Here is a 144,179-nt window from a genome sequence, read left to right on the forward strand (position 1 = left end):
ACCAAACTTGGATCCTCTGCAAGAGCAGTATATATTCCTAACCACTGAGCAGTCTTTACAGTCTGAAAAATCTTCATCTTGACACTGATCTCCTAAGGAATATAGATGAACTATTCCCTTGTGTGATAAACATTGTTAATATTAGTCAAAATAAATTATTCTATAACTAAGTGTACATGGGAATAAATCAGCATCAATAGTAAGTAGTTGTGTAGTCAAACTTAGCAACCAAACTTCAATTTTATTGCTAACTCAACACTGTTGTGCAAGAAGGGAAAGATTAAAAGATTTTTAAAAAGTTTGCCAGGCAAGAACCCACTAAAAATGTACCTCTTGCATGATCTACGCAGTGACATATGTTTAATGGCTGGAATAGCCTGACAATCCAAGGGCAGTATTGTGGTCTGTTCCTTAATTAGGAACAAATATGATCAGCTATGTCATTTCCAACAGTGAAATAAAATGCCTACTAAGAGGCCAGGAAAAAATACCAGAGAAATGTGGCTGTGACTTAATCCACCATTTTTACTCTCTCCTAAAATGATCAACAGATTCTAGAGCAGTCAATGAAGGAACTAAGAAAAATAGAATTACTTCCAAATATTCTTAGGCTAATAAGTCATAGTAATTAGCTTTTCAACTATTGACCCCCAAAATATGTTTTATTGAGCTATACATTTTTCTCTGCTCCCCTTCCTTCCCCTCCTCTCCCCTTCAACCCTCTCCCATGGTCCCCATGCTCCCAATTTACTCAGGAGATCTTGCTTTTTCTACTTCCCATGTAGATTAGATCCATGTGTGTCTCTCTTAGGGTCCTCAATGTTGTCTAGGTTCTCTGGGATTGTGATTTGTAGGCTGGTTTTCTTTGCTTTATTATTAAAAACCACTTATGAGCAAATACATATTGTTTGTTTTAATCCTAATAGAAGCTGCTCCATCGATGCATTATTAACATCAATTAAACCAGATTAGATCAAATTAAAATGCCCGTGTTTAATAAATGCTGCACTCACAGGTGGCTTTAAATATATACTGAGTAGAAATATAGTTAACCCATTTTCTCACAGGAAGAATGTGTGCTACTCTTAGTTAATATGTTGATATGTTATGGTAGTACTCACATGTTGGAAAGCTAGATGCAAATTTGGTGGGGTCACTTTCAGATTACGCGCCCAGTAGTGGTCCTTGAGCAACTGGGATCCAACCACCAAAAGGATTAAGGTATTTCTTTGTGGGAGCTTGAGGGAAAGTATGGTCCATTTCTCTCTGATTAAAGACATATGAATGGAATTTCCATTATCAAAAGATTTTATATTTGAATTTGAAGTAAATTTATATTTATATTTGAAGTAAAGACTCTTTTCCTTTGTAGATTAATGCTCCAAAAAGACTCTGTACACAGTTTAAGCATAGAAAACTAGTTAATGGAGAAGTTGCCAGGGTGGACAGTGTTTTCTAAGTTATGTATTCTGTCACATACGAAGTACATGCCACTTAGTACTTGGGAGACTGGTCATAGAGTCTTGCTTGAGGCCAGGAATTTGTTACCAATCTGGGTCATACACTGAGACGTAGGCCTAGTCTCAAAAACCTAGATAGAAAGATAGATAGATAGATAGATAGATAGATAGATAGATAGATAGATAGAAAGATGACAGATAAATGATAGAATAGAAAGAAAAAAGATGATGCTACTTTGAAAGCCATGATTTATACAGTATGTGAGATGTATATAATTTTTTCCTAGGACTTACAATTCAGTAGATGAGAATGGTCACTGTCACAATTTCTTTCCCCAGTGATATGAAAAGTGCAACACAGGGCAGAAAAGGTCTATTGGGCTCACAGTTCCAGACAATAGCCCATCATTACAAGAAGGGGGTGTGAACTTGAAGGATGTCCATAGTCACCTCATGTCCACAGTGAGTAGCAGAGAGTAATAAATGAATGCATGCTAGTGCTTCATTCACAAGTCCCTTTTCAGAGTCCAGTATCTCCTTCATATGGAATGATGCCATCTATAGTGGGTGGGACGTCCACCCTCAATTCACATTATCAAGATGTTTTTGACTGTGGCCAGGGAATCAGATAGGCTGACAGCAGATCTTCACCTCTTGCTCTGCTTCCAAATCCAGTCCTGCCTGGATCAAACTAAATGGCACCTGTTGTGCAAATCCTAATTGGTTTCAATAATAAAAACCCCGAGTCAGATATGGGGGGAAATGTGGAAAGATTGAGAGCAGAGCAGCCAGGCACTACTTCTTACCTCTACCTCAGACCAAAACAGTGATTCAGTCTCTACAAATCCTCAGACTGAATTCCATGAACTCCTGTATTCTTCTTCATGATATTTCTTTCTCTGCCCAGGCATATAACTTTCTAACTCCACCTACCTAGTATTGGGATTGAAGGTGGTAGCCAACATCGCATGGCTCTTTCCATTTTAGACTTGGTCAGTTTAGAGGTATGTTTCCCTCTATCCCCCAAGTGCTGGGATTAAAGGTGTGTGCTGGTCATACTACCCCTCTATGGCTAACTACTGTGGCCATATCACATTTCAACATTTTTTTTTGTCTAAAATAAAGACTATAACTAAAATAAGGAAAACATATACAATAAGATAATAAATATATACAATTAATGCAGGTAATGCCTACATCAACAATGGCTAGTCCATTAGCATTTGACAAATTCAAAGAAAATATTTCATTACCTAACATACTTTAGCAAGTCCAAAGTTTTTATTTAGCAAGTCCTAATGAAGTTTTTATTCTAACTTGCATTACCATCCCAAACTGTCTTTTGATGTCTCTCAACCCTGTACACTTTATACCTCTTAAGTGAGTTTCTTTTGTGAGTCTAGTAAACAAGGAAAACTGGAATTATAACTATCTAGTCTTCATCTCCTTCAGCAACCTAAGAAGGAAACAATATTAACTGTGTAAGCAGGAATTGCAAGCAAGTGTCTTTCAAAAAATGTGAGAAATAACAAGACAGGACTTACTGGTCCTACTGGAGTTACCTATGCCCTATGCCATGGCTACCCTGACCAGGCATTCTCACCCACTCATATTATTAACCCAATGAAAAGAACCAGGTTGTACTATGTGGTGGTGGTATATGCATTTAATTATATCACTTGGCAGACAGATGCAGCTATATCTCTGTAAATTCAAGGCCAGCCTGGTCTATAGAGCTAGAGCCATGAACCAAGACCACACAAAGAAATCCCGTCTTGAAATCCCACCAAAAGAGAACCAAGTGAGTTGTCTCTGTTGTCCCTACCTAATATTTAGGCATACTGGAGACAAACTGGGCAAATGTCTCTGATGTTCTACAGAAACCCAGGCTGTATAGTGAGTTCTAGGCCAGTGAGAGTTTCATAGTGAAAATATTTTATTAAAAAAGAAAACAATAAAAGAAAACAATAAAAATTGTTACTATTACTAATCACTTTTATTTAGCTTTTTTCCTGACCATTAGCAATAACTACTTGTAACCAATAACCCTAAAAAATGACAAATAACCATAACCCACGGAAATTCTAGAATCCATCCACCCCACCTCTTGGGTATTACGGCGTTTTATTATATAATTATTTCTTGATATGTGGTGGTGATGGCATCTTCAGGGGATCCTGAAAAGAAAATGTTGGTTAATTGTCAAGTCCTGGGAGAGGCAGCTTGTTGCCCAGTCTCTGCATAATGAGAAAGTACAGGGCTTCTCTCAAGTCATGACCACAGTAGTCAGTGAGGCTGGGTCATTTCAGCTAGCCATCTTGAAATTGTTCTGACCAGTCTGTAGTCCAAAGGCGATGTTTAGCTGGTGTCTCTCAGCTTAGTGGTGTTATCATTCCCCTGGTGGGGTCTTCCTTGTGGGGTCACATCATCATTTTGAAGACTTCAAAGTTAGTTATTAGGCATAGTCATGGTTCACTGAAGAAAACGAATGGAGGCTCAAACTCGAAATCATGTACAGGAAGTGAGAGGAAGCCTTTTCCTAGAATTAGTTAGTACTTCATGTGACCATTAATAGTGGTGTTTGGTTGAATAAAGAACAAGTAGGACATTTCCTTTTAATTTACTTGGCTTGTTGCACATGTTAGGAAAACCTTAAAAAACCATTCCATTGAAATATTTTTATGACATTCTGAGGGCTCCAGCATATTTCCTATCAATAGCTGATAACTTTCATCATTACTTTGTGTTACAGGGCCTGGAAAGCCCAAATAAGAAGACTCTTATTCATGATTATTTCTTGTAACTGAAGATATAATAATGCCAAATCTGTATCATCTGGCATAAATTCATCATTTTCAATGTGCAAAACAACTTTCAATATGTTGCAAATCAGTAACTATGTTGAGAGTTTCTCTCTGGAAAATCCATTAGTATCATCATAATAACATAATTCTGGATTTTGGACAGAATCATAAGGTGTTTAAACCACCTTGCTTAAACTTTCTGACTTAAACCTTGTTTTTCCTGATTTATTTACATCAGTATAGTCTTTTCCCACAATGAAATTCCCAGGAAAATTGTAATTTCCTGATGTCTACTACTTCTCTAGTTCTTTTTTTTTTTTTTTTTTTTTTTTTTTTTTTTTTTTTTTTTTTTTTTTTTGGTTTTTCGAGACAGGGTTTCCCTGTAGTTTTTAGAGCCTGTCCTGGATCTAGCTCTTGTAGATCAGGCTGGTCTCGAACTCGGAGATCCGCCTGCCTCTGCCTCCCGAGTGCTGGGATTAAAGGCGTGCGCCACCACCGCCCGGCTTACTTCTCTAGTTCTTAACCAAAGAAAGAGAAATGTCTCTTAAGATATCCTTATTCCTACCAGAAAGGCAAATACCAGGTGGTGTGGGAAGTCCTTCTGTGTATGTGTTACTTTTATTGGTTAATAAAGAAGCTGCTTTCGACCAGTGGCTTAACAGAATATAACCAGGCTGGAAGAGATATATACAGAGAGAGTAGTTGGAGAAAGAGGAGAGTTGCCAGCCAGAACCTTTCTGGTAGGCAACAAGCCTCATGGTAAAATATAAAATCATAGATATAGGTTAATGTAAGATATGAGAGCTAGCTATCAGTATGTTTAAGTTATTGGTCAAGCAGTGATTTAAATAATACAGTTTCTGTAATTACTTCGGGAGTCTGCAAGGCCGGGAAATGAACAAACAGCCTCTGACTACAACCAGAGATTGATGGGATGGAGACATAGGAGCTTTTAGTTTGGAAGTCAGGCTATACCTACACCTGTGAAAGGAAGTATCCCGAATACATATAGCTGTGAGGGGAAAGGTATTCTCATTGTTGGTATAAAGATCTTACCAAATACTTCAAAGTAATAAGGCCTCAGTACTGGCCAGGTGGTACTGGCTCATGCCTTTAATCCCAGCATTCAGGAAGAAGCAGGTGAATCTCTATGAGTTTGAGGCCAGCCTGTTCTACAAGAGCTAGTTCCAGGACAGCTAGAACTATTAAACAGGGAAACCCTATCATGAAAAACCAAAACCAAAACCAAACAAAAACAAAAACAAACAAAAAAACCCTCAGTAGTTTTTACACCTACTCAAAGACCACTGTCATATGCAGTCTTTCATTACTCCTCTATAAAGTGCATAACTATACCAAAAATGGCTATGTTTTAGGTTTTCTTTGCAGTATTACTTTTTACCATGATTTGAAAGACTACTAATAAATGTAAAGGGTTTGCCACATTGATTATATATTTAGGGTTTCTCTCCAGTATGTGTTGTGTTCTTCTCTATAGTTGAAGATGACTCTTATGTACAAAGGCTTCACCACATTGATCACGTTCATAGGGTTTCTCTCCAGTATGTGTTCTATGTATTTGAAGAAATCTGTGATATGCAAAGTCTTTACCACATTGACTGCATTAAAATTGTTTCTCTACAGTATATTCTCTTGTATGAACTGTAAAAGAACTGTGATAGACAAAGGCTTTACCACATAGATTATATTTAAGGTTTCTCTCCAGGATGTGTTTTTTTTAAATGTACTTTAAGATTGCTGTGACATGCAAAGGCTTTACCACATTGATGACATTCATAAGGTTTTTCTCCAGTATGTGTTCTTTGATGTATTTGAAGACTACTGTGTCGTGTAAAGGCTTTACCACATTGAATGCATTCAAAGGGCTTTTCTCCAGTATGTGTTATTATATGCCTTTGAAGATGACTACGTCGTATAAAGGCTTTACCACACTGATTACATTCATAAGGTTTCTCTCCAGTATGTGTTGTTTTATGTCTTTGAAGAAAACTTTGATGTGCAAAGGCTTTACCACATTGATTACATTCATAGGGTTTCTCTCCAGTATGTGTTATTTTATGCCTTTGAAGATGGCCACGTCGTATAAAGGTTTTACCACACTGATTACATTCATAAGGTTTCTCTCCAGTATGTGTTCTTTTATGTCCTTGAAGAAAACTTTGATGTGCAAAGGCTTTACCACATTGATTACATTCATAGGGTTTCTCTCCAGTATGTGCTACATTAAAATGTATTTTAAGATTTTTGTGCCATGCAAAGGCTTTACTGCATTGACTACATTCATAAGGTTTCTCTCCAGTATGTGTTCTTTTATGTCTTTGAAGATGACTGTGTTGTGTAAAGGCTTTACCACACCGATTACATTCATAAGGTTTCTCTCCAGTATGTGTTCTTTTATGTCTTTGAAGAGTACTGTGATATGCAAAGGCTTTACCACACTGATTACATTCATAAGGTTTCTCTCCAGTATGTGTTCTTTTATGTCTTTGAAGAAAACTGTGACGTGCAAAGGCTTTACCACATTGATTACATTCATAGCGTTTGTCTCCCATATGAGTTCTTTTCTGTATTTGAAGACTACCATGTCGTACAAAGGCTTTACCACACAGGTTACATTCATAAGGTTTCTCTCCAATATGTGTTCTTTTAAGTATTGGAAGATAACTGCATCCTGTGAAGGCTTTACTACACTGATTACATTCATAAGGTTTTCTTCCAGTATGTGCTTTTTTATGCCTTTGAAGATTAACACGTTGTGCAAATGCTTTACCACAGTGATTACATTCATAAGGTTTCTCTCCAGTATGTGTTCTTTTATGTCTTTGAAGAGTACTGTGATATGCAAAGGCTTTACTACACTGATGACATTCATAAGGTTTCTCTCCAGTATGTGTTCTTTTATGCATTAGAAGATAACTATGATGTGCAAATGCTTTACCACACTGATTACATTCATAAGGTTTCTCTCCAGTATGTGTTCTTTTATGTCTTTGAAGAGTACTGTGATATGCAAAGGCTTTACCACACTGAAGACATTCATAGGGTTTCTCTCCAGTATGTGTACTTTTATGTCTTTGAAGATAAGCATGTTGTGTAAAGGTTTTACCACACTGATTGCATTCATAGGTTTTTTGTCCAGTATGACTTCTTTCGCGCCTACAAGAATTGGTACATGTAAAAGCTTTACCATATTCAAGACACTGTTGAATTTTTTTATGAATTAATGAATTAATGAGTATGAATTAATATGAATTAATTTCATGATTTGGTTTAATTGTAAAAATAAATCAGATCTTATGGTGTTATCACTGTGTTTGTATTCGTACTACTCCCCTTTATTAGGGGTTGTTTTGCATTTTTGAAAACACCTGTTATGGTAAGAACCTCTATTACTTGGATCACATTTACAGAATCTTTTTCTATATGAGATTTTTTTACATATTTGAAGAGACCTGGAAAAATTTAGGCATACATATGTGGTATGTTATGTCTTCTAATATGGTCATATGACTTATATACAGAATAATATGATATACAGAGTAAAGTATGAATACCATCTAGAAGATTTACACATGGAACAGCATAGTTTGAATTTATATCCCTCTTAGACATGTAGTCATTAATTTCTCAGTAATGACTGCCCCTTGACTCTTGACTCTAACTGCCCTAACTAAATTTAGTAGTCACAGCAAGCATAAGGGTAACACTTGCTTTACTATGCACTGGTTTTTACATTCTTATTAGAAAGTTTGAGAGATGTGCTTATTACATCTTCAACATATATGCCTTTCTTAATATGGGTGGTAAGAAACTTAATAGATTGGAATTCTATAGCATAGCTCTCATGGAGCTAGCAATCAAAGGGTGAAATCTGTTAAGGCATTTTCTTTCTTGTCTTGTGAGTGCCTTGCAAACAAAGTTCACCTATCTATAACTGAGAAGTACGGTTTTGTGATAATTTAATAATCATAAATGCACGTGAACTTGTGCTTCCTTATACTTGCTTTTGCTTAAAACATTTAGAACGCATTACAATTTCTTCAGAGTCACATTTGTACCAGGTTGCACATGATAATTACCTTCCAGGAATTCTGGAACTTGTACAATATTCTTCAATATTATGGTCTTCCCAACTGTATCCTAAAAAATAGTACCAGAAAATATATGGTATATTATTGAAATTTGTACAAAATTTAAGTTGCTATCTTCTGTAAACCTTAGAAACATGCCTGATTTACTTGACTCACTCTTCTTTCTCAGTTAGATTGTAAAATAGCATCAAAATTTGAGGAAACGATTTCCTGTTATTTAAAACCCTGAAGGAAAATTCAGTCTTACCTATGGTAGCGAGGTTCCTGTAGGTCTCCAGCATCACATCTTTGTAGAGATTCCTTTGTGAAGAATCCAGCAACTTCCACTCTTCCCAAGTGAAGTCAACATGCACATCATCATAGGTCACTGCATTCTGAAATGTCCCATACATGTGTACAACAGAGAGCATGATACTGACAACATGGTAAGGTAGACTTCTCTGACTGTATAGTCTTAAGACTCTGGTGCTCCCCACACTTCAGTGACACAGACATAATAATATAGTCACGAAATATTTATGGAAGGAAGCTGAATAGGAGATTCAAGTCTGTCATATCTGTACACTGTGAATGGGATATCACATTGCAAGAGAAATCCCTATTAAAAACATAGAAAGAAAAGTCAAAAAGTAAAATGTCAACAGTACACATGAGGAAAATTGTATAAAAATTACAAATGCCAAAGGAAAAAAAAATAAGATGGACAAGCTGTAATAGAGGCGCACAGGTTTAACTCTTGCATTCAGAAGTCAGAGGCATGAATATCTGCCTCCAGTTATATTCCAGCCTAGTCTATGCAGTCAGTTCATGGACAGCCCAAAGTACATATTAAACCCTGTCTCCCATGCAAAAATAAGTCAAATAACAAAAGAGAAATGAAGAACTCAGATGGTTTTACTGATGTTTCTACAAAGAGTTCTGTATTTATCTTCCAGAAACCTGAAACACCCTAATTTAAAGTATAATATCAATAAGAATTTACTAAATGGCTCTGTGAGTTTAAATAGTTTCAAAGGGACAGGTAAAAACATGAGTAATTTAAATGTTGATCATACATGGTCAACATAGGGAAGAAGAAAGGGCTCATTAGTAAAGAGCTCTTGCTGATCTTGAGGTGGTATCAATGGACAGTACTTATTTAGAGGATCACAGCTATCTATTATTTCAAGTTTAGAGTTTCTGAGAACATCTTTGACCACTGTGAGGTCCAGGTACCCACATGGTGCATATCCATACATAGAGGTAAAATACTTATTTTCATTAATGAATTCAAAACATACATCAGGGAGAAAGGTGATATGCCTATGGTCCAATTTCTCAGAAGGATCAGGCAATATTAATGTTATGAATAAATACCATCTTGGGAAACAAAATGATACCATCTGCCAGATTTGAATATTCAAAATATAAGCGATGTTCAGAACAACAAGATATGATTTATGTGCACAGAAACCTACATTCCAGGTCCAACATACAATAAAATGAAAAAAATAAAGCCAGGAATATGGGCCCACTTTTTATCTCAGCAATTTGGAGCCAAGTCAAGGGGATCTCTGAGTTTGAGGCAAATCTCTTGTACAGAGTTGCTTTCAGAAAAGCCATGGCTACATAGGCAAAAGAATGGCAAACCAGCCCAGCACTGAATAACAATTGCTTCTACTATGTTATGTGATTTACAGATAGAATCTGTAATGGTGGTGAAGGCATGAGACCACTAGAAGGAAGCTGGAAGATTAGCTTCAACCACAACACAGCAGACACAAAGAAAAGAACATTGAGCCACTTGTTGGGGAACACCCTTAATCCAGGCATTCGGGAGGCAGAAATGGGGAGATGTGTGTAAAATGGGGGCCAGCATGGTCTACAAGACCTAGTTCTAAGACAGCCAGTGATGTTACACAGAGAAACCCTGTCTTTACAAAAGGTGGGAAAGGAAATGGGTTGAAACTATAGAGACTCACATCATGTCCCCAATGAAGAATTTCATCCAGATAGGCTCATCCTACTAAAGGTTTCACAAGAAATAAAAAAGAAAGTCAAGAAAGAGTGACACATGTTTAAATATATCACCATTTGGGAGGTTTTTCATTCTATTCTTACCAATCTTAGTATAGGCTAATGTTCATCCATAAAGAAAATCTACTTAGTCACTTCAAGTATCCTCACAGTCTGCATCAACCCTACCAAATCTGGTAACATTTTCAAAGACTCTTCTGACAGTCAAGTCAGTCTCTTGACAGTAACATCTAGTAAAATCAGACAACAAGTTGCATTATTCCAATATACAATGTCATAGAAAATCACTCTTATTCCCAATCAGAGAAACGGAAACATAGAGAAGGAAGACTGGACAAAATCAAGATTGAAGCCCAGCAGGAGAAACATCAAATCCTATACCTCTGTCTCAGATGCATGGTCCTTCAGTTTGAAAGGGCTTACATGAGCCTGTCCCTGCAAGTTCTTTGGCTACTTCTAATCCCTTTATGCCACTAGCTCTCCAAGGAAGATGTCTCATAGCTTATGTATCTCAACATCTTGTGCTCTCAAAATGCAAGTTAATGTGGTGAAATATTATTTTAAGATGTTTCCATTTGTTTATACAATGGAACATTTGTTCTAATGATGCAAAGATGTGTTAAGTCTTTTGTGTTGCAGTTTTGGACTGTGTGAAGCGCTGATACTTCACATAATATAGAGGGGAACAGTCAATAGCTTGGAAGGAAAGGATAGATGGGGCTGGCAGGCAGAGAAAACAAATGGGAAGAGAAATCTGGAAGGAAAAAGGGAAGGAGAAGCAGGGAAAGGAGAGAATATGAGGGTCAGCCACCAAGATACACAACAAGTAAAGGAGTAAGGAAGAAATGTATACAGAATAGGGAAAGTAAAAGGAGAGAGGCAGAATGTAGATGGGATAATTTAAGAAAAGCTGGCAACACACAAGTGAATCTATGACCACCATTTATAACTAATCATAAGACTCTCTGACTTATTTAAAAGTCGGGTGGTGGACCACCCAGATGAATAAAGGGCAAAAGAACTAAGGCCAAGAGAAATAACAACCAACAAAATTTTGGCATACCAACATAAGGCTCAAAAATTAGTGTTCCCCAAGAGTTTCTGACTTATAGCAAGCCTTTCTGCAGCAGGTACATTAAATAAAAGCACCTGATTTATGCAGGATAGCCAGCTGTCAGTCCAGAGTCAATGAGTTCGACTTTATTAAACAAGTACAAGAAATAAATATTTACAGGGTAAAATCATCGTCCCAAAGTAGAAACTTAACAGAGAAATAAGAGAAATAGCAGATGTCAGGACTCAAATTGACTTAACAGACATCTTTAAAACAGTCCACCCAAACACAGAATATTTCTCCTTCTCAACATGTCATAGAACTTTCTCTAAAATTTGCCACATACTTGGTAACAAAGCAAGCCTTACCAAATACAAAAAAAAAATTGGAGTAATCTCTGTATCTTATCGGATTACCAGGGTTTAACGTTAGAATATAACAAAAACACTAATTGCAGAAAGCCTACAAACTCATGGAAATTGATCAGTACTCTATTGAACCAACCATTGTTCAAGGAAGAAATAAAGAAAGAAGTTAAAGATTTCCTGGAATTCAATGAAAAATACTGTACAACATATCCAAACCTATAGGACACTATGAAAGCAGTGCTAAGAGGAAAATTCATAGCACAAAGTGCCTACATAAAGAAAGTGGAAAAATCTCACACTACTGACTTAACAGAACATCTGAGAGTTCTAGAACAAAAAGAAGCAGACTTACCCAGGAAGAGTAGATGAAAGGAAAAGAATCAATAAAACAGAAACAAAGTAAAGAGTACAAAGAATCAATGAAACAAAGAGCTAGATGTTTATGTCAACAAAATAGATAAACCCTTATCCAAACAAATAAAAAGGCAGAGAGAGAACATCCAAATTAACAAAATCAAAAATGAAAAGAGGGACATAACAACACATATTGAGGAAATCAAAAGAATCATTAGATCATACTATGAAAACATGTACTTTAAAAAACAGGAAAATGCTTTAATCCCAGCACTCGAGAGGAAGAGGCAGGCGGATCTCTGTGAGTTCGAGAACAGCCTGGTCTACAAGAGCTAGCTCCAGGACAGGCTCTAAAGCTGCAGAGAAACCCTGTCTCGAAAAACCAAAAAAAAAAGAAAAAAGAAAAAACAGGAAAATGTAAAAGAACTGGACAATTTTCTGAATAGGTACCCTAAACCAAAATTAAATCAAGACCAGGTACGCAATTAAAATAGATGTATAAACTGCAGGAGAAAAAAAAAACCCAGGGTGAGATAGTTTCAGTGCAGAATTCTACCAGCACAAAGAGCTAATACTTATACTCCTTAAATTGTTCCTTTTAGGGGCTGGAGAGATGGCTCAGAGGTTAAGAGCAATGAGTGCTCTTTCAGAGGTCCTGAGTTCAATTTCCAGCAACCACATGGTGGTTCACAACCATCTGTAATGAGATCTGGTGACTTCTTCTGCTCTGCAGCCATACATGGAGGCCAAATGTTGTATATATAATAAATAAATCTTTAAAAAGAATGTTCCTTTTAATAGAAACAGAACGAACATTGCCAAACTGAGGCTGCAGTTACTGTTATACAAAAACCAAAACCAAGCCAAGACTTAACCAAGAAAGGGAATTAAGGACCAATCTCACTCATGATCTCAATCAATGGCAACTCAGGTCATTTACAGAGCATCTAAAATTGATGCACTGACTCCACATTTCTAGTATCAGCTACTGCCAATGCAGGAATCTCTCACATTCCTTCCTGCCATTCCCTTCCTGTGCTGTGACTACATCAGATTCAAAGTTGGTCAGTGAACGCAATTCTTACACAGGATGTTCTTCACTTTGTAACTCCCTAATAAAAGTTAGAGAGATCAGAGGACACTCATTCCCTGGTCTCTTAACCTAACTGAACAGTCAAGGCCCAGCATGGAAGGAGTTGCAGGGTTGTCTTCCCAGCAATGAGCAGCAGAGACAGTATTAGGCATTGAAATCAATACTCAACTTCATAGTTCCAGGCAAGCCTGGGCTACGGGAGATATTGCTCCACACAGATATAAAAAAAATCAATAGCACTTGAGAAAACGGGGATGAAACTCTTAATGATCAAGAAAGATTGAAGAACAGAAATAGAGATGAGAGCACTAATGAACATTAAGAAAATGGTTTGCATTTATGTATCTTTGGGGTGTTTTTAGAGGCTGCCCTCCCTCACTTAAATTCTACGTTTTGTGCCTTACAAGATTCAAAGTATTGGTAAATCGTTTATATCACCAATTCTAATCTTCTAATTCACAGCTGAGTAGTGGAGTGTGCTAACCAATACAAGAGACGCCTTTTACTACCACCTTAAAAGTGCAAATGGACCTTACAGGTAAAGTTTAAATGCAAATGCTGAATCCCAAAAAGAAACTGGAGAAACTAGGCCTCTTCAAGTCTGACAATATTCCTTCCATGGCTGCACGAAAAAGACGTTATTGACTACAAATACGTTTCTACACATATTTGCTAGCTCTCAATGATCTGCACAGAGGCAGCCAAAAGAGCAAAAATCACATGCTTCTACGTTGGTCCAGGGAGTTGCAAGGACCACGTGGAAATTCACAGGCCAAAGAATCTGGCTGTAGATTCCTACCCAGGCCCCAGGAGAAGAAGACACACTGACTTCTGCACCTCCTCATCCGCTCTCCACCATCTAGGGACAACAGCCGCTTGCTCACCATTTCGTGGCATTGCTGCTCGCCCATGGCTGCCTCACAGCTCTCTGAAGCAGAACTTGGAAGTACAACACACAAAACAATAGCGGCAGCTCCTCTGTAAATCCAAGCCTGCAACTAGGCTCCAGGAAAGACCCTGCACCAGTTCAGTCTGGAGACCCTGATTGGCTAGCGAAGCCTGAGTGACAAGAGCACTGGCTTTAGAATTACAGTGTACTTAAAGACACAGCACCAAGTCTCTTGACTGTTTTCCACCTCAGACCCGCACCTTTTCCAGATCTACACGATTTGCATTTCAATATCACTTGCCCCAGGCTTCAATTGCTGACTCTGTTGTCTTCCTGCATTCCTGCACTTCACCTTCTTCCTATGTTCAGGGTGTGTGAGTAGCTAATACAACCCTTTCCTCCAAAAGAACTGGATGATTCTCTACCACCTAAATGGAAGTACATTTATATATTGAATCTTATAAAACAAATTCTGGTAAACTTTTTATTCTATACCATTGACTCATTATTCAAACCTTAACAATTTTCTATACAAGAGGTAGTTTCTTAATGATTTGCTCCTTGTTTATTTATATCTGAATCGAAGTGGATGTGGGGGAAGTTTACACTCTTCATAAACCTATAGGTTGTTTTCTTTCATCCATTCATTCTATGAAATCAATGAGAATCTTTTCTTGAACTCTTTATTTTAAACACATTTTGACTAGTTTTTTTGTAAATTGAGCTGCTTGAACATTTTGTGTTGATGCTAAGACTCCAACTGTGGAAGCTGAAATAATGCCTATCGAAGTAAATATTCCATCTACCAGAAAGCCAATAATTTTTTATGAATATTTTTCTAGCAGGCCCAGAAATCCATAGCCAAACTCTGGGCCAAGCTTCTGGGAGTCCTGTTAAAGAGAGTAAGGGGGACTTGTACAAGCAAGGGTGTTAGGTTGGGAGCTTAGGTCTCAGTCCCTGTCATCTATCTCAGCCCCCGAACCTAGTCTGGACTTCAAATCCCAGCAGGCCAGGTCCTGACCCCTCCCTGGGGGTGGGGACAGGAACACTTTTCTCCAGGGTGCTTAAATGATCCCCCCCCCCCCCCCCACTCAAGAAAAACAGGTGGTCTCCCTTTCTTCCTCCACGGGGCCGCGTTCCTGAGGCTTCCCAGTTTCCCCCCTCGGGGCCACCCGAGAACGCAGATCTCCCATTAAACCTGGATATTTCTTAATTTGGCTTGTTTTGATTTGGCTTGTTTGGGAATTTTTGCATCGTCAGAGAGCTTGCTTAGGAAATATTCCTAACAAAGGGGATGTCAAGCCATGACAGGGAAACCCACAGAGACAGCTGAATTTGGCTCCTGGGAGTTCATGGACTCTGGACCAACAGTTAAGGAGCCTGCATGGGACAGAGAGACCAAGGCCCTCTGCATGTGGTTGACAGATGTGTAGCTTGATATGTTTGTGGGTTACTAGCAGTAGGATGAGGGTCTTTCCCTTGCCTGTGAGCTGGCTTTTTAAAGCCTACTCCCGACTCTGAGTTGCATCTCCCAGCATGGATGCAGGGGGAGGATCTTGGTCCTGCCTCAAGATAACTAACTTCATTTTGTTGATACCCCTGGGAGGCCTAATTCTTTAAGCTTGGAGAGGAAGGAAGGAGTAGGTGGGGCTAGAGTGGGGTGGGGGGAGGGAACCAGGGAAGAGGAGGGACAGGAAACTTCAGTCCTTCGGGATGTAAAATAAATTTAAAAACTTTAAGTAATAAAAATTAAGTAGTACATGAAAACAAAAATAATATTTTTCTAAAATAGTTAGAAATTTTCCATGCACTGCATTAAAGTTTCTGGAGGATTGCTCTTTTTCTTATTTTACTATGATCCAAAAGAAAAAAGAAAGTCATTGAAACATAATTATTGTATTCTTTTTCTTTTCTTTATTCTTTTTCTTTTTTCTTCTTTTTGTTTTTTTGAGACAGGGTTTCTCTGAGTATCTCTAGCTGTCCTGGAACTCACTCAGTAGACCACATAGGTGGCCTTGAACTCAGAGATCCACTTGACCCTGCCTCTCTGAGTGCTGGGATTAAATTCATGCACCACCACCACCACCACCCTGTGTCGTATTATTTCTCATGCTAACAAAGATTTGAATTAAGTAGTGGTAATTTTATGTTACATAACATGTAGAATGAATATACTGGATTTCTCGGTTATCTGTTAACCCCACAGGAGTACCAACTACATAAGCCTGCACATAGTAGGATTCATTGTTCATTAAATCAAAAGTAAAGTTAGAGCCGGGTGGTGGTGGTACAGGTCTTTAATCCTAGCACTTGCAAGGCAGAGGTAGGCAGATCTCTGTGAGTTCGAGGCCAGCTTGGTCTACAAGAGCTATTTCCAGGACAGGCTCTAAAGCTGCAGAGAAACCCTGTCCATCCTATTCTCTTCTGTGCCCTTTCCTCTAGGACACGGTGGAGCCAGAATCTGCCTTGGGTGCCCCCTGTGCAAAGAGCATTGGGGACCCTGGCATGAGATGACTCTGAAGACTGGCTACTTACCAAAAGTGGTCTCCACAAACTTCACCATGGGTGTGCCTCTGATAAAAGATATCATCCACACCTCCAAGGCCATCAGGTAGCCGCTCTCTGACCTGCATCTAGAGTGGTTCCTGTGCTCACGAATGCCTATGATTTGTTAACTGGGCAGTTTCAGAGGCAGACATGCAGTGTTGATCAGTGTTTGGCTTTTAGGTATTTGAAGAAGTCAAAATGGGATGTAGTAAATATTAGTATCCAGGCATACCTTGGCTCTGCCCCTTGGGAACCTAGCACAGTTATCCCTCTGTGCATGGCAACAGTTCCCTGACTGTATGAAAGTGCAAATTTCCATTTAAGAGACAAACTCCACTCAGTCCTTTCCTCTTCCTTTCTGCCATTTTCTCTGAGGAAGCAGCTATAAACAACAATATTTGTAGCCAGACTCAGCCAGGCTCTCTCTGCGATTCTTCCCACACATGGGGTTCCTGAACTCAGACCAATGGCCCCTTTTCCAATTATCCATCTGCTGGCATACTCCACACAATACTGGCTACAACTGGTGAGTTACCCTCCATCCTACCACTGTCTTCATGGCTACAGCTAGTCCCTTTTGTGGGCAACCTTCTCATGAATAAGGTTTTTGGGCCCAGTGACCTAGCACTCTTTCATAGGCGGCTTTGATTCTTCACTTTCTCTCTCTCTCTTTTAACTTTAGGTGGCAATGTAAGCTAGCTTTAATTCTAATTCTGTATGTGTGTCTCTGTGCGCAACTTAAATCAAACTGTGCATATATAAAATTCTGTTCATTATATCTTCTTCTGGACTGAGGAAGCAAGAAATCTCAAATCCTTTAAATTGGTATGTACTTTTACATTTACGGTTATAAAAGTTTATCTCATAGCAACAAAAGCTAATGTAGAGATTTCCTGTAAGCTGTTCTAGATATTGTCAATTTTTACTTTTAAGACTCTATTGCAAATTTTCTTTTCTTGTTTGTCCTTCGCAATTATAAATCTCACCTGTTAAATTAAAGCCAGTTGTAGTCAAACTGAAGGACTCTAGGTAAAACATTTTTTCACAACCTTTCAGCTTGGATCCAGCTCTCCAGGCAGATCATATAGTGTAGTCACAAGTCATATATACCCAAATGACAGGCCTCAAATTCTCAAGATATGGTGAACTTAAATGTTTAATTACGATTTAAATGTTTAATTAAAAAGGATTTTTTTGTAAGAGAGAGACAGGTTAGCTCCTGGCATGACAGCACCACTATTTACCCACAAAAAGATAGATTGGCACAGAAAACTTCCATCCCTAAGTTGCTTCATCAAGTGAAAGGGTAAGCCACTGAGAAAAACTGCCTTTCATCTAAACTGCTACAAAGATCTCCCCAGACCATGGATGACAGACCAGTGGAATCGACCTCCTCAATTTGTTGAGGTAGGCTGGTTTTCCTACAAACTCCTAATCCACAGAATCTTTTCAAGCCTCTCAGGCCCTGCAGTGCAAGATGAAAGATAGATGTTGCCCTAAGACTTGCCCTGAATGACCATGGAGTACCCTGGAGTGACTGTCTAGATAGCCAATCAAGTAAACCTCTCTCATTTTTTTGTTTTGTTTTGTTTTTGTTTTTCAAGACAGGATTTTTCTCTGTAGCTTTGATGCCCTTCCTGGAACCAGGCTGGCCTCATACTCACAGGGATCCACCTATTTCTGCCTCCCAAATGCGGGAATTAAAGGCGTGCGCCACCACTGCCTGGCAATCTCTCTCATTTTTAAATCAGATAAAATTTATCCTTCTCAAGACATCTGATTCAGTTTGATGACTGATAGTTTTGCTAACTGCCTTTTCAGTTCTCTGTGTAAAATTCAGGTCACAGGGTTCAAACTCCTAGTGGCAAGTCAAGATAGAGTTTACCTTCTAACCAGACTCAAAAAAGAGATAAACTCAAAGAACAGATTTCTCCTAAATATGAAGGTGATGTCAAAATGATGGGGGAAATCAGGTGCTTGAAGGTTTATTTATGTAAAGACATGAGAGCTTAAGATGTATCTACAAAGGTTTTAGGGTGTAAGGAGATGTTGTAGGGTATGCAAATGCAAGTTATTAATGTGTGTGTGTAAGTTATAGAGGTTTGAGGATAAGAATGTTTCAGAGTACAGGAAAGTGACTTAAGTTGTATAAATGCAAGTTGTAAATGTCTGAGGATAAAAAGTTTAAGTTATGACAAAGGCAAGTGATTTGAGACATTTGAGAGAATAAAACATATTCCAGATTTCTATTCCATTGTGCTACTGTTATATTAAGATCCCAAGGGTCCACAGTCTTAACATTAATCAATGCAATTCTGGGAAGCAATTAATCTAGCTCTGGCAGAAGAGTACTACCACTATCATAACTGCAAGATCAAGATTTTAAGTTCTCTTTGGTCATTTTCTAACTATAGACCTAAAATGTACTTTTCCTGGTGCAGAAAACCATCCATCACAGACATTTCTGCCATTAAAACTTCTGTTTTCACAAATTCAAAGATACCTTGTAAGTTCCAGGGAACTGAATTGAAGGACTCACATTGAACAGGTCCGGTGCACCCCTTCCTCAATACCCGGCCCCAATAGCCTAGCCCTCCCACCTTTCCCCGGTCCTGACACCATACCCTTCAATCATTATGACCTAAAGAAAAAAATTTTCTAAACGTAACCTTGTCCTCTACTGTGCCAGGACCTCATCAGGTCCAAGAGACATGAAAGAGTTCCACAGATCCTGGACAGCTACCCCAGGGTATGGCCAGCTATCTCAGGTCCCCCAAGATTTCAGTGCCCACAGATGAACAGGAAACAGTCTAAAGATCTCAACATCCTCATTTCTTAACCTGCCATGTGTGACTCTTCATTTTTTTAAGATTTATTTATTTATTTATTTATTTATTTATTTATTTATTATGTATACAACATTCCGTCTCCATGTATGCCCGCACACCAGAGGAGGGTGCCAAACCTCATTACAGATGGTTGTGAGCCACCATGTGGTTGCTGAGAATTGAACTCAGGACCTCTGGGAGAGCAGCCAGTGCTCTTAACCACTCAGCCATCTCTCCAGCCCCGACTCTTCACTTTTTAATAAACAAAAGGTAGGAATGCTGTATAAAGGCACACCTTGGCCCTCCCCCTTAGTAACATGGCGCAGTCACTCCTCTGTATATGACAAACAGTTTTCTGACTATACACAGGTGCAAAGATCCCTTAAAGAGACAAACTCTGCTCTCTCCCTCTCTGCTATGAACATAATTGATTAACAATGGCACCAGTTGTGCAAATCATAATTGGTTTGAATAATAAAAACCGTGAGTCAGATATGGGGAAAATACTGAAAGGTCAGAGAAGCATACTGCCTGGCACTAGTTCTTACCTCTACCTCAGACCAGAACAGTGACCCTGTTTCTACAAATCCTCTGGCTGAATTCCAAGAACTCTTGTCTCCCCCATTATATTTCTTCCTCTTCCTAGGCATATACCATCCCGACTCCACCCACCTGGTGCGGGGATTGGATGTGGTAGCCAACACTGCATGGCTCTTTCTTTTTTAGACTTGATCAATTTGTGTGCAGCCCCAAGTGGCCTGGAACTAACAGAGGTATACTTCCCTCGATTCCCCAAGTGCTGGGATTAAAGGTGTGTGCTGGCCACACTACCCCTCTATGGCTAACTACTTTGGCCATATCACATTTCAACATTTGTCTAAAATAAAAAGACTATAACTAAAATAAGGAAAATATATACAATAAGATAATAGATATATACAATTAATGCAGGTAATACCTACATCAACAATGGCTAATCCATTAGGATTTGACAAATTCAGAGAAAATACTCCATTACCCATCCTATCTTAGCAAGTCCAAAGTATAATGCCTAATGCAGTTTTTATTCTAACTTGCATTACCATCCCAAACTGTCTTTTGATGTCTCTCAACCCTGTACACTTTATACCTCTTTAGTAAGTTTCTTTTCTGAGTCTGGTAAACAAGGAAAACTGGAACTATAACTATCTAGTCTTCAACTCACTCAGCAACCTAAGGAGGAAACAATATTAACTGTGTAAGCAGGAATTGCAAGCGTCTTTCAAAAAATGTGAGAAATAACAAGACAGGACTTACTGGTCCTACTGGAGTTACCTATGCCCTATGCCATGGCTACCCTGACCAGGCATTCTCACCCACTCATATTATTAACCCAATGAAAAGAACCAGGTTGTACTATGTGGTGGTGGTATATGCATTTAATTATATCACTTGGCAGACAGATGCAGCTATATCTCTGTAAATTCAAGGCCAGCCTGGTCTATAGAGCTAGAGCCATGAACCAAGACCACACAAAGAAATCCCGTCTTGAAATCCCACCAAAAGAGAACCAAGTGAATTGTCTCTATTGTCCCTACCTAATATTTGGGCATACTGGAGACAAACTGGGCAAATGTCTCTGATGTTCTACAGAAACCCAGTCTGTATAGTGAGTTCCAGGCCAGTGAGAATTTCATAGTGAAAATATTTTATTAAAAAAGAAAACAATAAAAATGAAAAAGAAAAATTATTAATAAAAATTGTTACTCTCACAGTTTTTCAGTGTGACTCGTTGGAAGAGTGATGAAGCTACAAGGTCATGTGACCAACTCAGTTGGTCAGAGATAGAGAGCATTTCTTTAACTCTGATTCCATGGCCAAAGTGTGCGCTTTTCACTGATTTTGGTTTTAGCATTGCCATGTGTTTCTTTCACTGACCCTTTCACGTAAAATAGGGCTTCATAAATTCATTTTTTCTCATGAGTTTCTGGGGGTAAACAATGGATACTATAAAGTTTAAACAGATTTTTGCCACTGTCAATTTCTTTATTTTTTTTCAAATTATTTTCAATTTTTTTTCAAAATAATCTTGTGTAACTGAATGCAAGTGTGTGGTATAAAGATCTTACCAAATACTTTAAAATAATAAGATGTCAGTAATGGCCGGGCAGAGGTGGTGCATGCCTTTATCCCAGCACTCAGGAAGAAGAGCTAGGTGAATCCCTGTGAGTTCAAGGCTAGCCTGGTCTACAAGAGTTAGTTCCAGGACAGCTAGGATTGCTAAACAGGGAAACCCTGTCTCGAAAAACCAAAACCAAACAAAACCAAACCAAGAAAGAGATCTCAGTATTTTTTATACATATTCAAAGACAACTGTCATATACAGTCTTTCAAATATTTATTGCACACAAAAAGCTTTACTCTTGTGTAAAGTGCGTAACTTTACCACAATGGCTATATTTTTAGGTTTTCTCTGCAGTATTACTTTTTGCCATGATTTCAAAAACTACTGATAAATGTAAAGGGTTTGCCACACTAATTACATTCATAGGGTTTCTCTCCAGTATGTGTTGTGTTCTTCCTATATTTGAAGATGACTCTTATGTACATAAGAATCACTGGAAGTTTCTCTCCATTTAGTTTGATGTTGGCTGTTGGCTTGCTGTATATTGCCTTAATTATGTTTAGGTACGTTCCTTGTATCCTGCTTTCTCCAAGATCTTATCATGAAGTGATGTTGTATTTTGTCAAAAGCTTTTTCAGCATTTAATGTGATGATCATGAGGTTTTTATTTTTCAGCTTGTTCATATGGTGGATTATGTTGACAGATTTTTGTATGTTGAACCATCCCTGCATCTGTGGAATGAAGCCGACTTGATCATGGTGGATAATGGTTCTGATGTGTTCTTGGATTCGATTTGCCAGTATTTTATTTAGTATTTTTGCATCAATGCTCATGAGTGAGATTGGTCTGTAATTCTCTTTCTTAATAATGTCTTTCTGTGGTTTGGTTATCAGGGAAATTGTAGCCTCATATAAAGAGTTGGCAATGTTCCCTCTCTTTCTATTGTGTGGAATAATTTGAGGAGTATTGGTATTAAATCTTCTTTGAAAGTCTTGTAGAATTCTGAGCTGAAACCATCTGATCCTGGGATATTTTTGGTTGGGAGACATTTGATGACTATTTCTATTTCTTCAGCAGTTATAGGTCTGTTTAATTTTCTTATATGGTCTTGATTTAATTTTGGTAAGTGATATTTATCCAGAAAGTTGTCCATTTCCTTTAAGTTTTCCAATTTTATGTAGCACAGGTTTTCAAAATATGACCCGATGATCCTCTGTATTTCCTCCGTGTCTGTTGTTATGTCCCACTTTTCATTTCTGATTTTTTAAATTTTGATATTTTTTTTCTCTGCTTTTTGGTTAGTTTGGATAAAGGTTTGTCTATGTTGTTGATTTTCTCAAAGAACCAACTCTGTCTCATTCTTTGTATTGTTTTGTTTCTATTTCGTTGATTTCAATTTGATTATTTCCTGCTATCTAGTTCTCTTAGATGAGATTGCTTCTTTTTGTTTTAAACTTTTTAAATGTTCTGTTAATTCACTAGTGTGGGATTTTTCCAGCTTCTTTATGTAGGCATTTAGTGCTATGAACTTGCCTCTTAACAATGCTTTCATTGTGTCCCATACATTTGGGTATGTTGTGTGATCGTTTTCACACAACACTGAATTTTAGGAAGTGTTGTTATTTCCCCCTTTATTTCTTCCTTGACCCATTGATGATTCAGGTGAGCATTGTTTAATTTCCACGTTTGTGGGTTTTCTGGAATCAGTATTGTTGTGGACTTCTAGTTTTAAACCACGGTGATCTGATAAGGTACATTGGGTTATTCCATTCTTTTTGTATTTGTTGAGGTTTGTTTTGTTACTGTGTATATGGACAATTTTTGAAAAGGTTCCATGAGGTGCTAAGAAGAAAGTATATCCTTTTCTGTTTGTATGGAATATTCTATAGATGTCTATTAAGTCCATTTGAGTCATAACATGTTAGTTCTCTTATTTCTCTGTTCATTTTTTGTCTGATTGACCTGTCCAATGGTAAGAGGGGAGTGTTGAAGTCTCCCACTATTAGTGTGTGGGGTTTCATATATGTTTTAAGCCTTAGAAGTGTTTCTTTGACATATGAGGTATCCTTGTATTTGGGGGCATAGATATTCAGTATTGAAATTTCCCCTTGTCTCTTTTGACTGATTTTAGCTTGAAGTCTACCTTGTTAGATATTAGCATAGCTACACCTGCTTGTTTCTTAGGTCCATTTGATTGGTATATTTTTCCCAACCCTTTACTCTGAGATGATGTCTGTCTTTGAAGTTGAGATACATTTCTTGTATGCAGAAGAAGGATGGATTCTGTTTTTGTAACGAATCTGTTAGTCTGTTCCTTTTTATAGGTGAGTTGAGTCCATTTACATGAAGGGATATTAATGACCAGTGGTTGCTATCTCCTGCTAATTTAGTTTTTATCGTTGGTGATATTAATTTGTCCATTTTTTTTCTTCTTTGGGATTTGCTGTTATTGCTTTTTTGTTTCTATTTCAATTTTAAAGTTCTGGAAAGTTTCTTTTATATGTTTGATTTCTTTTTCTTGGTTTTCTTTAAGTGATTTGCTGATATCTTCCAATTTTTTGTTTGTTTTTTCTCCATTTCTTTAAGAAACTTTCTCATTTCATCTTTAAGAGTTTCAAACATTCTCTTGAAGTTATTTTTTAGGTCATTTTCTTCTGGTTCATCCATATTTGCTTGCTCAGGTCTTGCTGTTGTAAGGTCTTTAGGTTTTACTGGTATTGTTTTGCTTTTTGTGCTGTAGCATGAGATCTTACCTTTTCTACTTATCTTTTCCTTTAATAGGTGTGGTTGGGGCTGTCTGAAATTCTGCTGAACAATCTTCTAGGTGCCAGTGAATCCAAAGCTCAGATGGTTGTTCCTCATGGTACAGTGTCATAGTTTTAGTTACCCTGTTGGTTACTCCTGTTCTTGGAGATAGATCAGCGCTCCTGTGCTTTGCTCTGCTCCCTTAGACTTTGCTATCTCAGGCCTATTTTGGCCTAGGTTGCAGGCTTTGATGTGTTTCTGTAAATCCTGGTCTGGATACCTTCCTGCTTAAGTCCCTGGCTTGGAGTTGGACCTGTTCTGGTGGAGATCGTTGATTCTGGATCTGGTTGCTGGCTCAGTTCTGATCTGCCAGTGTTCTGGGACTGGGTTGGCTCCCGGGAGTGGATTTGCTCCTGCCTTCTGCTACTGGTAGAGCTTGTTTCCTCAGGCCCTTTCTGTTCTAGGTGTCTCATTCAGTCCCACTAATGTGGAATTTTTTGCCCAAGATGGAGTTCCTTGCCTCAGGGCAACTTTGGTCTAGGTTATCTGCTTTGACCTGTATCTGTAAATGCTGGTCTGGATTCTCTCCTGCAGAAGTCCCTGGGTTAAAGTTGGATCTGGAAAGGTTTCTGGTTCCGGCCTACTGCTTCGGAGGCCCCAGGTTCAGGTGTGTCCAGACCTGCAGAGGACCTGCTTACTTCCTCAGAGGTCCCAGATTCACACTTGGTCCCACAGAGATTCCAGGTTCCTGACTATTCCCTTTGATGTCCCGAGCAATGCCCTAACACATAAGGTCCCAGCTCAGGCATACTCTCTCTGAGTATACTTGTTCCCACTGAGATTTCTGATTCCTGCCTATTCCCTTGGAGGATCCAGGTTCACTCACATGCAGACTGGCAGAGGTCCTGGCTCAGGCCTAGTTCCTAGGAGGTCCTAGACTCACACCCCCAGTATGTGTTCTTTCATGGCGCTGGAGATGACTCTGTTGTGCAAAGGCTTTACCACATTGATTGCATACAAAGGGTTTCTCTCCAGTATGTGTTCTTTTATGAATTTTAAAATAACTGTGATAGGCAAAGGCTTTTCCACATAGATTACATTCATAAGGTTTCTCTCCAGTATGTATTCCTTTAAAATGCACTTGAAGACTGGAATGACATGTAAAGGCTTTACCACATTGATTACATTCATAAGGTTTTTCTCCAGTATGTGTTCTTTTATGTATTTGAAGACCACTGCATCGTGTAAAGGTTTTACCACACTGATTGCATTGATAGGGTTTCTCTCCAGTATGTGTTCTTTTGTGTATTTGAAAATTTCTGTAATGTGCAAAGGCTTTACCACATTGATTGCACTCATACGGTTTCTCTCCAGTATGTGATATTTTATGCCCTTGAAGATGACCATGTTGTGTAAAGGCTTTACCACACTGATTACATTCATAAGGTTTCTCTCCAGTATGTGTTCTTTTATGTATTTGAAGAGAACTGTAATGTGCAAAGGTTTTACCACATTGATCACATTCATAGGTTTTGTCTCCCCTATGAGTTCTTTTCTGTATTTGAAGACTACCATATTGTGCAAAGGCTTTACCACATGGATGACATTCATATTGTTTCTCTACAGTATGTGTCACTTTAAGATGCATCTGAAGACTGGCATGATGTGCAAAGGCTTTACTACACAGATCACATTCATAAGGTTTCTCTCCAGTATGTATTCTTTTATGTATTTGAAGATAACTGCATTGTGCAAAGGCTTTACCACACTGATTACATTCATAAGGTTTCTCTCCAGTATGTGTTCTTTTATGCATTTGAAGAGAACTGCATTGTGTAAAGGCTTTACCACATTGATTACATTCATAGGGCTTTTCTCCAGTATGTGTTCTTTTATGTGTTTGAAGATTACCATGTACTGCAAAGGCTTTACCACACTGATTACATTCATAAGGTTTCTCTCCAGTATGTGTTCTTTTATGTCTTTGAAGATGACTGTGTTGTGTAAAGGCTTTACCACATTGATTACATTCATAGGGTTTCTCTCCGGTATGTGTTCTTTCATGGCATTGTAGATGACTATGGTGTGCAAAGGCTTTGCTACATTGATTACACTCATAGGGTTTCTCTCCTGTATGTGTTCTTCTATGCATTTGAAGATTACGGTGATGTGCAAAGCCTTTACCACATTGATTACATTCATAGGGTTTCTCTCCAGTATGACTTCTTTTGTGGCTGCAAAGATAATTGGTACATGTAAAAGCTTTACCACATTTAGTACACTGTTGAATCTTTATATGTGTATGAATTAATTTCATGATTTAGTTCAATTGTGAAAAGAATTAAGTTCTTATGGTTTATCACTGTGTTTGTATTCATGTTGCTCCCCCCTTTAGGGGTTGTTTTGCATTGTTGAAGAAACCTCTGGTGGTAAGAACCTCTATTTCTTGGATTACATTTACAGAATCTTTTTTCTATATGAGATTTTTTACATATTTGAAGAGACCTGGAAAAATTCAGGCATTCATATGTGGTATGTTATGTCTCCTAATATCCCTATGGTCACATGACTTGTATATAGAATATATGATATACCAAGTAAAGAATGAATAACAAATAGAAGATTTACACATTGAATAGCATAGTTTGAATTTCTATTCCTCATAGACATGTAGTATAGGCATTAAGTTCTCAGCAATGACTGCCCCTTGACTCTTTTTCTTTCTTTTTTTCTTTGGTTTTTCGAGACAGGGCTTCCCTGTAGTTTCTAGAGCCTGTCCTGGAACTAGCTCTTGTAGACCAGGCTGGCCTCGAACTCAGAGATCCGCCAGCCTCTGCCTCCTGAGTGCTGGGATTAAAGGCGTGCGCCACCACCGCCCAGCTGCCTCTTGACTCTTGACTCTAACTGCCCTAACTAAATTTAGTAGTCACAGCAAGCATATGGGCAACACTAGCTTAACTATGCACCATTTGCTTATTAGAAAGTTTTGGAGATGTGCTTATCACATCTTCAACATATATACCTTTCTTAATATGGGTGGTAAGAAACTAAATAGATTGGAGTTCTATAGCATAGCTCTCATGGAGCTGGGATTCAAAGGGTGAAATCTATTAAGGCATTTTCTTTCTTGTCTTGTGAGTGCCTTGCAAATGAAATTCACCTATCTATAACTGAGGAGTATGGTTTTGTGATAATTTAATAATCATAAATGCACATGAACTTGTGCTTCCTTATACTTGCTTTTGTTTAAAACATCTAGAAGGCATTACAATTTCTTCAGAGGCACATTTGTACCAGGTTGCACATGATAATTACCTTCCAGGAATTCTGGAACTTTGACAACGTTCTTCAATATTATGGTCTTCCCAACTGTATCCTAAAAAATAGTACCAGAAAATATATGGTATATTATTGAAAGCTGTACACAATTCAAGTTACTACCTTCAGTAAACCTTAGAAACATGCCTGATTTACTTGCCTCATTTTTCTTTCTCAATCAGATTATAGAAGAGCTCAAAAAATGAGGAAAAGCTTTCCCCTTATTTAAAACCTTGAAGGAAAATTCAGTCTTACCTATAGTAATGAGGTTCCTGTAGGTCTCCAGCATCACATCTTTGTAGAGATTCCTTTGTGAAGAATCCAGCAACTTCCACTCTTCCCAAGTGAAGTCAACATGCACATCATCATAGGTCACTGCATTCTGAAATGTCCCATACATGTGTACAACAGAGAGCATGATACTGACAACATGGTAAAGGTAGACTTCTCTGACTGTATAATCTTAAGACTCTGGTGCTCCCCACACTTCAGTGACACAGACATAATAATATAGTCACTAAATATTTATGGAAGGAAGCTGAATAGGAGATTCAAGTCTGTCATATCTGTACACTGTGAATGGGATATCACATTGCAAGAGAAATCCCTATTAAAAACATTGAGAGAAAAGTAAATAGATTGACAGTACACTTTTGAGAAATTGTATAAAACTTGCAAACTACCAAAACATAAATGAGATGGTCAAGCTGTATGTATAGGCTCACACGGTTAACCCCTGCACTCAGAAATCAGAGGCATGGATATCTGCCTCACAGTTAAATTTCAGCCTAGGTTATGCAGTCTGTCCATGTACAGCCAGAAATACATACTAAGATCCTGTCTCTCATGAAAAAGTCAGTCAGAGAAACAAAAGATAGAAAAAACGCAGATGGTTTTACTGATGTTTCTACAAAGAGTTCTGTATTTATTTTCCAGAAACCTGAAATGCCGTAATTTAAAGTCTAATATCAATAAGAATTTACTAAATGGTACTGTGAGTTTAAATAGTTATGAAGGGACAGGTGAAAGATGAGTAATTTAAATGTTGATCATAAATGGTCAACATAGGGAAGAAGAAATGGCTCAGTAGTAGAGAGCTCTTGGTGACCTTGAGGTGGCCTCAATGGACAGTACTTATTTAGAGGATCACAATTATTTTTTATTTCAAGTTCAGAGTTTCTGAGACCATCTTTTGACTACTGAGGAGGTACCCACATGGTGCATATCCATACACAGAGGTAAAATACTTATAATCATTAATGATTTCAAAACATATACATCAGGGATGAAGAAGGTGATATGCTTGCAGTCCAGTGACTCAGAAGGCTCAGGCAATATTAATGTTATGAATAAATGCCATCTTGGGAAACAAAATGATATCTTTTGGCAAATTTGAAAATTCAAGACATGAGCGATGTTCAGAACAACAACAACATATGATTGACGTTGACAGACCTACATTCAAGGTCCAACATACAATAAAATAAAAAGAATAAAGCTAGGAATATTGGCCCACTTATAATCTCATCAATTTGAAGCCAGAGTCAAGGGGATCTCTGAGTTAGAGGCAAATCTCTTGTACAGAGTTGCTTTCAGGACAGCCAGGGCTACACAGACAAAAGGGTGTCAAGCCAGCCCAGCACTGAATAGCAATTCCTTCTACTCTATCTTTTATGATTTACAGATAGAATCTGTAATGGTGGTGAAGGCATGAGAGCACTAGAAGGAAACTGGAAGATTTGTTTCAACCACAACACAGTAGACACAAAGAAAAGGAAATGAAGCCAGTTGTTGGTGAATGCCTTTATTGCCAGCATTTTCCTTTAATCCCAGCATTCCGGAGGCAGAGATACACAGATCTGTGTAAATTCAAGGCCAGCATGTTCTATAAGAGCTAGTTCTAGGACAGTCAATGATGTTACACCCAGAAACCCTGTCTCAAAAAATAAAAGGACGAAAAGAAAGTGGGTTGAAACTATAGAGACTCATATCACATCCCCAATGAGGTATTTCATCCAGATAAGCTCATCCTACTATAGGTTTCTCAAGAAATGAAAAGAAGGTCACCAAAGAGAGACACATGTTCAAAAATACATCATCATCTGGGAGGTTTTTCATTCTATCAACTACATTCTGACCCAGGTCAGTATAGGCTAATGTTCATCCATGAAGAAAATCCATTTAGTCAATTCAATGAACCTCACAGTCTGCATCAACCCTACCAACACTGTTAACATTTCCAAAGACTCTTCTGACAGTCAAGTTAGTCTTGACAGCTGAGCCTGATAATATAATAAGCAGTTGCATGAAGGAAAAATGAATTTTATTTCATTCTATTTCAGAGATCAAGTGACTCAGACAGCATAGGCCTTGCCAGCTCTGCCCTTCCAACCCAGCAGACAGGATCATAGTCTGGAAAGTTGGAATTTTAGTACACATTCTTCTATGCTCCCAGAGCACTTCCTGTTCCTTGTCCAGGGCACAGGGTCCTTTGTGTGCACATTCCATTACACACTCAATGCCTAGTGCAGCCAACCCTTTGCTTCTTAGTTTTGAAGTCCAGCAGCAAACAGGTCACATTCAATCAGTGAGTGTTGTTAAAGCAAAAAAGAGGCCATGGGTTAGAAAACAGTGAGAAGCCATGGTAGGACTTGGAGGCAAGAAAGAGACTCTACATATGATGTAGATTTCATGTCAAATAATTAGGTTTGAAAAGTGGAAACAGGCTTTAGGGCCACAAGCTTCAGAGACTAGGGATTTGAATGAGAGCACACCAAGGACTACTGTCACCTTTCTCTCAGCCTGTACATCTTAAACCTCAAAAATAACACCCCCATAAGGTAGGGCCACAACCTTTTACAAAGATCTTCTCTTTTGGTTGAATTAATGTAACTCCAGTAATTTGGTTACATGGTAAGGTCAGTCCTTTATCCAGATTCTTGATTGCCCAGGTCTGTGGAGCTGAAGAAATGGCTACTCAGGACATTTATGGAGCATCTAAAATTGATTACCTGACTCCACATTGCTAACAATTTGGCAGCTACTGCCAAAGGATCAAAGCTCTCACCCTCCTTCCTGCCATTCCCTCTCTGTGCAGTGCCTACAACAGATTCAAAGTTGGTGAGTGAACACAATTCTTGCAGAAGTCATTCTTCATTTGTTACTCCCCAAGAAAAGTCAGAGAGACTGGAGGACACTCATTCACTGTCAAGGCTCAGCCTGTGAAGAGTTGTAGGACTGTCTTCCTAGCACTGGGCAGCAGAGGCAGGATTAGGTGAGCAATGCAATTCTCAACTTCATAGTTCCAGGCAAGCCGGGCTACAGAAGATATTGCTCTAAACACATAAAAATAAATCAATTGCTCTTGAGAAAAAAGGAATGAAATTATTAATAATCAAGAAATAGAGCACTAATGAACATAAAGAAAATATTAAAACATGATAACAATAAGTGACTTTTTAAAAAAGATAAAAATAATGTACTTTTAAGATTTAAAAACTGAACTATATTGACTTTGAAAAAGAGTAGGTTCTTCTCTAGTAGAGTGAAGGCCATTGATAAGAGATTGATTGATTTTGAATATATGCACATGCTGGCAGCTAAGATCTCTAACCTGACTCACAGAGTAACAACAATTGCCTGATTCGCAAACATCTAATTTGATGGAAATGTGTGAAGGAGGACTGGTCAGTAAAGTTTCCTAATTGCAAATTCAGTTATTCATGGCTTCAAGATAACTTTCTCACATTGTACACCCACCAATCCAGTCTGACTTGAACCACCTGACATGAATTAATACATGCTGGGAAATTACAACTGAACTTCTCGTTCCACAATGAGGTTCTTTTTTCATAATGGTGACTCCAGCAGCAGGATTGCCTACCCTGCTTCACTTCTGTGATGTACACCATAAACTATTCCTGCTGTTCTGGCCTGGAGGCAGAAGCCATGTTCCACATGCAAATCCTTTTCCTGTAACTGCAATGGACAGTCGACCACACGACTCAATGAATAATTTTAAATCTCTGAGGTGGTGCAGTCATTCAATTTACAAATGTTGGAGGTGTAATAGAGAACAACAAGGTCATGCCCTGAAGTACAATAGTCTCAAATCAAGGCCACCTGAGTCAAAAGAAAAGAGCTTGTCTCAGAAACACCTTCCTAAGAGGCTGGAAATGCAGATGCTCTAGAATTACTATGTCTTCCCAGGGAGAAATCACTCCCCACATTTAGGAGATTAATAATAATAATAATAATAATAGTAATAATAATACCTCTTTATGAGAGCATTCATCTCTCTCTGTCTAATCCTCAAAGAGTAGGCAGCCTAGACAGATTTTGCATTTTGCATATACTATCACCTTTAAGTTTCTTTTATGGTCATGCTCCAGGTTGCACTTTGAACAATTTAAATACAGACAGGAGACTGCAAGTCTACACACTTAGGCAGATGGGAGACTTACACTGATGGGGAAAGCCTTGTTAACCAATAATCTTTAAGAGGTGGAACCTAGTTTAGGCTTGGCTTTCTGGGACTGGGAGATAAAAGCCTGTGCACCACCCAGGTGCGCTCTCTTTGTAGCTTCCCCCACAATTGTGCAGAGACTGGATCTTCCATTCCTGTGGTATGAGTTTTCCCCTAATAATAAATAAAATATATCTGTCTAACTTTAAGCTATTTCCATATCTACATAACTTCTACAGGTGGTGCCCAACGTGCTGGATATAAAAAATCCCAGTCCTGATGTGTGGGCGTGGGCGGCCCAGTCCCACTGGAAGCGCATTCTTGCAGGCGGCGGTGTGTGAATGACGGTGCAAGAGCAGTGGCCACTAGTCCCCCAGCCGCACACCATGGAAATTCAGACAGGACACAGGCTTTCCCCAGGGCCCCTGTGTGCCCGCAGCAACTACAGCTTTTTCTGCACTCGCAGAGGCTAAAGAGGAAAAGGCCGAGGAGCTAGCGCCCAGAGCTGCCCTCTGGGCATGAATGCGACCGCTCTGCGATCCCTTCCTGGTTCTAGAGCAGCATGGTCCGGGGCTGCCAGTGAGCAGATCAGGTTCGGTTTTAGGTGGGCTCAGCAGTAGAGGTGCTCCAGAGACCCGACCTTCGCTGGTCTGAGCCTGCTGTTCCCTGTTTCAAACAACTTGTCTGCTTTGCTATTCTAGTGCTTGTGCGATCGCTGACCAGTCAGGGACCTCCGCGGAGCACACAGTCTGTGATTCGCACTAAGTAATTGTTTTTAATTTGAGCATATTTCAGAATTTAGTGCCAGAATCAGATTCAAGCCAGCCACACGACTGCCAGTGTGCAGCGACACCTACTGGCGGGTAATGGTTATTGCACCTAATCCAGCTAACTAAACCACTGGTAAGATTTAATACTCAAAATATAAATCATAAATTTATAATTTAAAAGGACAAAATTACGGACAACTCAACCATACAGGGATTCAATAGATTTTTAAACTCATACCATGTATGAGGTTTTGGGATTAGTTTTGTCCTCCATATTCTTTCTTTAAAAATATGGTTTGATAATTGCGCCAAGAATGAGGCACTTTTAGACTGATACCACTCTTCTAAAAGAGAAAATCACTACTACGGAGAAGGATAATGTTGAGACATTGTCTGAGAGAATTCGTACTCTTGAATGTATTAATTGGACTCTCTCAAAGGGTTATGATAGACTGACTGATAGAATGTCTCTCCAGGAAGGTAATATGTATTCTATAAAACTTATGTCCAAGGATGAGACATTGTCTCTACTGGACAGACTTCGCACCTTGGGATCCTCAATGAGGGCATTAGAACAGAACACTGGACAGGAGATCCAAACTTTAAAAAAGGCAGTGGTGAATAGATTTGAAAAGATTGAGGAATTTATAAAATTTGATGACCAGGGACAAAAGGTACAAAGGCAAAATTTAGCCTCATCAGTGTGTAAAAACCTCCAGGATAGCTTACCCAGAGTTCTGCCTGCCTTTCCAATAATAGCATCAGAAAGAGCATCTGGCACAAAATACCCTAAGGTAGTCAAAAATATACATGGGAGTCCATACATATGACTGATCTAAAGGAATTAAACAAGCAATTGTAGCTTACGGACTACATTCGTCCTTTGTTAGAGAAATGGTTATAATGTGGGCTTCCAGTAGCAAAGCAAGGCCACAAGTTCTGGACTCAGTTAATCTCAGCAGTCCTAGACAGTGGACCGCAGTTGCTTTGGAGGTGATATTTTAGGGAAAAAGCAAAAATTTTTAGAGCAACAACAATAAAAAAAGAAAAGAAAAAGGGCTTGAGATTTCCCTGAATCAAATTCTGGGCGAGGGACTCTGATCCTCAGGATCAAGCTCTTTATGATGAACACACCTTGTCACTATGTAGCACAGCAGCTTTTAATGCTTGGGATAGGATTCAGGAACTAGGAAAGAGTTGAATCATATCTTAGGGTTAAACAGGGCCAGAGAGAACCTTTTAGTGACTTTTTACAAAGATCAACTAAGGCTGTGCAAATAGGGGTAAGTGCCCCAGAAACTAGACATATAATAATTGAATCTTTGGCAGTATGAGAATGCCAACTTAGAATGAAAAAGGATCCCTGGGCCTTTAAAGATCAGATAAGCACCCATGGATGAATGGGTCTTGCATACAATAAATGTCAAGATACTTGACTATCATTTGGTAAGCATGGGTAGCTTCAATGACCTGAAATCCCAACATTCTCCTGAACTCCAAAGTTCTTCTAATGATTCATATGCAGACTATGCTGTTTCCTGGGTGCTTTCCTATTTCTCTCATGACCTTCACACATAAGATCAATATAACTATGAACTTTATGATTAAATTGTGTCTCAGTGGATATGCCATGCACACGCTCTCACACAGTGCCCCACATTACAAAGGTGTTAGAACATAAGACGTAATTTTCAGCCTCCTTACACATTAGCCCAGGAAGTCTCAGTGTGTACCCTTGCTGACTTGCACATATGTCCCAACATTCCTGTTGTTAGAAGCAGGTCCGGGAGTCACAAGAAAATGGGGCAATACAAAAGTTTTAACTTCTGCAAAATGGTTTATAGTGGTAAGTGAAGCGGATGTGCTAATAGGTTTTTATTCCTAACACAAAGGGGTCTCGGGCCCTACTTTGAGAAGTCAGAGCCTGGTTTCCCATGCGTACAAGACTGGCTAACTTAAAGCAGTGCAGCTGATAAGCAACCTGAAGCTTTGGGGAACAGGATACAACCTGGAGCGCATACTTTCAAAAGAATGCTAACAGGGGAGGAATTTTTGCCAGATGGTATCTTCACAAATTTATTTAAAGATGGAACTCCTTTTGTCTCATTTAACCCTTTGAAAGAAAAGATGGTACATCCCATTTACATTTCACACGGCGAAGAAGGTCAGTACAACCTTAATAAAGAACAATATTTTGTCTTGGTGCTATCTACCCACCCTCCCTAGGGCTGCAATTCTCTAGAACTCTCCTTTAATATTTCCTCTCTCATCTGGTCAATACCACCACTGTGCAGCCATTCATTTCCCAAGGCATTTTGCCACTCATTCCAACAAATGACGTTATTATTACAGCTAAGAGCACGGAGCCTCCCCACTCCTTATAGAGTAACAATGTATGAACACTCCTAAGCGGTGATGAACTGCGCAGGCTTATAAAAGAGTGGATGTGAACGATATAAAGCCTTTAAGAAGACGGGTATGGATTGCTAACGCTAGGTGAGCATCAGTCTCCTCGTTTCTCATGCTAGTACCTGGATGACCATGCATGTTCTTCCCTCCGTTGACTCCTTCACTAAGATCTCGAACTCCTGATTATCCAGTCTTCTCTGCCCTGCTGCGATTACAGGCATGAGTCACACGCCTGGTTTATGTGGGGGCAGGGGACGTTAAAAGAGCCCCAGCTCCCCTTCACTATTTGGAAAGGATTGAAAATGTTCTCCTCACCTTTAATTCTTTCCAACATTTATCTTGGTTCACGGCACCAACCCAAGCACAAAATCCATGCATCTGAAACATAAAACAAGAGTAATCCAAAACGCGGAACACCGCGGCTAATTCGTCACGATTCTTCAGCCTCTGTCCCCAGGCTTATTCTCAAGTGCTCCTCGAGCCTGACAGAAGAGGGTGCGCTCCCAACTCAACCGGGAGCTAGTTCCAGTATCAGCGACACTCGGCAATCACCAGCCTTCCACAGACAAGAGGCTGTGTTAAGGCTCCGTGCGGCGGGCGCCCCCTCCTGGCTCGCGCGCCACTAACTATCTCCTCCCGGGACAACCTGGAAGGGGCGGAGCGGAAAGCAGCGCTGCGGTCTGGGCGGTGCCCGCCAATGCTCGTCTTCCGGCGACGAAAATCTGCTTCCAGAGCAGAGGGGGAGAGGCGGGGCCGCGGCTAGGGGGCGGGGCCCGTCAGAGAGGTGTAGCGGAAGCGAACCGGCGTGGGGCGTGGCCGCGCGGATGGGCGGAGCTGGACGGACGCGGGCGGGCGTGGGGCGGGGCCGCTCAAAGTCGGCTCGCGCGCCGCCTTTCGCCTCTGGCCGCTGGGGGCGCTCCCGCTCCTGCCGCCCTCCTCGGCTCTTCCGCGCGTGCTCGCGTGTCCCCGGCGTGAACCGGAACCGCTTGCGGGAGTCGCGGCTTGCGAGCCGGGCGCCGAACGAGAGCGCTGTGGGAGGCGGCCTGCGCGGCGCCGCCCGCCATGGCAGCGGCGGGCTGAGCTCTGCCCTGGGCCGCAGTCGCGGGCTCAGGCTTCTCCGCCGCGAACCGGGGGCCGAGGCCGTCGCAGCGGTAGCCGCCCGCTTGTCGCCGCCGCCCATGGCGAGGCCCCGCCGCCGCCGTCGCTGCTGACCCGGGGCCGGCGCGGCTTCCGTCCTCCGCGGGGCGCGGGCGGCCTGCCTTTGCGCCCGCGACCGCGCCCGCGCCCCGGGGCTACCAGCCGGGCGCTCGACGATGGGGAACACAACCTCGTGCTGCGTGTCGTCCAGCCCCAAGCTCAGGAGGAATGCGCACTCGCGGCTGGAGTCCTACCGGCCCGACACGGACCTCAGCCGTGAGGACACGGGCTGCAACCTGCAGCACATCAGCGATCGGGAAAACATCGACGGTGAGCGGCGCCGCCTCTCCCTCCCCTCCCGAGCGCGGCTTGGAGTCTTGCGGATCCGCTGCCCGGGACTAATAGGCCTGCAGGGAGCGTGGAAACTTTGCTAGCCAAAAACCTCCGGGCGTGTGGCATGCGTGTACAGGGGCGCGTCTGTATGCATGTGCGTGTGCTGCCTGCCAGGAGGTGACAGGGGAGGCCTCAGGCCGGGTGCTTTTGGAATGTTGCCAGAGTCGTTACGTTTTGGGTGGCGGTGGTATTTGTCCTTTCCGAGAGGAAGGGAATTGTCACAACGGTGACAGTTTTACCTGGAGTTAGCCTGCGTTCTATTCTACCCCATTCCCTCGAAAACTAATCCAGGCCCAAGGGAGTATACTTGTGACTGTAGATACACAAATGTATACATATGTATATACACCCCCCCCCCCCACATAAATACCCTATGGAAATGGTTGCAGGGCTGAGGTAAAAGGTTCACCTCAGAATGTTTTTTTTTTTTTTTTTTAAATTACTACCAGGCAGCTGTGGGTTAAGTGATCTAGTTTTTGCACGGGCTAGAATTACAGTCCTGTGAATTTCAGATTCATCTGGGTGACTTGGATTGTATATTTTGAAAAAGTACGTATATTTGAAAAAAGTTAAAGGAGTCTTTACTACACCTAGTAATGGTTTATCTTAACTGATTTTGCAGTAGCTTTCTGAGTACTGTGTTTCATCATCAAGCTCTAAATAGTTTGTGCTTGGTGCATAAAATACAGTTTATGTGATTCCCAACTGAAAAGATTAGAAGTTGGAAATATAACATTATACCTGTTTTTAAAACCAAAATCCTCACTGCGTTTATCTAGTTAAACTCACCTGAAATCTTTCTTACGAGAATGAATTAACAACTGGTATTGATTTATCCTTGTCGTCGTTGAAGAGTGGAGTTTGCCCTGTAATGTGAAAAGCTACATTTAAATGCGAAAGAAAAGAATTTTGCTATTGTTTTGTGTTAGGATGGCAGCTTTATTAAATGAGTATCATAAGGATACTCACACAGTTTACAATAAATTTTGTTACTACATGATTTTTCTAGTTTAATTTAAGATTTATTTTTTATGTGTGTGTGTGTGTCTGTGAGTGTGTTACTCGTGTGTGTCAGTTGAAATCAGGAAGATATTGTATCTCCTTGATGTGGAGTTACAGGTGGTTGTGAACTTAGGTGCTGGGAACCTACCTCAGATTTTCTGGGTGACCAAGAAGCAATCTTAACCAGAGTCATCTCTCAAGCGCTCTGTGTGTCCATTAGCTTGATCTTCTCTTTAGATGACTAACATTTACACATATTAAGACATGTGGAAGAATCTTAAAGTTAGACCTAAACACCACAGTAAAACTGTATTTTAAAGGAAGGAGTGAAGAAATGGATGAGTTCATTGTAGAAGGCTGGTACCAGTCCTGTACATGATTGACAAGTAAAAACACATGGAAGACTTTAATAACTAAGTCTATAGTTTTATGTTAGGCCCTTTTCGTGCAAGTGTGTAATGTACTTTGATTTTATCCCCTCCATCCTTCACTGCCCTCACATTTCTCATACCTCCCCTTTTCCATCAATCTCCTTTATTCCCAAACAGCTTTGTTCTACTTTCATACCATTTCACATACAGCATTTTATATATCGATTAAATGTGGGACCCCTAAGGGAGAGAAATCATGCAGTATTTGCCCTTCTGATACTGACTTAATTTGCTTTATATAATTGTCTCCAGTTATACCCATTTTACTTAGAAGGACATAATTTCATCTTCATGGCAGAATGAATTCATTGTATATAAGCCACATTTTCTTTTTCCATTTCTCAGTTGATGGATAGTGGTGCCGTAAACATTGATATGCAAGGATTTCTCTGTTTTTGTCGTTCTTGTTATTGTTTTTAACTTTTAGACAACTACCAAGGAGTGGTATAGCTGAGTCATGAGGTATATTTTAGCTTTTTAACACATTCTGGACTCGTTTTCATTCTCACCAGGACTGTATAAGGGTGTCCCTTTTGTCTTCATTCTCATCAGCATTTGCTATTTTTTGTTTTGAAAATACCATTCTGAATGAAGTGAGATAAAAATCTCACTGTACTGTTTTGTTTAATTTGTGTTTAATGGCTAGTGATGTTAAATATTTTATATAATTTCAATATTCACTTATTCACTTAATTATCTATGAGGCAAGATCTCTCAATGTGGAACTTGGTGTGTATATCAGGCTGGACTTGGTTGGTCTTACAGAGATCCACCTGTTTCTGCTCCAAATGTTGGGATTAAAGATGTGCTCTGTCATTCTGTGGTCCATACATTTGTTGCCGGTTTGTGATTAGGTAGTTTAGTTTTTTTTTGATCTAGCTGCTTCTACCCTTGAGTGCTTGAATTAAAAGTGTGTGCCAGTGATGTTTTTATTACCATGTCTCTGTTGTAGTACAACTTGAAATCAGGTATGATAACTTCCAGCATTGTTCTTTTGCTCAGGATTGCTTTACTAATTGGTCTTTGGTGTTTCTCTGTGAATTTTCAGCCCCCGCTTCCCCCACCATTTGTAAAGAAGAATGGTGTCAAAATTTTGATGAGAATTTCATCTATTGTGTAGATTGCATAGCATAGCTATTTTCATAATATATATTGTTCATATTATGAGCATGGAATGGTTTTCCATCTTATAGTATCGTTGATTTTTTTCACTGTAGAAGTTTTTTACTTTCTTGGCTAGCTTTATTACAAGGCTTTGGTTTGTTTTTGATGTAATTGTGAATGGGATTATTTTTCTGATTTCTTTCTCAACATGTTCATTATTGGTATCTAGGAAAGCTACTAATTGTTGTATATTGATTTTGTAGCCTGTCTCTTTGCTGAAAGCATTCTTTATTAGCTCTAATAGTTTTCTGGTGGTCTTTAGGGTCTCTTATGTATAGATTATATTATCCGTAAATAAGGTTACTCTGTCTTCTTTTTTTCCCTGCTTCTATATCTTTTATTTTCCTTTCATCATTATTGTCCTACATAAAACTAAAGATATAATATTGAATAAGGGTGGAGATGGGACATCTTTGTCTTATTCCTTATTTTATTGGAAATGCTTTCAATTTCCCATTAGTATAATGTTAGGTATAGGTTTGTTATATGTGGCTTTTATTCTGTTGATACATTCTTTGTATTCCTAGTTTCTCCAGAACTTGAATTATAGAGGGTATTTTGTTGACAGCCTTTTCTGCACCTGTTAAGATAATCATGTGTTTTCTGTCTATGAACCAATTTGTGTGATGCATTGCACAAACTTTTTTAAAATCATAAATGATATTTTTGATATGTTCTTGAATTCTGTTTGCAGAAATATTTTTTCTATATGGTGTAAACCAATATTTGGTAGAGGTTTTCTGTTTTAAATGAGGGCAGAAAGAACCCATAAAAAGAAAAAAGAAAAGGAAGACTGACATTTCAGAGAGCCATGTTGAATATTATGGACTGTAGTAAGGAAATGGAAGTAAAGTGGTTGTAATCAGCTGTTTAGCACTAGGGCAGTGTCTTAGCTGGGGTGGCTAGTGCTCTGATGAAACACCAAAACCCAAAGCAGCTGAGGAAGGAAAGGGTTCATTGGCTTCCACATCCAGTCCATGGAGGGAGTCAGAGGCCATGGAGGGGTGCTGCTTCCTGGCTTACTCCTCATGACTTGCCTAGCCTCCTTTCTGATAGAAAGCAGGCCCACCAGTCCAGAGGTGGACCCACCCACAATGGACTGCACCCTCCCATATCAGTCACTAATTAAGAAATGCCAACAGGCTTGACTTATGGAGGCATTTTCTCAATTGAAGTTCTGTCCTCTTAGATGACACGAGCTCGTATCAACAGCTGGTGCAGCATGGGCTTACAGAAGAATTTTGCCATTGAAGAATGAGGTGGAACAGTGTGTTCTTTCATTTGAAAGATATCTAAGTTTCATTTGTTAGGCATTTTTTAGAAAAATCTTTGGAAGACTACAAACTTGCTCTGCACACTTAGGGTAATTTAGAGCATAAAGCTGTTAGTAAGCTTTCTAATGGAGGCTGTAGTGGCCTCTAGTCCATTTTCTATGGCCATGCTAGTTTACATGTATACCAATTTGTTGTTTAAATAGTATTCTGTCTCCCAGATTCGACAGATAAATCTAGGATTTATCTAACCAGAAGTCTTCAGTATTGGTATCATTTAGAGCAGAAATGTAGGCCTATTCATTAGTATGAATAGGTTTATTTAAAGGTTTCTAAGTAACTCTAAGATGCAGCTGGGCTGACTGACAGTGCAACCTGCTGTTCTAGGATTATTTTGGTAGCAAGTCACGTAATAGCAACAGATTTAAGGAAAAGTGTGTATAGATACACTTTTGAGTCTTTACGTACCTATGTCTGACTATCTCAATTTCTCTGCTACAGTTGGTTTTTGGTGTCTTTGAGTTCCATATGTATATTTAACTGCTGACCACAAATACTTTTAAACACCTGTGTGTGTACTGAATACATGTAAACTTGTTTTGTATTTGTTCTCTGCACAGGCTAATAACTATTTAAGGAGCAGTTACGTTCAGTATTGTAAGTAATCTAGAGAGGATCTGGGTGTACAGAAGGATGTGCGGCAGCTGTGTGCAAACACTTGGCTGTTTTCTAGGGGAGACTTGACTCAGACTCCAGTATCTAAGAGGATCCTGGAACAGGCACCTGCAGTTACTGAGGGACAGCTGTATATTGTTAAATTATTATCTCAAGAGTTCTATAGTGTGCCATCACTGTCTTATATTTTGAAAACTGACTTTGGCAACTACGAGTATTGAAGGTTATAGTTTGTTCATGACTCTTCCCGAATATCTGAGTTTCTCTAAATGGCAGGTATATGCATTTTTCTACCACACCACAAACAGAGAAATGACCAGCATTTGTTCCTGCTGCCATTTAAAGAAACTTGCTAGCCCTTTTTTACTAGTGTTAGATTATTTGTGGTTTTGAAAGTTGTGGTTGGTTTAACCCACGCCCACTCCCTAAGAGTTATTTTTCATGAACTCATTCTGATGTCTAGAAACAAGACTTATCACTCATAATCCTGTACCTAACACTGCTCAGAGTTAAATGTAAGGGTGGATATAGTCTTAACGGTTATAAAAGGTGAATAAGACAAGATATAGGAGACGAGGAAGGATGGAGAATGCCGGTAAAGAACACATGGGTCATGGCAGGATATAAAGCTGTTTTTCTAGTTTTAACTGTCTTGAATCCTCTTCACATACAAACACACACACACGCACACACTTGTAGTGGATAAGTATATAAAAATGTAATTCATAGTATACATATAAGATGTAAAGCAAAGCTCCACAGCTTCAGAATAGCTATTGTAACTATTTAGAATTTCTTTGAAATATATGGACTTTGGATCTGGGTAAGCACTTGCTTGAATGGCTGCATTAATCTAGCTAGCTCCCTGATATCTTTCTGTCTTCCTTTCTTCTTTCATTCTTCTTCTTTCCTTCCTTCCTTTCTTCCTTCCTTCCTTCCTTCCTTCCTTCCTTCCTTCCTTCTTCAGTAAGTTCTTTACAATAAAGTGGTTTTTATAAAAATAAAATGAATGGGCAGTGGTGGCGCACACCTTTAATCCCAGCACTTGGGAGGCAGAGGCAGGTGGATCTCTGTGAATTCAAGGCCAGTCTGGTCTACAAGAGCTAGTTCCAGGACAGACCACAAAGCTACAGAGAAACCTTATCTCGAAAAAACAAACAAAACAAAAACAAAACAAAAAAGAAAACCTAGATATTTGTATTTCACAATATTGTGAAGCATCGAGTTTGTTTTGAAATTGTTAAACTATAGGAAAGCAAAAACTTACTCGTTTTCATAGTGAAGATCAATTAAATGACTTCTACATGAAAGTGAAAGATCTTTGTAAGCTGAAAAATGTACTAAATTAACAATAGTTACTTTTTAGTCACATTATACTCTGATAATTTTGAAATTTTTTTAGGTAAATACAGTTGTACATAGCAGTCTTAAAAATATCTTCTTTAAGAAGTACTATTTAAAAGAAAGTCAATTTAAAATATTTAAGTTTTGCTTAAAGCCAGAAAGGCAGTAAAGTCAGTAAGGATTAAAATGATGCTAATAGTGGTTAATAAATTGAAAGTGCTTGTGAGTGTGCCATTATGAACATGACACCATTATCTTATTTTTCTTGTGTTAAATGTAAAATGTGTTCCAAGAGCTACAACCAGCTGTTCTAACTTTCCCTAAGCAGAGGACCTTGAAACCCAGAACCAAAACCTACTTTGGATACGTCAAGGGTGACAGGGAAAGAGTCACAGCACCGTTCTTTTGCCTGTAGCAGGCTGAGGAGCTCACCAAATCTTCTAGTGCCTTCAACTTAGCTAAACTGGAATTTGTGAAAGAATTTTAGGACTAGCCAAGAAGCAGGTTAGAGGTCTTATTAAAGGTATTTTAATAACATTTTAGCATGAGGATTAAGAAAAAGATGCACATAGAAAGTGAAGGGCATGGGGTGGGCTTTTAAAAGAATAGTCAAATTTCACTGTCTTTACAATAGTTATGTAGGACTTTGGTGGTTTTGAGATTATGATCTTCAAAGAATGGCTAAGGAATCTAAGTGATTCCTTAGGTTTTGTCGAGGGAACTTGACAGGACTAGGTAAATATGTAGATACAGCTGGCTCCTAGTACCCAGGCAAATACAGCTGGGTTACACAGAAGATAATTGTTAGCTACAGGTATATCCATGCCAGTTTGCTTTGTGAGTCTTGCAGCAGTCTTTGCTGGGTGGTAAAATGCAAGTTACTTCCGTTTTACACTCTTCTGATACAGACATTACTGAAGGGTGATCAGGACATGGCTCTACATGGGACACTTGCAGACATTTGTACATGTCTTGATGCTGAATGCAGAAGAAATGTCTTAAGCAAGTGTTGTACTGTTGATGGGTGCTTCTACTCTTGACAGATGAAAAGGGACAAATTGTTAAAGACGTATTGTGAACTCCTCCAGACTTATTTGTGGTTTTGTTTGTTTGAGAAAGGGATCTGTCTGTTGTATAAGCCAGGCTGTCCTGAATTCCTATCTGCCTCCCCATTTTAAAAAAATAAAATGTTTTTTATTAATTCTTTGAGAATTTCTTAAAATGCATTTTGACAGGGCAATGGTGGCACATGCTTTTTAATCCCAGCACTTGGGAGGCAGAGGTAAGTGGATCTGAGTTTGAGACAAGTCTGATCTACAGAGAGGCTACATAGAGAAACCCTGTCTTGGGGGGAAAAATACATTTTGCTCATATTCACCTTCCACCTCCTCCTACATCCACTATTCTATCCACTTAACCTCATCTTCTCCTTCCACCTCTCTTTACTCTGGAGCACCAGTCTCCAAGGGGTTACATACTTAAAGAAAACTGACTCCCCTCCCAGCAGCTGTCAAATGCTAATAGCTTCTCAGCTATGATGGAAGGTCGTGCCCACCTTCCACTCTCCATGCTGGAAGTTTGTCTGACATGAGCTTAAACCTGTCTTATGCTGCAGGCTGTCACAGACAGTGGGAATTCATATTACTCAAATGTGCTGTTTCCCTGTTGTATCTAGAAAACATTGTCCAGTCATCTGCCACCTCTGGCTTGTACTTCAGTCTTTCTGCCCCCTCTTTGGCAAAGATGCATGAGTCTTGGAAGGAGAGAGTGTGATCTGATGTCCCATTTAGGCAGAGCCTGACAGGCTTATACATTGTACATTGACCTGTTGTGGGTCTCTGTTAATCACCACTTACTGTAAAATGAAGCTTATCTGATGGGAGTTGAGATACACTAATCTATTGGCATAACAATAATTACTAAGGAGATGATTTAACACTTGTCCATTTAGCAGAATAACAGTAGAAGATTCTTTCCCATGGCCTATGACCTCTCTCCAGGTTATTTCTGAAAATGATGCCAGGTATGGGTTTCAATTTGCAGGATGAACCTTAAATTTAATCAGGAACTCCCATAACATTTGTACAACTATTGCACCAGTAGACATTTTACTAATCCAGTCATTATTGTAGTTCAGAATAAACAGCTGGGTAAGATCAGAGATCGCTTTTTCCTCCAGTAATGGGCTTGCTACATTGCAGCAATCTAAAAGCTAGCCGGTTGGGGCAAAACTACAAGGTCAGCTCCATCTTGGTGTCTTTTAGTCAAATTTTGGAGGGTAACTAAGAGCAAGGGCAATAGCCTGTAGTGCTTGGGAGTCTGTGGGATGGCACTGGCCAACAGTCCAAGTACTTTTCCTGGTACTTGAGTTTTTATTTGTCAACATGAAGTATCTAGTTGGTATTGCTGTCCCTGTTATAGGGTGACTCCATTTAAACTCTATATACATATATTTTTAGGATATTTCTACAGTAGTAGGTTTCCATGTTCCCTGCCATTTCATCCTCTACCCCACTGTTCCCTATTTCATTATTCCCCCTTTCCCTTGATATCATTACGTTCTATATTCCCTTCTTTGAAAGAGTTCCTCATTCCCCGTAGCCTCTTACTAGTTCCCTAACTATTCCAAATGAAGCATACATATTTAAGATTCAGAGCTAACATCCATGTGAGAGAAAACATTCAGTGATTGTCTTTCTGGATCTGGGTTACCTGTACTCACAATGATTGTTTCTAGTTCTCTACATATACCTGCAAATTTCATAATTTCATTTCCTTAAAATATAAACAATATCCGTTGTGCAGATGTACTACATTTTTATTTTTCATTCATCAGTTAGTGGACATCTTAGGCTGTCTGTGTACCCTGGCTACTCTGATTAGAGCAGCAATGAACATGGATAAGCAAGTATTTATATAGTAGGATAAAGAGTCCTTTGGGAATATTCCAATGAAAGATGTAGCTGAACCATAATAAGGTTATGTGTATTTCTAGCTTTTTGAGGAACTTACACACCAATTTCCATAGTGACTGCAGCAGTTTGCATCCTCGCTAAATAACTTCCCCTTTCCCTGAATTCTCACCAGTGTCTGCTGCCAATTGTCTTCTATCTTGACCATTCTGACTGGAGTAAGATGAAATCTCAATATAGTTTTGATTTGCATTTCCCTGTTGGCTAAGGATGGTGAACATTAAAGCAAAAATATTTGTTAGCCATTTGTATTTCACCTTTTATGAAATACCGTTTCACTCCAAGTTTGGTTCCAGGGTCTCATTATGTATCCCTGACTGACTTGGAGTACACAGACATCTTTATAACTCTACACCCAAATGCTGGGACGAGAGGCTTTTGTCACCATGCCCAACTGTGCTCCAGTTTTAAATTGGATTGTTTGCTTTCTTGATGTTTAGGTTTTTTTGAGTTCTTGTGTATTCTGGATACTAATCCTTTGTTGAAAGTGTAGTGAGTTGTTTTGACATTGCAGCTAAATAACCAGTTGGATCCTACTGCTTCCATTTCTGCAAAGGTCAACAACTCTAGTTTAATTGGAGTGGGTTATACTCAGACTCTGAGGCCTAGTGTGAAGCTTACATTGTCTGCTCTGGTAGATGGGAGGAGCTTTAATGCTGGAGGCCACAAACTTGGAACTGGAGGCTTAATCCAGTTGAAAGAAACCTCTGGGAATGGAGATCAGAAGATTTGGCCTTAATGTATTTCCGTGTGACCAGCAGGCTCCTCCCCTTCCCTCCAGAAGGTGATCAAATCAAAGGATGATTAAACAAGAGCTGTATTTTAAATATTTAGACAGTTTCCTGTTGGCTGGTTTCTAGTTGGATGGCTATCTGGTTATCAGTGCTGCCGTCACCATACATTATTTAAACGTATTTAACTGTTAAATGTGCTACCCCACCAATGATGAAATAGACGTTTGTGAAAACCATGCCATGATGTGCATGTTTGTTTTATGTTCTTTTAACATTGACTATTGTACTGAATGAGATGGATCAGTGGATGTTTTAAGAAAAGGTAAAAGATTTTTCTTTTGTTATATTCAACCATCATTAGAATTACTTTGGTAATCCCCAAACATGACAAATTATGAATAAAACAAGTGTACATAACTTAAAAAAAAAGAAGGAAAGAAAGTATAGTGAGTGAAGATTTTCTCGCTCTGTAGGCTCTCTGTACTTGGTTGATTGTGACTACTGCACAGAAACTTTCAGTTTTATACGGTCTCATTTGTTAATTATTGGTCTTAATACCTGTTCTGTTCAGAAAGCCCTTTTTTGTTGTTATAAGTTGAAGTGTATTTTGTCCTTTCTCTTCTCTTGGCTTTAGGGAATCAGGTCTTATGTTGAGGTTCCTTATCCATTTGCAGCTGAATTTTGTGTAGGTTGAAAGAAAAGAATCTAGTTTAATTTTTCTACACGTAGCCATCTAGTTTGACCAGTACCATTTGTTGAAGAAACTATTTTCTCCAGTGTATTTTTGGCCTTTTTGTAAAAAATCTGGTCACCATAGGTATGTAGACTTAAATCTGGGTCTTCCATACCACTTCATTGATCAGTGTATCTTTGTTTTTATTACTATAACTCTTAAAATGAAGCATTTAATTCAACAATGTTTTTATTGTTCAGAATTATTTTGACTGTTTTGGTATTTTTTTATTTCTTTATAAAATTTAAAACTTTTGTTTCATTTCCATAAAGAATTGCATTGAAACTTTTATGGGGATTGCATCGAATCTGTAAACAACTTTTGTTCAGGTGGCCTTTTTCACAGTATTAATACTACCAATTCATAAGCACGGGACTGACTTTCCCTTTTTGACAGTATGGCCTTCTCTTCCTGAGTGCTAAAATAATAGTCAATGGCCGCTTTCCCTGGCCTTAATTAAAAAAAAAAAAATGTCATTGTTATCCTGGGGATGGAAACCAGGGCATTGTGTATACCAGCCAAGTGCTTTACCATTGAACCAAACCCTTAACCCTTGAGAAATTTAACATTAATTGCAGAATTAGTTTATGGTTACTGGGTAGAGTAAGAAATCTACTTTTTTTTTTTTGCCTCCCAAGGAAAGATTTCCCTCCAGATTTAGTATCTTTTCCTTAAGTTACAGGATTTCAAGATTGTAAACTTATGAATTTTAATTCATTACTGCTGTTTTATCTGATTTTCTGATTTATGAAAATCATTATCTTATTTTGTAATAGATTTTAATTTATCTGTTTTTTTAGGCAAGAGTTTTACTCTTGTTATTTTGGCTAGGTTAGAACTCAGTATGTAGTCTGAGCTCATCTGGGACTCTTGAGTTCTTCTCCCTCAGTAGCCCAAGTGCTAAGGTTATAGGCATGTGCCATTTTTCAGCTTCAGAGGTCTAAGTTGAGAACCCCAATATCTGTCTCTGGGTTTTAAATTAATTATGCTACATTTGGATCCTGAGATTAAGAGTCTTGTGCTCTATTGGCTGAGTCTGAAAATGAGAAGATTCTGTAGATGAATGAGCTTGGGAGACAGCAGCTGTCTTTGGTTTGTTCAGGTTTGTAGGTGGCGTGATGCAGCCTTATTCTTGGTTACTCCCATCCCTGACTTCCCCACTAAGATGTGCTCTACCTGTAACCGCTCTTCACTTTGGACTGGAATGTTGACCATCAAAGCATTGATTGCTTCCCTTTACTGGCATGGTTTGGAACATGGTGTTTAAAGCTTTTATGTCCACTAGAGAAGGACATGATATTGACTATATACTTTTTAGTATTCTACTTCTGAAATTAATTTTAGTAAATGCATTTCTGCCTTGATAGGTTTAGCTGGCAGAAGTAGATCACTAGGGGCAGGCTTTGAGGTGTCTATTTTATTTGGTGGTACTGCATCTTTCCCTACTTTTTGGTTTCCTGTCAGTGCCTGTAACCAGTAGCTTTAGATTCTCACTGCTATAGCTCTGACATAATCGACTACATCCATTAACCAGGAGCTAGAATCAAGTTTTCCTCCTGTAAATTGTTATTGTCAGGTACTCTGACAATAAAAGTATCCCAAGCACATACAGGGGTGACTGAGGGTGAGCCCTTCAGAGCACATCTGGTTTATTTTTTATCTTCTTTTTATTTTCCAACATGATCTGGAGTATTGGTTTTGAGTGAACTTGAAGTGCAAATGATCCTAGCTCCTTGAATAAAAGGTCTGTCTAGTCTATCTCAAGTGAAGTGTGTTCTTTAGCTCTTTCATGTGGTTTTCAAATGCAGATAATCAAGGTTGTACAAGATGAAAATACGACATTTTATGCTGCAGATATAATGTATGCCTAGCATATTTTAGGAACTGGGAAACATGGGATATTATGGGATATTTTAAATTCTTATTTTAAACGTAAGACGCCATTGGGACAAGATTAATAAGTGCTTCTCAACTACCTATGTTCATCAGAGTTCTAGAGGACTGGACCCTGTAGGACATATTTATTAAAAGAGGATATATTGAATTGGCTTCTGTGATCCAGTCTGATAGTTTAACAGTTTAACAGTGACTATCTTTAAAATACCATTCCATTGTTCTAACTAGCTGTTTCCAGGTGTTGGGGAGCATGGTGAGCCCATTGCTACACTTCTCTAGTTATGAAGTGAGTTCCTTGGTCAGAAGCAATGTGTGGAGTATCCTGACAGTGGATAAGACATTGTGTAAGTCCATGGATAGTAGTTTTTGCAGAAGTGTTATGTGCATAACCAGAAAAAGCATTCATTCCAGTAGGGACAAAGCCTTGCCTTTTTCACAGTGGAAGTGGTTCAGTGGAATCAGTTTGCCTTCAGGTTTTGGCTGGTCACTCTGGAGAATGGTGTCATGTGGGCTCAGCATCAGCTTCTGTGGCTGGGAGATCGGCACCCATAGCAGCTATAGTTATCAAGGTTATCTCAGGAAAAGCAAGAGAGGTCCGCAAGATGGAAATCATAATATTAGTTGGATGAACTAATATTTGTTCACACGTGACCAAAGTCCACCACACTCGGGAAATGATACCATATAAGAGTCTGAACACCAGAAGATATATTGTTGTCAACCTTGGAGACTGCCTGTGACAAACATTAATTAAAATTCTGTCAGTTATATTTATCAGAAGTCTGTTGAAATTGACTTGGGTAATTCATTTGGCAGAGTGCCTTGCCCAGCATTTACTGGGTTTTAGTTTCCAACCCATATAGTGTAGTGATGTCATGGTACAAGCCTGTAATTCCAACTCCCATGGGGTAGAGGCAGGAGGTTTAGAGGAATTCAAGATCATCATCTACTGGGTAGATTTGAGGCTAGCTTGGGCTACTTTGTCTTAAAGACCGATTACTAAAAACTGGCTGGAGTACTTGGGCTGAGGAATTGGGAAGAGACATCTTACTGTATATGAGGGCTTTCTATGAAGTTCAAGGGCAAAATATACTGAGTTTCACAAGGAACTGGAATTAGGAGTTGGGTGAGGTGATTATTTCCTTCATTAGTCTTTCCCTAATGTCACAGATTTGTTTCTCAAATTCTTTATAAAATAGTTCCCTTTCTTTGTGTGTCTCTGTGTGTGTGTATGTAATTATCTTCTCCATTAGCCTTTCCCTATGTCACAGATTTGTTTCTCAGAAATTCTTTATAAAACAGTTCCTTTTCTTTGTGTATGTATATATATGTATGTGTATGTATGTATGTATATATATGAAATTTGCCACCCATAAATCCTTGCCTTTAGAACTACTAAAAGACTAAGGAGTCTTGTTTCCAATAGAGAGTAAGGAGTTGACTCAGACCATTCAATGGGTGGCTTCTCTGGAATAAAGGATCAAATGAGTGGAGGTACTGAGCTCACTCACTTGTGTTTCTTGACAAAATGCATGGCCTAAAGTCAATCCAGAAGAAACATCAGACAAATCCAAACTGAAAGGAATACTTAAAGAAACACAGACTTGCTTTAGCTTTCAGTTTGGATTTGTCTGATGTTTCTTCTGGATTGACTTTAGGCCATGCATTTTGTCAGTAGTATGGCAGGAGTCACATATCATATCAATAGACTATGTTCCTTGTTAGTGCTCCCTTGTTCTGTGGACTTGGACCCCTGGCCAGACTGAGGATCTGTCTGTCTTCCAAGCAGATAGGAGGTAAACCTGGCTTGACCTCCTAGAAGATCCAGGTTCTTGTGTTCCAGAAGGATCAACTAGTGTTTTCCTACACAGACAGTTGGGACTTGTGACTTCTCACAGTATGTGAATTAATTCAGGGGGTGCAAATCAGTGGTAGAGCAGTTCTCCAGCCGCCTTCTACTCTGTCAGCTCTGTCAGTCATCTTCATGATTCGAATCAATCCTACAACTGACTGATAGGATCTGGTTATTATTGGGGACTTTTCTTGATCTCCCACTGCCCCACCCTCCCCTTTGTGTATGGATGCCATTTGTGGTCTAAAGGGAAATTTCCGATGTTTCTCAGATGTCTCTCACTGGCCTAGAGCTCACCAACAAAGTTGACAAGGCAGTGAGCACCAGATATGTCTGTCTCCTCTTGCCCAGTGCTAGGATTACAAACCACCATGCCTGTTTTGCTCCTCCTCCCAAGGTCTTCATGGTTGTACTTTAGTGACTGAACAGTCTCCCTAGGCTTCTCTACTATACTTCTTTGTATATGTGAACATTTTTTATTTGTTACTTGTTTACATTTTGTGGTAAAACATACTATAAAAATGACCACTTACGTATTACAGTTCAGTGTGTTTTTTGCCAATTACACCAGCCATGGCTAGAGTGTTTCATTCACCCAAACTTTCATTCTTGTTCAGTTATGAAGCAATGGCTCTTCATTCCTCCATTCCCCAGCCCCTCTTTGAGTTTTATTACTATGTCTTCTTCAAGTAAGTGGGACATGAAGTATTTGTCCTCTTGTAACAGGCTCAGGTTTAAAGTGGTCTGGATTCATCCATTTGTAGTGTGGTCAGGATAACTTCCCCTTTCAAGGCTGATATATCTCATTGTCTGTGCCACATTTGGTTAATCATTAGCTTGTCATGGACATCCAGATTGCTTCTATCATTCAGCTATTCAGATAGTGTTGCCATAAACAAGATACGTAGATACATCTGTTTGAGCCCTTGCTTTAGATTCTTTGGGGTATATACTCAGAAGTGGAATTTTGCTAGAACTGCTATACTTTGAAACTTTGAATCTTTGGCAAATTTGTAAGAATAAGATTGATCAAGAAGCTGGATCACTGTACCATGTACCATAAATACCAAAATAAATGACAGCAATTTCCAAAGTCATTCATTTTTTAAAATATTGCTTACCACCTTATGGAGCTGCATATTGAATGGAAAATTGAGAAAAGAATGTAGAAAGGGATTATTTATATTTCTGTCTTACAGAGTAGTGCTTGTTTTTGATATTTTAAAGTAGTATCTTAGTTGACTATGAATATCCTAATGGGATATCTCCATATGATTATATACAATGTATAGCTTGAAGTATGTTTGTATCAGAGCAAATTTATTTATTCACTGATTGTTTTTTTCCCCTCAAATGTATAACAGTTTTCACATTTATACATGTGGATATAAATGGGACAATACTATGACTGTATACTTCCCTTTTTTTCGTATTACTAAAGAAAGATAAACCACTTGTACACTGTAAAGATTTGTCACTTGAATTGGTTTAACAAAATGCCGATTGGCCAATAGCCAGGCAGCGAGTATAGATGGGGCAACCAAACTAAGGATGAGGGGAAGAAGGGCAGAGTCAGAGGTTACCAGACAGACTTGGAGAGGGCAAGATGGGCACACTGTTGTACTGCCATGTAAGTCAGGAATATGGGTTAACTTAGCTGGTTAATAAGCCTGAGCTCTTGGTTGAGCATTTATAAGTAATATTAAGCAACTGCATGGTAATTTGGAAAGTGGCTGCCTGGTATTTGTCACCGAGTAACTCCAAAACAGGAAGCTTCCACCTACATCTGAGTGATTATATAAAACATTATTATTAAATATTGTGAATAGCAAGATGTATCAGTTATATAATTAGTTTATTTTGTGATTTTATTTTATTTAGACAGGGTCTCTTGAAGTCCAGGCAAGTCATTAATTGTGTTGTATAGTTGACGGTTACATTGAACTTCTTTTATTCTTGCTTCTGCCTCCCAAGTGCTAGAATCACAGATTTGTACCACCACAGCTGGATTTTGCAGTTCTGCTGATGAAGCTCAGGCCTTTGTACATACTAGGCAGACACACTATGGACTGAGCTGTATCCACAGTACCCATACTTGAAATCGTGACAGTATTGATCATACTAGACTTGAGTCATTTGATTTAAATTTTTGGTAAGTGCTTTAAACAAAAAAGACCTTTGGTAAATAGTAATATAATATCTTGTTTCCATTGTTTTGATGGCCTTTCCTTAGGATATGTTCCTAAAAGTAAGTTTGCTTTCAGTGCTGAGCATTTGGTCAACCGACTGGTGTGTTCTTCCTGGAGAAGACTATATCTTCTGCTCTTAGCAGTTGTTAGTATCCTGTATTTCTTTATGTAGGGTTCAGGCCATGAGGTCTTTCTCCTTTGCACATGTCTCTTGTTTTCCTTGTTCAGCTCTTGTTTAGGTAGTCAGGTTGGTGAGATGATGGGTGTAGCTTCTGACATTACTAGAAAACACTGCCTCACAGCAAACTCTGATACTGTGGCTCTTACACTCTTTCCACTCCCATCTTCAGCAATATTCCCTGAGTATTAGGTGTTGCAATGTTCTGTAGATGTATCCTTCAGTATTGTTCTCCCCTACTCTGCAGTTTGATTGGTTGTGGTTTTATGTAATGGTCTCTGCTTAATGAGAGATAAGGACTGCTCTTATCTGTGGATATAAGAACAAATATTTGGAATATAGTTAGAGGTTGAACTGCTTTAGTAAAGTGATGGTTGTAAGTTCTCTTTAAGATCTATGACTTCACTAATTCAGAGTAGTTGGCTAGATTTCCCGTACCAGTCATGGTCTCCCTCTTGTTGATTCAATCGTAAATCCAATTAGAGAGCTGTTGATTACTGCCAAGGTCTGGGTGCCACTGTTGACCCTTAGGATTATCATGCCTAAATTATATATTTAGGGGTATGTTTGTGTGTGCGCGCACACATGCGCTAAGAAAAACAATTGAGAAAGGGTGCTGTGAATGTGCAAGAGAAGAAGGAGAGGTATATGGGCATTTTTGGAGGGGGAAAGGAAGGCATATATGATGTAATTATTATCTCAAAGATTTCAACTTTTTTTGTTTTATTAACTAAATTTTTCATTTATTTTACATCCTAACTCTAGTTTCCCCTCCCTTCTCTCATGTTCCTTCCCCACACTCTTCCATCCCCACCTGCCTCCTCTCTGCCCCCTTCTTCCATCTACTCCTCTTGTTTCCCTTCAGGAAGGGGCAGGCCTCCATGGGTGTCAGCAAAGCATGGCATATCAAGTTGAGGTAGGATTAAGCTCTTCCCTTTGTTTCGAGGCTGGGTGATGCAACCCAGTATGAGGGATGGGTTCCCAAAAACCAGCACAAGTGTTAGGGACAGGCCCTGACTCCTCTGCTAGAAGTTCCACAAATAGTCCAAGCTACACAACTGTCAGACATATGTATAGGGCCTAGGTTGGTCCCGTGCTGGCTCTCTAGTGTAGATCCAGAGTTTATGACTTCCTATGAATCCAGATTAGTTGTTTCTGTGGGTTGCTTTGTGATGACCTTGACCCTCCCTGTCTTAAAATCTTTCCTCCCTCTCTTCAACAGGATTCCCAGAAGTCAGCCCAGTGCTTGACTGTGGGTCTCTGCATCTGCTTCCATCAACGCTCTGATGACAATTAGGGTCGTCATCAATCTGATTACAGGGCATGGCCAGTTCAGGCACCCTCTCCTCTATTGCCAGGAGGCTTAGTTGGAATCATCCTTGTGGCTTCCTAGGAGTTTCCCTGGCACCAAGTTTTTCCTGACCCTAAAATGCATCCCGCATCAAGACATCTTTCATACTTTCCCCCTCCATCCCAACCCCCAACCCCCCACTTAATCCCTCATGCTCCCATCCTCCCACCATCACCACCACCAGATTACCCAGGAGATCTCTTCTAGTTTCCTTTCCCAGGAGGATTCAGTGCGACCCTCTTTGAGTACTTCTTTTTACCTGGTCTCTCTGGGGCTGTTGATTGTAGCTTGTGAGTGGGTAAATATTATGTTTGTCTTTCTGGGTCTAGATTACCTCACTGAGGATAATTTTTTTTCTAGTTTCATTCATTTGGCTGCAAATTTCATGATGTCAATTTTTTTTTTAACTGAGTAGTATTCCATTGTGTAAATGTACATTTTCTTTATTCTTTGATTGAGGGGCATCTAGGTTGTTTCCAGGTTCTGGCTATTACTACTAGTGCTGCTATGAACATAGCTGAGCAAGTGTTCTTGTATGATTAAGTATCTTGAGGTAGATTGATTTCCAGTTTTCCGAGGTACTGCCATATAGATTTCCAAAGTGACTGTACAAGTTTACACTCCCATCAGCAGTGGAGGGATATTCTCCTTACTCCACTCCCTCTTCAACGTAAGTTGTCATTAGTGGTTTTGATCTTAGCCATTCTGATAGTTGTAAGATAGTATCTCAGAGCCATTTTGATTTGCAGCTAACTGTTGCCTAAGGCTGTTGAACATTGCTTTAAGTATACCTACCTTGGTCATTTGAGATTCTTCTGTTGAGAATTTTCTGATCAGTACCCCAGTTTTAAATTATTTGGTATTTTGATGTCTAGTTTCTGGAGTTCTTTATATATTTTGGAAATCAGTCTTCTGTCAGATGTGGGCTTGGTGAAGATCTTTTACTATTCTTTAGGCTGCCATTTTGTCGTCTTCTTCTTCTTCTTCTTTTTTTTTTTTTTTTTTTTTTTTTTGGTTTTTTGAGACAGGGTTTCCCTGGAGATAGCTCTTGTAGACCAGGCTGGTCTCGAACTCACAGAGATCTGCCTGCCTCTGCCTCCCGAGTGCTGGGATTAAAGGCGTGCGCCACCACCGCCCGGCCCATTTTGTCTTCTTTTTTTTTTTTTTTTTTTTTTTCTTTTTTCTTTTTTTGGTTTTTCGAGACAGGGTTTCTCTGCAGCTTTTTTAGAGCCTGGCCTGGAGCTAGCTCTTGTAGACCAGGCTGGCCTCGAACTCACAGAGATCCACCTGCCTCTGCCTCCCAAGTGCTGGGATTAAAGGCGTGCGCCACCACCGCCCGGTTCATTTTGTCTTCTTGATAGTGTCCTTTGCCTTCCAGCTTTACAGTTCCAGGAGGTCCCATTAATAATTGTCGATCTCAATGTCTGTGCCTCTGGTATTCTATTCAGGAAGCTGTCTCCTGTGCCACTGAGTTTAAGGCTACTTCCCACTTAAAGAGTTTTTTAAGAAAGCAAGTTTTTTTTTTACCTTGACCTTTGTGCATCCCAAAATGACCAGATTTAGTCCTTCCTCAGACTCTGATGTGCAAGGATTACAAGTGTGCATCACCAAGGCTAACTTGGAAAGGTTTTGGAGATTGAATTCTGTTTAATAGGCAAGAATATAAACAACACTACTAGAAATGTTGAAATAATCTCAGACTTGGGTATTTGAGGTGAATTCCTGAGTTCAAGGACAAGTTAGATTTTATATCTCTAATTAAAAATATTTTTTTTGAAAGCTGAACTCTGGGCATGGTGTTTTACATGGACTTACATTGTTAATGTCAGCATGGTTTATGCTGAGATAGGAGGATTTCCTGGAATCTGAGGCTAGCCTGGGCTACTAAATGTTATTTCCAGGTGTTTAGTGTTTGATAGGTCATTACACTCAATAGATGCTTCCTTTCCTCTCCGCAGCATGCATTGAACATCAGTGAGGACGAGGACCGTGACGTTATACTAAGTATATCAGAATTAAATGTTGCCAGTTTCCGAAACCAGAGTGGTCCGTTTACCTGTTAGAATTGTGCAACCAATAACAAGACCAAGCAGTGAGACCTGAGCAGGGAAGGAGGCTTTTGGCTAAGAATAGAAGTGGGAGATAAGATAAAAATACAAAATCAAATTCTTAACTTCTTGGGACTTAGGAGGTAATAGTTACAGGGTCAAAGAAATGGGAGGATTTTTACTTTTTGGGGGGGTCAAGACAGAGTTTTTCTGTAACTTTGGAACCGGTGTGTCTTGGAACTCACTCTGTAGATCAGGCTGGCCTCAAACTCACAGAGCTCTGCCTGTCTCTGAGTGTTGGAATTAAAGGTGTGTGCCACCACTGCCTGGCCCTTCTTACTTCTTTTATGGTTCTTCCATATTGTCATGGCAGTTGTTAACTGCCGTGTTGTTGGAAACATGTCATTTAACTTACAGGCAAAATTATGAAATTAGAAGTCATCTGGCCGACACTATGACAGCCTTGTTAAATCCAACCAGTTTTAACCAACCCACCTAAAGAACAATTTCTAGCCTTAAATCCTGTCCTTAAGATAAACAGAAATAGGGATGGAGTAGGTGGAGATTGCCAAAATATGCAAACGTGACTTCTGCTTCTAGTCTCTGCATGTTAGGCTGCGTGTGTTACATATTTTGTTAGTTGAGCAAAAGTTGGTGCTGAAAGCAATATACACAAGAGAATGGGTGGTAAAGTGTCAAAGGAACAAAGTGGGACTTACAGCCCAAGTGATCTGGGAATGACAAAACAACATAGAGAGCGTTTCTGACTGGGAGAGGCAGTGGGAACGATCTAGATGTGGAAAGGTGTGAGGTTTATGCAGGTCATGGTTAGTAGGGTCAGGTTACTCAAGACCCTTAGGTTTCTTTCAGGCAATGAGTCTGTATGGTACAGAGTCCTGAATGACAGGCAGGGACTGTCAGGTGTGGGTAGTAGACTTCTCTGATCAAAATGGTCCTAGGAAGATTATTATACTAGAAAAATAGTAAGAGCCAATGAGACTAGTCTTCCTGGTTCCATGCAGTCTGAGTGTTTGAAGTACAGGTTGGTGGTGGTAAAAGAAATTACAAGAAGCAAACTTGTTGTGGTCCACACAAACACAGACTGTACCAAGCCTGTCCGTAAAGCCAGGCTTTATCTGACTGGTGCTGGGCAGGTGGGAAATCACCATTGAAACTGAGTGGAAATTTGTACTCGACGTTGTTAGAAAGGGGGACTCTAGAGTTTATATGTCTTAGGAAGCCTGCTAAGAAAGCTGTGTTAGTGGATTGAAACTGGAGTTTCGATGGAAGAGTGAGGTCTGGCTTTGATGGGGATAGTGTTTCCAAAATTGATTTTAATACGTTACTGTTCTAGAGGTAATTTTCTTTTTTAATTTAGTGATACAAAAAGAACTATATCTTCTGATTGATCCTCCCAAATTGGTGTCAAGGTGATAGTAAAATTTATACTGTATGTACTCGATGAGAATGTGTATTGATTGACAGGAGCTTGAACTGCTTTGATACTGGTATGATTCATAATTCACCATCCATATGAAATAAAGAGGCAAGCAAGAGTAAAACCCAGGTGTTCTGATTATCTGAAATTTCTTTTTTTTTTTTTGTCATTAAGTGAACTGAGTGCTCATATAGTCTATTACACAGGTCACTATATATCAGTTGGGCTCTTTTCTAACCTTGAGCCATGTTTTTGAAGTAGTTAAAAACAATGTTATGACCAGGCATGTTAGCACACAACCTTAATGTAGGCACTCGGGAGACAGACAAAGTCAGCTAGGTATGTGTGAGTTTGTTGCCAGCCTCATCTACATAGTGAGTTCCAGAACAGTCAGGGCTTCATAGAGAGATCTTATCCCCAAAACAAACAAACAGTGTTATGTTTAATTTAAAACTATTGTTATGTAGAGTGCAGGTACAATAACATTAGGATACTCAGAGTCAGGCAAAAGTGCAAAAAGAAATGACACATTTATAAAGTATTTTGAATCCTTGCATGAGAGCATCCCCATCTCTTTAGAACAAAGTGCTGACCTCAAAATTATAATCTCTCTCCCTGCAACTTACAAATGCTGGAATCACAGGTGTATGCCCCCAGACTGGTAAGTTAACTTTAATAACACAATGTAAACTGTTAACGGCTTTCTTGCATCTCTCTTCTGTGAAATGTGTGGGAACACATTTTGTTGTTGTTTTGTGAGATGAGGAGAGAGAGAGATAGAGAAACAAATTTATTCTTGACTACAAATACTGCCCTAAAATGTGAATTAATATTTTATTTTTTCCAGCTATTGTCTTAATGTTTTCTGAAAATTTTGAGTTTCTTACTAACTTAGCCTTGTAGTTACAGTTATTGCAATTAAAGATACCATTGTTTTAAAAACTAAGGTTTGAGGCTAGAGAGGTAGCTCAGTGTCTAAGAGCACTAGTTACTCATGCAGAGGATCTGGGATCAGTTTCCAGCATCCATACCACATGGTGACTCACAGCCATCTTTAACTCATTTTCAGGGGATCCAGTACCTTCTTCTTTGGTTACTAGGCACACACATGGTGTGCATACATACGTACAGGTAAAACATCTGTACACATTAAAAATAAATTTGAACTAACAAAGATTTGGGGGCCAGTAAAATGGCTCAGCAGGTACTTGTAGTCAGACTGTGATCTAAATTGGAGATTCACATGGTGATAAGAGAACCAGCACACACACACACACACACACACACACACACACCTGCACACAGCTGAGGTTTTTGTCACAGTAAAAGTTGTGTAAGTCTATTCTGGGCAATGTTCCTGAGTGAGAATTTGAAATGCGACTCTCTAGATTCAATGCTTTTTTAAGTTGAAGACCTCCTTGTGGGTGCTTTGTAAGCTCCTCAGCTAGGGGATGTTTAATTAGCAGTAGGCTTAAGTGAATGTATTTGCATCGTTGCAACTTAGACATTGGAACTTTGGAAGATGGAAAATCTCAAGTGAAAGATTTCTGTCATTGGGTTTTTTTCCTGTCAGTCAGCACTGTCTCAAGTGCACCTGTATGTAGGAGGTAATTCCACTGAGCAGGTAGGTGAAGTGTATGAAGTATAAATAGATAACCACCACTGGAGGACATTTGAAGTTGAGAACCTAAGAGAATAATGAACTTCACTGTCAGCTAGTGGAGAATGTTTGCACAGGTTCACGTTCAGATGTTTACGATGGGAAGACTTTCTTTTTTCCCTTTTCCCTTTCTTATTTTGAAAGAGTTTGCCTGTGGCCCAGGCCGACATGGAAATTACTATGTATTTCATGCTTGCCTTTGTCTTCTGGATGCTGGAATTCCAGGTATGAGCCCTCATATCTGGAGAATCTTTTGTTTTTCCTATTTAAAAAAAACTTGCCTTATTTTATATGAAGCTTTAACATCTTATAGTCAAATAAAACTTAGGTTCATAGATTCTATATTTGTCAAATTTGAAAAGGTATTTTGTGTTTTTGCTACCAAATGAAAGCAATGCTGATCATAAAAATAAAAAATACAGAGCTAAAAAGACTCATTTATGCTATGTTGCTACTAGAGGAGTACTTGCTACAGGATTAGTTACTGCAAGTGGAGATGGTTTTGCTTAATTTTCTTGGGTTATAAGATTGCTTTTGTTTTCTGTTGTCTCTTATGAATTAAAATTGTTATTTGAAATGTACTACTAGGTAAATAGGAAGTGATGAGAGGTCTAAATCAGTTGATTCTGTACATACACTTGGGTGCTACATCTTTGCTTTGTTGTTTAGGAAAACATTTAATATTAGAATTGCCAAGTTAGAGGCTTAGTGTGCATTTATTTAGATGTAGGATTTTTGTAGTTCGTCTAGCACATTCTAGAAAGGAGGCCCTTCAGCCTCACCTGGAACATGCTGTTAGCCCAGCTCAAGATCCCCTGACTTGGCATCCATAGTTGCTGGAATTATACATATAGTCCACCATGCTATAGTGACAGGCTTGGAGGTTTCTCAACACCCTTCTCTTTGCCCTTGCCATACTGTTCAGTCATGGAGATTTTGCTTTGGGTAAGTGGTGTGGTTAAGTTGCAATTTGTTGTTTGCTTATTTGCTTTTGAAACAATATGTGCTGTGTAATCCAGGCTTTTCTAGACCTTGCGTTCATCCTGTCCCAGCCTCCTGAGTGTTAACATTATAGGCACATACCACTGTAACTGATTCAGCTGTGATTTTCTGGGTGCTTCTGAGTAGGATGTTTAGCAGGAATTGGCAGGGAGATGTAGGGGTCCACTGAAAGCCTAGGGTCTAACCTTGAGTCCACTTGCAGATTAGAATCCTTGCTTCACCATGCAAAGACCTGTTGTAGTTAGGGTTTCTGTTGCTGTGATAAAACACCATGATTGTACTATTAAATATCACCTTCCTACCAACTACCATACAACTTTTGTTTAAGACAAGGAGTTCAGTCTTTTTATCTTCCCCATCCTGTAAGATTTTATACAAATAATTTAATTCCCCACCCACCTGACATACACTTAGTAAAACCTTTGTTTAGATAAAGGCTCCCTGCTGCATTTTAAAAATTTGATGGCCTGGAGCAGTGGCCCTCTGCCCTTTCTCCTTTTAGCTGGAGCTTTTCTGTCCTGCCCACCAGTCCCTCAGCAGCTTATAAAATAATCACCCAGAGGCTTAATATTAATTGGCTGGTGGCTCAGACTTATTACTAGCTATCTCTCACATTTAAATTAACCCATTTCTATTAATCTATGTATTGCCATATGACTGACATTACCTCATTTTCTACATGTCTTGCTTCCTGGCGGCTGCTAGCATATTCTCTTGACTCTGCCTTCTTTCTCCCTGTATCTCTGCTTGGATTTCCCGCCTATTTATATTCTACCCTACCTTAGGCCAAACCAGCTTTATTCAACCAATAAAAGCAACACATATTCACAGCGTACAGAAGGACATCCCACATCACTCATTGATTCCTGTGTGCCAATTTTATTTTAAGGCTTGTCCTCATCTCAGGCATACAGCTGAAGGGCTTTGAGTTTAGGAGTGGGGGCACTTTCCTTAATATGTGTTCCTTTGTGGGCTTGAGGCTGTGCCTTGTGTCCTAGGTTCACACCCACATTCTCAGGAAGCTTTTGGCATTAACCAGATGACTGCCTTTCAGGCACAGCTTCAGTTAAGAATAGTCACCTCTAAGAACTCAAATGTACACAGTTTGATTGTATGATAGAGAACAGCTGTGTGACACAGTTGTTCTACTCAGATTGGAATGGTACTAATCTAGTTATTTATGTCTTCCATTACTAGAAATAGGTAATGTTTGTGTATATGGACACCTGTGTTTGAGATGAGATTGTGTGGAAGAGATCGACATATGGTATTATTCTGCAGATACTATGTTTATCCTATTGAGTAAGAATAAGACCACTACCACAATTTTTGAGTCACTTTTGAAGCAAACTTTATTGAATACTGGCCAGGACTATGGACACTGGTTAGGTCCATACCAGGATTCTCAGAGTATGGCCACGAATTACATTAGTCAGAGACTTATAAAGGCAAAACCCACAAGACTACAAACTTCCTGCCTGTGTAACTCCTGTCTGTGTTTGATCAAGCACATCCTGTGCAGTTGGGGCACCCAAGCTTGCTTATAGAAATGAGACTATACGGCTTGTTTTCTATATGAACAAAGCCCCCAGCATCCCAGGAAGTCCTTGGGCAAGTGGGGCTTATAGGTTAGAGGCTTTTTGTTTTATAGATCTCTTAAACAAAGTTAATTAAACTTAAAACACTGACTTTAGCCATTACAGTTGTCCCACCTTTTTGTTTGTTTGTTTGCTTGTTTTTGATACAGGGCCTGTTGGGCCTGGAGCTTACCAAGTAGATTAAGTATCTCTTCACAGCAAGAGAAAAGTAACTAAGACAAAGTTGAGGGAAATTTGTTCTCTTGAAAAGAGACTTAAAACCCTTGTAGCTTTATTGAAGATGATGGTGGAACAAGCAGAAGCTTAATTCTTGTCCCTTTTCTCCCTCTGTATATTTTGGACACAGTCTCACTGTGTAGCCCTGACTATCCTGAAACTCAGGCTAGGTTTTTAACTCTGCCTGTCTCTGCTTTCCAAGTGCTAGGAGTAAATCGACATGCACAACTTTTTTGGCTTCTTGCTTCCCACTTTTGAAGTGAATCACAAACAAATAGTCTTTTAACTATTTTAACTTAACCCAGACTCAGAGGTGAGTACACAAACCAATTTTGCCAAGTGTAAAGCTTCTTATTAAGAAAAAGAACACACTTCTTGAAGAAGGCTGTGTACTGTCAGCAGCTCCCATACCTCCAGCACTCATCCCGGTGGCAACACTGATTGGGCATTGGCCAGCGGCTTTAGAGACCTGGTCAGTGTCTGCTGAGGCTCCCATTTGAATTCTGGGACACTTTGCTCCTTGTACGCTTTATGCCTGCTCCCAAGTCTGAAACTGGTAGCCCTATGTTTCCAGAAATAGGTGTGAAGGCATTCACTGTATTTTCCAACTCCCGTATTGCATTTGGATGTGTAGGCACCTGTCATTGTTGCCAGCCTGGTGACACCACAGGTTTTATCTGGTTACATGAGGAAGCAGCCTTACACAGGGTACAGGCCACAAGATAGGTAGTCTGACTCAGTGTAAGGAGCTGCAGAAAGCTGGAAAACAACTGTAAAAAGAATTTAAGAAAAAAAAAAAGACTTTAGCAGAAAACAAGAAGTTGAGGAACAGAGCTTGGGAACAAAAAATGTAATTCTAAATTTTTTTGCACTGCTGAAGTCGAAAATGATTTTTATACGATTATTAAGTTAAAAAAGACAACTATAGGAAAAAGGTTGAAGAAACCACTTTAAAATAGAAGTTAAAAGAATGTAATTGTACTATCTTGCCCAGGTGCGTAAAGGAAATCTGTGACTTTTACGCATTGAAATAGTACAGGAACAGCAAAGGAAGGAATCTCCTCCCTGTTCTGTCCTTTAGGAGGATTGAGCTGGATTGAGTATGAGAACCACTGGCCAGAGAGCAGGTCCAGACGGAGCCATGTACGGGTGGCCACTCAGACATCCGTCAGCCATTTTGCACTTTCTTCATTTTGTATCTTAGCTGGAACCCAGACAGGGAAAAACTGCTCTTAAAATTCCTTCTGTTCTAGATGCTAAGAGAAAGAACACATGATCACAGAAACACTACAGACAAAATGAGAAACTGTCAATGGTGGTGTATTTGTTTTTTCTATCCTGTTGTTGATAAAGAATAATGGTGTTGCACAAGGAAACACAGACAAAACCAAAGTAACGCAGCAAGGCAATCTCTTTTTGTAATAAGGTTAAATAAGGGCTAAAGAGCATGCATGATCCCTGACACAGCTGATGACTGTCTCATCCCACCAGTAGGTACCTGATTTCACAGTCCTGTGCTACTGGCTAATAGGTGTGAAGCAGGGGGTGTGGGGTGTGGTAGAGTTTAGGGATGTCTAGGGCTTGGGTAGACAGACATGTTACAAGATGGAGGAGGTTCAGGGAATAGGGGCCCTTTTTGGCTAACTACTTTGATTTGGGGTGGGTGGCATTTCTCGCACTGAGCAAGTCCCTGAAAGAAGCAATTTCAGGGAATAATGGTTTATTTTAGCTAAGTTTGAGAGGTTACAGACCAACGTGATGGAAGAGACATGGTTATCAGAGAATGAGGTGGCTAGTTACTTCACTTTGGCAGACAGGACACAGAGAGCCCAGCCCACAACCACATGCTAATAACGTGTAGCTCTGCTCTCTAAATCTCAATATCAGCCAACTATGCTTTTTGTCTAAATAGTTCCTAAATCAGTGCTGCCAGCAGGAGACAACGACTTCAAATGCATGAGCACGAGGGAGTCAGTTTATATTCAGACCATTACACATGGGGAACAAATGTCACAAGATAAGACAAGAGAGCTTCTGAGTCAGCAGTCTGCCTGTGAAGTTCAGGAAACGTGGACTTCCTGAAAGCTGGTGTCATTTCTGTAGAAGAGATTCTAGGGTAAAATAATACAAAGTTTTGAGAGGATTATCAGAAAGGAGAGCTGTAAAATGTTCGGGAGCTCTGCCTCTCCATCTGGGGCTCTGTCAGAATCCCTGAATTCTCTTTCTGAGAAATGTGGTGCACACATTTACATTTCTACTGAGCTCCAGGTGACAGAAGTCTGGCTGATCTGAAGAGTCTGCTGGTGTCTAATAGTACTGGACTTGGGGATAATAGCACTTTAGAAAAAATTATGAAGCTGGTTGGAAATATTAATGGTGTTGGGTGGTTCCTGAGTGATGAAAGTGTAGCCATTGTGCTGCCACCCTTTTAACTTGGACAGATTGTCCTTGATGTTTGCTAGAGTATTCTGCCCTTGACGTACTTGTGAAGTGATTCCTTGAAGGACTAGGATAGAAAATGTACCTCTCAAATCTGCAGCTATACAAAATTAAGAGCCAGAGTTTATATTGTTCAATATAAAAAATACATGCCACACATGTATGGGCAATTCATAGAGAAGGCAGGACAAAAGTCCTAAGGGCTCAGGGGTTGTTTGAGGAATTATGATAGTGTTGAGGAAACAAGCAGCTCTCACCACAAAGGAATAAAAGATGTTTATTCTGCAGAAAAACAAAAAACACAAAATGGGTGTAACTCTGCTATACGACTTAGATTCTAGCTGACAACATTAGCCCTTTGATTGAGAGAAAAGTAGGTTTGGGGATGCTGGTTCCAGGCTTTGTCTATTAGTCCCAGGGTATTAGATTTGGCAGGGATTTGATCGTAATAACTATTTAGGGGGGTTAAAGATAGCCCAAGATTGTAACTGGACTATGGACCTGCAGTGTCATGAAGGCTTTATAGATGGCAGAATAAAAGAAAGCTATAAAGCAATGCTCTTAATTTTTTTCTTTAAAAAGGTTTTGTGTGTTCACTCAGCTTGGTCAGAATGTGTTTGGATGGATGTGTAACAGAGGTCAACTTTGCTTTTTGAGACAGGTCTCTCATTAGACTCACTAATTATACTAGGATAACTGGACAGAGAGCTCCAGGGATCTGCCTGTCTTACCTTCCCAGCACTAGTGTGCTGGGCTTTTTACAGGGGTTCAAAGAATCAAATTCAGGTTGTCATAGTTGCCCAGCAGCCACTTTACTAACTGAGCCATCGCCCCACCTCAAGGAACTTTTCAAATACATTGGAAACTAAAGCAAAGTGGAAAAATCTCTGTTGTGTGGTGACATGCTTAGCTTCTGGGTTCGTAGAAGCCAGTGTTTTCTTAATATCTCACAGAACTTGGGGTCAGAAGGATCTAGTGCTTACGTGTGCTGGAGGGCTGTAGTTGCTGCTGCTTTTGACTGCCTTTGGTGCTGTGCTTGTTTCATCTAAGCAAGCCCATGAGAGAGTGTGTTGGCTAGATGGAACTCACTGTCAGTACAGTGGCACACATGCCCTGCTTTAACTAGAAACAAGTCACAAGTTGACACATGGTGGTTGCCTCTAGCTGTAAATGCCAGGAGGGAGGAAAGTTGCTTGGGCCTGCATCAGTGTATTCCACTCTGGTATAATCTCACCCTGGGTTTGTAATCCTGAGAATTGACAGCCTGCCTTCTGCTCTGTCGGTAGAAAGGAGTAGTAGTTCAGTTCTCTGTCAGAAGAGTTCTTTGCAGGGTGATGTGAACTGACTCTGTGTGCAGCTCCACAATATCCATACGCTAAAGGGACTAGAGGAGGAGCACAGCTCAAGACTAATGCTGCTGCCTAGGCTACACAAAGTGAGGAACCAGGACAAAGCTGAGCATTCTTGCCAGAGAGGAACAGATTAGAGACCCTGGAATTTGGCAAAACACATTGTTTTGCAGGGAGGGGGAGGGTACCCGTTTTGCCTCAAAGTCAGGAGGGAGAGGTTCAATTGGAATCGTAGATCACATGCCTGCAAAGGAAAGGGGGTGCTTTCATCCATAAGGACATGGTTAGATTGCTTCCATGGGGCTTCCTGGACTGATAAGGTAAAATGCGGAGAAGCTAAGAGGATCCATCAGTTTTCGTTTGGACCTGCCTCATTATCTGTTGACCCAGACAAGGAAGGAAGTAGTGCCCAGGTGGCAAATCTGCTGATTTGTTTTTATACCTGTCACCTCCTCAGGTGTGAATGTAGTGGGAAAGGGAGATAGAACACTCAGTGTTTTACAGAACCCCATACAGGAACAGGTACTCTCAATTCCAGTTAGCATTGTAGACCAACTTCATCTTTCATAACTGAAATAGTGGGCCTCAACCTTCCTGTGAGCCAGTCAGGCATAATGCTCTCTCAAGTAGCTTACGTTTGCTTCAAACATGGCAAATTTGAGCAGGTGAATTAGAGTGGGTGGGAACAGGTGAAGGCCCTGAGCTATCTGCCTCCATGACCCTGTTGCCCTAGAGCTCACTGGGACCTAAATAAATATCACATAGGTAGCAGTAGGACAAATTCTAGGAAACTGAGAGAAAAAGCCTATGTCCAGCAAGAAGTCCCTCCTGTCTGCGCCGGGAGTTAGCCAATCATTAGTGCTGACAGGCTTGGCTTTTGAGTTAACGAGCTTATTTCTTGCTTAAAAGTTCAGTGAAGGTTCTATGGCCCTCTTCATTTAGTGCCTGCCTTTTTCAGGGCCACCTCTGCAAGACTCTGCTTAACTGCCTTACTGAGAAGTGAGTGAGTTGCTTCTGCTTCCCAGTGATCTGACCAGCCTTAAGTCCCCTAGAAAAGGGGCAAGCAACTGCAGGGAAGCCCATGAAGGGCAACATGATAGCTCTATCTTTATGATCTCTCCTGTCATGATGTATCCTAGAGTCATCTCTGGGTTGGAATAGAGAGGTGTTTTAGCCTACTAGCGCCTCTGGGAGTGAGAGGATGTTGACTCCACAAGCCTTGTGGCTCAGGACATGGGCTGCAGCACTTGCTAAATTATCTGGGAAAACAAAAGTTACCATCGATGTTCCTTTCACTGAACGGTTCAGGCTTTTTGACTATGCTCTAACACTTTGGTGTTGATCTCCTGGGGCTCCTCTAACAGATTTGAGGGATCGTTTAATTGTGTCGGTTTATTTTTAAAACTCGCATGTTTAGTAATAATGAAACAGCCAGTTATTGTGGCTGACCACTGTGCACTGAGCCAGAATTGTCTTTCTCACTCCATGCTCTATGAGTCTCTTATCGTGTCTCTGGGCCAGTGAAGAGCAAGCTACCAGGAATAGTTCACCTCTCCAGTAATCTGCTGTATGACATTCAGTTAATACCATTTCCAGTTTTGGTAGTCACCAAAATACTATATACACCAAGTCAGAGGTACAAAAAGTTCATGGCAGCTTTTGTTCTTAAGGATGGTAGCTGGGCAGCTGCCAGCCCAGCGGGCTGGCGTAGCTGCGCGGAGACTCACGGAACACGTGTGACCAAGGCGGCGGGTGAGCACACGTGAACAGGCAGCTGCGAACGGCGGCAGGTTAACTGCGGCAGGTTAACGGCACAGACACAGAAAATAGGCATAAAGCTTTATTAAAGGGGAGAGGGAGGGAGGGAGAGAGAGAGAGAGAGAGAGAGAGGAGAGAGGAAGAGACAAAAGACACATGTGCACACACAGAGGGACAGTGAGAAGAGAGAGAGGGCTTAAGGAAATTACAATGTGGTTACGTTTTGTTTTTCAAGTGAATGATTGCAGTGAGTACAAGTAAGAAACAGCATATTTTCCATATCCCTTACTTTATTAAACATTTTATATGTTACAGGTGTAAAACATATTATCCCTAAGAACCCATGTACGTTCATATAAAACTTGTTATTAGATTAACAGTGTAAGCGAGCAAGTAAGCAAGTTTTTTTTTTTTTCTGGCAGGCTGCGTTTTGCAGTTACAAAGGACCAATCACTTTATTACTTTTCTTGAAACATAATTTTAAAGGACTCACAAACCTAAATTGTTATACATGAAAAACAGTCATCTCTACTTTAAATCTTTAGGATACATAACCACTCATCAATAGTTTTTTTTTTTTATATCAGGAGATATGAGGGCAGAAATGGTTACAAGGAATTAATCATCACCTTTGGTCATCAGTCAGTCCTAGCAAGAAAGGCACATCAGCTAATGATGATAATTGGGCTGCTTTGTTCTTGTCCCCTGACCTTACCAAGTTCCTCACTCAACTATGTGCCTTTCTAAAACTTTAAATTATCTTCTTGGGGTTTTCACCTCAAAACTATTAGACAAAAACATCTTAGTCTAACTTTGAATTATTTTCAAGGTTTTGTTTCAGCTATGATAGTTTTGCACCAAAACATGTGAACACATCTTTCAACATTAAGATTAAAAGAATTTAATCTAGCCGGGCGGTGGTGGCGCACGCCTTTAATCCCAGCACTCGGGAGACAGAGGCAGGCGGATTTCTGAGTTCGAGGCCAGCCTGGTCTACAAGAGCTAGATCCAGGACAGGCTCTAGAAACTACAGGGAAACCACAGGGGGAAAAAAGAATTTAAACTAGCTGGGCTACTGGGACTCAGTGTTTTTCTTAATCATTAACCTGAACATTCTTAATCTGTACAGCTCCTTAGGGGAAACTCATTGGCCCTAGTGGTCTAACGTTTCCTTCTTTTTATTTTTAATCATCAAAATTCAATTTGAACTAATTATTATTATTACCAATTAGACAGTACAGCTTAGGAGGAAGTCATCTTCATAATAACCCATAGGTAAAAATGCTCAGTAGGATGATTTCTATGAGGTAAACACACTACATTATAGGAAGTGGGGATCTCCCCACACCCATTCACACCATGCCAGATACCAGAGAAAGATGGCAGTGACAGGCACAGCAGAAGAAAAGACATTCTGGAGTCTGGAGTCTTGTGGCTTTGTCTATCTGAGATTTAAACATTAGGAATTCAGTTCCTGGTGGGCTAGAACTTCAATTGTTACATGGCCACTGGCATGGAAGGAAGGGTTGTGCATATGCGCATGTGTGTGCGTGAATGCATGTGTGTGTTCGTGTATGTTTGTGTTTCCTCACGTGTGTGTGTGTGTGTGCGCGCGCGCGCGTGTGTGTGTGTGTGTGTGTTGGGGGGGGAAATCAGAGGACAACTTTTAAGAATCAGTTCTCTCCTCCATGTAGATTCCATAGATATTAAACTCAGGTGTCAGGCTTGGTGGTTAGTTCCCTTACTCACTTATCCAACAGGTCCTCAGCTCCAGTTTTATCTAGACATTGTGGTTCTTGAGGCAAATATTGGGCTAGCAATTAAATGTTGCGTACTGACTTGATCATACTTGACTGCAAGCTCTGTAACCTCTGACCTTGGGGCCCTTGTCTTGTAGCATTTCTTCAGTTATAGGCTTTTATCAGAGTTAAGTGGAAGTAGCATGATACATGACACATAAAACATCAAAAATGGTAGAAATAATAACTAAAATCTCTTATTAACTTAAAAAAGTGTACCTGTGTATATTATTAGTCAATTGTGGTATATAATTGATAGGGTCAAGAAGAGAAGATTCTTTCAAGCATCATTCTTTGGGGGGGTAGTCAGAATTTATCAATTTACCTTTTACTCTTAAGCTTTGCCATTCAAGAAAAATGGTTTGGAGCTGGTGGGCTAGCTGTTAGTTAAGTGCTTCGTGCCCTAGGGGCTATTGGCTGGAACACAGCACCCCTGCAGCCAAACCAAAGCAACAGAAAATCTTTTAGATATCTACATAAGTGATAATATCTCTCTCAACTGTACACTTTTTTGCTTATTCTTTCTCTAAAATATAAATGATGGTATATCTTGCCTTTAATACCAGCACTCAGGAAACAGAGGCTAGGGGATCTCTGTGAGTTCATGGCCAGCCTAGTCTACATTGGGAGTTTCAGGTCATCCACATAGAGCTACACAGTGAGATGCTCTCTTAAAAATAAAAAAAAGAAACAAATATTGTTTAGGTAGAGTAAGGGCCCTTCTTAGACACTTTAATTTTGAAATTACTGAATCGGTTGAATTATACCTTGAGAGTGTTTTTTATGCTTTTCTCCACTTATGCAATAACCAGCTCTCCTTGGATGGCTTAGCTTTTGTTGGTAGTCATTTTTTTATAGTGATTCTCTTCTGGAAGTAGCTTTGTGTGGGTACATGTGCATGGAAATACTGTTATAAGCAGCAGGTTATTTTAGTGTACTATAGTTGACAATTTATTTGAACACACACACCTGTTTTGTTGAATGGTGGCAAATGGCAGTTTGGTTTGTATAACTGAGTATCTTTCAGGGGACTTGAGAGCAACAAGAACTTTGGTCTACCTTATTACTGCTTAGGTAAATGATTAAAAACAGCAGAATTCTTCCATGGCCACAGTTTGAAACTTGCTTTTTCTGAACTCCTGTAAGGCTACAGTGAACCAGAGTTCACGTATTCTTCACTTAGTGGAAATCACATAATAGACATTAAGGGGGGTCCTTCAGATAGCGTCTGGCTTGCTCCCTTCTTTATGGAAATGGGACAGGATGGATATGTTCAGCTAATTCCCATGCCTGTAATAAGGGCAGAAGATCAAAGACTGCCTGTGATGTCATATTGCTCGGCTGCTTCTCCTGTGTACCAGAAGGGATGCTTTCCAGCTTCATACAGAAACTGTTCCCAGGTCACCATTGGTACTCTGATGTTCTGGAGCTTTGCACAGTAGCTTATGGTGTTGTAGTTAGACCACTTGTTGCTACCTGCTGCCTCTGAGAGCCGTGCTCACATCCACATTTTTAGGCACACAGCGGGTCTGTGTCGCCATTAACAAGTTATAGCCCTCTGCTCACAAACCCCATCTAAACGCAAAGAGCCAGAGGTCATGCTGGCAGCACAGTTGGAGTCCAAGCCAGGGCAACTGCCCAGCCAGGGGCTTCCAGTCATCCCAGACTTCTTGGATATAGGGCTGTTAGAATGCTGGGGTGATGCCCCCAGCTTAATATTATAGTGTTTAGCAAGTTTAAGTGTTAACACTGCCACTTTGAGCAGGTTGCAGATTTGTGGTAGCCCTCCATAGCCCAGTTGAAACATATGTGGGGTCTGGGGAGGAGATGACTCAGTGTGTGAGAGAGTATATGAGAGACTCTACAAGACTTCAGTTCAAATCCCCAGCATTCACATCAAAAAGCACTGGGGAATGTAGGCAGGAATCTTCTAATGAAGCCAGCCAGTTTCTGATTTAGTGAGAGACTCCTATCTCAAGTCAGTATGGTGTGGTGAGGTGCCTCTAAGAAATCTTGTTAGAACATCCCTTTTTGAGATTTTACTGCTGCCAACTGGGAGAAACCCAGCCCTGTAAACACTTCCACTTGTTCTGGATTGCAGTTCAGAGCTCTGAGGAACTCCAAATAGATCTACACATATCTTGCCGTTAAAATTTTGTGCAAAGGAAAGTTTAAATAGAAGTTAAAATAGAGTTCTCAGAAGAGCAGTGCCTTTCTGTTGTAAGAGGCCACTTGTTTTTTCCCGGCTGCTCAGCCCTGAAATAATCACAGAAACCATATTATTTGCAATACTGTTTGGGCAATAGCTTAAGCATATTTCTGGCTAACTCATATCTTAAATTAACCCATTTTTATTCATCTGTGTATCACCATCAGACTGTGGTAAAGTTTGGACGTCTGTCTCCAGTGGGGCTACATGGCTTCTCCTCTCCCTGCCTCCTTTCTCCCAGCATTCAGTTTAGTTTTTCCATTTGGATTTATAAAATACCTGTTTTTACTTTTGAGTGTTTAGAATTTTAGGATTATTTAATAAGAGACTCTTAAATAAATAACATGCTCTTCATAGAGAAGGAATGGAATTCCATTGTTTTCTTAAACCAGTTTTGAAAAATATAAATACAGTTGCTTCCTATTTCTCATGGTATTTCTTACCAACATTAGAAGAGCTGATAGTTAGCTGCTGGGAAAGGGTGGGTCCATTCTGAAATCAGCTTGCCCTGGTCTCAGCATCCCCTTTTCTGTAGACTGCTTAAAAATTGATTTACTGTAGACATTGTGTTTTTCCTGGGGAATGGCATCTGTACTCCATGTATCCCAGAAGATCTTATACATACATATCAATTTTAGCTTTGTCCTTACCTCCAGTCCTGAGGTCAGACTTTCTGGAAAGGTTCACCTGGTCTGTTTCAGCTACTCAACTCTGATAGAAGCAACCATAGACATAGAAAGAGGGACAGAAGAAAAGGACCTGCCTGCTTGTTAAGTGTCATTCACAAAACCAGTGGGATTCATCTCCTGCTCCAGACCTTCCTCCTCACTTTACCTATTGATGACTTGCTCCTAGGACCTCAGAACAAGCTTTGAAATTTCTTCAACACAGGTTTCAGTTGGAACAACAGAGTCTTTTAAACACAGAGGTGTTAGAACAATTGAAGAACAGCCATTGTCTCTGAATAGATAGATGTAGACTTGACAAAACCACAGCACAAATAATAAAGTCTGGATTAGACTCCAAGGATACAGACGCATAAGTAGTACTGTTGTCCCTAGATGCCTTCACCCCTATTCATCTTGCCACCCTTTGTGACTGATCCTCTTTACTAATGTCATTAGTGCTTCTTCATCTCACAGATCACATCAGAGACAGAGATATAGAGTCCGTGTGGCACTGCTCTTTTTAGGCTTCTCTTTCCCCCCACATCTCAGTCTTAACAGTGCTCCTGTGCAGCGGTTCAGGGTGGGTCCTCTTATTCCTATTGAGTTTCAAAGGTACTGAGGCTTTGGCAGTTTGTGTGATTTTTGTCTTCAGCAGAGTACTGCAATTGCAGATGAAGAGACCATTCTGTATACTAGCTCTTCTGGTCATGCAGGCTCCATTAAGGAGCTAGAATGGTTTCAGGATGTCTCTGCGGTATTGACAGGTGTTTGGGTTGCTTGTTGAGAATACAGCCTTGTTTTTATCATGTTGTAGAATGAAGCCATTGTGAGCCAGGAACAAGTTGCCTTTTACACTGTTGTTAGCAGCCTTCTTTGGAGATATTTTCAATTTGGAAGAGACAGTGACAAGACTGACAAGAGCTTTCCCAGATGTTTGACATCACAGAGTGACACAGAGTTTCTTCTGTGTGTCTGTCTACACTGAGTACACTTCTTGTTTTCTTAATTTCAATGCTGTTTGAATTTGGCCTTAGTGTAGCATTAGACTTCCCAGTGAAAAGACCAGAGTGTCTTAGTTTGGCAAACTGTTTACCTTTTTCCCCCCTCTAGAATAAAATATGTCAAGAAAGAAAGAAAGCCTTGTAATCTGTAAGAGAATACCAGTACAGTAAAAACATCATTTCCATTTTTAGGTTAGGTAAGGTGAGAAAGTGTTAAAGAGTTGGACATACTGTTAATAGTTTAGAAGTTCGGGGAAAGCATATGGAGTACTGTATCATTGGTGAACTGCAAGTTAATTGATCTGCACACTACCTATCTGCAGGCCTATCTCCTCATCCTCCAGGGCTGTTGCTGTTATTAATTCCAGAGTAGTGGTGAGAGGATGCATCCCTGCAACACTCCTATGATTGTCTTCCATGATCACTTGGTTCTCCACAGACTTTGACTGATGCAAAGGTATCTTTATAGGTATTATCTAGTATCCTTATAATTTTCTCTGGGTACCTGTAGACCCTCATTGTTTTCCAAAGTCCTTTCCACCAAATGCTATCAAATGCGTTCTTGAAGTCATTGTAACAGACATTAAGTCTTTTCCAAATTCTTCATATTTTTCTGCCAGTTGCCTCAAAGTGAAGATCTGATCAATTGTGCTCCTGTTAGCTCTGAATCTGCACTGGGCCTCTGCTAGGACTTTCTCTGTTCTGCCCTTGATTCTTTGCATAATAATGGAGAAGAAGATCTTGCTGCTATGGCACAACAAACTAATGCCCTTGTAACTTGAGAAATAAAGATTGTCCTTCTTGTTTATGGGAATTATGACTGAGTGCTTCCATTCCGTGGGAATCACTTCGTGTTCCCATATCTTTCTGAAGAGTCTGAGAAGTACCTCAGCCCCTGAGCCTATTGTAGCTGCCTCCAGCTCCTCCACTGTGATGTCATCCACTCTTGGGACCTTTCTGTGTTTTGTTCTCTTGATAGCTTCCTCTATCTTGATCCTGTAAATATTTAATATTTCCTTATCGTTTCTGGTGTTTGAGTGGCTGCTGAAGGTCATTGTATAGGGTGTCAAAGTATTGTCTCCATCTTGCTTTATTTTCTGCACTTTCTCTGAAAGTCCCAATGAGCTGCAGGCCATGGTAAATAGAGTGGTGGAAGTCAGTGAAAACCTTGGTATGAAAGTGAACATCAAGAAGACTGAGATATGGGAAGGGCGCACAAAGATTTTAACATTGTAATAAAGAGTCAGAACCTCAAGCAAACAGTCAGCTTTGTCTTTCTGGGAGGAAACATCATTTCAAAGGAGGAACTATTTCAGATGTCAAGAAGCATATAGGAGTAGTTCGGGCTGCATTCCAGGCACCAGGAAAGGTTTGGTCAGCAAGAGAGATAATGACAACAACAAAATTACAAGTACATAAGGCGCTTGTCTTGAGCTGCTTTCTTTACAATTCCGAAACCTGGACGATGAAACGCTTCTCAGAAGAGCGGCTGAATATGTTTGAGATGGCCTGTCTCAGGGGGATTCTAGATAACACATGAAAAAGATAGGCTGAGCAGCAATGACATTAAGAAACATCTCCATCTATAGAAGGAAGTAAACTAAAGGGTATGGCAACTGAGCTTGAGATGCTTCGGCCATGTTATGAGAATGAATGAATGCTGAAGATAGCACTGATTGGAGGAGTGCACAAGATAAGGCGAAGAGGAAGGCCCCAAAACACGGGATGGACAGCATAAAGGAAGATTGTGGAGCCTTAGGTGTCTACATTGGCACTGGCAATGCATAAGCATGCACTGGCAGCCCATTTATGGCGGTTCTCCAGTTGTTCTTATCCTGGGCAGTCCTAGATGGTTGTGTTGTCATACCCAAGGCCACATCTCTTGAGGAGAGTCCCTGCATCTCCTGAGGAGAACCAGCAATGCTGAAGACAAGGCCCTGGGGAACAAGGCCAGTTCCCCCAGGCCATTGTAAAATAAAATTTTAACATTATGTTTATAAAGTGTGCTCATTCAGGATAGCAAAAATTGCTCATTCTTACTTTATTTAGAGGAAACCAGATAATCCTATGTATTGGGTGTTTTCTATGCCTATGCATATTCTCTAGTATGTCATAATGCTTCCTGACTGGTGACATAGGTATGTCTGTTTCTATGTCAGTACGGCACTCTTGATGGATTTTGGTAGTGCGTAGACATATACATTGTCTAGGTCGACTGAAACTTAGCATGCATGTGCACTTCTTGGAAGTCCTTTCAGTCAGTGCTGACCCCATTCTTAGTTCTCAGGCAAAGAATCCTGACTTTCGGATTTTCAGCCTTACCCTCAAGGACACTCTCTAGGATATAAAACCAAGTTCTCCATTTGACAAGACCTGGCAGTCTGTGGTTCTGGCTACCAGTGGGGAAGTATTAGCTGTTTGCTTGTTTTTTTCTAGCAACCCCTCTCTTCTGTATTTTAATGGTAAAGGAGAGGCTTTGACAGTGTCCAGGGCAGTCGTTTGTGTGGCACCTTTCTGTAAACAGTCTTGTTGCCCCTTCGGTTTTAGTTGACAGCTTTCTGTGGTGACTTTGTATGAAGCTTTCTGGAAGTTATTTGTTGTGGCTAGGAGTACATATTTGCTATCTGTCTGTTATGTAGAAGTCCTCATAACATAAGCATTAAGTGACACACGTTTGTTACCACCCTCTGCTTTTTAAAAAAGTAGCAAGATCCTAACTTGAACAGGAAACCTCCCAGACTACCTTACATCAGGGCTGTATTTAGTTCAAGTTGAAGCAAGTTTGAGAGATTGTGTCTTCCTTTCCTGTCTTCTTCCCATCGAGCCTCCCTTATGACATTTACCTATGAAACTCCAGTGAACTGCAACAGAAGTTAGAGTACCTGAAAGACCATATTGCTTAAGAGTCTAGGGTTGCTTTGTTTCTTTTACCTGCTTTCATGTGTGTGTGAGCACACTTGTATATGCAACTGTGCATGGGGCTATTGTCTGGGCAGGTGTAAATGTGTGCGCATGCCCATGGTGCCCTGTTCCGTGATCTGTTATACTTTGTTCTTGGAGACAGAATCCTTCAGTCAAACCTGTAGCTTACTGATAAACCCTGTCTCCTCCTCCAGAGGCTAAAATTACAGCTGAGGCACCATGCCTATTCAGCATTTAGGTGGATTCTGAGTGTTCAAACTATAGCCCTCTTGATTGCCAAGCAAGCACTTTAACTACAGAGACATCTATCTTCTCAGATTTTGTTTCTTTAATCAAATTTGGTGAGCAGTTAGAAACTGTTCGTGTGTAGGAACTTGCCTCCCATTCTTGTTTGCCCAGAACATGTCAGCGCCTGTGTAAGCGTTTAGTGTTGTCTCCATCATCTCTCTGGCCATCCTGTTTTCCTTTTCTTTCGTCTTTAGCTCATTGGCTGTAAAAGCTAAAAACAGGCACTATTTTTTATTGGCATTGATTGGGTTCATGGAAATTTTGTTGGAGTAATTTAATCACAAATAGTTTCTTTCTGGTACTGTAAGTGGAGCTGAATACTGTTCAGGCTTTCCAGAAATTTTTTCTTCTCTTTCCTGACTGAATTTTATTCTTTTACTTGGATTACCCATTTCTACCCTCTAGAGTCAAGCTCTTCTTTTATTATTAACTTTAGACTGGGGAAGTTCGCTAGTGGAATACTAAGTTGTTGAGCTAAATGGAGGAGCCTCTGATCCTCAGAGATTGTTCTAAGGCTGGGGCTGCAAAACCAAATGCCCATAGGAATGGGAAGGCAGAAGAGTGACTGGAACAAGGGTCTTGTAGTTCCTGTCACATCTGAAAAGTCTAATGCCACCAGATGGTTTGATTCTCCTCTCTCTCTCCCTCTCTCTCCTCCCCTGCGTCTCTCTCTCTCCCTCTCTCCTCTCTCTCTCTCTCTCTCCCTCTCCCTCTCTCTCTCTCTCTCTCTCTCTCTCTCTCTGTGTGTGTGTGTGTGTCTTTCTGTGTGTCTATGTGCATATGTGTATGTGTGCTCAAGCAATCTTATGATTGCTATATGTTGACCTAATTTTTCTTTCAAGTGTGGATCAGATAGTACACCTGCCATACTCACATCAGAGACCCACATGACCCATATACAGTTTGTCTTTCAAACATTACCTTTCAGCATGATGGTATCAGTGACCTGAGATGACCTCAGATCTCATTTGCTCACTTCTGAGAGCACATTCCCTGACAAAGGTATAGAGCTTAGCCAGAATTGTGTGTTACAGTCTTCCCTACCCTTTGGTGACCTCTCAGTGCAGAGCGGACTTTTCAAAGGATAGTGGAGTTTCAGGATGCTAGATCTCCTGTGGAACATCTCAGATTGTGCTCCTCTACCCCCAGCCCTGCATACACCAGAGTTTTCAATGGCAGTGTTCTTAATGGAACCAGAAGAATCTAGTAAAACAGAAACTGGCTTCCACAGTCATTGAATGTGCTAGCAGTTTAAGATTGAGAAGTTGAAAGCTAATCATTATTCTACCCAGTTATCGACTTGTTATTTATTTAATTTCTCTTTCTTTCTTTAAAGATTTGAATATGGAATTCAATCCTTCAGACCATCCTCGGGCCAGCACAATATTCCTCAGCAAATCTCAGACAGACGGTAAGTTACTAATTCATTTGCTTTTAAAAATACGGTTAGCCTAAACGTGGACACTGCTGGGATTTGATTTTTCAATGTATGATAGAGTTCCCTTTAGTGGTCATGATGTACTGTCTGGTGATTATCCTTTGTTTATTCTTTAGTAATGAGTTACAGTTTTAGAATTTCTCATTTGAAATAATTGTCTTCCTTTTGCCAATTAGCTGGGTTGTCTCTGCATATATTCCACACCAAGAATTGAGTCAGAAATTTCCTTTTAGGTCCTAAAGTTTAGGACATGACATTTGTATAAGAAGTTCTCAAAGACCAGATGTGTTCACTGGTGAGATAATAAGTAAAGTAAAACAGAAATCCACACAGCTGAAAGCCAGCTAACTGTCTGTCTTGTCACCCGAGAGTTCATGTGACCCTACACGTGACATATAGATAATATATTTATTTACTTATTTGTCTGTTGATCTTTCTATTTATTTAGGCCAAACTTTGAATAATCAACTTATTCTAAAATTGTTAGAACTCTTTGCAGTCTATCCCAGGTATGTATAGGATTTCTCCTACAGCGTGACATTATCTCTTCTAGTTTACCTAACTGTTCTGACCATTGACTTCAAAGGAGAGAGAAGATAAATGCAGATTCAATCTTCATAAATCTTTTTGGACACCTATAGCGTAAGGCAAAATGACAAAGTGACCATGGTGTGTCTGGCAAAGAGGAAAACTTGCAGACCTACCCTTGACTCTGGACAGATTGATAGCTCTAATTTAGATCCTAAAGAGACTACAGATCACAGAGAAGAGAAGTGTGTCTATGACTGTAGTTCATGGTAAGAATTGAAAGTGGTGAGCAGTGGTTGGGGCCAGCTTTGGCAGGATACAGTGTTGATGCAATATGGATGGTTTTCTAGCAGGCCACTTGAAGTCTCTGGCACGGGTGTTTGTTGTTGTTGTTGTTGTTTGTTTTAAAGTCTCCAAGAGTAAGAAAAGAAAAATCAGTAAGCACCAAATACTTGTGATTAAAAAAAAGCTCACCCAAAACTTTTCCTGTGATAAAGGGAAGCTGCGGAGAGGCATGTGAGATATACAAGCAAAAACAAAGTGGGTGTATGGGTGGGCCCTTGGTGAAAATGGAGATAAAAACTGATCTTCCTCAAATGCTTAAGCAGTGGGGTGAAAAAAAAGTTATGGAGCTGCCTGGCTCAGTTCGGGTTCTTCCTGTTGAGCTCAGCCGTCTTCCGAACCGTCTCCTAGAATTGGCAGAGCGGGGGAGGAGGGGGAACATTGATTGTCTTGGCACAAGGAAATGACCTAACAGAGGAAGGGTTATTCCAGAAATAGGTTAAGGTCAATCTCCTTTCTTCCAGAGTACCTCTTCCTTCCTTCCTTCCTTCCTTTTTTTTTTTTTTTTTTTTAATTGAACTTCAGATCTTTGTATATTGCTTCAGTTTCTCCTCACTACTAGGGCTTTCCACTCTGCATGCAGACATAATTAAGTTTCATATTACAAAAAAAAGGAAACATTACCTTTTCCAGTAAGTATTCCTCTCTGTTTTTTCCATTCAGACTGCTGCCTGTGCCTGGATTCAGGGGGACATTAAACTCCTTTGCCCCCTAGTGCCACAACTTCTTCTTTCTACAGACAGAGTCATTTGCTGAAGACATTTCTGTGTAATGAACAGTCTGTTTAGCACTGATTTTACAAAGGAGCTTTTTAATGCACATAATAATCTTGGCAACTTTAATGACTTATTTTTGAGTGAAGCGATCATTAAGAGATTTGGTTATTTTATGAACTGACTTTGAACAACTTAGTACAGAAAATTTAAGGCTACCATTACTCTTGTATTCATAAATGCCAGCTAGGACAGTTGCCCCACATGCTGCCAGACTGTGTTAACCTGTTCCCTCCTTAGTTCTCCCTGGGAGCCGTCTTCTCTTGGAATTTCTGAGTGACTGAGAAAGTACGGTTCTGATGGGAGCCTTTGCTGGGTCAAGGTTCCTCCCATACCTCTAGAACAGTGGTTCTCAGCCTGAGGGTCACAATCCCTTTGCTGGTCACAGATATTTACATTATGATTTATAATAGTAGCAAAGTTACAGTTATGAAGTAGCCTTGAAATAATTTTATGGTTGGGAGTCACTACAACATGAGGAACTGTATTAAAGGGTCAAAATGTAAGGAAGATTGAGAACCACTGCCTCTCCTCAGCCCTCAATCATACCACTAATTTTTTTTTTTTTTTTTTTTTTTTTTTTTTTTTTTTTTTTGGTTTTTCGAGACAGGGTTTCTCTGCAGCTTTTTCAGAGCCTGTCCTAGAACTAGCTCTTGTAGACCAGGCTGGCCTCGAACTCACAGAGATCCGCCTGCCTCTGCCTCCCGAGTGCTGGGATTAAAGGCGTGCGCCACCACCGCCCGGCTCATACCACTAATTTATAGCCACTTTTGCTCTCTGAATACCTGTGCTGAAGACTTTTACATACTTCCAGCCCTGAGTTACTGCATCAATATAATTTTTCTAATTTATTTATTCCTTAGCAACTTTACATATACACACACTCAGTGCACTTAAATTGTCTTCCTTGCTCCATACTTTTTTTTTTTCTCAGATCTTTGTCATGTTCAGGAGGACCTCTAAATCTTGGTCTCAGGTGTTTCTCCCTCTTTGCCTACTAAGTAACTGAAATTGTAGGCAAATGCCACTGGCCCTGGCTTTTTTTAAAAATTGATTTCATCTTCAGTTAAAACTTGTAAAAGTTTTGTTGGTATCCATTATTGTACATCCTTTTGGGGAACAGCATATTTGCCTCTGTGCTGTGTACTGGTCAACCTAGGAGCTATAAGCTACTAGACATCATCTCACTTTTTTTTCCTTTGTCTTAAGAACACTGGCAATCCTCTCCTGGCTGTTTTTAATTATGCAATACAGAATGACTAACTCTATAACAGTTTTTACTAACCATAATCTCTAACGTGTAGTTTTTTTTTTACTAACCATAATTGCTTATCTGTATAACAGAACAACAGACTTGACCAGTTCTGTCTTTGTATCAATAATTGATAACACTCTGTCCCATCTCCCATGTCCCAGGCCTGTAACTACTGTTGTATGCCCCACTTCTATGAGCAGCTTTTTGAGATTCTGTGTATCAAGAGGTCTCCTATGTTTTTGTCTTCCTGTGATGACTTTTTTACTTCACATTAGATCTCAGATCATTCAGAGTAAACTTTTAGGTTTGTGTTTTTGAGACAAGGTCTCTTTTAGAAATAAACGAAGATCTGCTTATAGTCCAGGCTCCCTTCCTGCAGCCTCAGGAATGACCTCACCAGGATGCCTTGCCCAGTGCTGGGAAGTGTGGCCGACATCCTCCTTCAATGCACTTTGTGTCCTGGCCATTGTGTTCTTGACCCTTGGTCGGGTGCCTAGCTCAACACGGAGGAAGCTTGGTGTGCATGCCAAACTAGGACTCACTAGTTATATTTTGATGTGGGGTTTTTGGTTGTTTGTGTCATCCTGTGTCTGCCTTCCTCCCTCCCTCCTGAAGTGCTAAGATTAAAAGCATGTAGTACCACTCCTGGCAATACTAGTTGTATTTTATCTTAAGTGAAATATCCACTCCTCTACTCTGTGTGCTAAACTCAAATTTGTTCTCTGAAAAAGTACCCAGAACTTTTAATTTGGTTATTTAAAGCCTGCTGTATGTCATTCTCAGGGAAACAAAACTTTGATTTTGAGCCAGGTTTGTTTTTGTTTCTGTTTTGTTTCTTTTGAGACAGTGTCTTTTTTTGTAGCCCCAGCTATTCTGAAACTTGTTCTGTTGTCCAGGCTGGCCTTGAACTCACAGGGATAGAGTGCTAGGATTAAAATTATTACTCTTAGCTTCTTTCTGGGTTTTGTTTTGGGTTTGTTTGTTTGTAACAGTCTCAGTGTGTAGCACTGACTAGCCTATAATTCATTATGTAGACCAGGCTAGCTTCCAAGTTGTATTCTGTGCAATGTGTGAGATAAGGATCTAATTTCATTCTACAGATGTCTAAACAGTTCAGCCAGCATCATTTGTTGAAACTGCTGTTTTCTCCAGTTTTGACCTGTTTATCACAAATCAGGTGTCTATATGAGTATGGGTTTATATATGGGTGTCCAGTTCTAGTCTATGCCTGTTTTTATGAAAGTATCATACTGGTTTTTATTACTATAGCTCTGTAATATACTCAAAATATGGGATGGCGATACCTCTAGCAGTGTTTTCATAGTTCAGGAGCCTTTGGGCTATTTTGAGTCTTTTGTGTTTTCATATTAATTTTAAGGTTTCCTTTTCAGTTTCTGTGAAGAATTGCATTAGGTTTGTTTATTTTGAGACAGGCTTTCACAGTATAGCTCTGGCTGGCTTCCAGCTCAAGAGATTCACCTGCCTCTGACTCTGATTAAAGGCATGTACCACCATGCCTGACCATTCATTGGAATTTTGGTGGGGATTGTATTGGATATATAATTTGCTTTTAGTAGGAATGCTATTTTCAAAATACTGATCCAATACATAAGCATGGATCTGTTATCTTCAGTTTTTTTCTTTAACGTTTTCATTCACAAGTGTTAAAGAACGAGGTCTCTTTGCTTGCTAAGCCAGGACTCTAGCCCAGCTACATGACATGTAAGGCACCAAAGATAGATTTCTAGGGAAAAGCGAATATTTCCTTATGAATCCGAGCTGTAGATGAAGGGTGGGAAGCTCCAAGGCTCTGCAACTTTTTAGCTAGAGGCCTTTGATGGTACAGGTATAGGAGAAATACTTGCTCAGATCACAAGCTGAATTTGCACTGCCTTGAGTTAGTGCCTTCTCTTTGCAGAAACTTGTCCTTCATATCCTCTACAAGGAACTGCTTGGCACGTTGATGAACTTATGTGAGCCCAGAAGAGCTAGTCTTTAGGAAGGACAACACAAGATTTGGTGACAGTTTATTACAAGGTCTCTGTGTTCTCTGACACCCTTCTGGCTTCTGAGGCTAAAGGGTACCTGTAGTGACAAAAACTGAGGTTAAAGCCACATACAGTGCAGGTTGGAATGTGCAGACAAGGGTGGACGCAATATCACTTAATATGGGGAAGGATCACCTGCCTTCCTGAGGGGAAAGCTGCAAGTGCCCTTGGAGCCTCCTAACAAGCTCAGGCCTGTTTCCAGTACCTGTGGCAGGAAGCAAGTGTCTTCCAGTACAGAGCACTTTGGTTCCACATCACTTGGTCTCCTGTTAGGGATGTAATTGTGGTTACTAATAATTAATTCATATAATGTGGATCCATAACAATATTTGGGTTAGAAGTAAATAATTCTCTTAATTATCTTAAACTATTGGATGCATGTAATTTTCATGAGATTTAGATAATTTCTTACTCTTCTGTTGACTTCTGTTTATGGTATTGTTTAGGTAGCTGCATACTGACCTCTGTCAGTCAAGTTTAGATCTGCATTGGTGTAGCTTTATTTACACTTAATTGGTAAATGAATAACTGGGTTACCTTGGTTGATAGGGAACGATAGGACCATGGCAAAGAGGCCCGTTCCTCAGCAACCTGCAGGGATTGACATGCAAGCACGTAACATTTTGTCCTGTCTTTTGTCTTCACAGTGAGAGAAAAACGCAAGAGTCTCTTCATTAACCATGTAAGTGAAACTGTCTCCCCGTTTTCCTCACGATTGTACAGTATGGACTTTGGTAGGTGAAGAGGCCCTATGTGTCGTGTGGTACTTAGCAGACTGTGAGGGGTGATGAAAGGCTGATTTGCCAGGCATCGCTTGGGATTCCTTCCCACAGCCATGTCTCCAGATTCCCTGGGACTGCGGGGAAGGGAGTGTGCCTGTGGATAAGACCACAGTGCCACCACAACATTACACAGGTCCAAACAAAGCAAAGGCTTATCATTTTGAATCTTTCCTTTTTGCTCACACTGAATTCCTGGTTTTTTTTTGGGGGGGGGGGTTATTTTTGTAGTGCAGGTCCCTTTGGATAAATACATAATTACTTTGTAAGAGCAGCTGTCTACTTCCTTTCTCTTTTCTACATAATTGCTGTTTGTAGAACAGGGCCACACATTTTTGTGTGTGTGTGTGTGTGTGTGTGTGTGTGTGTGTGTACTCAGAAACAGTTTATATATGTGGAGTAACTAAACTTGACCCTTTAACTTTAAAAGCATTTTCAAAATTTCCATCTAATGCCTTGGCCATTCTGGGCAGTATATCTCCCCATGGTGGCTACACAGGATAGTAACAGGTACATCTACCTTCTCCAGACTTTCCCCACTGCTCCCTGGTAAACTCTGTAGCAGACAAGTTATAACCACACCTCTCATCTAAACATGTGTCTTGTTCTTTAAGGAAGAAAACTGCTTCTACAAGGTAAAGAGTAAGATAGTTATTTGAACTGCCAGAGTAAGTGTGCTGTACACTCTCACTGAAAACTGTAGTATGAATCTGATATTACAAAGGTTTGGCTCAGGGTTGATAGACTGCATTTCAGAACTTGTAGATTTTGACTTATGTAATGATAAAGCTGTGTATTTAAGACTCAAGGCCATTAAAAGGACACATGCTGGACCCATAAGGAACTGGTGATTCCTCCGCAGCAATGACATCTAATGCATACATATCATTTCCTAGAGGTCAAAGGGTTCATAGGCTTATGTAATTGGAGGCTGTGCATTGATTTCCTGGCCGCCCAGATCCGAATAAACACACAGAAACTATATTAATTACAACACTGTTTGGCCAGTGACTCAGGCGTATTTCTAGCTAGCTTTTATATCTTAAACTAATCCATTTTTATTATTTTATATTTTACCATCAGACTCATGATTTGTTACCTCTTGCTTCCTGGGCTGTTATATGGCATCTGCCTCCTTTGGCAGCTACATGGTGTCTCCCTGAATCCCGCCTTCTTTCTCCCTGTATTGTTTAGTTTCCCTCTCCTCCAATACCCCTCCACCCCACCCCCACCCCCTGCCTAACTCTAGTCTGCCCTGCCATAGACCATACATTTAAACCTCTCTATTCATAGCATACAGAGGGGAATCCCACATCAAGATCTTGCCTGGTTTGTTTGTTTTATTTTCTTGTGTTATGTGAGGACACATGAGTCATGTCTTAACCCTCTGTTGATTTCTAAAGCACTTCCCTGGCCCTCTAGATTGGTTTTGTTGTTGTTATTTTAATTTTTCTTTTAATAGCCACAATAGTTTATTTATGGCTGAAGTATATAAAATAGTTATAAGACAGTTTTAAACTTTGAGGAATGGTATCAACAATATGAATTACACCACAGACAGCAACATGAAACTGCCATAAAGCAAAGCTGAGGCTCCAGAGTTTTTATTTTAATTTGTTAAGGAACCATGTTTTAGGAGAACTGCGGGCCTTTCCTTCAAAGATTGAATTTCATAATTTTGTATCCCTTGTAGGGAAAACTAAGACTAATTCATTCCCCCACACTCTTAAGACACTGGAGCTTTATAGCAACCTCCTTCTCAGCAAGCCTCAACATACCCAAAACAAAGGAAATCTAGAAGAGGAGACAATAAAATTAGAGGCCCTCAGGGAAAGAGAGAACCCAAGCAGTAGACTTCACTTAAGTCTTACCGGGTAGCACTTCCTTGGCTGTCTAGCTTTGCAGCATAGAGTTGTAAAACATCTATGGGATCAGAGTGTCTAGCATGAGAAGCGGTTATGCAAATGGCTGTGCTCTTTGTGTGTTAGGAAGTGGTGTATTCCTGAATATAGAAGATTGAGTGATTGAAGCTCTTTTCCAGTATTTACCTCTCAGTGAACTTGACTGCTTTCCCCACTTTAACACTTAGGTGCTAGAGTTAACTAACACTTAGTAACACTTAGTAAGTAACACTTAGGTGCATAAGGGAAGAGTTTGCACCCAAACCTGAGGGCGTGTGAGGAAAGAAAAGGATGATTGTCCAGGCTACTCTTGATGATGGCTAATGGGACAGGTGTGATCTCACATCTCCAATCTCCATAATTGTTTTCATATGCTCTCCACTGTGACCTAACTTGCATGTGTCCTGTGCACTCCAGGCATGTGTCTCCTACTGAATCGGTAGCCATGGGCCAGGCTATGTGGATCTGGGTGCTAGGTTGTACACCCCAACTCATGCTTTTCTATGTGATTTGTCCAGCAGTAGTACAGTGAAGTCAGACAGATGTTGATCTCTCACATGTCTTGTCCCAAATATAGATATGTGCTGAGTTTCTTTGTAACAAATGACCTGGAACATGTGATCTTCCACATTGTTCACAGACTTGCCTGCAAATGAGCACATGAGTTCTGTTTCTGCTGGGAAAAGCTGAGTATATTCAGCCACATAAAGTTAAGTCTGTCTGCATAAAGTGAGACTATCTGCAATCTGGATTGGGTCAATACACCAATTGTGGTCGTCTTAAGGTTTCTGTTGCTGTGAAGAGACCACAGGAAGTCTTATAAAGGAAAACATTTAATTGGGGCTGGCTTACAGCTCAGAGGTTTAGTCCAGTATTATTATAATGGGAAACATGGTGGCATGCAGGTAGACATGCTGTTGGAGAGGTAGCTGAGAGTCCTACATCTGGATTGACAAAGTACAGGAAGAGACAGTGAGTCACTAGCCTGGCTTGAGCATCTCAAACCTCAAGGCCTGCCCCCAGTGACATACTTCCTCCAGCAAGACCACGCCTTCCAATAGTACCACTCCCTGTGAGCTTATAGGGGCCATTTTTTCTCAAACCACCACAGTGAGTTTCACAGTTTGTAACTTGAAAGGTAAGAAAAGTAGAAGGGGAGCTGGAGAAATGACTCGTAGATTGGGAGCACATGCTGTTCTCTCAGAGGACCTGAGTTCAGTTCCTCGCACCCATTTCTAGCCTCTTCAGGGGCCCATGCCTATACATACACAAATGTACATGGAAATATAATAAGATCTTAAAAAGGAACAGAATAACAGTAAGAACAATTGGAATCTTCTGCCAAGGGTGGGCCATGCATTTACTTACCACCTGACTTGGATAGTCTTCACCTCAGCTCAGCACCCAGTCACCACCACCCCTTCTACTCATGAAAAATAGAGGCATAAGGAAACAAGTAAGCAGCAGGACCAAGACTGGAACTTGTCTGTGTGTGTGCTTCTCAGCGATTCACTTCAGTTAGAGGTAACGGTTGCAGTTGTGCTTCCACAAAACAGTCTTTGGGATTCAGCTTCAAGTACGGGTCCTAAGTAAAATTTTCAGTTTGATCTTGAATTTACAACAACTGGTATCCTTTGTCTTTTGTTATATAACTTTATTGTTTGATTTCTCCCTTGGGTTTCTGAAGAACCTGTGTGGTGTGCATTGCTCAGGCATTTACAAAGAGGATGCTGTTATTCAAGAAACAGTGCTGTAGATGAGCCAGTGGAGAGGAATGGGCAAGGTTCCCTCTGCTTCTAGCTAACTAACAGCAGCTGTAGGTGCCTTGGTTACTGTTCTCAATGCTGTGATCAAATACTTGACAAACACAACCGAAGGGGAAAAGGATGATCTTGTTTGTCAGTGTGAGGTTTCATCCCGTGGTGATGGGAAAGTCATGGCAGCAGGAACTTAAGGGAGCTCATTACATTTGCAGTCAGGAAACAGAGAGAATTGGGAGTTGGTGCTCAGCTTACTTTTTCTTCCTTCTATAGCCTGTATCTACCCCTTGAAATAGTGCAACCCTTGTTGAAAGTGTTATCTTCCCACTTCAGTTACGTCAGTCTTGAAAAACTCACAGACATGCCCAGAGGTTTGTCTCCTAGGAGATCTTAGATCCTGTCAAGTTGACAATCTCTGTTAACCGGCATAGCAGGGAATGTGACCTCCTCCAGATGGGAAGGTTCCTCTGGCTCCTACCTGGAATGCCTCCAGTGAGAATGGAACCACAGGTTGGACAAGGACCAAGAGAGGTTTAAGGGATTAAAATGTCACTACTTCTAAAGATTTACTACATGGGACTAGAGTAGTCTGACAGTCCCAAAATCAATGAAATCATGTGATGTAGAAAGATTAATATTCTTCTAATTAACATTTTATTTCAGATGTGATTAGAATGATCAGTTAAAGAAAAACATAATAAATTATGAAAAATTTAAAACCTTCTCTAAAGGTCTTTATTTAAAATGTCTTTTTTTATAAATTTGCTGTAGTTTTTGTTTTCTTTCCTTGAAAGTCAACTACTTCAGTATATTTTAAATAAAATGTGAAAAACCTTCAATGATAAATTACAGTGTTGTAGATAATTGTAGTCGGGAATCTTCCAACATCCAAGGAAAATTCATACCATTTGTGTTCGCCTCATTTTTCTATGACATCCTCCTGCCTCCTAGCAACAGCATATGTAATGTGAATTAATTATTCTAAGATATTTAATGAAGTTTGGGGAGGTGAGAAGAAGACATATTTACAGTGTACAAAGACTATTCCACAGCAGTTCTATCTTAAGTTACTGAAGTAAAGGGAGAAGTGGGACAGCCTATAATATGATGTTTTTAAAAGTCTGAACTTTGCTTCTAAGAGATTTGTTCTTATTGGGAGAGAAATATATCAGACAGCTAGTGTGATGACATCAATACAGTATTCTTGGAGGATGCTAAAGAAGATTCAGTGAAATTTATATAAAGATTTTAGAATCCACTAAGATGAAGGAATGCAAATTATTTAGAAGTAGTTTCAAATTGAGAGAAAGGTTAGAAAATAAAAAAGGAAGGAATGCTGCCAAGCTTTCTTTAAAAAACCAATATTACAACAAAAAGATAATGTTACAACAAAAGAAAGAATTCTTATACAGTTTCCTTGATGGATATTTATGTACAAGAATTCTCAATTAAAATACTTGTAAACTGAATTCAAGAACTCTTGAGTTATACACTATGATCATGTTGGCGTCATTCCAGATATTCAGAGATGTTTCAAACATACACAAATCAGTAAATCAGTACATCACATAGATAAACTCAAGAGACAATACACAGTCATCTCAATATATTCGCAAAGCTTGTTTGGTTGTTTTACAAAATCTAACATCCTTCATGATAAAAGGCCCAAGGGACAAGGAATAAAGAAACATTTAGACATAATTTTAACAAACAATCTTACACACAAATCCATGCCTAACATTATGTTAAATGGGGAAATACAACATATATCCACTAAAGTCAGGAACAAGATAAAGGGTTTCTATTTGTCCACTGTTTCTAGTTTTTTTTTTTCAGCATAGTCCTTTAGTTCTTAGTTACAACACTGAGACAAGAGAAAGGAAAAGAAAGAAATAGAAATAAACAAAGTGGGGACCCCCTTATTTGCAAATAACAGACTTTTATATTCAAGATACCTTAAAGACTACCAGAAAATTCTTAAGGATGATAAACATTTTCAGCAGAGTGGTAAAATCACCATTAAAAAAAGAACCTTCCTACAGTCTAAAGACATTATTTTTTTAAGATAATAATAAATCCTTTCACAGTTCAAAAAAAATCTTAGAGTACACATCTATAATGAAAACTTTAAAACACTGAAGAAGGAAAATTAAAGACACTAGAAAGTGTAAAGAGCCATGGCTGTTCTCAATGAGAGAGTCCTATAACTGAAGTTCTAGCCTTTTATATGGAATTGGAATATAATTCCTGAGCATTGGACACAAGTCTATGCCTTTTCTCATTGCTCAGGACTAGGGTGGAGAAGGGGAGTGGTCGATGACTCGCTGCATGGTCAGTGTATGCTGAGGACACAGGATGTCAGTTGTTCTTCACATGGACCAATAGGGCTCTGTGTAGTATTTCACCAGCTACATGGTGACAGCTCATTTTTATGTTTTTTATGTTCCTGCCTTACTTTCGCTCTTAGTTGCTCAGTTTGCTTGAGGAGGGATTTTCAAGTAGAAACTGATAGGGAAGAAAGTATATATAAGACCACAACCATAGTGCCCTTCATCCTCAGCTTATTAAAAAGGCTTTGGTCCTGCATTTTTGTCTGTATTTTGGCTACAAAGTTAATTTTCCAGTCTTATCACTCCGGCTGTGTGGGCTAGCTTTACGTCAACTTGACATAGGCTAGAGTCATTTAAAAGGAAGATTCTGTGATATATAAAGAATTCAGTATGGTTGCTGAAAATAACAGCTGCTTGTCAAAACAGTGTCAGGTGAAAGGAACCTTGTTTGCATGGTTTGATTCTTCCTATTCTTTCTTATTCTTTTCCTTCTCCTCTCTGTCCTCTCTCTCCTCCTCCTCCCTCCTTCCTCCTCCTCTCCCCCCTTTTCTCCTCCTCACCCCCTCCCCGAATTAACCAGATGGAAGTCTACTCACCCTGTTTCCCAAACATTTGACAGATGTGTAGTAGGAGCTGTGGGCTGCGTTCCTGCTGCCCGGATCCTGGCCGCCTGGCTAGATCAGTCGGTAGAGCATGGGACTCTTAATCCCAGGGTCGTGGGTTCGAGCCCCACGTTGGGCGCCATTCTGTAGTGAGAGCAGCATTCTGTAGTGAGAGCAGCGGGCTGCGTTCCTGCCCAGCTCCCGGCCGCCTGGCTAGCTAATGCCCCGAAATAACAACACACAAAGTGTATTCATTTAAACACTGCCTGGCCCATTAGTTTCTGCCTCTTACATCTTGATTAGCCCATTTCTAATAATCAGTGTAGCACCACGAAGTGGTGTCTTACCGGGAAAGATTCAGCATGTCTGACCTGGTGGCTGGCTTCATGGCGACTCTGTCCCAGAGAGGAGAGGCATGGCAATTGCTTGAAGCATCTGCCTCACCCCCAGCATCCTGTTCTGTCTACTCCACCCACCTATGTTCTGACTTATCAGGCCAAGCAGTTTCTTTATTAATTAACCAATGAAATCATCAGATAGATAGAAGACACACCTACATCACAAATGTCTCCTTAGCATCCAGTTATCAATCGTGGCTGTAAAGTTCATGTTGCCTATCAGAAGCTGTGTCCTTGCTAAAGTTCTCCACAGAACTTGAACTTGTGCAATCACTAAGAAACAACAATTATAAGGGCATTTGTTGACTAAAGGTCATTTGTGCAAAAGCCCAATATTCCACTTCAGAATACAGTGTGTCCCTAATAGAGGAACACTTCCATTTATAAATTTGTGTGAATTTAAGCATATTAGCCAAGAGGATTTTTATTGATCTGGCCTGAATTATTTGTGGCTCTAAAGTCAACTTTGCATCTAGAGAAATGGGGAACAGTGGATTCTCAACTTGATCTTATTACATAAAACTAAGATGCCACCTTCCCTGTGTATATTCACCAAATGTCTATTGCATACTGCAGGTTTCCTGTGATCCCATAAAAAAGATGGCAACCAGGGTGGTGGTGACTTAGCATGAAGAACAAGACACCTCCCATTGTTGCCTAGTACTTCTGCCCTGTTAGTTGTGGTAGATCTCTTGCTAAGACATGTTTCCTTTGTGGTCTGATCTCAGAGAAAGGGGCAATGTTGTGTCTCAGCTGGGGTTTCTGTTGCTGTGATAAAATACCATGACCAAAAGCAGCTTGGAGAGGGAAGGGCTTGTTTCAGCTTAAATATCCCACTCATAGTCCATCTCCTAATGAATTGAGGACAGGAACCAGAGGCCATGGAGGAACACTGCTTACAGACTTATTCCTCATGGCTTACTCAGCATACTTTCTTAAAGCACACAGGACTACTAGCCCTGGGGTAGCACTGCCCAGTTTGTTGGGCCCTCCTATATAGATCACTAATCAAGAAAATGCCCTACAGACTTTGCCACATACCAACTAGTGGAGGCACTTCCTCAACTGAAATTACCTCCCTCCACATGACTTCAGCCCTGTCAGGTTGAGAAAAACTAGCTGGCAGACGCTTGGCAGAATCTTCAGTCTTATGTTACTCTTGTCATCTTGTTTTATAGCATCCTCCAGGCCAGACATCAAGGAAGTACAGCTCCTGTTCCACCATCTTCCTAGATGACAGCACAGTCAGTCAGCCAAACCTCAAGTACACCATCAAATGGTGGGTATGCAGACTTCTTTCTGGTTTATTCGTTTTGGGGCTAGGGATTCATTTGTTTTTGTGTTGTTGTTTTGAGACAGGGTCTCTAGTCTTGCCTCTCCTGGAACTTCTTATGTAGACTAGGATGGCCCCGAAATCACAGAGATCTTCCTTCTTCTGCCTCTCAAATTCTGGGATTAAAAGCATGGACCACTATACCTGGCAAGATTTCTTGTTTTTAAAGTTACTTTTGTTTTATGTATTAGGAGTATTTTGCCTGTGTGTATGTTTGTGCACCGTGTGAATACAGCGCCTTTAGAGACAGACCCCATATGACGGGAGTTACAGAGTAGTGTGATTGCCACACGGATGCTGGCTCCTCTGGAAAAGCAGGCAGTGCTTCCAGTCTGTGAGCTGTCACTCCAGTCCTCAGGGTGTGCAGACTTCGTTATCTCACCAAAAGCTGTTTATAGGTCCTGGGAGAGTAATTACATGAGAATCATATTTTTTTAGAAAGTGGTTGTGACAGCTAAGATGTGGGTATTCAGAATATTTGTGCATATTTCTATTTATATAAAGAAACTAGCATTTTACCTTATTTTAAATCTTGATGTCCTAAAATATGTTTTTTTTAAGCATGTTTAAGTATGTACAATTTTCCCTTTCAGCTTTGACTGAAGCCATCCTGGCATAGAGCCAATAGTATTTTGACTTTTAAATGAAATGAGACCTTCCTCCTCCAAGTCCCACATGGAGACATAGGCTGTGCTGAGAGTGGGGTGGTCTGGCCATGATCCCTTAGCAGCTGGAGGATTGAGGGAGTATCTTTCTACATTTGGCCTCAGATCCTTTTCTTAAAATAGACTTAAAAGGAAGAAGGGGAAGTCTTTGGGTCACATTTGTGAGGGGGGGGAGGGCGAGGGGATTCACTTTCCTCACAGAGGCAAAGAGCTGATTTTCCCTCTACTGTCCTGTGCCCATCGGCATAGTGACAGCAGCCACCCCTGCCAGGGATCTCAAAGAACTATTATATTAGGGCCTGGATTCAACAGCCTGACTGAAAATCTGGGACATTTTATTTCTGTTTGTTTGTTACATTATAACATCTAATAAAAAAACCCATATTAGCACATGAAGTGCTAAAATTGCTACCTATAAAATGTTCTGTTTTCATAGGCCAAGTTTTTTGAGTTGCAGGCACTGTTTACAGTTGTATGTGACAATCACTGCCTCAGTTCAGGTATTGAGGACTGTAACTTCCATGGTCAAAGAGATGAAGTACTCAAAACCTAAAGGTAGTAACTGACCTGATGAATCCTCCAAACAGTAGCTCTGCATCCTAAAACACTCAGAAGGGAGAGAAGAAGCAGAGGGCAGACAAAACAGCCAGATAGGAGCCCCACCCACCACTTCATCTAACCTTACCCTTGTTTACCAAAAAGGAACATCCCATTCCCTTTCAGATTTTTTTTTTGTTGTTTCTCTCAAGTCCAATACCCTCTTATCCTCATCTTTGTCATTGAATTGATCAATCATTAAAACTATATTTGTTGTGGATATTCTGGATATCTTGGGCATAACATGTATTACCTAAACCAGCTGCTGTTATTTTCAGAGAATACTTTTGAGTTCTAAACCATTGACCATTTCATAAGCTGATTTGGTGTGACAGCACCCCTATAAGTTGGGGATTGCTCAAGTTGACAAGAGAATTTGCAAATTTTGCTGGGGCCAGGATGATTGGAGGTTTGGGGGGATGAGTCTAACAGTGTTGGGGGGGGGGGATTGGAAAGGTGGGCTCCACTGGGAGATAGGCTGCAGAGTTAGGATGAAGCCAGTGTAGGGGAGTGAAATGGTGACTTGATACTTGAGGGAATACAGTCTTTCCTTAAAAACTTAGGTTCCCTATCACTAGTTTAAATGCCAAATCTGTCATATGAAGCTAGACTTATTCAATCTCCACAGCTCCACCCACAGTCATGCTAAATCCTAGAACAGTCACAAGTGGTAGCTAAAGAGGAGCAGAGGGAACCTGGGGAGTCCATGTGTTCCACTGTTGATGCCTCACCAATGTGGTCATCTAAGACAGCTGCTGCTTATTGACCACCAGAGGTGTTAGGATTGCCATATCCTTGCTCATACAGCTCTGACTAAGGAGAAGGCAGGTGTGTTGCCCACAGTTACAAATCTTTTTTATGTGGCCTATGTCTCTAATGCCATTGCCCTTGTGGGAAGAATGGGGAGCAAGCTATTAGTTCTAGTTAATAACTAAACCAGTCATTAGGTTTGAGGGGACTCTCACCACCACATTGTAACTAATTGATAACTAAGCAGTGCTTTTCTTCTCTCTAAAGATGATGTAGTAGAAGAAAAGACTACAACTTACACAAGTCAGAAATCCTTATCTGCTGTTTGAAGCTGATATGTCTTATTTAGAATATAGGGTCTGTGGTAGGGCTTTGAATGTACAGGAAGACACTCTGAAAACATTATTACCTTAACTCTGAAGCCCTTTCACCTAGGTCATAGCCCCCCTCCCCACCTCACCCCCACCACCATCAGCTCAGATGCCTTTACAGATTTTAGGAAGATGGACCTGTTACTGTTACCCCTTGGTCCTAAGTATCCTCACACTTAGTTGAGTTCATGTAAGTCTGTGGTCTGGGAAGAGATGTGAATCAGAATATAAGCTTGTGCTGGGGGCTGTCTGGTTCAGTCTCAGTAAATCCAGTACACACCCAAGCTTCTTGGAGATCTGAGAGCCAGGCTTAGATCTCTGTTGTCACCCCTCCCATCATCTTTACCTCTGGTGGTTTTTTGAAGGGCCATTTCTATCTATTCTCTGAGAACCAGAGCACATTGCTGTCCTGAAAAGGATTTGTTCTTAGAGGCTAAGAAAATAACTTGGAGGCATTTTTCTATATTTTAAAATAAGACAAAAGGAGTAGAAAGATTTTTTGCTTGGTCAGTTGGGTTTTTTTGTTTTGTTTTATGAGACAGGTTTTCTCTGTATAACAGTCTTAGCTTTCCTGGAACTTGCTCTTGTAGTCCAGGCTGGCCTCGAACTCACAGGAATATTATTTTTTTAAAGTAGCCAGTCAACTTGATCATAATTAAAACTATGCCATTTTCTGTTCAGAAGGAAAAGGTTTTATCAAAGTTTTCAAGGTGAGTGTCAGTGGATCTGAAGTGGAAGAACACCGGTGAGAATACACTGATCTGCGCTGGCGAAACACTTATCAATAGTGTGTACTGGGAGGCTGCAGAAACACTTATCAATAGTGTGTGCTGGGAGGCTGCAGTTGCATTGTACGATGCTTTCCTATAGAAATACTAGAGCCATAGATTGCACAGATATTTGTGAACCTGGTTATTATGGTGTGAATTAATTACTGAACATTACATACAATTTAAATATTCAGTTACAGAGAATGATTATTCAGCAATCAAATTATGAACTATAACTAAAAAAATCATGCTCATATAGGAATATTTCCTAAGGTGAGAAAAGCATTAACATGGCTAAGTATAGGATGCCAGCCTCTTTGTTCACACAAATATAGGTAGAAATAATAACTATATCTCAAACTGATAGTAGTTATATGGGGACAAAGAGATTGTTTTTCTTTTGTTTTGACATAAAGGTTTTTTGTAACCACGCTAGCCTCTAACTCCATTCTCCTGCTTCCCAAGTGATGGCATTATAGGTGTTTATCATCATTCTTGGCTAAAAGACAATTTTGTTTTGAATTTGCTTCCCCCCTAGTACAGGGAATCAAACACAGGACCACACATATGCTAGGCAAGCACCCTGCCACTAAACTACATCTCAACTCAGATTTTTTTTTACGCTTTCTGTATTTCCCAAAATTTGTGTTAAATGTATTGTATTTTACATTAGAAAGAAAATTGAGGGAAATGAATGTTTATTATATTCAGAAAGTTAAAACGTTTAGACAGTTTTAAGACAGTGCCCCAGGTAAGCGACACCACCATTTGAAGAAATGAGTGACTGTACTACATAGCTTGCCAAGATGGCCAAGATGGTGTGTGAGGAAAGCCAGCCACTGTGCTACTCATTATTCTTTCTGGTCGTAAACAAACAAACAAACAAACAAATAGTTTGCCTAGCCCAGTAGGCAGTGAATTGGAGATTTCTAAGTAGGTTTAATTTGTAGCACTTCTATGTAGTACCTGCATTTTAAAAGTGAGGAGAGCTCACACTCTGACAGAAAAGCAATGACTTCCCACTGTTACTGTATTGTTTCCAAACACAATCTCGCAGTGCCTGGAAGTGATCACCAGAGCGACTTAGCGTGCAGTCTGTTGTGACCAGCACTCTGGCTGAATGGGGCTTTACAGATGGATTGTGTGGCTTTTAATTTAGTGATCTCTGCCTGATAGTGTCTAGTACATGAAATGGTGAGAGTGTGTTTATGGAACACTGAATTTCTGTGTTTTATTTTACAGTGTAGCTCTTGCGATATATTACCACATCAAAAACAGGTATGTGGACATATAATTCCGCGCTAAAAGTATCACATGTTGTCTTGTTATGTTCTTCTTGTTCTTAACCTTGAATTTATATTTTTAACTCGTGTTTTGATAGATCTTATAGAGGTTAATGCAGCAGAGTGTCGGGGAGAGCGGAGGCTCCTCCTGGACCAGGAGCACCACTTCTGGTGGTTAGTGCTGGGAGTGGGCTCCGTGAGAAGGCTCAGAGTTCATCTTCACTGGTTATTCTCTGTACAACTTAACTTAGAATTCTGTGTTTTATAAAATCCTAGGTTTTGTTTGAATTTAGTGGGAAATTTTGACAAAATATGATTAAAGCTCTTCCTGATAAAAGTGTATCTTGTAATGGTTATATAAATTTGCTAAGTCTGGTAAAACTGGATTTTTTTAGATCTTCCTTAAATAGTTAAGTATTTAAAATGAACCTGAGAAGGTGAGTTAGCAGTTTAAGAGTTCTTCTTGTTGCTTAGTCACGAAGACCAGAATTTGGCTCCTAGCCACCCGTATTGTACAGCTTGAAAACACCAATAATTCCAGCTTCAAGGGATATGATGCCCTCTTCTGGCCTCCATGGGGGCAACTCCACATGTGGGTATACTTTCACACACAGGTACACTCACACTTTTGTAAAGGAGGAAATAGGGGTTGTAGAGAAAATTCAGCAGTTAAAAGTGTTCATTGCTTTTGCAGAGGATCTGAGTTTGGTTCCCAGTGCCCACACTGAGCAGCTCACAGCCTCATAGCTCCAGCTCCAAGTGCATATGACACCTTTGACCTCTGAATAGTCACCTGCGCTCACATGCACAGACACACAGACAAATAATTAAAAATAATAAAAATAATTTAAAAGGAAGAAAAATATAATAATTGATTTGTTTGCTAATTTAATTGTGCTTCAGGTCTGGCACCTTAAGCCGTATCTGTAATTCATCCTTTCCAAACATGTTTTCCCCAGTAGTAAGAAGTTGAACGCTGTCTGCAGAGCACTGAGTATAGATCATTTCAGGTTTTTGTCATGAAATGTACCAAACTTTTTTTCAGTGATTTCCTTTTATTGGACTTTTTCAGTGTACCCACTTAATTTTCATAAACACAGAGGCCACTTAACTACAGTCACATTTCAGTAACTAATGTGGTATGTTTGTAGACATAATATTAAGTGCAAAAGTAGTTTGAGAACAGGAAGGGCCATGAAGCAGCAAGACAGACCCCATAACTCCTCAGGCTGTTTCACATGAGAGAGTTGTGAGGCCATGGAGTGCAATGTAGATGGCATCAGTGTTAGGGAAGCATAGCTCTGTGGAGCAGACATTTTACATGTAAGACAGGTAGAGCAGCTTTGGCATCTGAGCTGGGATATCAGTAGCAGTGTCCTGTCATTTCTGTGGTACAAATTCAAACTTTGAAAACACTAAAGCTGAAACTGTATGTAAGACCAGTGGTGAGATGCAGATGTGCTTTTAAACCAGCTTAGCGTCTTTAAGAGATTTCTTTGTTCTTGTTTTGTGGTTGAGAATTGAGCCAAGAGTTCCATGCCCTCTTCAGTGAAGTATATCCCAAGCCAGCAGTGATCCAAAGTGCTGTGTAGTTCAAGGCATTATGAGATCAGAAACCAGCCCAAGGTGCTGTGTGGAGCACACACCAGTAACCCAAAGCACTATATGAACCTGAGGCTAACAGCCCAAAGTACTGTATACCTGAGGTCAGCATCTTAAGGTTCTGTGTAGACCAGAGGCTACAGCCCTATTTGCCACATGTAGACTAATGGCCAGTAGCCTTGTCAACTGTAAGGCCCAGTGCTTCTAAACATTGCTCCCTTCACAGTCCTCTGTATTACTTTATAAAATTGATACACAAACCACGCGTGCGGATGAGAAATTTACTACAGTGTGAAATGTAATTTTACCATTTGTTAGAAGGAAAACAAACTTGCAGACTTGTGTGATCGATGTGCTTGTTTATTTTTACATGAAGAAATCTTAGCTGAATCTTTATACTGCAGGGCACAAAGACTTTTGAATGTTTTTCTGGATTTGTTGATACTTTCATAATTTTTAATGGTGCAGATACTACTTCACATATATACCCAATACAAAATAGAAGAAATGTGTTTAGTACCATTTCAGAAATGGCTGGAAATTCTGTTCTTTCTCATACCAGATTTACTGCATGATAGTTTATGAAATTCAAGTCAGCAACTCATACTGTATTTTCTAAGATCAGATCTTACAACACATCATAATCCAGAGAGACATTAAGTTTGATGTTGCCATGCAGAGACATGGCAGTCAGTAGGAAAATACTAAAATTCTTTATTTTTCTTAATTAAACCATTATACTTCTATAAGGTCAAATACCTTTGTATGTACAGTAAAAACCCTACAGTTCATAATTTCCAGTAGTCTCCAGTCCCAGCTGGGTGATTCAGGCAGTTTCCTTGATTTGTGGGGCTGCAAGGTACAGTGTGTGTACAGTGTGTTCAGAATAAAAGCCATAGTACAGTCACGTGATCCAGTACAGGTGAGTTCTGCTTAGAAACGTCTCAGACTCGATTCCTTTATTGCTGGAGTTCTTAGTGTTTCTTGTAAGCATTTAGGACTAATTTTCGTTGCCTGCTGCGTACCCCTTCCCTCCAAAATGCTTCACATCAACCACCATATGGTTATCAACAGTCAGAAAAAAAAATGTTAAAATTAGATCATTTTAGATTTGGTTCATTTGAAAGTCATGGGGGATCATGAGAAAGAAGATAGAAAACAGCAATGGAATACATGAGATTAAAAAAAAAAAAAAGTAGATGGGAACTGACTAGGGTAGGAAGAAAAGCAGCCAGATTTGGAGAGAAAACATGGGGAAGGGGAATGTGGAAGAGGAATGAACAAGAACAACATAAATGACACATGTATGAAGATGTCAAGATAAAACCCATTATTACTCTGTATGTTAACCCAAGAAATTGAGAGGGAAATTTAGAAAGATTAAAACCAACATTTTTGCTCAATTCACCTTGATGTTTTTATCTCTGTGGATTCAACAGCAGCAACAACAACAACAAAAATGATTTAATACTGTACCTAGAAATAATAACTCCATTAATGACAAATAATCAGCAGTGTCTCTTAAATTTTGCAGTTTCTGTCTGTTGAACTGAAATGTGTTTTGCTTCATTTTGAGTGACATTTATTCTACAGAAAGTAAACTCTGATTTCTATTGCTTTTCCTCACTAGGGACCCAGATGGAAGGATGCTCTTAGATATTTTTGATGAAAACCTCCACCCTCTTTCGGTAATCGCCTTCTTGTGTTTCATGAGATGGTTTAGTGATCTGTTCTTGCTCCTGTCAGGTGGCAGTCATCTGAAAACTTCTTGTTTTCTAGAAATCCGAAGTGCCACCAGATTATGACAAACACAACCCAGAGCAAAAGCAGATTTACCGGTTCGTTCGGACACTGTTCAGTGCTGCTCAACTGACAGCTGAATGTGCCATTGTCACCCTGGTGAGTGCGACCTGCAGAGACTCTTTACCAGGTGACCCTGAGTAAACTTGTAGAAGCGTATGTCTTCTGTGAGACTAGAGAATGGGTATCTTTAGAGTGTGGAATGTTTCAAAGTCCCGTTCTAAAGTCACGTATGATGTCCTATTCAAAACCCGTCAGTGCTATCAGTGCTGAGGTTTTCACTGCAGATGACTCCCACAGGGCTGATGTAAGGTACTATGGACCAAGAACATCCTCAACCAATATCTGGTTTCTTTTTGTTCACTCCCCACAATAATCTTAATGACAATAGAATGTAGTCAGGCATACATACAAGATGTGGTGAAATGTCAGTGAATTATGTGTATCTATGGCCTAGTAACTATGACGAGCTTCTGATTTGTTTTGTATAAATGTGTCTGTTAGGCATGCAGATAGCATGGAAACCTGCATTTTAAGGCTCAAGTTAGGAATAAAAAAACTATTGTTAGGATGTTAAAACATCATGTTGTTTAGGAAGTAGGTATAAGAGTGGACCCTCATCATCCCTGACCCTTACACTGCATGTCACTCAGAAGTGAGCTTTCCCTTTTACGGAGCATGCTGGGAGAACAGACTCTGGCTCCCTAATTTCTGGGGAGACTGTTGTCTAACAGAAGACTTGGTCCTGCGTCTCTCCACACTAGTTTTTATGACCTGGACTAACTCAACAGTTAGCCATTTGCTCATTTATGTATTGGTTCATGGTTCTTCACTGCCTGGCTGGCTACAGGATGAGACCTGTCCATATAATCCTTACTGATCTAGAATGGCCATAGGTTCTGAGATCAAACTGGGGAGTACATGCATTGTTTCCTAACAAGAATTTATACTACAAAACAGGAATTTAGCAGTATGGTTTCCAGAAAAGAAGGGCCAAAAAATCAGGACTCCATTGATGAGATTAAGGGTAAAATTTATGTTGTAAGAGAACTGAGTTATTATAAATAATATACAGATTAATGTGTTTCACTTTGACATTTCCATTCATGATAAAAAAACATACCAACATTGTGAGTTGATCATCTTAAGTGTTCCTCATCTTTCTCCTTCTGTCCTCTCCGTGTTCCCTTTCCCCTCATGGCAGTCTTGGAAGCAGGAAACTTTGAGTTCACTATTGTATATGCCGCTCTCCTGATAACTCATAGATGACTGGGATAGTCTCCAGATCTGCAAAGATCTACCTTTAAAGAGCAAAAGACAGGGTGTTCCTCTGATTACAAATTCTAAGAAGTTTGTATGTGTGCCTGTATCCTTATCGTGCTTGAGGTTTTCTTAGTAGTCACTCTTAGCTACATAGAAATAGTGTTGGAAGAGCAGAAAGAACCAAGCTTTCAAGTGGGAATCTTAGTTAATGCTTGCTCATCCAGCTTTCAGTAGAAGCTCCAAAGCGACTACAGCAGTGTTTCCATTTTTACTGTAGGGAACCCTCAAAGACTTTCAGACTTGTTCTATAGCAAAGCACCATGAACTGGTAAAGAATTTATCTGGATTTGGTGGCATGCAGCAAGAATCCTAGATACTTGGGAGGCTGAGGCAGGAGGATTATTTTGAAAACTTTTCTTTGTCTGCAATTGACAGAGTACTCTATAGCTCCAGAGTTGGCACTAAACTGTGTTGTCTAGAGATTCGTTAGGACAGTCTTCCACATGACTGTAGTATGAAGTTTGAACTGAACAGTATCCTGTTAGCACTGTCTGGAGATATTGTTCATAAAAATCAGTTGGATATTAATTTACTTGGTATAGAATTAAAACATACTAATGGGGACCCCCCCCCCAATATGATGGTACTGATAAGTTCTGCTGAATCACATGCTAGTAAGATGTGCTCACTGTAATTGTCTCCTGTTGTGTAACAGCTGCTTTCCTCACATGTAACATGTTATGATGATGTTATAGTGATGTCTCCTTCCTTAATTAAGCCCTAATTGATATGAATAGCATGTCATCAAACATGTTGGTTCTTTTCAGGCAATATCTAGTGTGTTACTAGTATACATCAACTAAGGTAGTTTTAGCTCAAAATTTCATAGCCACCTTTCTGCCTGAGCCATTGGAAATTATTTTATTACAAAGGTTAACCCAACTCAGGTGCACAGAAACTCTTACCATGATGTGGGGGATGTCACATCCTGCTTCCAGTTTCTGTGAGATAAGAGACGTAGGCATTCCAGTTTCTTTTTTGCTTTCAGTATAGTTTTACATGACTTCTGTTCTGTAGAGAATGGGAAGAGTCTGTTGTCAAACTCTGGGAAAGTATAACCTAGGTTCCCTAGGATGCCCAGCTGAAAGTGAAACTGGCCCACCCAGTTATTTATTTTCATACAAATAAAAAGCATGGTCTAAAATACTACCTCACTGCTGAGGTTCCAGTATGATAAATACCATCTAAAACTGGGATATCCAGAGGTTGTTTCTGAAAACTTTTGAGTAACTTTTGTTTGTGTAGTCAACACCAGGCTCTCATCCTTGTGGCAGATACTCAGAGCCAGCCACAAAGATTCTTGTAGAGCAGTCCATGCTCTGCCCTTTGATTTCCTGGTCTTCCCTAGATGGCCTCCAATTCTTATGGGTAACTCAGAAGAATGAATTATTTGTTACTCTGAGCTGCCCCTCAAAACCTCATTGCTTTAGCTTGCTCTGTTTGTGCCAGTTATTTCCTGAATGCCATGGTATATGGTCATTTTCCCCATTAACTTCTGCTGAATCTTTTTGCACTAAGGCTATATTATTCCTGTTTCACTGAGGCTGCTAACAGTTCTAAGAATATGCCATCTATGGTTGTCTAATATGGACTTGAGGGTGTATTAAAAATAGACATTTTGGGAGCATCACTCTGTCCCAGCCTTGTGCAGGGTACCACACACTGGATCTGAGACAAATCTTCTGTCATCAGGAACTTAAGAGTTTACTCTAGGAAGAGAAAGGAAAAAGACAAACTATACTGAAATATGTCCAGATTTTTATTACTTCAGTAAGTCCAGAGTCTTTTACACATTTACTGACTCTTTGGAATCTGAAATGTTAGTTCTTGCTGGGTATGGTGGCACACAACTGTGCCTGTAGTCCCAGCACTGGGAAAGTGGAAACACGAAGATTCAAGTTTTACCTGGGCTGTGTGGTATATTCCAACTCATCATGAGCCACATAGTGAAGCCCTGTGTCCAAGAAGCAGAAAGATGTTTCTTTTCTTAACAGTTTTTCCTTTGTACTCAGAGTGTGTCCCAGTCCATCCTGCATAACACATGGTGTCAGAAAATAGTTATAAAGTAGTATATAAAAATCTACATCTTGGGGGCTGGAGAGATAGCTCAGTGGTTAAGAGCACTGCCTACTCTTCCAAAGGTCCTGATTTCAATTCCCAGCAACCACATGGTGGCTCACAACCATCTGTAATGGGGTCTGGTGCCCTCTTCTGGCCTGCAGCACACATACTGAGAATACCGCATAACAAACAATCAAACAAATAAATAAATAAATAAATCTTTGAAAAAATCTACATCTTCAAGATCTTAAAAATTGATATCTATTAGTGATCACTGAAAACAGAACAGTGATCTATAGGAACAGGGCAATTGTTACTCTGTCTTCTGCACATACCTGGCAAAGCTTGCTTCAGTGGGAGGGGCAGTGGGAAACCCTTGATTTTTCAACAACTTTGGGTAGAACAGTTTCCCTATATCTGGCCCAGGGGAAGGAGATGGATGCTATTAGAGGAGCTAGCCCAGGAACCCTACCTCACTGACTTCTGCTTTCCTCAGTCAAGATTTCACTTCTAGAAGGAAATTTCTCTTTTACGCTCTTCCTCTTCATCTCCAACACCTTCACCCCAGCCTTCACTCTTTTTGATTTTTCAAGACAGGGTTTCTCTGTGAAACAGCCCTGGCTGTCCTGGAACTCACTCTGTAGACCAGGCTGGCCTCGAACTCACTGAGATCTGCCTGCCTCTGCCTCCCAAGTGCTATGATTAAAGGTGTGCGCCACCACCGCCCAGCCAGCCTTCACTCTTACTGCTTCCCTATCACTCTTCCTGAACTCCTTACTTTTATTTTGTTGGTCACTATGAGAGACAGAAATCCCATTTTCTTCCTGGGTACTTAGAAGTGTGTAAAGTAGCCTTTCATTCTCCATAATGGAATGAGCCCAGCACAGAGAATAAGTCTGTACTTGCTCCTCTCCCCACCCGATCCCACCCCATCTTTCTGTCTCCAGCTTCAAACCAGGGAAGGAGCTTCCCTGCCTATCTTGCTCTTCACCTCAGGCCTTGGATCTGTTCTGCCTGCTCAGACTCAGGTTTAAAGCTCAGTCCTGTCTCCTTTGCTCAGCATGCTCACAATTTAGGGACATCTTTTGATACATTTTAGACACAACATCTAGTCAACTTACATAGCCTCTTCCCCCTGGTACCTCCTGTTTCTAATGACTATGGCATTAGCCAACTGCACATACCAGAAGCCTTGAGTACTTCCAAGGTAGCTGCTGTTAATGGCTTTTAGGTCATTTTCTGTTGTGGAAGGTCACTTGTTCAATTCCCAGCTGCCCAGACTCCTGAAATAATTACACAGAAACTATATTATTTACAATACTGCTTGTTCGATTAGCTGATGCATATTTCTAGCTCACTCTTGTCTCTTATATTAACCTATTTCTATTCTTTTATATTTTACTATGAGGTTCATGGCCTACCTGCAAGGTTCTGGCTCCCATCTGCCTCTGGCGGGGCTACATGACTTCTTACGTCTCAGCCCTCTTTCTTCCAGCATTCAGTTTAGTTTTCCCCACCTAGCTCTCCTCTGCCTTATCACAGGCCAAGCCAACTTTATTTATTCATTAACCAATAAAAACAACACACATACAGAAGGACCTCACACACCAGTTTCCTGTAAGTGTGTCATATATCAAGATGGTCCCCACTTTAAGCGCTGCTTCTCTCTGTTCAGCCTGATTCATAGTTTTCCTTCCAATGGCTACTTTCTAGTCAGTGTTATTGCACAGCCCTTCTCTGACCTGAACAGTCAGTCAGTGCTGCCACCTGGAGGCTCCTGACATCTCATTTTTTATTGTCTTTGTACATCATTCTTTGCCCATCAGTATAAATCTCTGTGTATGGCAAAGGTTACTTAAGCTAATCTAACTTTGTTGCTATACAGTCCACATAAATGCCTGAGTGTATAGTGGGAAAAGGCTTCTGATCAGTGGCCAACTTTTCTAGCCTACTGAATCTTAAGTTTACTTTGTTTTAATTATTTTGTTCCTGATTAAGTGCAGGGGCAAGTGTTTTAAGAATAACTCACAGTCTCATAAAGAGACCTGGCATCATTATGTGTGTTACAGCCTCCAAGGCGTAAGGAAGACCTTCAGGTAGATAAGGATATCCCCCTAAAAGTGGGAAGAATAGTATGTTCAAAACTTTCCTGGGGAAGCTTAGAAGCAGTACTCCTTGGAGAAAGTATAAATGAGTTGTAAGAAATTTTCTATTAACCTAGTATACCCAAATTATACAAATACTAAAAGTCCCCCAAGTATGCAACAGGCAGAGATCATAACCAAAAGTGGCACATCAGCTGACATGCGGCTCAACTATGCTGGATCTTCGTCAAGCAGCTGTGCTGGCTTTATGCCTTTTGCTATTTTCATCAAATATGACTGTGCTACCCTGCCTTTACAAAAACACAAATAGAACGTCTGTAACATCCAGCAAGATGACTCAGCAGGTGGAGACACTTGTTGCACAAACCTGGAGATCTGCCTTCGACCCCCAGAGCCCCCAGAAAAGTGAAAGGAGAGAGCTGAGTGCATAAAGATGCTCTGGCCTCCAGCTGTGCAGCATGGCACATCCTCACACGTCATACACACAGGTGTTTTTAAAGATGAATTTACTCTATAGGTCAATGATTTCTTGGAAATTAACAAAGACTGAGTGTGAAATACCTTGTAAATTAAAAAATGCATAGATTTGTAGCCTTTACCTTCTTTGTGTGAGAATATATTTTGACCTGTGGCTGCTGGAATTTATACCAGCCTCAGTATTTACAAGATCAGCTACATTTTCACTGTCACAGCTTGTGACCTCCAGCCTAATCCTAGTAAGACTCTCGGGGCCTTCAGCCTTTTAGAAATAAGTATGTCCTGGTGAAGCACGATTAATAAAAACTCAGAGACAGAAATTGGGATTCCAACTGAAGATCTGAAAAGCAAAGCAGACAGCCATTGTCTCTTACTTCTACTTCAGTTTGAAGTGGTGACCCTGCTTCCAGGAATCTCAGAATGAGACTAAGCCTCAGAGGTGTTTCCTCCCATTTTATAATCCTCTCTAGGGCTGGGATTAAAGGCATGTATCACCCAGTTTCTGTGGCACCTAGTGTGGCTCCTGGGATTAAAGGTGTGTGTTAACACTGCCTGGTCGGTAAGGCTGACCAGTGGGGCTGTTTTACTCTCTGATCTTCAGGGAAGTTTTATTTACTAAAATACAAATGAAATGGCCCTGCATCCTGGCACAGTTACAGCTTTCAGTTCAGTGTTTTTATGCAATTCCTGGGTGTGTAAAGGAGGAGTTCTTTGTTTCTTTCTTATGCTTTCTCTTGGGCTCCTTTCCTTTTTGTTGTTTGTTTCGTCCAATCCCAATATGTTAGTGTTTGATTTATCTTACTATAGTTTATAATATTAGTCCTTAGAAGCCTGTTTATTTTCTAACTAGAGACAGAAAGGGAGAAGATCTGGATGAAATAGGAGGTGGAGGAATAGAGGGAGGGAAAACTATAATCAGAATATAGTTTGTGAGAAAAAAATCTATTTTTAAAGAAAAAACAGATTAAAAATTAGATTAATTTATATTTTAAGTATGTTCAACAGATTTTTATGTATATTTGATATATTTTTGTCATTGCCCTTGAATTTGCTTGCTCTTATAAATGACATCATTTTCGAGACTTTTTTAACTGATTACAGCAGATAGTCATATAAAGAAATAAGTATGTCCAGGTAGCCCCTGCCTAAAGGATTGTCGAGGTGGGATTTATGCTGAGTTTACTTTGGTGGAAGAGACAACTTGAAGGCACTTAGCACTGGCTTCCTCATGTCTCCTCAGGTATACCTTGAAAGGCTCTTGACGTATGCAGAGATTGACATCTGTCCAGCCAACTGGAAGCGCATTGTTCTAGGGGCAATCCTGCTGGCCTCTAAGGTGTGGGATGACCAGGCTGTGTGGAATGTAGATTACTGCCAGATCCTGAAAGACATCACAGTGGAGGACATGTAAGTGTGGCCATCACTCTGTTTCAGGGCTGAATTAGAGGCAGACCATGCCTCTTTTGAGTGGCCTATACAGTCTAGTTGCTGGGTCCAGCCTTGGCTTGTATTCAGGTCCTGAGATAGGGAAGGGGTGTTTAATTTTTTTTTTTTTTTTTTTTTTTTTTTTTGGTTTTTTCGAGACAGGGTTTCCCTGTAGTTTCTAGAGCCTGTCCTGGAACTAGCTCTTGTAGACCAGGCTGGCCTCGAACTCAGAGATTCACCTGTTTCTGCCTCCCGAGTGCTGGGATTAAAGGCGTGCGCCACCACCGCCCGGCTAGGGGTGTTTAATGAAAGAAAATTTCTGACCACCAAGTGAATTGCATGTAGGTGACCCCAAATAGCTCAAACTGTCTTTATACTTAAACATACTTTTTCTTACTTGGACAGCTTTATTATTGGCTTCTATTTTTGACTTTTAAGAAATACATCATAATCTTTATGAAAGCCTCCATTGTTCCTCTGTATGTTTCCCCAAATATACCTTCCTACCAAGAAATTAAGGATGCCCAAGTCCCTTGACTAGTAAGTAGTAAGGCCAGAATTTCGATTTCTTCTCGTGAGCAGTTTCTTTCAACTATAATGTTTTTAAATGACTTTTTTTTTCTTGAAATTTAAGTACTTTTCTATACACACACACACACACACACACACACACACACACACACACACACACACACACACACACACACACACACGGAAATTTGGCCAGGGTTCATTCAGCTGAAATTCATTGTAAAGAATTGTTTGGGGGCTGGAGATACAGCTCAAAAGGCTTGCCTCACACATCTAAGATTCTGGGTTGGGCCTCCATTAGTTACAAAAGAGAGATTATTTTGATGACAAAAGAATATATTCTTTTGTTTTACCCTCAGTATCTTAAGCAGTTAAGATATTATAATGAGATTGAATTTTTTTCCTTAAAGGAAACTGCTTCTTCATGATTTGAAAGCATTATGGTGCATGTAGTAATAGTACTCTTGCAAAAGTTCTATGTGTTCCATATTTTGTCAAAAGAAAAGTAATTGTATTTTACATTGCTTTCTGTCCTTTTCTTTGAGCCCTATTGCTGACCAAACTCACTCATTGACAGACAAGCCACAAGCTGACTCTCATCAGGATATTAGCATTTGCTGGATGGCTTCATGGTGGTGACTGAGCAGGGGGGAAAAGCACATAGGAGTACTTGGTTCTAAAGTGTAGACTGTAATCAGGTTTGGTGACAGAATCTTGCAATCCCCAACATCAGGAGGTAGAGACAGGGAGATCCAGAGTTCATAGCCAGAGTGTCAGGAGTTCTCTTGAAGAGAATGGAAGGTGACCTCCTCCATGCCCTTCTTGTGCCCCCTCACCTGCCTCTGGAGACTGCAAGCCTCCATCAGGCCTGCTCCTTTCTCTCCCGACTAAATAGCAATCCGTTGAGGTGCTTTTGTGATGATCCCGCCATTTGTTCTGAGAACCAAATTTCCTATTTTGAATAGGCTGTTAATCTATGCTCTGTGTGTGTGTGTGTGTGTGTGTGTGTGTGTGTGTGTGTGTGTAAGTAGAATGTCACTCACCTTTAATCCTAGCACACAGGAGGAGTCCCAGACCAACCAAATACCAAGACTTACCTCAGAGATAGCAAGGGACAGGTTTCTCTCAACATAATATGTGATTAATAGCATTTAAAGTTGTAAGTGTGAACTAGTGCCTGAGTCCCACCATTATGAGTCCATGTTCTCAGAGTGAGGTTTTAGAGTGTCCCCTTTCTTCATTGAGCTCTATTTCTTTTTGAGTTTGCTCCATCATTAAATCTTTCCCTTAAAATTACCCATAATTGAAAATGTGCATATAGACTGAAACTGTAGTGCTAATATCTGGACTACAATAGTGTCACTTATAGTCGGGCGGTAATAGCACAGGCACTTGGGAGGCAGAGGCAGGCGGATCTCTGTGAGTTTGAGGCCAGCCTGGTCTACAAGAGCTAGTTCCAGGACAGGCTCCAAAGCTACAGAGAAACCCTGTCACCAAAAAAAAAAAAAAAGTGTCACTTACAAAAACCTCTTCATCTCATTAGCGCTCAGTTGATAAAGACAGTATAAAGAGTCAGGTGTGGTGGCACACAACTATAATCCCATCACTAAGAGATAGTGGAGGAGTATGAATTCCAAACCAGCCTGGACCCTGTCTAAAAAATAAAACAGAAAATATGAATCTTTAAAGGTTAGGAGATTAGATAATCTGGGAAACAGATCTATTAAAGATATTGGTATAGCTGATTTTTCTTTCACTTGTTCATATTTTCATGTATGAGTGTTACCTAGTGACATGTTATTCCTGTTGTTTTCTTACCTTTTATAATAGTCAAGAGGCTATGACATTCTAGGGATTTTGGTATATTAGTACCGCTGAATTATTTTGATATTTTTCTCAGTTACATGTTAAATTATAGTCATCTGTTAATACAAATTACTTAAGACCACAAGGTATTCCTTTATTTTCCTATTAACTGGTCACTGAAATTATTTGCTTTGTTAACATTAACAATCCAGAGTTCCAACTTGGGATGAGGAACCTGCTTAAGACTGGATGCTTGGCCTGCTCCCCTCCCAAAACAGAAGAAAGATAACGGAAAGAGGCAGAAGCAATATTGTGCTCCTCCTCAGATGCTGTGGTGGCCAGTCACTGTTAGCAGACAAAAGTGATAGTTGCAGGTGAAGTCTTTCTCCCATGCTGCTGGCTTACTCAGCATGCTTGAAGTATTCTTTTTATTGCAGGTAAATGCACATTCCAGCATGAAGACTTGAACCCACACAGAGCTCTGTAACAGATTCTGGCTATTAGCAGCCAAATTAGATCTTCTTAGAGCTCATTCATTAAAGTTCTGACCCATAAAACTGAGGCCATATCCATAATTGGAGACACAAAGTTTAAAGAAGACATCAAGCTAAAATGGGGTCCTCAGGATGGGTCCTAATTGTGGCAAAGTAAGCCACTAGGCAAGAAAGTTCTCTTGCCTTGACAGCTGACAGTTTGCTATCCAAATGGGACAAGCAGGGCACAAAAGGACTGCCAAACTTTGCATAGACAAGGTAGAACAGCCCTTCAGTAAATTCTGCTTCACAGATTTACTGACATTCTATATCTGTAAGGCCAAAGATGGATACCCAAACATTACAGAGGAACCTTGGGTGAACTGTCCAGGAAGCCAGCTGTTTCTGCCATTTCTCATACTTTTTGGAAGTTGCTTGTTTGCACTTCCTTTTTACTCAGTTAATATTATTTCCTTCTTGGGTCTCTAATGGAGTTGAAGACTTTATAGTTACAGTTTTCCTTTTTACCAAATTCAGAAAAGAAATTCACTAAAGAAATGTAAAGTGTATAAGGTACATCGAAAGATAGTTTTGGATGCTAATACAAGTTAGGATAGAAAGTGAATTAAATACAAGACTTTGGCCTCAACAAGTTAGGATAGATACTGGAATATTTTCTTTGAATTTGTCAAATGCAAATGGACTAGATATTCTTGATGTATTTATTGTCTGTATATATTATACATAGCTATTATAATTACTGTACATAGTTTTATATTAGTTATGGCCTTTAATTTTAGACAAAAAAAGGGAAAACATGGTAATATTGTGTTTGTGCTATATAACAAATAAGATCAGAGGCTAGGCAGTAGTGGCACACACCTTTTATCCCTGTCCTTGGGAGGCAGAGGCAGATCTCTGTGAGTTCAAGACCACCCTGGGCTACATGAAATTGATCCAGTCTAAAAGAGAAACAAAGCCAGGTGGTGGTGGCTCACACCTTTAATCCGAGTACTAAGGAGTCATACACTGTTAATCCTAGCACTAGGGAGCTTGACTAAGTGGAGAGAGGAATATAGGTGGGTCGAGACAGGAGCTCAGGCATTCAGTCTGAGCGTTTTTAGGGACAGGATTGCCCTTTGATCTGAGGATTCAGTAGAATTAAGAACTAGTGACTGACTGCTCTGCTTCTCTGATCTTTCAGCATTTACCCCTGTATCTGACTCCAGATTTTTATTGTTAAAACTAATAAGCATTTGCGTTACACCTAATCAAATATGTCTAGTCTCCCTAGAAGAGGATATTAGGCCACATACAGACAGAGAGATGGTGCAGAAAAGGTAGCCATCTGTAGCCAAGGAGAAAGGCCTCAGGAGATACCTTGGTCTTGGCCTTCCATCCTCCAGAACCATGAGAAAACATTTGTTGCTTTGGATACCCAATCTTCTGGTATTTTGTCCCAGTTACCTGAGCACACTATTGCAGATTTCAGTGTTGGAAAATGTGTCTCACTTGAACAAATACCTGAAAATGGGAAGTAGCTTTGGAACTCAGTTCCAAAGGCATGTTTTCAAAAAGAAAGCTAACCCCTGCTAGAGCTGGAAACAGAGTCTCCAGAGAAATCCCCTTTAACTTAACTAGCAGGGCACTGATACAAATCAAGCCTTTGGCCTTCCTCCCAGGCCCATGGGTTACTATGGCTGCCATGATGCTGTGTTCCCAGCTGCCAGAGGTAGGAAGCAGAAGTGCTTTTCTACAATTGTTAATCACAAACTTCTAGCTTAACTAGTTACACTTAAGAAATGTAGTTGGTGCATAAAAACTTACTAGAACTTTGTACTGGTTTAAAGTCCCATTATCAATTAATTTTCCCAGTATCTGCCAGAAAGTGTTTCAGCCACGTTACTTCTGAGACATTAGGTTCCTCCTGTTCCTGTTTTTGTGATTCTGTGAAATTCATGCTTGTTAATTGTCTGTATGGGTATATAAACTGGAAACCATGTGGGATAAAGAACAGAGAGGAAGAGCATCAAAAGAGGACCAGCAAACAACAGCAAGACATCGAAAGGAAACCATCAGGAGAGCATTGGAGAGAGCAGAGGAAGAATAAATGAGGCTTGATAAAAAGACTTATGTGAGATAATTTATTTAAACCCTCAGATATCTTAGTAGGTTTTTGCCTACTATAGCGATCCTTCTGAATCCTGAGAGATTTAGTGAACTCAACCCCAAAATAAACTTCAATAGGTCTGTGTGCTGCTCAGGGTACCTCATATGAGTAAAGTCACATAGAGTTTACCTTCTTGCAGCTAACAGTCCTTGAATAATGTCCTCGGGGCTCATCTATTTTATGACCTGTCATCATTCTCTTTTTAAGACTGAATACTCTTTCGTTTCATATACAGTGCCCCATTTTGTTTACCCACTCACCTGCCAGTAGTCACTTCCCGGTGCTTCCATGTTGCGTAAGTGTGAATCCCAGTGCTGTGAACACTAGAGATCCCTTCTTGGGACTCCTTTAGTCGTGTACTCCTCACGGGTTGTTGCTACGTGACAGACTTTTGAACTGAGCTCAGTGCTTTAGAAAGACTGGCAAGGTACCAGCTTAAGAAATAACTCTACTCCACTTCTGAGTCCTGCTTTCAGCTTAACTAAATGCACTTAGCCAGTGCAGTTCTGTTTCTGTGCTGTGTTAAACTAGTGTAGCGGTTTCTTTTAAAAGGAGTTTTTATTTATTGACCGGAATGTGTTTCTTATAAATGTTGACACCAGAACTGTTTCCTCGGGATGACCCAGGTGAGGAAGGAAATCAATAAAGCCTTCTTTTCTTTTGTATCATTGTTAGTTTCCTGTTAAGACAGTACGCTTTCAGATCTGTCCTTAAATTCATTCTGTAGATTGAAAAATCAAAACTGGAAATTATTCTTTATTTTATGAGTCTTGTTTGAATCCTCCTCTGTCAAGTTCCAGAAGGCTGGGAATATAGAATGAAGAGATTTTCTTCTTTGAATAAGTTCTGTAGTGATGCCCATTCATCACTAGGGGGCAGTCTGTACCCATAAGCTTAGCTGTTGCTTCACACTCAATGGGATTACTTTTATTAAATCTCACTTAAATAAAGCATAGTTGCTTGAAGTTTAAAAACCAAAATCCCAAATAACACTAATTTAAAGTCCTTAAAAGTATAAAATGCAGCACAGTTTGTTTATTTGGTACATGTGAGCTCTGTTCACAAGAACATACAAAAACAAACAAGATTGTTCTATTTTATTTTCCAAATAAAAGACCTGAGAAAATGTCGCTTGGAACTCCATCAACAGCTTCCTCTTTTACCTCCTTTCTTCCTTCCATCTATATGTATTTTGTGTGCTTGCTGGGATTTCAGTTCTTCTCTGCCCAATAGCTCCGGCTCTGATCTTAGCCCCTCTGTCTCAGCTGCTGTGAAGTGTGGGTCTCTGTGATTGTCACAGCTTCTTACAGCATAATGAAATGGTTTTTAGGTGCAAGTTGAGTGGGACTCAGTTTAGCCTGGGAGCAAGATAGTGCTGCACTGGTTCAGGTCTGAAGAGTGATGTGCAGAATGGACAGGACCCACCCAAATTCAGCTTCACAACTGGGGAGTAGAGGCCAGACTTGTAGCAAGAGGTTCCTTTGGTGGCAGTTCCCAATCTCTGGCTGTCCCTTCCCACCAGAGCTCTACCCTCCCTACTCACATCTTCTCTTTGCTTGTCTAGAAAATCAGCTGGCGTGAAGAGCAGGTGCCCTGGCTGAGACAAGTAGAAGCCAACTACACCAAACAGTTTTGGTGTGCTCTGACAGAAGTTCAGAATCAGGTGCTCCAGGGCATTGACCAACATGCTGGGTACTTCCTTTCTGGAGAAAAACTAGGACTAGCTCCACAATAGTAACAAGTATGCCTGCTTTGAAAGGTGAATGCGATGTTCTCAATACTGACTTTTGAAAATTCACTCTGACTGTTCTTTTTATCAAAATAAAAGTGAGCTATTTGGATGAACTGAGACATCTCTCTTCTCCCTGTGGAGACCGTCCACACGGGACCTGTTAGAAAGTCCAGTCTGTAGACCAGCCAAGCTGAAGTTAGAGTAGGGGTAGTCTGTCAGCTTCTTTAACATGTACCCCCTCTCCCAGCTCAATTCCCAGGCTAATGGAACTTCTTTAAGGACTGGAGCTAGAATTGAACCCTTCCCTTAGTCTTTTCCTATAGGAAGCCCCTAAATACTGCGCGCGCGCGCACGCGCACACACACACACACACACACACACACGTTGAGGAGATACAGACCTCAGCTACATGGGCCGGCTTCTCTAGGTATCTTCTGAGACTCGGGCCTGTCCTTACCATTCTTGATGAATTCATTACAGGTAAGGGATGACCATTGTCTGTTTCATGACTTAGAGACAAAAATCTCCCTAATGCAGTTCTTATTGATCATCTTTCTGGGCTCCAGCTCATATAGATTTGCTTCTTAATACACATTTAACAGTAGTATTTCGTAGCTGGTGTTCAACCAAGCAGTAATTAGATAAACTTTCTTCCTGGAGGATACAGTTTTCTGGAGTCTAGTCTTCAGTCGGTTGGCAGTACTAGAAGGCGACTAAGCGAGGCTGTTGCTGCTTTTGTTCTGCAGGAATGAGCTGGAGCGACAGTTCCTAGAACTGCTACAGTTCAACATCAATGTTCCTTCCAGCGTGTATGCCAAGTATTATTTTGATCTTCGTTCTCTGGCAGAAGCAAACAACCTGAGCTTTCCCCTGGAGCCCCTAAGCAGGGAGCGTGCCCACAAGCTTGAGGTAAGTAGATTCACACTCTGCTGCAGGGCATTGTCCCATTACCATCTCTGTCCAACACGCTGTCTCTCAGTGTGTGCTGTGCGATGAACGGGACCCTAGGTGGATAACTAACTATGTATGTGTTTCATTTTAACAACCAGATGGCAGTTTTTACTTAATGTACACCAAGTGTATTTTAAAATCAAACATTTTTAACATCCTTGTGTTTATGGTTTTGCTTTGTTTTGTTTTTATGATTATAAGCCCACAAAATAAGTATTTCCCAGCATCCTTTTTTTAAAGTGGGAAAAAGCTGCCAAGTGACCTTAGCAATTGAGAATCCAGAAAAGCTTTTATTATTATTATTTTTTAAAGGATTCTTTTGTGGTTGGAGTTGAGGCCTGCCTCACTGTTCATGATCTAGGTTGAAGGCTGTTGTTCTAACCTGTGACTATTTATCACAGAAAATGTGTATTTCCACCCATTCGTCACATCTGTGAAAGCAGAGAGGAGGAAGGTAGGAAAGGCACAGTGGTGAGAAGGAGCACCAGTGAGATTCCCCTTCTTCATTTGTGCTGACCCTGACCTCATCCCTCTGGACTTCAGCCCGTAGGCAATATAATCTCATCCGTAGAGCCTGTTGTAGTTTGGTTTCTTCGCTATGATAAAACACTGACCAATACCATCTTGAGTAGGATAGAATTATACTTCTACATCATTGAAAGGGAAGACAAGGCAAGAGCCAAAACAGAGGCCCTGAGAGGAATGCCACATAATGGTTTGCTCAGCATGCTTTATTATACAACTCAGGGCCACCTGCCCAGGAGTGGCACTGGCTATAAGCCAGTCTGATAGAAGCATTTTCTCAGTTAAGGTTTTGTCTTCCCTAATGACTCTAGCTTATGTCAAGTTGACAAAAAAAAAAAAAAAGGCACAAAGCCTTAAACCACAGGGGAAGATGGGAGACCACAGGAAAGATGGGAAGACAGGAGAGCCCTTTTCAGACTCACTAAGGCCTGTGGTGTTTACCTACTGCTTGTACCCCCCCTTCAGGGTGTCGCTCTGACAGGGCCAATAGTTGGATACAATCAAGCCAGAGATGAAAAGTGATTTGTTATTGTTTGGTTTTGGTTTCTGCAGAAGTTTTATATAGTGTGAATTTCCTCCACATTCCTTCTGTTGAACACTATTCTAGTTTTCTTGCTGTGGCTGTATACAATGTCCTGACAGCAGCATGGGAAAGAAAGGATTTAGGCTAAAATTACCGTTTTATAGTTTATTATTTCAAAGAAAGTGAAAGAAGCTAGTAAAGCAAGGGAAGAAGCTGGGTGCCTAGCACTGGATTAAAACAGAACTGCAAGTGTGGATCTCTGTGAGTTTGAGGCCAGCCTGGTCTACAGAGCAAGTTCCGGGGCAGGCACCAAATCTACACAGAGAAACCCTATCTCAAAAAACAAACAAACCAACAGAACTGCCAGGAGATACTGATGTCATCTCACCTGCTAAGATTTGCACCGGTGGCTCTTGACCATGCTGGTTGTGCAGTGCACCTTTACAGGCTGAGTATTTGTCTTTTAAAAAATTATCCTCGCTGGGCGTGTGCACGCCTCTAATCCTACCACTCAGGAGACAGAGGCAAACAGATCTCTGTGAGTTCAAGGCCAGCCTGGCCCGCAGATCTAGTTCTAGTTTTCTAGGGCTGTTACACAGAGAAGCCCTGTCTCAAAAATAAAAAAAAAAAATACTCTCAGATGGGCTCAAGAGTGTTTTTCTCTGTCTACATGTCAGAGAAAGCTGTTATTACCATATACAGAGAGATAAAGAGGAAATATTGCTATCTGTGGCTATGAATTCAGAGATACTTGCTAATCTTAGGAAGTTTACATAAAAGAACTTGATCCAAGAATTCTGATGCCCCTGAACAATCAGACTTGTGTTTTTATTATGTTCACCCGTATTGTGTGCCACCATGTGAGGGGTAAGGCCTCTCAGCCTGGTAGTCTTCTGCTTTCCACTTGACCATGACTTGCACATGGATGCCTGTCTCTTTTCTCTCCTCCGGCCCTTCTTCTCTGCTGCTGCTGAAGTTATTTTTCTAAAATGCTGTTTTGAATTTTAACATATTCTCTTAAAAGGTACTGGCAGATTTATGCTGGCTGTAGACTACAAAGTCTTTCCATCCTGGCCCTGTGTGATCTTTCCATCCCTCAGAGTCCATGAGTCTGGCTCACCAACACCCACCATATCAGTTGGCTCCTAGGAAAAACCCTGGACCCTAGGTTTTTCTGCTACCATTGTTCTTATGGTTGTCTCTCACTAATGCATCCTCATTGTAGTTGTCCCTCGCAGTAGAATTGTGCATTCCCTCCCTTCTGCTTCCAAAATAATGAGGACACACACACACCACCACCACCATCCAGTTTTCAAACAGGGTTGGAGTTGTGCCGGGCAGCAAGGCCTATTGAGCCAGCAAAGGCAGGCAGCCTTGCAGAGCCCCTGACTAAGGGGTCCCCTTGAGTGCTGGTGTATGCCCTGACTTATACTGTCTTTCTTTCTCTCAGGCCATCTCTCGTCTCTGTGAGGACAAGTACAAGGACCTGAGAAAACCCATGAGGAAGCGGTCAGCAAGTGCTGACAACCTGATTCTGCCACGGTGGTCCCCCGCCATCATCTCCTAACTAGGGCGCTCTTCTGAGGTCATGCCATCCCTTGGTTTCTCCTCTTGTTTGAGAAAAGATGAACTTGGGGTGGTTTGTTTTGTTCTTTTTTCCCCCCTTCTGTTTGAACACAGCCCTGTCAAGGCTGCCTTCACGCCTGCCTCCACACTGCGTTGTGCACACTAAGGGGCTTTAGGGGACGTGAAATCAGTGTTCTGGCACCCGGTATCAAGCTTTCCCGGCCGTCATGAACAGCACTTCTTTCATGGAGGAAAAAGACTCTAATCCTGGAGAGGAAATGAAGGAAAGGGAAGTTGTATTGAGGCGGAGAATACTTAGAAGCTTGACTGTTTCTGGGTCCCTGTCTGGTCATAAATACCAGGTGGAGCCAGAGGTAGGTAGCAGAGTCGAGTGCACATCCGAGTCCGGAGTGCCATACTGTGCCCTTGGAATGGGTATGCTCTGTAAGACTTCCTGCGTTCCTTCTTGCTGCTTTCTTGGGATTGGGGTGGGGGTTGTTTGTTCATTTTTATTCTGGTTTGGTTTTGATCCCACAGAGCAGAGAATATAGTTTGTACCCACCATGGCACAGACACCCAAATAAATAGTGCTGATTTGTTTATCTCTGCATCATCTTCTTGAGCTGTCTTCCTCACAAGTGAGATGTGCTTATTGTGTTTCTACACACTTGCTTATATGATTCCCCTCCAACAATAGCAGGATTAACTTAACTGTAGTGCTGAACCAAAAGTCTCCCTCTCCTGCCTCACTCCAAGAACGTTCTATCTGGATTACATGGGTGCTTGTGCCTTCCAGTTTCCTTACAATTGGTTGTTCTTGGTTTTGTTTTTGTCAGCCCTCTCCTTCCCTGGTTCTCTTTCTCTGCTAACATGAAGGTGGAATTACAAAACTCAGTCAGACTTTGTGGCTGAAGGCAATGGTCCTCAGCATAGGCGTCCTGGAGAGAGAAGCATCCAGGGAGCCAGGTTTGCCTGACCTCATTGTGAGGAGCCGTGTCCATGTGCTCCCTGCCTAGTCATTCTTCTACTTCCACGTCCATTGTTGCAAGCAATATTCTTCTTGACTTTTATATGTTTACTTTAAATCAAATTTAGTCTATTTGTATACAATTTTTTTAAAAATCTAAAATTTAAAAAAAAGTGTGGGGGAGGGAGTGGGTGGGTGGGTATTCCAGTGGGAAGATCACTAGAGGAAAAATGTTACTATTTCCTGAGGTATTTTTCACAGAATGGTTGAATAAAAAAAAACTCAACTTGCATTTTCATTGTGGGTGCTTGGAGAAGCTACACAAACTGTGAAGGCTCATGCTTCCTTAATTATAACCAACGTTTGTGTTTTCTGACTGTTTCTGATTTGCTTTGGGGCTAGATCAGACTCTTGTTGAGTAAAATAAAGGGTTAAAGGTGCCCTGTCAACGACAAAATCTGACCTGAAGTCCAAGAGTCCAAGTCACTCACCCACAAGTGCTTTGCTTCTGCTCATCGTAGGTTGCAGTGACCAAGGTTTGTGAGTTTTTCATTGTTTGAGACACTTAGCATCCGGTTTGTTACATCCTCCTCTGTGTGAGCTGGGAAGAGTTTAGAATTGTCTGTTAATTAGTGTTGAATACTCAGAAATCATCTGCCTGACCCCAACAGGTCCCTCTCCATGGAACACACTTTGGAAATGAAAAAGAACAAATTGTCAGAATCCCAAGAGCATGGAGCCAGAAATGTTACAGTCAGGGTTCAGTGGAGTGTGTTTTGCAGTCATGTTTCTAGTCAGAAGTGTGAGCAGTTCTGGCCTACACGTCCAAAACAGGAAGTAAAAAATTAACTACCCTCCTATTGCACCTTTGATGATTTGTTCTGAGTGGGAAACAAAATCAGCTTATCTCTTCAAGAACCTTAAACAGAGGCTAAAAGTGTAGGAAAGTGTCATTTTGTATTCTCTCATCTCTAGAACTCTAAAAGGGACCTATTTTTCTTAGCCAAATATGAATACCTCTTAGATAAGTTCCTTCCTCTCGTGTAAAATACCTTATTTTACCAGCCCGTTTCAGAAAAGAACTGCTGACTTGATTGCAGAAATCTTATTTTTATTCCTTTTATTTGAATGGGAGATTTGGAAATTGACTTATGTAAATATTTCAATGCACCTGATACTATTTTGTGGAGTTTATTAAACTACTTTAAAAGATTGTACAGTCTATTTATTGTATGTGTGTACACACAGTCTGATATCTGACATCAATAGTGACTCCTTAAAGCCTGGCTCAGTTTTATTCAGACTGATGGCTATTGTGTTTAAGCCTTGTGCACTGGACTCTACCTCTGAATAGGAAACTTCCCTACACATCAGTGAGTGTTAATTTGTATTAATTGATTGTGTTTCTTGCACTAAGGATTTCAGTTGTACCTTTTAGCCTGAATCACTAGGCATGTAGGTAGAGACACATTTCATTTTCTTTTACGATGTTGAAGACTTTATTTTCTGTTCTCTGGATTGTTCTAAGCTTGCCAAAAGAAAAAGGAGATAAAACAAAAAATGTAATAGTATGTGTTATTAAATCATAGTGGCTGTAACTTGTTTGCAAAGTAGGTCGGTGTCCAGCAGGTAACACTGGGTGCTGTTCAGGAGTGCTCTCAATGCAGCCTTTAGTGGAGAGCTCGTGTCACTGAAGGTCAAAGGCCACACAGTTTGTTGACTTTTAAACTTGATCTAAACAGCAAATATAATTTGTTGGAGAATAAACAGCACATCTTGGTAAATTATGTTTTACACTTTCAACTGGGAGAGGAAAGTAGTTGAGTTTAAATGAAGTTAAAAAGTACTGAGAACCTGAAGGCCCTAGAGGTGCTCTCATGCCTTAATGCTCAGGTGAGACCAGCTAAGGCCTCACACCTCCAACTGTTGGAGCTAGCTCTTCTGTGTTCCTTCTCCATGGTCTCTGCCTGGGACATCTCCATCTTGGGGTTTCCTTTGGTTCAGGGGATTTTTGCTGTTTAGCTGAGCTTCAAGGCAGAATTTAGTGAGTCATGATTTTGCATATTCCTGATACTTTAGGGACTGCAACTTGGGGCCATATTTTAAGTTTTGAGTATATATATATTTGAGTCTATATATATATATATATTCCTAGTTCATTATAAGTATTTAATAAGTTAAATAAATATATATGTACATAGAACAAATAGTGTCTGCCTTCCTGCTGGTTTTTTTTTTTTTCTCGTTATGTTGAGATAAAATTGGACAGGTTTTCCAGGGTGGTGGCACTGGCCTGTAAACCCAGTGGACATGGCTGAGACAGGAGGATCATAATTTTGAGGCTGGCCCAGGCTATCTAGTAAGGTTTTATGGGTGGTGAGTAAACTAGTTCTAAGTAGTGTGAGAATGTGTGTGAGCCTTAGGTGATTGAAAGACTATGAGACCAGACCCACTTGGGACTTTAAGCAGGTAGGACCAAGGTAGAACTCATGCTGTCATTAAATACTGTCTCTGTCTTACAAAGCGCTGAGGCTGGGTAGTTCTTAAAAATATGGATGATCTTCTGAAAAGCCAGTCACAGACAGTGCCTATACTTGTTAACAGAAGAACCAGGAAACAAAGCCTTCAGCAGTGTTGGGGAAAGTACTTAGCTTAGGGCTTGAACCCTCAGTTTCATGAACAAAGAAAACTCCAGGCCCCCATGGAAATAACAACTCACTCTTAACTGAATGCAGAGCACAGAGCAGCACCTGAATAGCCTCCCCAGGAGCAAGCTGCATTAGAGATGAGGATGTCAGTGGAGCGTGTGCTCAGTGCAGGTGACTTGGCCACTTGCTCGAGCTTCTTACTGAGTATGTACATGGTAAGGTCACCAGTCTTCTGGTGCCACTTTTACTAGAAATTTCTTCAGAAACCATACAAAATGATTACTTTTATTGACTGTATAAGAGTCACTGGAAGCCGCTTTGTGTGTGCACTACTGCAGGGTGAGGTATGCCCAAGCCAAGATTTGTTACAAAACTGCATAGAGAGTTCTATAAGAATCTATTTATAGTAAGAAATGTCCTCTAACATGTTGTCTGACTGGATGACATTTGGGTTTTACAGGTCCCAGTAAACTATCTTGTATCCTTTTGTGCTTTGTTTGGGGGTAGGGGACTTTATTCCTTTTGAGTACTTTTGTTTATATAAATAAATTATTTCAAATGTGCAATCAAAGAATGTCATCTCAAAATAAATGGAGTTTTGACAAAATTGTTAACCATGACTTGAGCTTATATGTAATATTTTGTTGGTGTTGGTGTTCATCTATGTTGTAATAGAACCTGGAGTTCCTTTCCAAGTCTAAACTTGGACAAACTACCTTCACTTCTGTTCTCAGTGAAGGTGGCTGTCAGAGACTCTTGCTAATACATGAAAACACATCCTAAGTGCTTCTTGTGGAATACACCTCTGAATTCTGGAAGGAAAGGGGGGGGCATAATGTAAAGCGAAGCATAAGCCCACCTGAGTTCCCCTGGGGATGCTAGTCACCTTTTGCAAGGCCCATTCCAAGTGAGGGTGGTCATTGATAGATGCAGTTCTCACATAAAGGCCATGCTTTTTCCCAAAGTCAGTTATGTTCTGTCCTTTCCCAGCTCCTTTGTTGTAGCTGTTGTTGACTTTGTCCTCAAGTAGAATTCCACTTAATTTAGCCATTGTATTCTTGTCTGGGTTTATAGATAACTGAGAAATATCAGAAAAATGACATGGGTATCTGACTTCACCACCACAACCATGTCAAGTGGAGCTGTTCTAGGAAGAGTGTTGCTTCCCAGGGTTGCAAGCCTGACCTTGTCCTGGAAGTCTAACCTTGAAAAGGGGACTTTGGCTTCTTGCGGCATGTCCCACCTGTCTAGAGATGAATAGACAACCATGTCCAAGCTTCCCACATCTGCACTTAAGCACCAGCTACTGAAGTCTATGTGTAAAAGTTATTACAGTTAGTGGGTACCTGAAAGTTAGGGTAGGCTCTAGGGGAAAGATCAGTGTTTTTTGGAAGGAAAACATTGTCAAGTATTAACTAGTATGGGATACCATATGGGAGGTCTCAGTGGCCACATACATGGATGACCTGGATACCATATGGGACATCTTGGTGACTTCATACATCAATGGATATATGACCTGACAAATGACAAGGATTCCAAATTTCTCCGTCTTTATTCTGGATAATCCCAAAGTTCTTCACACTTCTGAGATTTCTGAGCCTCTGGAGACTGATTAATGTTTGGGGGAGGGGAGAGCAGGGATAGGGCAATAGAAAAGAAGGAAGCAGTGTGCCACATACTTGCCAGTCTTGTCCACTCACTTGCAGTATTGAAACTGCATGGTATTACCCTACAGATGGCAAAACCTGAAACATTTCTATTCTACAATATTACCCAGAAAATATGTATTTGTGTAATAAGTCGATTTTAATGTAGGGCTTAGATGATACACGTATTCAGCAGCTTCATATTGACCATTTATGGTGCTAGATGCTGCTGGTGTTGGGCTCATTGCAGGGCATACAGACAAGGTCTTTGCAGGAGGGCTCATCAGCAAACAGCTACAACTGTATACTTTGAAATGTGGTGTATGGAAATTGGAATGAAAGTGACTTTCTGAGTTGAGGTGTATGGAAGAGATGTGGGAAAGAGGGTTACTATGGAGAGCTACTGAAATGTTTCACTATATGGTACTGGACTCCATTGCCAAGTGTGGCCGTGGTGCTCAAAGAGTAACTGATAAGAAGCACAGCTTCTGCCTCTGTACACAAAAGCCAACAGGGAGAAGAGCTCTGCCCTTCCCACGCATGAAACATTGGCAACACACTATTAGCCAGTTATTGAAATAATTTGTTGGTACAACTTCTGGGAGGAATTAGCCCTTTCTATGGCTATCATGTTGTTGCAGGTTGTGACTGGGCCTTGCCTTCAGAACTGCAATATCTGAGTGCTGGATCAATAGTTCAAATGTAACAATAATGGACAGTGGATCCACTTTCTCCCTGTAGGCATGAGAAGAATATCTGAACCTGTCTTAGTAACAGATGCATATGAGCCACTCCTGGACATTATTTCTTCTTACAAATAATCTTTTTCTGCCATCTTTTTTTTTGGGGGGGGGGTATCATATACGACCGTGATATGAGAACCTTAGAACTAATCTGGTTACCACCAAGAAAATCTAAGATAAAACCAGAAAAATATTAGTACACTTTCAGTAAGGTGGCAGTTAAAGATTCCAGTACAAAACTTGAGAACTTTTTAATTCACTGGCAATAACCAATGATGGAGAAAAGATGCCATTCAAAATTATAGCATAATCTGAGAACAGAAGTGTGGAAGTGATTACAGTGTGTCCAGCACAATAAACTTTTGAGTTACTGAGCCCTCAGGAGGCTGCTGCTATTGGAATGGATGAGGATGCTTGGGTTCAGGCAGGTTGAAACTTGCTCAGTTAGTGGTATGGTAAAGCCTAGAAGACCAGCCACAGCTTTGAGGTCCCTCTTTTATATGGTCTTTCCGTGTCACTAGTGAGAAGAAAAACTCACAAAACATGAACAGTATCCACTCATCTTTTATGCCAATCCAAATCCTACAAATCCAGCCTGTTTTAGAAATGAGATCTTTGTGGATATAGTGCACATGAAGTCATACTGAACAAAGACTAGCCCTAAAACCACCATCCAGTCCCTTTAAGAAAGGTGGGAATGAAGAGTAAGAATATTGAATTGACAAATCAAGAACTGTGCCACCAGAAACTACCAGGAGATGGGCAGGTCTTTTTCCTACAGCTCTCATACCTTGTGCTGATGCCTTGACATGAGACATCATCACCTTATCCAGTGTGAATAAGCTTGTTACTGCAGCCCTTGGAAGCTAGCATGTATATAGTTCCTAAATGAGGAAAATGGGTGTCATCAAAAAGACCTGAAGATAAGAGACACTACCATACTACTAAATGGGAAGGTGTGGTGGCACAAAAATGACCCCCAACTTCCCTTTGTTGTACTGAGTACACCAAGTTGTGGTTTAGGCTCTTTCTTGGAGCTGTAAACTTCTGGCATGTTCACACACCTCACAGATTTTCTCACCTTCGTTCACACATCTTACTGACACTGTAGAAGGCGCTGTTTCCCCTTCATGACTCCATTTCTTATGCAGCTCTCATCCCAGCTACTGTTTCTCTTACCCATTTGTGTATGATCTTCTGGTCACTGGGATGCATAAGGTGGAGTCTTCATCTACTGCATTCCCTGCTATACAGGGCTCAAACCTTCTGTATCTCTATGGTGAGCAAAAAGTGTATATTGTGCTGCACAGTTCAAAGAGCTAGAGAAGTGGAGCCATGGCCAAAGTAGGTGAGCAAAGCAAAGACAGAGACATCACAGAAGATACCCAAATAGCCAACAGGAGATGGACACACACACACACACACACACACACACACACACACAAATAAGATCAAGGAAATTAAGTCACTATAATGATATCAGATGCCACCTCACAAACCTGTTAAGTTCCAAAAGATATGTGTTGGTGAAGATGTGGAGAAAAGAGAACCCTTGCATTGCTGGAATATAAATTGATAATGCAACTGTGTTCCTCAGAACACAATAGATTATATAACTCAGTAGTTCCTTGTTGACATACAAGAGAGTTCCACAATAGCCCAGAATGGAGTATAACAAAAGTTTATTTATTTGGGGGTAAACTCACAGAAAGAGTAGCCATCCGCAGTCCTCTGTGTGCGCTGGAAACTGGAACTGAATACAGCAGCCAAGAGGCCCATTTATGCTTTTCATCTGCATTGATAGAACATGGGAATGTGTTCCACACAGCGCTGTAGGGACTAAGCAGTAGTCAGCACTAGGGCAAACTCTGAACCATTTCTGTTTGACCAGACTTGGAATTGGTTTACAACTTTCAAATTTATTTACTCCATTATACTTTTCAGAAAATTGTTGTAGGTGTAATAATCTTGATTGGCCAGCAGGTATTGCAGTTGCAGCAGTAAAGCAGCCCCTAGATCAGTACCTGAGTTACCTGAAACTTAGAATTACTTCCAAATTTAGTTAATTACTTAAGAACATCATACCCACACATGGAGGAGGTTTGAGTTTGGCAGAATATCAAGGAACCCAGAGCCTTTAGGCTGTTGTGAGCCACAAGGTTATTGGACGGAGCTCAGGCCAGGAATTCACAGATCTGAATTTATGGAACACAAGCCTGTGTTCCAGGTGCAGGGTTAGATAGAGCCCCTGTTCCTGGAATCAGAGCTTGGCCTGATCAGAGCAGGCCCGGCAGAAGCCAGAGAAGCCATGGAGGAGTTGTGGCAGAGACCCACGGGTGGCAGTCTTAGTAGGTGGGACCAACCTATGTCGGTGTGGGCCATGGGAGGCAGTAACTCAGCTGTTTAGTAGGCAGGAATAAGCCACATGGGCATGGAGTGGTGAGAAATTGCCAAGTCGGTGGGTCAGCTGAGCCAAACCTTGTGCAGCTGCCCAGAGAGGTAGTTCAACTGCAGGGTGGTAGGTAATTCAACTGCATGGGGTTGGGAGAGTCTGTGAGGGTCTGGGCAGGGCCTGGCAGTAGTGTGGACTCAGGCCACAGGAAGAGTTCCACAATAGCCCAGAATTGAGTGTAACAAAGGTTTATTTATTTGAGGAAAACTCACAGAAAGAGTCCTCTGCATGCACTGGGAACTGGGACTGAATCCAGCAGCCAAGAGGCCCTCACATGCTTTTTATCTGCATTTAGATTACACTAGACCATGCCCAAAGTGGGCTGGTATCTTAAAGGCTGTTGGCTGGAGGCGTTCCCACAGTAGTTCCTCTTTTGGGTATATAGCTGAAGTAATAGAAACTGCATGGTCAAAGAGAACCTTGGACTCCTATGTTCTCTATAACACTGTCTATAATAGCTAGTATATATCTACATGTCTCCATTGGATGAATACCTAAAGCATGGACTGTGCACATTCAGAACTGGGTGTCATTCTTTCAGTTCTCATCTGTGACTGAATCTGCTGGTGGCAATCTCTATGGATCTGGACAGTCCACTGCATAGGGCACACTCCATGGTGTGCAGGCATGAGTCGTAGGGACTCTGGAAAGTCAAACTCAGAAGTGGTGACTGCAAGAAGAGGATGATGATGGGGAGGGGTGATGTTGAGCAGAAAAATGGACCATTTCAGTTAAGAAGAGTACGTCTTACCCTCTGTGTTGCTTGTATTGGTTAGTGAATAAAGAAACTGCCTTGGCCTGATAGGGGAGAAGACAGAACTAAATTATGGATAGAAGAAAGAAAGAGTCAGAGAGACGCCATGGATCCACCACCAGAGTAAGACATGCTGCTGAAACTTAGCTGGTAAGCCACTGCCACGTGGTGATACACAGATTAATAGAAATGGGTTAAACTAAGATGGAAGAGCCAATAAGAAGTTAGAGCTAATGGGCCAAGCAGTGATTTAATTAATGCAGTTTCTGTGTGGTTATTTCGGGGCTAAGCTAGCCAGGGTAGCCGGGACGAACAAGCCGGCCCTCCTCTTACAATTAACCAATACAAGCAACACACAGAGGGGACTCCCACATCAGTGATCTGTTGGAGAGACTATAGTACAGTATTTATATTTCAAATAATAGAGTTGAGCCATGAGGGAGTGTAAATAAAGAAATAGGTTACCTGGGTGTCTAAAATGTGAATAGATGGGAAGAATCAGAATACCAGGTGAGAAATGTGTGCACCCAAGTCACAGGTTTTCCCCACATTCTGTCTGCCTTGCTGAAGAGCAGCATTAGGGACAACTGGTCTCAGTAGATACATGGTCACAAATATGGAAGACTGAACCCACAGGTACCTTCATGGATACACTTTTTTTTTTTTCAGAAATAAAATATTGATCTCTAGTTTGAGACACTTCCAACTGGCAAGCTTTCTTCTTCCCTTTGCAGCTTCCTGATGAAGGGGGAGGCAGATGTGCCCTGTTGTATTTGATATGTTGCTGAAGCCTTGGAGAGGCTAGATGACTTGGGAAAGGTCATCTCATCAACCGTCCACAGGTCATCGATTTTGTAGCTGTCCTTCAAGCCATGGTAATCCAAGCTACACCTGTCACCCAGGGCCCACTAATCGTGTCCTTCTGGAGTAGAGACAGCTGCAATACTCTAACTTTAAAAAGACTTAGCAAACAGTGTACTTATAAATGCATAATTGCTGTTGGGTGTTTCTGTTATTTTTATAGTTGCTAAATGAAGAAAGCAAACAGATGGTGGGGATGGCCTGTGGATGGCATTTTATAGACGCAGTGGCTGGTTTCCGACTTTCTGCCAAGTCCTAGTATAAAAGCTTTGGAGAATCTGGGAATTCGGCTATTGTAAGCTAGCACTAAAGGTTGTTTGTTAAAGTTAGTACTACAGTTACTTGACTGTATTAACATCCAGTCTCTTAGGAGGAAGAAATCTGTGTTCAAGTTGCAGAGATCCATGAAAGTAATGGCACGTCATCGTGTTTTATGTTCAGAACTTAGAAAGGTGCCTGCACCACACACCCCATGAACATGCAGGATGGATGAGTGAATAGAAGAAGGCAACGGAGCAAGGAAACTGTAAATGTTGGCAACAATGTGCAGGAGCAAGAGCATTGTTCACCACCGGTGGGGATTGGTGCGGTCTGTGTGGAGGTTTCTCAAACACCTAAAATAAGAGCTACCATAGAACCAGTTATGCCTCTCCTGGAAGTGTATCTAAGTGTGGGACTCTAATCATCCCACAGACATGCTTACATATCATTATCACAACACTATTCACAATAGCTAAGGTTTGAAGTCAGCCTAAGTGCTGATCAGCAGATGAATGGATAAAGAATTGTGGTATGCCTACGCAATAGAACACTCTCGTTAGAAAACCCACTCTAAGTACGGATGAACACGTTAAAACTAACACGGTGCTAGGGAAATGTATCTGTGGTTTAAGATGCAATTTATTCTTCCAGAGGATCCCATACGATGTCTAGCTCACAACTGTCTATAATTCTAGTTCCAGGGATCCAATACCTGTGTGTATTTTGACCTCTGTGTGTATGAGCTATGAATGAGGTGCACAGACATACACACAGCCAAAACAGCCATATGCATAATAAAAACTTTAATATTAAAAAAAAGCTAACCAGGGCTGGAGAGCTGGCTCAGCAGTTAAGAGCATTGCCTGCTCTTCCAAAGGTCCTGAGTTCAGGTGGCTCACAACCATCTCTAATGAGGTCTGGTGCCCTCTTCTGGCCTGCAGGCACATACACAGACAGAATATTGTGTACATAATAAATAAATAAATAGATAGATAAATAAATAAATATTTTAAAAAAGCTAACCAGTACACCAACCTTTTCTAACACCATAGTAAAGCTTCATGGATTACAGTCATAATTGTAGGTTCAAAGGAAGAAAGTAGACACTAATGAAACTGTCACTCTAGATCCTCCCCTTCCCCTTCTCTTTCCCTCTCTGCCCACCTGTTATTCCTTAAAACTTGACTGGCTTCACAGGAAATTGTTGGGAGCAGTGAGACCCCAGATTCTGAATTTCTTGTAATCCCCTGATCTGAGTGCCTACAGCTGCTCTGAGCATGAGACCTTCAGGAGTTCCTGATGGCAGGAGAGTGGTTTCTGGTGGGTTTGGCTGGGGCGTGGCTATCTCTATATAATCTGCCCCTGAACACAATAAAGGGGGCATTCTTGGGAAATTCAAGGATGACCCATCTCTCTCTCTCTCTCTCTCTCTCTCTCTCTCTCTCTCTCTCTCTCTCTCTCTCTCTCTCTCTCTCTCTCTCTCCTCTCTCTCTCCTCTCTCTCTCTCTCTCTCTCTCTCTGTGTGTGTGTGTGTGTGTGTGTGTGTGTGTGTGTATTTTAACCTCCTGCCCCTTGCCCGAATCTCGCGAACTGGGTGCCAGCACACCGAACGCAGACATGGGGGCGCGGTGCGTGGCAGGAAATGAGTGTGCATAGCACCCAACTAGCCTAACAGTGCAGGTCACACTTACACACCATTTTCCCTGGCCAGGGCCCATAGCTTTTATGCAACTTTCCCTGAAACTCAATGGTCAAATCTCTCACAGCCAAATACTGAGAAAATTTGAGTGCCCCCAGTGGTTGAAATTTCGTTTGCGTTTTTGTGATAAGTATGAACAGGGAATTACAGAAAATTCTCCCAACATAACTAGAGCAACAGAATTTTCCAGAATCATCATTTATTTGCTCAGTACCCATACTCAAGGATGAATTCTCAGGGCTGGCAATTACTGTAGAAAGAAAATTCTAGAATAGCACAGATAAGTGGCCCAGAGTTCAAGCTATGAGCCTTTTAGGAGCCAACCCATCTATGAGAACCACCTCAGGGAACATCAAAGGTTTCAATGGAGACCGAGACTTTTGCGGGAAGCACCTCAGGGTAAATCTAGGATCTTTGGACCTCCCATTCTGCCTAGGATGTGGTCCATCCAAAGTAAGATGCCTATTGCTTCTAAGCATCCAGAGCTACTAGGTTTCAGGAGGCCCTGAAAGACATGTACAAAAGGGAGAGTGTATCAGGTGAAAATCAGAGACAAATGGAGAAGGACCCTCGTTTACCAAGAGGAAGGAGCATGGAAATGAGGAATGTGGAAGTGGCTATGGTAGTCTATGTGTGAATGTGCATGTACTGAAGGACACTCTAAGAACTGAGAACCTTGCACAGTCTTCCTGAGCCCTAGTATGTGAAGCATTTGGGCATGAGAGAGACACAGGTATCTGCAGAAACCAGAGTGTGATTCAGTGAATTGAGTGGTAATAACCCAGCTTGAATGTGCTGTTGTCCAGCAAGCCCATGTGGATGGGTTGCAAAGGTAGAAGGAATATTGACTCTCTCTCTTCCTATCACATTTCCCTGGCTGAGGTTTAGGCTGTCACTGTAGACCTCAGGTTTGGGATTCTAAAGTCTTTGAATGAGGACATGCAGTATAGCTCTTAAGTGAGTTTTAGATTTCAGGCTGGGCAGGGCAGCACTTGGGGCTCTCCTTTTGAGGCTCTGTATTCTTCATCTGGGTAACTGATAATTGTGGTTATCGAGCCCAATGATGTCTATTGTGGGATTCTTCAATCTCTGATTATGTAGGCCCAATCTAATATATTGCCTTAAAAATGTGAGTGTGTGTGTGTGTGTGTGTGTGTGTGTGTGTGCGCACACACACACACACACACACCAGATTTAGAATTAGAATGTGTGGGTCAGCTTCCCATACAACAAAGGAGATGGTCAAGTTACAGAGGAACAAAGATTGAAGAGGTGACCCAGAGGCAGTAGTGGCATGAGTTTCAGGCCCTAAAACACATGTGAATCTGGACAGAAGAGATGTCTGCAGTCCCATCACTCCTGTAATGAGACAGGTAGGTGGAGACAGGAAAGCTGGGTTGCCAGCAAGCAATGGAAGATCTTGTCTTAAGCAAGAAAGAAAGTGAGATCAACATCCAAGGTTGTCCATAAATATCCACATCGTCCTCAAGTTTATGCCATGGCACATGTACCCTTGCACTCTCCCCCCTCCCCTCACTCTCTCTCTCTCTACCTCTCTGGGTATGTCTCTCTCATACTGTCTCTGTGTGTCTTTCCCTGTCTCTCTCTGTTTCTGTCTCTCTTTCACTGCCTCTCTCTGTGTCTCTGTCTCTCTCTGTATGTCTCTCTCTCTCTCACACACACACACACACACACACACACACACGGGGCGGGGGCATTATTTAAAAGTGAAAAGGGTGATTTTGTATTTTGGCTCACGGTTTTGGAGGTTCTAGTCCTCATAGCTTTGGGTAGAGCATTGGATGAAATAGAACCACTCACAGGGTAGTCAGGAAGCAATGTAAAGAGGTGGTGGTGGTGGTGGTGGTGGTGGTAACAGAGGCAGCACTGGCCAGATTCCTTTGGGGGCACATTTCCACTAAGATGACTTCCATGCATTGGTCTCACCTGTGGATCAGGCCGTTACCATATAGACCCTTGGGAATAACTGAAACGCAAACTTTAGCAGAAGTAGAACCCATAGCTTTCCTGTGTCTGGGTCCCATTTTTTCCCTTAAGTTGGTGATGCAGATCTACATGACTCTGCAGGTCTTTGAGAACAACAGACACAGGTGCATCACTGAGTGCTAGACACTGACTGGTCATCTAAATTCAATCAACTATAGCGATTCTTTGGTGGGGGCATAGAAGCAAGCAGAGCACCAGTAAGCTCTATACAGAAAAAATAAAGCAAAGTGGAAGAAATTCCAGGGACCTGGAGGGGTTTTCATAGGACTATAGCAGGACTTGTACAAAGATTGAGGTAAACTGGACCAATAAGAGGTCACACACTCTGTACATGTTTTGTTTTTGTTTTTGTTTTTGTTGTTGTTTTGTTTTTTGATCTAACCAAGAAACTGACCACATGTGGTTCATATCGTACTACTGCCTTCTGGTGTGGTTAAGCCCACTCTGTTTGTCTCTGGCTATTAACCCTAAGCAGCATTGCTATTTGCTGATCTTGCTTGTGTTGCTGGATTTAGAGCTCAGGGGTCTGCTAACTATTAATTAGACTAAGCTCATATTTATAGCTCATATTTATATGACCAGCTGTGTTTGCTGTGTTGTGGAGCTAACTTCTAACATAGTTACCAAGATGGAGTTCACATCTTTTTTGGTTACCTCGACTCCAGTTCCTTGTCCACGTGGTTGTCTCCTTTCTGGGGTAGATGGAGGCTTTTTAGAAGCTATGTTTACCATTTAGTCTGTTACTATGATCTGTTTTAGAAGCAAGATTATCAGAAAGGGTAGCCATGCTGGGCATACATTCTTCAGGGTACAGGCCTTTCTGGGAGTGAGAGCCTGCCTGTACCCACTGATTTCCTCTTATCTGGCCAGTGTGGCTATCTCATAACCAGCTGCATGCTCTTTATTTCTTATTCCTAGTGTTACTAGTTTCATCATTTTAATCTAATACCCATTTTTTAAAGAGAAAAAATGAGACTTAATTACTTTTATCTTACCTGTCTAAGTGTTTTTGCTGGCATGTGTGTATGTGTACCACACATGTATCTGATGCTCGGGGAAGCCAGAAGAGAGCACCAAATGCCCTGGAACTAGAGTTACAGACAATTGTTAGCCTCTGTGTGGATGCTGGGAATCAAACCCGGGTGTCCTCTGGAAGAGTAGCCAATGCTTTGAACAACTGAGCCATCTCTAGCCCCTTTCTACCATCTCTTTTAAAGTTCTTATTTATTTCATTACAAAACACAAAGATTTATGATGGGAATAGGCATTTTTGTCTGTGTCTTGTCTTCTACACCTACCCAGATGATTGTCTTACATGTACTGTTCAGCTTTTTTGTTATTGTTTTTGGTTTTTTGTTTGTTTGTTTTGCCATTTTAACAGAAACTAGAGTCATCTGGGAAGAAAACTCAATTGAGAAAATGTTTCTGTAAGACTGCCTATAGGCGACTTGTTGATAGTGGTGTACACCTTTAATCTTAGCACTTGGGGGGGGCAGACATAGGTGGATCTCAGAGTTTGAGGCCAGCCTGGTCTACAGAGTGAGTTCCAGGACAGCAGGACAGCCAGGGCTACATAGAGACCCTGTCTCAAACAAATGAGAGAGAGAGAGAGAGAGAGACAGAGAGAGACAGAGAGAGAGAGAGAGAGAGAGAGAGAGAGAGAGAGAGAGAGAGAGAGAGAGAGAGAGAGAGACTTCTTGTAGGAAATATTCATATTCTTGATTGATGATTGATGATTGCCCAGTTCACTATGGGCAGCTCCCTCATTCCTTGTCCCCCAAGGCAGGAAGTCCTGGGTTGTATAGAGAAGCTAGCTGAGCAAGCCTTGGGAAGAAAGCCAGTATCATTCCTCCATGGTCTCTGCTTCAGTTCGTGTCTCCAAGTTCCTGTTTGGTTTTTATCACAGCAATAGAAAGCTAGCTAGGACACTTGTCAACGTGTTAGACATGGGGTGCTGCTCAGTGTAAGGGGCTTTCCTACTTTGTTCAGTATTCTGGGTGTGAATCCTAGCACCATGATGAAATACCAACGATAGCATTATTAGTAACAAGCAACACTTCAGAGATGGGAGAGGAGTGGTGCCCCCTAATCTGGCTCTTATCTGCCTACCATTTACTCATTCTTTTGTTTTCCTGGCTTTGGGGATGGAACCCAGGGCCTTCACATGCCTAACACATCACCACTAAGCTACACAGGCCCGCTCATTATATTTTAAATGCTTGCCTATTCTTTTTTCATACTTAACTTTGGGCTTTGTCATCTGTCTGTTTGAATGAGGAAACAGAGCCTAGTTCATATGGTGGGGTCTGTGGAAGCCCAGGCTAGACCAACTGCCCTGGATAAATACAATGACTCTTCCTGCCTACCTTCTACTTCTACTGCTGAGGAGGAAAAAAAATGTGAATTGACAAGACCTCCTGAGGAGGTTTCAAATTGCCACTATTCAGAGTGTTGTCTCCAGAATGAAGTCACGGTTGTTCTCAGCCTCCAGACACCACTGTGCTATGTTCTGAATAATTCAATGGTGGTGACACACAGGCTAACCACTTGTCCCAAGTCAAAGTGTCTATTAATATTTGGGGAGTTGTGTTTAACAGCTGTGAGTTTTAAAATAGATCCAATGCCATCCCTTACCTTCTAACCTTTCATGGAAGAGAGCAGACGGAATCACACAGATGGGGACTGTGAAGTCCCTTGTGTAAGTTCACATGCAGCCTAGGTAAATGCAGACCACTGAACCACCTTCAACTTTTTTTCAATACCAAGTCTCATGATGTTGCATAGTCTGTGCTCAAACTCATGGGCTCAAGTGATCACCCTTCTTTACCTCCAACTAGCTGGGATACCAGGCGTGTTCCACCATCCTTGGTTTGGCTTTGCCTCTTAACAAGAATTATTCATGTGACACTGAAATAATTATAACCACACCCAACTATACCTGCCTGCTCTCTTTTGATTTTTCCCTGCTTCTTACCCACTCTGTCTCTGTCTCTCTCTGTGAATCTCACTCTCTTTCTTGTCTCCCTTCCTGTGACAACAAGAACCTACAATAGGTATAGTAAGTATGTATGCATGTATAGTATAGTAAGTATGTATGTATAGTATAGTAAGTATGTATGTATAGTATGTATGTATAGTATAGTAAGTATGTATGTATAGTAAGTATGTATGTATAGTATAATAAGTATGTATGTATAGTAAATATGTATAGTATAGTAAGTATGTGTGTATAGTAAATATGTATAGTATAGTAAGTATGTATGTATAGTATAATAAGTATGTATGTTAGTAAATATGTATAGTATACTAAGTATGTGTGTATAGTAAATATGTATAGTATAGTAAGTATGTATAGTATAATAAGTATGTATGTATAGTAAATATGTATAGTATAGTAAGTATGTGTGTATAGTAAATATGTATAGTATAGTAAGTATGTATAGTATAATAAGTATGTATGTATAGTAAATATGTATAGTATAGTAAGTATGTATGTATAGTAAGTATGTATGTATAGTATAATAAGTATGTATGTATAGTAAATATGTATAGTATACTAAGTATGTGTGTATAGTAAATATGTATAGTATAGTAAGTATGTATGTATAGTATAATAAGTATGTATGTTAGTAAATATGTATAGTATGCTAAGTATGTGTGTATAGTAAATATGTATAGTATAGTAAGTATGTATAGTATAATAAGTATGTATAGTAAATATGTATAGTATAGTAAGTATGTGTGTATAGTAAATATGTATAGTATAGTATGTATGTATAGTAAATATGTATGCATGTATAGCATAGTAAGTATGTATAGTAAGTATGTATGTATAGTATAGTAAGTATGTATGTATAGTATTATGTGTGTATAGTATAGTAAGTATATATGTATAGTATGTATGTATAGTATAGTGAGTATGTAAGTATAGTAACTAGGTATGTATAGCATAGTATAGTAAGTATGTAAGTATAGTAACTATGTATGTATAGTATAGTACAGTAAGTATGTATATATGTATAGTATAGTAAGTTTGTATGTGTAGTAAGTATGTAAACATGAAGAATGACAGACTGAATCTTGCTCTTGGAGTTTGTTACATGGCTACAGCTTACAGAATAGGAAGGTCTTATTCACTGTTGTTTTTGGTTTTCTGTTTATATTTATTTTAAAAAATATTTTGATTCTTTGAGAATTTCATACAACATACTTTGATCCTGCACACTCCTACCCCACCACCAACACCATCTGGATCCACCCCCATCTCCCTTCACACCCAATTTTGTGTTCTTTAAAAAAAAAAAAAAAAAAAAAAACGGGGCCTGGAGACATGGTTCAGAGGTCAAAAGCACTTGATTCCCAGCAACCACATGGTGGCTCACAACCATCTGTAGTGAGATCTGGTGCCCTCTTCTGGCCTGCAGGCATACATGCAGGCAGAACACTGTATACATAATAAATAAATCTTTTTTAAAGAAAACCAAAACTCTGCAGTCCAATTTGTGCTGCTCAGATACTCTTTAAAGGTGGGGCATATGCTGGAGCGTCTGTCTGTCAGAGGTCATAACCTTGGCAAGATCTAGTGCTCCATCTCCCTGCATCCGTTATTACCAATAGCTCTTCAGGTAGGGGTGGGGCTTTGTGCCACCTCCCCACTCCATATTTGTCTGGCCTCAGCTTGTGCATGGTTATCACAACCACTGTGAATACACATATACAACTGCCCTGTTGTTTAGCAAACTGAATTGTTGTGGTCATTCACTGCCTCTGACCCTTACACACTTTCAACCCATCTTCCATGATGACATCGAGCCTAGGAGACTTTGTAATATAGATAATAATATAATTTTATTGGGTCTTTATCAGTTTCAGTATCAAGATAATACTAGTGCCACAGAGAGAATTTTGGAAGAGTTGCTTCCTTTTCTACTTTATGGAATAATTTGAGTAGTATTGTTATTACTTCTTAGAATGTATAATAGAGTTCTACTCTACATCCATCTAGCCCAGGGCTTTTTTTATTTGGGAGATTTCTAATTACTGCTTGTTGTGGGAAATTTGTAAACTGTGTGAAGATGTGTCATTGTGATTAGTTTAATAAAGAACTGAATGGCCAATAGTTAGACAAGAGAGAGAGAGGTGTGATTTCTGGAGAGAGAGGTAGAGGAGGAATCTAGGCATTGTAGATTATTCCAGGAAGATGCCAGGAGACTCTGAAGAAGTTTGACATACAGAACAGAGCAGAGGTAACTGATCCACATGACAGAATACAGATTAATAGAGGCTGGTTAATTTAAATTATACGAGCTAGTGGGACAAGCCTAAGCTAATGGCTAATAGTTAAACTGCCAAGCATCACGAGGTCTTGACAGAAAGCCTTCAGGCTGCTTCTCAACCATGTTTCTCCTTCTGCACTGCCTTCTACACGGCTAGCCTGCCTCTCATCCACCTTGTCCCTTTTGCTTTTTTTCTCTTCAAGTCCACTTCTGTCCTCACTGTCTTTTTTTCTCTCCACGGCTAGAGTCATTTTTGCTTTCTGGGAAACTGGAACCTCAGTTCTGTCCCACAGAAAATCTCAATAATTAACTTTTTGGGTTTTTCTATTTTAAGAACACTATCAAGAGCAGCTTTGTATAGATAAAAAAGACATTCTCATTTACTTGATACTTGCACTGTGGAACTATATATATATATATATATATAAACCGAGTCTTCTCATTGCAGAGATGAGGCTGTGGGGAGAGATACAATGACTTTACTGACAGGTAGGGGACTTCTGGAGTTTTGCTGGTGAAGATAGCCCAAGTCATAGTCTAGACCTGACACCCACACTGAGGTGCAGATCTGTGCTTACCACAGTGGTGCAGGAATTAGCAATAAGGCCAAGATCCTTGTAGGCTGTGGGGGTGGTGGTAGTGGTTATACTTCATGAAGTGTAACATGCCCCTGGCAATGCTGAAGCATGCATGGACAGCCCGTTTGTATTGGGTTTCATGGTCTGAGTTGATGAGGGTTACTGACCAGGTCTCTTCCTCAAGGGACAGGTTTCACCAAGGTAGGAACTCGGATGACTGGATACAGAGTCCAGAGCGTTAACCATTAGGAGCTGGTGCTGGTTACACTGTAGAAAGGGCAAAATGAACATTTTAGGACTTCCTTCACAAGTGGCTGTGGACATGTTTTGAAGGAGGAAATGGCTCTGTGTGTTCATGTGTGCATAGATGCCATGTACATACAAATGCATGCACATATGTGCATGCACATGGATGTTTGCCATTGTGTTTCCTATTGTCATGATGAAACACCACGACCAAGGAAACTTATAAAAGAAAGTATTTGACTGGGGGCTCACAGTTCCGGAGGGCTAGAGTCCATGCATCACGTCAAGAAGCAGGGCACGAGGCCAGCCTGGTCTACAAGAGCTAGTTCCAGGACAGGCTCTAGTAACTACAGGGAAACCCTGTCTCGAAAAAACCAAAAAAAAAAAAAAAAAAAAAAAAAAAAAGAAGCAGGGCAGCAGGCAGGCAGGCATGCTGCTGGAACCATAGCTGAGAGCTTACGTTCTGATTCACAGGCAGAAAGCAGAGATGCAAAACTAATGAGAAATGGCAAAGGCTTTGAGACATCTCCTCCAACAAGACCATACCTCCTAATCCTTCCCAAACCGTTCCACCAACTAGGGACCAAATATATAAATCACATGAACCTTTGGGGGCTATTACCGTCCAGACTATCACAGACATCAACCTTGGATGTCAGCCTCAGGTGCTGCTCATCTTGATTTTTGAGACAGCATTTCTCATTAGGACCTGGGGCTCACCAATTAAGTGAAGCTTGCTAGTCAGGGAGCTCTAGTAACTGCACGTGTCTGCCTCCTCAACACTTAGATTAAAAGTGTGAACCATCATGCTTGGCATTTTATGTGGGTGCTGGGGTTTGAGCTCAGGTCTTCATACTTGTGCAGGAAACATTTTACCAACTGAGCCCTTTTCCCAACTCCAGTAATAGAAAAAGTTCATTGGCTAATTAACAGAAGTTTTCTTTCTTGGGCTAAAAGTAGTAGCTTCTATTATATCCCAAAGTGCCTGGCTTTTCTGATGGAGACGTCCAAGCACAGCTACAAGACTGGAATGTCCTGTGAGGGTAAGAATAGCCACACAGAGAGACGACTCCTGCTTCTGGGCCCCACAGTTGTCAGGAGTGTCTCATTGGCAAGTAGCTTCAGGCCAAGCATCTCAGTGTGGAGACAGGAGACCTGACCGCCCAGGCCTGGGAGCACATCTTTCTTTCCACAGCTTGGTGCTCACCTTAAAGTCTGATGTAGAAAAAAAGAATCATTGATTTTTTTTTCTTTAAACATTCTTGGAATACACAGGCCTCTTTCAGCAACCATGGAGAACTTGGACTTGTTGGGGTTCCTCATAATCACCTTAAACTGCAACATGACCATTGTGGGTGAGTTTTAGAGGGGAAAAAACCCTAAATCTTGTTCTGGTTTTGTTGTCTTAATCAAACTGAGTCTTTTTAATAAGTTGATTTCAATTTTCAGTTTGTCTGGCCCATCCCAGGGAAGGTCAGCATATCACTGTTGGCGTGGGGACCCTGGCTAACTTCACAGGGTCATACCTTGCTCCCATCAACACTCGAGGAGGATGTGTGGGGTCAGCATCAGTCTCAGGAAAGATCTTTTCTCTCAGCATTGAGTTCAGAATTTGAAGGCAGAATCAGGTATAATAAACGAGAAAGTAATGCTTCTGTTGTGCCTCCTCATCTACCTTTTTAGGTTTTATTTTTGAAATTATATTATAAATATTACTAATTTCTCTTAGCACTCTAACACAGACCCCAAGTTTAATTTAGTTGTTTGTAGTCTTGGGGTTAGAGCTCAGGGCCTCATCCATGAGGTACTGATACACCAAGGCAAGGTGCTCAAACACTGAGCTACATCCCCTGCCCCTTGTGATATATTCATTCTCTCCCCCAGTTTTCTTTATAGCTCAGACTGGCCTTGAACTCCCACCAGAGCTTTCCAAGTGCCGGTTTGCAGTCTTGCAGTCTTGCATGACCATATATAGCCCTAGCTATTCTTTTAACAAAAGAATAATAAAGATACCTGAGATTGATCTGAACAAGTCAGTTTCAGAGAGGCATGGGGTCTGAAAAAAGGATGGAGAAAAGGTTAAGATTTGCCTGATGTGAAGTTGATAGTTTTTCTTTCCCTCTTATTTTGTATAATCAGAATACATAAAAGAATACATTGGAAGGTTAAGCCTATAACTTCATCGCCTCTTGATGCTTCTCTCTGGGCTTGACTGCCTTTATAAACGTTAGGAGTTATTTCTCTTTTCTTCTGTTTGTTCACAGTTTTTGTTAGTGTCATTAATAGTGACTGGATTAAGAGGAAAGAAATCTGGAAAGACTAGAAAAGGCAACATTCTTAAAGAAATTCAACTTCAAGAAACCAAAGTCACAATAGCTACAAGCCCTATGATGATAGGGACCCTATAGGCTGATGTCATAAATAAGGGAGACACTGGAATTACCACCTTCTATTTGCTGAGCACAATGGGGGGAATATGCCAAGGTCCTTTAAAAAGATTAATCCTTGAGAAGGGTGAGATCGATCGAACCACTTCATAGATTTGCTCAGTCAAAATGCTCTCTGAATCTTTCAGTCCAGGCCATGTTGCTGTTACAGGTCTGCTCACTGGAAACATCTTACAAATCATTCAGGGCTGTTCCCAGTACAGCAAAGGTTTAGGAAGTAATCACCCTCAAGGGTTGGTGGAGGGATTCAACGGGCAGAGAACTTTCCTAGCATAGCAAGCGACAGGGTTCTAATTTTGATCCTTGCTACCACCAGTGTGTGTGTGCGTGCATGTGTGTAAATAGTTGCGTGTGTGTGTGTGTGTGTGTGTGTGTGAGCGCGCGCGCACGCGCGTGTAAATAGTTGACCCTATTGCTCCCTGTGTTACTGTCTTCCCAGGGTGTAGTAGTTAAGCTACTGTGTGGAGGCAGCCTTTTCTGTACCTTGGACACTGATCCTTGGACACTTGCTCTTGTCTATGTCTAGGCATGCTCTGGCTGGTCGTGGCGGTCCTGCTGAGGATGCTGGTGGTGGTCTTGGCAGGGTCCCCTATCTACCAGGACGAACAGGAGAGGTTTGTTTGTAACACCCTGCAGCCAGGATGTGCCAACGTTTGCTACGACTTCTTCTCCCCAGTGTCGCCGCTGCGGTTCTGGCTAGTGCAGAGCTTGGCGCTGCTCCTGCCTTCGGCAGTTTTTGGCGCCTACGCCCTGCACCGCGGCGCGAAGCTGGTTGCGGAGGGAGCCTGCAGGCCCCGAGTGCCCAACCTGTCCACCGCCTACCTGGTGCATCTGCTGCTGCGCACGCTGCTGGAGGCGGGACTGGCTTCCCTGCACTACTTGCTCTTCGGCTTCTCTGTGCCCAACCGAATTTCTTGCTCGCGTGTGCCTTGTTCAGGGACTGTGGACTGCTACGTGTCCCGGCCCACGGAGAAGTCTCTCCTGATGCTGTTCGTGTGGGCCATGAGCGCGCTATCCTTCCTGCTTAGTCTGGCGGACCTGCTTTGCAGCTTGCGGAGGTCACGAGGGGCCGCTCAAGGGGTGAAGGGCGAGGCCAGACCAGTCTGTGGAGTCCCCACACTCCCCCCTTGTCTCTTACAGGACTCTCAGGGTTGTCAAAGTCAGGGTCAGGTGAACCACGAAGGTGGTCAGGAGGAGCGGGGTGCGCCTGAGTTCCTTAGCGTGTGCACAGCAGAGCAGGCAGGCGACAGTCACGTTGGTCAGGTCATTATGTCAGGACGGGTGGAGCATTCGGAGCAAGACGATGGTGAGGCCACTTCCTCAGCTGGCGACAGGTTGGTGGTGGCTCACACAGAGCATGAGTTTAGATCCCATAGAGAGACTTCTTCGGACCTAGGGGGCAAAAACACCCGGTCAAGTGAGCTCGCCTTGGCCTCCCAGAGCCACCTGGTTCGGCACTGTTCAGCAAGCCAGCCTCTGGCTCCTGGTCGGCTGGCCACATCGGGCAGCGCCCCCCACCTGAGACCCAAAAAGTCTGAGTGGGTGTGAGGACAGTCACACAGAACCTACAGACCCTTTCCCCAGCACTGTGCTGCCCTTTCCGTTATGACAGGGCAAGACGGTGCAGAGGTCCCTTCATCCATGTTCTTGCTGAGACCATGTTAGGTTTAACTAGAAATGTGATCTCCTTGATGGAGAATCCTGTGGAAAATTGCCCAACACTATTCTAGGAACCCGAGGTCAAGATGCCCCAGCAAACACATCTTCTGTTAAACTGCCTGCGTGTGCAGGCCTCCCCTATACCTATCCACTTCGCTTGGTTAAGCAAAACCTCCCTCTGCGGTTGCAGAGCAAAACACCAAGATGCGATCTTTGCTTTTATAACTTCACCTTAAAAACTCATTGCTACGCTTAGGTACGAAATACCTAAGTATATTCTCAGCCAGTAATAAAGACTCTCAATTGGCTGTAAATTGTGTCTGAGTGGTTATCTCTGGTGTGCCCCCCACAACGGGAGCAGGCTGTGCCCATGAAGCCAAAATCCTACAGTGAGAGATCAGAACCTGAGATTTGCTCCACAAAAGCAACACGCACTTCAGCCATGGGGCAGGTGCCACAAGAGATGGCGATATTCTACGCAAGGGATCAAAGTTCTCATCTCATTGTCTACCATTGTGCCCCAGCTCCCTTCGCTGGTCTGGACTTCAGTTTTCTCCTTGGAGTGACAAGGGACCTAGACTAGAGTGTTCTTTGTTGCCCTTCAAACTGAAGACCCTGCCAGAGTATGACCATCAGGCATGCTGACATACTAAGGATTGAAAGCGGTCTTTCCGTCTTGCTAACTGCCCAGCATAGGTTTTGGTAGGCTGAGCTATAATAACAAAAAAGTCTGTGTTACTATAAAAAAAAAAATGAATGAATGAAATTTATGCCCTGGCAATGCTGAAGCATACATGGGCAGCCCGTATATGGCTGTTCTGTTGAACTTGTCCTTATTGAGTTTCATGATCTAAGTTGATGAGGACGACTGACCAGGTCTCTTCCTCATTATAACAAAATACCAGAGACAAAATTATAAAGCAAAGATATGTAACTTTTATAGTCACAGAGATTGGGAATTCCAAGGTTAGACTAGAGAAGTCCTTTTAGCTGCTTCATAACACAACAGGGAGTTCCACAGAGAGGCAGAACAGTGCGCCAATTCGCGTCTCTCTTCTTCTTTTAAAAGGACTGTGGTGGACACGCCTTTAATCCCAGAACTTGGGAGGCAGAGGCAGTGAGTTCGAGGCCAGCCTGGTATACAAAGTGAGTTACAGGCAGCCAGAGCTGTTATACAGAGAAACTCTGTCTTGAAAACAAAAAGATTCTTATTTATTATTATGTACATGGTGGTGGTGGTGGTGTGTGTGTGTGTGTGTGTGTGTGTGTGTGTGCACGCGCTTGCTTGTGGAGGTTGGAGGATGGAGTCAATTCTCTTTTTCTACTGTGTATTCCAGGGATTAAACTCAGACGGTCAGACTAGCACGGTATTTGTTATCTCTGGTATTTTGTTATAGCAACAAGTAGTGCTGGATGCCCGTGGAGACAAAAGCAAAAGAGATCCTATAAGGATCAACAGGATTATCAAGCAGTCTGTGGGTAGCCAAGGAAAGTGGTACTTATGCACTTAGTAACCTGCTCTCAGATGCAACAATTGACACTGGGAACTTCTCTCAAGTTTCCTGGGTGTGGATTCAGTTCCAGGAAAGATGAGAAGTGTGGCACATTATGACAAGTGAAGGGAGAACTGTGGTGCAAATCCCGGGGCTCTCACACCATGCCCTCTCCAGGACCCGCTTTGAAGGTCTCTGCTGACTCTTGCTGGCTGTGTGGGGGATAAGTTTGTTTCCCTAGGAACGAAGTGGACGCCAGACACCCTCCTCCTTGAATTTCAAGTGTGTGTGTGTGTGTGCGTGTGTACCTGTGTATGTGTGTGCCTGTGTATGTGTGTGTGTGTGCGTGTGTGCCTGTATATGTGTGTGTGTCTGTGTGTGTGCCTGTGTAT

The 144,179-nt window shown here is 40.7% G+C and overlaps 4 protein-coding genes and 1 non-coding gene across 8 annotated transcripts; 3 read left to right on the top strand and 2 right to left on the bottom strand.

Moving 5' to 3' along the window:
* Positions 1 to 5,054: 5,054 nt before the first annotated feature.
* Positions 5,055 to 8,944, bottom strand: LOC119801926 (zinc finger protein 431-like). 3 transcript variants are annotated; one of them, XM_038312698.1, is made up of 5 exons: positions 8,624 to 8,944; positions 8,365 to 8,425; positions 6,561 to 7,441; positions 6,030 to 6,503; positions 5,055 to 5,869 (listed from the first exon to the last, which is right to left on the bottom strand). In XM_038312698.1, the coding sequence occupies exons 1-5, from the start codon at positions 8,784 to 8,786 to the stop codon at positions 5,757 to 5,759; spliced, it is 1,692 nt and encodes a 563-aa protein (XP_038168626.1). In that variant the 5' UTR covers positions 8,787 to 8,944; the 3' UTR covers positions 5,055 to 5,756. The 3 variants fall into 3 exon arrangements, with proteins under 3 accessions (XP_038168626.1, XP_038168628.1, XP_038168627.1); XM_038312700.1 differs by having other exon boundaries at positions 5,757 to 5,774; positions 6,013 to 7,357; XM_038312699.1 differs by lacking the exon at positions 5,055 to 5,869 and having other exon boundaries at positions 5,974 to 7,357.
* Positions 8,945 to 24,422: 15,478 nt separating this feature from the next.
* LOC119801927 (zinc finger protein 431-like) lies at positions 24,423 to 35,915 on the bottom strand. Of its 2 annotated transcripts, none has more exons than XM_038312701.1 (4): positions 35,653 to 35,915; positions 27,949 to 28,075; positions 27,691 to 27,751; positions 24,423 to 26,609 (listed from the first exon to the last, which is right to left on the bottom strand). In XM_038312701.1, the coding sequence occupies exons 1-4, from the start codon at positions 35,722 to 35,724 to the stop codon at positions 25,292 to 25,294; spliced, it is 1,578 nt and encodes a 525-aa protein (XP_038168629.1). In that variant the 5' UTR covers positions 35,725 to 35,915; the 3' UTR covers positions 24,423 to 25,291. The 2 variants fall into 2 exon arrangements, with proteins under 2 accessions (XP_038168629.1, XP_038168630.1); XM_038312702.1 differs by lacking the exon at positions 35,653 to 35,915 and adding an exon at positions 35,460 to 35,520.
* Positions 35,916 to 36,526: 611 nt separating this feature from the next.
* Ccny (cyclin Y) lies at positions 36,527 to 120,227 on the top strand. Its single transcript, XM_038312685.1, has 10 exons — positions 36,527 to 36,804; positions 78,391 to 78,465; positions 84,086 to 84,120; positions 92,387 to 92,487; positions 96,937 to 96,972; positions 100,210 to 100,267; positions 100,359 to 100,478; positions 107,586 to 107,752; positions 115,229 to 115,391; positions 117,932 to 120,227. The coding sequence occupies exons 1-10, from the start codon at positions 36,651 to 36,653 to the stop codon at positions 118,046 to 118,048; spliced, it is 1,026 nt and encodes a 341-aa protein (XP_038168613.1). The 5' UTR covers positions 36,527 to 36,650; the 3' UTR covers positions 118,049 to 120,227.
* On the top strand, positions 90,877 to 90,949 carry Trnak-cuu. Its single transcript has one exon. It is a non-coding gene; the product is annotated as a tRNA-Lys (tRNA).
* Positions 120,228 to 139,479: 19,252 nt separating the features above from the next.
* Gjd4 (gap junction protein delta 4) lies at positions 139,480 to 142,183 on the top strand. The gene is made up of 2 exons (XM_038312217.1): positions 139,480 to 139,543; positions 141,162 to 142,183. The coding sequence occupies exons 1-2, from the start codon at positions 139,480 to 139,482 to the stop codon at positions 142,181 to 142,183; spliced, it is 1,086 nt and encodes a 361-aa protein (XP_038168145.1).
* Positions 142,184 to 144,179: the final 1,996 nt, after the last annotated feature.

This window comes from Arvicola amphibius, chromosome 15 (genome assembly GCF_903992535.2).
Source record: "Arvicola amphibius chromosome 15, mArvAmp1.2, whole genome shotgun sequence".
Taxonomy (NCBI): Eukaryota; Metazoa; Chordata; class Mammalia; order Rodentia; family Cricetidae; genus Arvicola; species Arvicola amphibius.

Bases quoted from the DNA above. Each gene is read 5' to 3' on its own strand.
- LOC119801926 (XM_038312698.1), bottom strand. From the start codon at position 8,786: ATGCTCTCTGTTGTACACATGTATGGGACATTTCAGAATGCAGTGACC. The intron at 7,442-8,364 runs GTAATTATCATG...CAATTCTTGTAG, and splicing joins AGTTCCAGAATTCCTGGAAG to GCGCGAAAGAAGTCATACTG. The intron at 5,870-6,029 runs GTCACAGCAATC...AATGTGGTAAAG, and splicing joins ATGTGGTAAAGCCTTTGCAT to ACTTTGCATATCACAGATTT.
- LOC119801927 (XM_038312701.1), bottom strand. From the start codon at position 35,724: ATGTTTCAGATGCATGGATTTTGTGCTTGGGTTGGTGCCGTGAACCAA. The intron at 28,076-35,652 runs GTGAGGAGAACA...GGGACATTTCAG, and splicing joins AATGTTGGAAAGAATTAAAG to AATGCAGTGACCTATGATGA. The intron at 27,752-27,948 runs GTAAGACTGAAT...ACTATTTTTTAG, and splicing joins CAGGAACCTCATTACTATAG to GATACAGTTGGGAAGACCAT.
- Ccny (XM_038312685.1), top strand. From the start codon at position 36,651: ATGGGGAACACAACCTCGTGCTGCGTGTCGTCCAGCCCCAAGCTCAGG. The intron at 96,973-100,209 runs GTATGTGGACAT...TTTCCTCACTAG, and splicing joins TATTACCACATCAAAAACAG to GGACCCAGATGGAAGGATGC. The intron at 100,479-107,585 runs GTGAGTGCGACC...ATGTCTCCTCAG, and splicing joins AATGTGCCATTGTCACCCTG to GTATACCTTGAAAGGCTCTT.
- Gjd4 (XM_038312217.1), top strand. From the start codon at position 139,480: ATGGAGAACTTGGACTTGTTGGGGTTCCTCATAATCACCTTAAACTGC. The intron at 139,544-141,161 runs GTGAGTTTTAGA...GTCTATGTCTAG, and splicing joins CTGCAACATGACCATTGTGG to GCATGCTCTGGCTGGTCGTG.